We start from the raw sequence: 144179 nt of genomic DNA, 5'->3' as shown, positions 1-144179 counted from the left end.
GTTTTATGAGCTTTATTTGTTTATCCTCCAGCTAGATGAGAGTAATGCTGGTTCAGCACAGCATAAACAGCCCACAAGGGCTCATTCTTAAACATAGTCCTCCTCCATAAACTGATCTCACCGCAGGGCTTTGGCTTTCCATCCCAGCAGCCCTCTGGCCCACATGACAACTGGGGCCTGTTTTTCTCCGCAATATAGCAACACCGCCCTGAGCTGACACTGACCCTTGACAGTCAAAACATATTATTGGCTCAGGTGACGGGAGCTTTACACTAAGCAATACAAATACTCCAGGGTTAGGGTGCTGTGTTCACGCCGGCTGCTGAACTAACATGATGTCATTGGAGATTTAAATATACCAGGTGAGTAGATACCACATATTTGAATGTGTTAAATAACACATTTTCAAAAAAGGAATTTTAAACAAAAGAGCTCAGAGCGTGAGCTCAGGGCGATGGAGAGAGCAGCAAAACCAGACATTTCAAAGCCGTGGAGACAGTTCAGGCCTCAGTTGGGTCACTTCTACTCTAAGTCTGATTCAGCTTGACATCTTGGCAAGGTTAAAGACTTGTGAAACCAAATCTACAGCCCCCTACACCCAGGCATTATCCAGCCAATATATAGCTGCAGGAAGATGGAGTTGTTCTTTTTCATTATCACTGCAGGGGTTTGAGTCATTGTGGAAGACTTCTGGCCCACTGTGGTGCCGCTGCACCAGCATAAGTCACACAGAGACAGAAAAGAAAGCAGGATAGATAATTCACCACAGTGTCCTTACACCTCCTTCAACAGAGTCTGTTGTTTGTCCTCAAAGACAATGTGCTTGTGTTTATACGCCCTCATACATATCAATTACTTTACGACTTGGGCAGTGTCATCTTCAAGGTGCTTGAAAATTAGGTTTCAATGTCAGCTGAGAGACACATTCCAAACAAAAATAACGGAGCTTTCACCTTCAGGCTGTTCAGCCTCCCCGTCAGCACACAGTGAAACTGAAACCCTCCCATTTAAATAACACTGAGGCTTAGACAAGCAACGTATTCCTCTTGCATCAGCAAACGAACATCTTTCCACATAACAGTTCAACTGTCAGCAACTATGGTGAGTGTTTAGGTGGGGAAAAAAAGGAGGGGAAGTGAAACCTCTCTGTGCCTCTTTGTTGTTAGAGCACATGGAGGATTGGATTCCTGAAAACTCGGACAGCAAAAATGGCGTCACCCTCACTCTGAGTCAGAGGCACAGTGTGCCCTGGATGAACTTCCTGTTTCAGTCTGCCACAGATATAGGGTTTCTCCAGCCCAGCCACACACAGGAAGTGAGTCACTCTTATTCACCAGTCGTCTGCAGGCTGCAGACACTTCGAGCCCCAGAGTGACAGGCCGTGAAGGGGGCCAAATTAGCTTCTGAAACTTTAATCTCCTGCAACTCAATTATTTAATATCTGAGCCACCCACTTCAAAGGAATACCTCAGCTCCCTGGCTGCCTTGATGGAGGCTTTCGTTCCCGTCTCCTAAAGGACTCACCCATTTTATATCTCTACCCTGCGGTTTGAATGACGCTCTGCTGAAATGTTACAGTGCTCCCTGAAATCAGAGATATACTGCACTAATATACCGCAGTGCATTAAGAGCTGTGGTAGCTGGAGGTGCAATTATAGTATGAAACTTCACTTTTGTCACTATGTATTCACACATCCTAATTTTGGATTCCCCATCCAATTGTAAAACAATCATTTGCAGCTGCACAGCATAATCTCTTCAGACTCAAAAAGGCAAGAGGAGGAAGCAATTACTGTGATTTGGAATGGAGCATAACAAGCTTATGTAATAAATAGGAGATGAATTTTAACACTGGCTAAGAGAAACTTAACAATATATTGGACAAAGATTTGTGAGGCAAGTCACATTTTCTGTTCAATAATAAATGTCCTCTGAATGTAAATGATGTCCTTGTTTACAGCAAGATTCATAATGGAGATGAGGTCATCGAAATGAAGCTGCAGCAAAGGTAAAGAACAGAAATAACCTTGAGAGGGTTCATAAATTATTTTGGAATTGGCCTTGATTTTTGTCTCACCCAGCCACATAACACATTTCCAGACCTGCATAGCTATTGGCTCTGTGGAAAAGTGGATCAGAGAAGTGGAAAGTTAATCCCCAAGACCTTCCCAGCCAGAGACGAGAAGGGGGGGTGGGGGGATGCTGGCAACTGCAAAGAGGCATGGGGGCTTTGTGTCTCTGCGGATTCACATGCACGCACACGTAGCTTGCTGTCGTGACACATACACACACATACAGCCACAAAAATACAGCCATACAGATGACACAGACTTGCAGAGATACAAAATACCTCTTAATACGCTGACCAAAGTCATTTGGTATCTGAATCTCATTTAGTGTTTTTCTGAAAATATAGGATATTTTACAAGCCGCACATAGATGATGTACTAGACTCAACTGTAACATGCATAGCCAGGTCTTTGCTCACACAATATTTATAGTTGCATATTCTTAAATAGTTTAATTATACTTTTTGTAATGTTGCAGTAACAAAAGTAAAATGAGAATTAACCCACATGGCATCCACCTTTACCTGTATGGCTAAGGTTAGCTAGCATCAGTGTTAGCCAAACTACTTCCTTGAAATAAGATATCTGAGAGAAGGCGAAAGAAGGTTACTGCAGATTGCCCAAGCACAGCACTGTAGTGCTCCTTTCTACTAGCCAACAAGGCAAAACACCTAAAGGCATAGTTTAGCATTTTGGGAAATGTGCTTATTTGAGTTTGATGAGGAGATTAATAACACTCTCATGTCTGTACAAAAAAATATGTAGCTGGAGCCAGCACCCTGTCTAACCTGGCATAAAGAACGACCTGGTCATTGAGTATTTCTTGGATGTGACAAGTTGCTAGGCAACAAACAGGCTAAAACGTGTTAATGAGTGAGCTTCAGAGGTGCTGGTAGGCGGATTTTGCTACCTTTGGACAGAGTCAGGCTAACTGTTTTCCCATGTTTCCATTGATCTTCTCATCCTACTCTTAGTTAACCCTCTAAAGGTTATTTTTCTGCACAGATCTCAAATTAAACCTTTTTGTGGCAAAATGCTCTTTGTTTGGGGGGAATTGGACCCTTGGGCTCCTTCTTGAACCATTTTATGAGAGGATTTTTAAGATTATAGTCTAGCCTTACCACATAACAACTATCTTACAAAATGGTAAACAGGAACAACCATGGCTGCCAGCATCACATCATATCTGGCACCATCCGCCTGGAACAGATGGCTTTCCAGGCAGACTATATTAAATGTACCTAATGAGCCAGAGCATGCATGATCTCACGCTAGCCTACTTCCATTCTTAATCTCCCTATATCATGCACGTGTGTGCGGGTGTAAGCGAGTGGTCCCGCCAGTATTCTCTGGGGCGCATGCATACAAATGCAGATGTGTCTGTGCGGGCGCAGGATACCGGATATTTTCCACTCTCTCAAAAGCCTTTTCTAAGTGGAATGACTCTATCAAGGGAACAATGGGTATTCTGAGCCAGGCAATGTGACAAAGGTTCACACTGACACGCTTTCCTAAATTAGGCTGTTCATGCACAAGAGGGAAGTGAACGCTGCTCTTATTCTTCTCCTCTACTCGAAGGTCATTGTGTAGACAGGAAAGGCTACACAGACATATGACTTGACATGGTCTCCAAAGTAGGTTAAGGGTACTCTAACTGCAAATGTAAAAAAAAAAAAAATGCAGAGGAACACTATTTAAACTGTGCATCAAAAGAAAAGCTAATGATTCTTTTATTGTCATGGTTTGGAGAAATCCTCCCACGTTTTCACCTCCAAACACGTAGGGACCTTCAGCATAGGAAAACCATGACCGTAGCTAATGACATTATGAGATAATCTGCATTATGTCAAACCCTTTTTCCCCCTACAATGCATGTTTTCCCCTTCACATAAACACAGGCTGCTCGTGAAGACGTTGCAACATTGCAGCGTGGAGCTGCAAATGTGACCAAAGTGGACTTTGAAGGAGCAGATTGGGGCCTTCTCAATTCAACCACCTTCCCAGCCCAAACTTCCACTGCACAAGTATGTTTCCAGGAAACCAGCTGTTGGACTGGGGAGAAGGGAGGAGGTGACATTCTATATCAAGGCTGTGAATCACAGTTCCATGCTCTGTATTTTTCCTAGGGTGGTTTGGCTGCCTGGCTGGCTGGCTGGCTGGCTGAGCGGCTGGCAAGGTGCATGAGGAGGAATGTGTTGTGGAGCTGGACCCAGTGCTGAGGGACTGACTGGAAGACTGGTACAGGGGGTTGCTAGATTATTACGTGGCCCCCGGGGTGCTTATTTAAACCAAAGTCCTGTCTGGACTATTGCACTCAAACACAGTTATTGTATTGCAGCTGCATGAGACAAAAAGGCAGGGACCTGCAAAAAGGGAGAAGGAAGAGAGGGAGTCTGAAAGAGAAAGACAGAGTTATCATGGAAAGGGGGAGAAGCAGGATGAGAGAAGGGAGAGAGGAGGTCTGGACAATGTCATCCCTCCTTCCCGGGAAACGGCACAATCAGTAAAAATGAGAGAGCCCCGTGGAGCAGAGGAGGGAACAGCAAGGGGAGAAGCCATAATTAGGCATCAGAGGATGAAAGTGTTATATAGAGTTAAAACTGGAAGTAGAACAAACCCACATTGTAAAAGTATCTGCAAACTGTGGATGCAGGATGTTGGAGGTAAAAACAAACACTGCAGCTTTGACTCAGTATGCATTTTTAGGTGTGACACACATTTTCAATAGCATCCGATCTGGAAAGATTTATCCTTCAGATGCAGAACAAAGGGCAACAGCTAGGCAATCATTTTAATGGAAGGAGATGGATCTGTTTTAGGGATGAAAAGTCGCACGTCATGCAAGACTGGGAGCTGAAAGCATCAGTAGGGATCTGAGCTGGGGGTTCGTGCGAAGTGAGAGGAAAACTCAAAGAGTCTGGCCCACGCTGTGGAATGGCGGAAATCCTGGTCTGATTGTGCAGCAGTGTTTGCTTGTGCTCAGACAGCTCCTAGGAAAGGAATGTGTGGCCTACATTCCCCCTCGAGCCCCGCCTCTGCTTCTCCAACACTCACTGTCAGCACAGCGATGTTTACCATACTAAAAACAATAAAGGAAGGAAATATTCTAAGCCCACAGTCCTGATTTACTGACATTTCCCTCAGGGGGTGTCAGGGACACAGGGACACAGGGACCCACACGACCATGAGACAGTGTTTGCTCCGCAGCTTTGAAAGCACTGCTGTGCAGTCATTTAAGTCTGACACAGGAGGCAGGAATGGGTTAAGTCTACTGCAGAGAGAGAAAGGGGAGAGGAGTGGAGGTATTGGGAGACAGAAGGGTTAGGGTGGGGGTGGGGCAGGAGTGTGTGGGGGGTTCAGCACTGCATTCAGATGAAATTAAATGGAGGCTAAAGTGCTGACTCATTGCGTTGAGGCCCTTTATTACCTGCTCCGTCACCCAGGCTTTATGGGATGGGCTGCCAGAAGGAGGCTTGGGGGATGCAGCGACCGGCAGGCAGGCAGCCCTCATTTACAGGAACTCTTCTGGAGGCAGTAACACTGCGGTCAGCCAGCCAGCCCAGCGGCTCACCTGCACTCTGCAAAAGTACCCTTTAGGAAAACACCCCCCAAACACACACACACACATCCCCCACCTCTCTCATTTTTGGCTAAACAGAAGGAAGCCTGCTTTTGCTGCTAATGAGACATCAAGGGGAGCTGGGGAATCTGGGCTCGCTTTGTACACGCTGGTCTGATGGGCTGATCTGTCATGCTGTGTGTGTGTGTGTGTGTGTGTGTGTGTGTGTGTGTGTGTGTGTGTGTGTGTGTGTGTGTGTGTGTGTGTAAAGAGCATTTGTTTGTTTTCTCCACTTCCAAGTGATGGAGTAGTACTGTGGTTTACACCACAAGCAAAGTGAGAAATAATATGCTGGCTGAAAGTGCATTCATCTTGCACATCTAGAAAAATGTCGTATTTATACAGAAAAGTTGGCTGCAGCCAAACTGTTGTGCGTCATCCCCCCTTAGCATCCGATCATGTTCTAACACTGTTAGATGTGTAACCTATCATAGCAGCATCATTTGCATTGCGGCTGACTCTCACCTAGCAAGCTGATTGAGTTGTCAGTGGTGTGAGAACAGAGGTAACGTGAAGATGATTAAAGTACTAAGAGAAAGCATGTTTAGACTTTTGACACTGTCATGTTATTTGATTTCCTGATTTTTTTAATAATTTGTTGTGTTTGCAAGCCATTTAGTGCACGCTTGCAGTAACAGTGGATCACTGATGTTGATAGTAGCTGAAGAGACACAATATAGGCGCTTATATAATGTGCATGATGTATGGCTGCAGCCAGCCAGGGGCACTCACTGGCTCTGGAAAGCGTTTATTGCTTCTGATCAGACGAAATGGACTCCAGCACTGTGTCAGGCTCCAGTTTGTCTCAAATGGTCTGGGCAATCAGAGCATACAGCCAATAAATGGATGCATTCTCTCTGTCCTGGCTCTGATTCTCCATCTCCCTCATTACTCTTATTACTCTGCAGCTTGTGGGTTATCTAATGCTCTCCCCATGGCTTACGGTTTGGCTGGGGATTAGACTCATTTTTCCAAGGGCATTTTATAAACAACCCTGTGTGCCTCCCCGTTCCCGTGGGCTGAGCTGATGTAGCACTAGAATTTACGACCTCGGAGGCCTTGTGGCCTCACTCCCATTGCAATACATTATTCAAATTCATTCTCTCTCACACAGAGCGGAGGGCAATTATTTGAATATCCACAGGAGTGCAGCTGGAGTGCTGCGGCTCATCTTCAACAGCAAAGACGGCGAAATTGCCTCACTCCGGTGGATCAAGGTTGTAGGCAATGAAACACTATAATTTATGACACAGCTTGATATTTCAGTGAAGTCATTGATTCCCTGGTGTCAGACCGTGGCAAGGACGGCTCCAGAATTCACAGAATGTAATTCCCATTCTGCCTCGATGAGGATTTTTTTTTTCTTTTTTACAGCACTAATTGGACACTTGGCTGGCTGCACATGCTGTAAAATGGATTTTCCCCTGAATCAACAGAAACAGCCCTCAGAAATTCAACATCGTGCCCCTGCCCTTCTAATTATTTTCAAGGCTTCTGTATAGAGTGTAGCAAACAGGCAGCAAAATGTGTATATTTTCCTGAGGGAAAAATTGCAGACTAATGTCATGTATGCAGTAAGTTATTGAAGCTGTCCTACTTTCAGCCATGAACAGATACAGGTTCCTAAATGTTTTGTACAGCAAAGCCCTTCTCTGTCACACACCTACATCATGATGTAAGTGTTGTTCACACCACAACAACACATGCGTTTGTACCATTCACAGATTCCATTACAGCGCTCATAGAGACAGACTATAAGTCACACTGGATTACACACCTTCTCTTGCATGAAGACTTGCTAATACTGTACGCTCTGCTTGTGAACAAAGGGGAAAGAGGTGCTATAGTCTTTTACTTTTGATATTTGGCCTCTCCCTCCCAAATGTCATTGCAGATTCCTCTCATTTGATGGATTGCTGCCCTTTAATAATCAGCTATTTCAGACTATATATATTCTCTTTTCTACCACCTCAGTATATTTGAATTTAGAATTTGGTGTCTTTGGTTCTTTTTCATTTTGTTGTCCCCGCGTCACGCAGGGGAAAACACTCTATAAGTTTAAACTTAAAGCTGCATTAATACTTTGGCTGCTGGAGTTGTTACCACAACACTGACTGACATCTTATAACCCCATAACATTGTTGGCAAACACAAACAGTTGCATATTCAGAATCAAAACAGTAACATTGCAGGCTGTAAAACCAAAATACCCTTAGAACTGAGAGGAACTGCGTAACGGAATAATTCTCTGTGGATATGTCACTACGAACAACCCCTTTCATATTACACCTAGTCATTTGATCCATTGTTTTTATAAAAATATCGATTGCTGCAGCATCAAAAACCTGTTGTAGAGGTGGGTGAAAAGTAAAGAATTGTCTTATCAACAAACATTTAACAAGACTTTTCTTGCTAGTGCACGTAACTGTGGGTCATGTGTGAGAAATCTTATGAAAACAGATTTGTCACTCCGTCCTGACACAGTGTGTGATTGCTTCTTTATTCTGTGTTTCTTACCACACCTGTCAGAAAAGTATCAGTACACATTGGGTTCAAAGGTCAAGTTGAGCACAGGAAGTGTCCCGCTGTTAAGTCTTTTTTCATTGAGCTCTGTCATTCCTTTTGTATGTGTGTGTGTGTGTGTGTGTGTGTCTTTGTAGGCGAGGCGGGGATAACGTTTCCAGTAGCACATCTGCCTTAGAAAATCTGATGTGGCTGTATCCAGTTCCCGTCACTGATACCATGAAAGCAATCTCAGAGATAACAAGACCTCATTCAAACACTAAAAGCAGGACAAGGACAGGTAAGAGCCCTTTCACCATCTTCTCCCACAAGAGCAGTTTTTATAAACCTTTGGGTGTGCCTTTGGTCTTAACTGGTGAATACCACTATGATGCAACTGCATCTTTATCCATGACAGTACACAGTGGGAGGGTTTAGTTACGAGTGCCTGCGGCTTCGTAAATAAATCACCTAAACTCACTGAAGTGAAAAGCTCTAACAATAAAAGATTTTTCTGCCCCGACCAGTGAGTCACCATTCAAAGGAAAAAAGAGGCCCAGATTCTCTGCCATCGAGCATTCAGGCATCAATTTCACTAGTGTGAAAAGCCAGCTGACAATAGAGCTAATTGATGAGTATTAGCCAGCAGAAAAGGAAGAAGCCTTGTGATGTGACTCACCGCCATCTGTACGAGTATACTGCATTTTCACAACCATGCCTTTGAGAGCAGAATAACTTCCTCTTTGGCACAAAGCCCCAAACAAACATCACCCTATGTCAACTGGCTCTGCCTCTGCCTGGTTAATACTTTCACTTCCACCTGTGCCTTAAACCGCCCTCAATGTCTGACTAGTTGTTGCTGAGGGAAGGCAAGTACACCCACTGAGTGCGATATACTGAGGGAAATGTGAGTCATACCGAGCATCAAAACACTTCCCTCAAAATGCTGAGACCTGAAGTCACACTTTCACACACACATAGTCTGTGAAATTCCCAGTGAGTCGACTGGCTAATGACATTTCTCCATTACCAGCTAATCCAGACATAAAGGGACTACAGAGGCCTCTCAGGAACCCTTTTTTAATTATTAGAAAGTGTCTCAGCCTCACAATTAAATCTTTGCTAGTTTACAATCATCTCAGAGAGCTGAGAAGCCAGACATCTTAAATATCAGTGACATATCAGTCAAGAGGGCAGAGCTGAGTGCAGCCTCCTACTAGACATCATCAATGAAAGGCGGATTGAACACCCGAGTGTGTGGTCAAGATATGCAGCCAAGCTTAAAACTCCATCACATCTTTGTCTCAGTGAGTTAATGATGCTCTTGTTCTTACATGCTTTTTCTTTCATTCTTTCTCAGGGCTGCACATTCGATCTCCATCATGACGCATCACCACAAACTGGTAACGTCTCTGTGACTGCGGTTAAATCATTTGGCTTGTGAGAGTGGTGTGTCTCACTTTCAGAAACATAAGATCATCGGGGCTATTCGATTTGCGTCTGAACCGAGTGTGCAGCTGCTAAATATGCCCCGGCTTAGAGTGAGACATGAGGTGACACAGCTGGCTTGCCTCACAAGGGGAAATTACAGTGTTCAGTGGGTGATTTTCTGATTCAGTCAAAGTGAAAATACCCTTTAACTTCAAAGTTACCTTACAGGAAGATCAAACTGAAACACTGGAGGAGGACTTCATGTGTCTGAATTCTTCTAAACAAAAAATATGCACACACACACACGCGTACTTGCATCTAATGTATCTATGTGAATAAGGGAGAGTGATGGTATAAGAAGCATAATGCTACATCCACACTAATACTTTTTCATTTTAAAATGATCTCTGTACATACAAGCTTTCCTTTTCAGAAATAATCTCTATCCATATTAACATGCCTGAAAACGCATATTTCATAACCATTCATGTACACTGGGCATGCACATGCCGGCGTAAACAGAATGCCAATTGTCTGCTCTGCAGTTGCTTGGTTGCAGAAAATATGACAAACGAAACAGCGATGGTGAAAATTAAGACCAGATTTCTTTGCCTGGACCGACAACGAGTCGTTATCCATGTAACTGCGGGTAGTCAAGGCTGATGTCATTTATTTTCTTCCGGAAAAGGGTCACCAGGAAAGGATATGTTGTGACTGATGAGACCCAGTTGGAAAACGAACGTGGGTGTCTGCAGCATCATTTTCAAAATCTCCATTTCGCCCATCCAGACTAAAACGAGGTCATGGATGCTAGGTGTAAATGTGCTACATCCACACTAAATGCCAATTTATACCTTCTTGGTAAAGTCTGTGTGACGTTGTGGGCATTTATATTTGCATTGGAGTCTGCATCGCTCTGTAATTACACTACCAAAACGCTAGTTGGCAGTGGGGTTTCAATGTTCCACTGTGTTGAGTTTCTTCTTCTTCATTGGTGTAGGCTACTACAAACAATATTGACTGAAAGTGAACTGATCATATTAGAGTTGGAGCTGATCGACGTTGAACATCAGTTACTAGTGAAATTACAAAAACAGACAAGAAAGGCTTACGAGGAAATGTGACTTGACCAATCAGAGTTCTTGCGGTCTGCATTGCCGTGACGTGTAGTTACATTTTTGGGGAAGTGTGAGTCAGGCTATGGTGTAGGCTACAGCATATAGGCTATAGCCTCAAATACACTTTGTAGTGGACACATACACAGACAGCTGCGGACGCCACGGACGTGGATTACTTCTTTTTGTACTACTTTCTGGAGTCAGCTTGGCAGACTCGTTCCACAAGTGCAGTAGATTGGTTGGTGCTCTGGACAGGTCTGTACAGTCACTAGAAATTTGGAGGCACGTGGTCGTCCACACATTTGCTTAAGGCATAGGCTATCCGGCTATGCATAGGCTAAAGTGTAAATTCATTGCAGATGTATAAATTGGCCTTAATAAGCACACACACCTTCCTTTCTGGCTCATGGGGAATTACTTGTCTATCACTTTGATCTGCGTGCCAGTGTCAAAGCTATTTTCTCCACCCAACAAGCAGCATGCAGACTGCTTTAGCCCAAAGGCACATTCAGATTTGAGTTTCATCTGCCCACAGACACCCAGTCTGCTCATACTAAACCTACGCTGTGCAGCTTACAGCTTGGAGGCGGAGTCACTTCAGAGCCAATTTCAGTTAGGAAGGCCAAGAACAGTATCTGGTTATTCAAGGATGTTGCACAACTGTGATGAATAACAGTCACTTCTAACCACAGTTTGTTCCTGATGCAACAGGAGCTCCCACACATGATAAATTGCTCTGATATGAAAGGAAGGTCAAAATGCTGACACGGAGTTGCTATGGAAAATATGGGTTGTATTGACACTGCCAGACGATTGTAGAGCATGTGGCATGAATGCAAAGGAGAGGGGGGAAATATTCTGACACACCTGACACATCTGTTTGATGAAGTAGATAATAGAGTGCAGCAGATGGTGCCGCATGAACCTTTCTTGAAACATTTCTCTTACCCTTGCAACCAAAGCACAAACATTGGATGACATTTTTTTTATGACACATGAATCAACATGAGGCATGTGAAGTGTGTCGTCCCGAGAAGCCTTCTCTGCTACGCCTCATCTGGTACACAGTGTTCCTGTCGCTGCCTGCTTTGGTGCCAGGTAAACCACTCCTGCTGGGAAAGAGAGGTGAGTTGTGCTATGGTTAGGTGACTCAGTTTCTACCATGAATAATAATTGTCTTTCCTCTTTCGTCTTTCTCCATAATTTCTATCTGCAACGCCACCATCGCCCCCACCCACCCGCCCATCCATCTCCTCCCTCTCCTCCCTCTCAGAGACTCAGAGGAGCCAGCGTTATCACCGGGTGTCACTTCATGAGAGCCATCATCAAAGGCAGCTGCCTGGTTTCCATGGAAACAGCCCACTTCAGGGGAGGCAGATCGGAGGAGGCATGTGTTCGAATGCTGCGGGTTACTATGGAGACTGGAGCGACAGCTTACATAAGTATTCACTGTGTGCGTCTGTTGCACCAAGGCACATTCCACCATATAATTAATGCTCAGAGTGTTTGCTCGCTGCTGTCGAAAATTACAACAATGTCATTTCAAGTGGCAGGCAGCGGCGCTCGTCGGCCGCGCCGCTGCAGTCAAGGTCAGGCTAATTTCCCCGCCAATTAAGCCCAGCTTGTGCATAGAACAGCTGTCAACTGCCATATCCAAGGTGACACATCAAATTATTCTTTTTTACCATCCAAAAGTCACTCATCAACACTTTACCCATACTCTCAGATGTGGTTCATGTTTGCTTTAAAGACTACCAAAACCTCCACAGAAGACACTGCTCATATATTCTCACAGAGTGCAGAAATAAGATGCGTTCCCTGAAATGTAATGGGAGAACATGAACCATGAAAGGGCTCAGACAGGAAAGGAAATAGGATGCAAAGGTTGAAGTCAATGTGTTTTATTGGCCCTGAGCTATTCTGCCAACAACTAATGGAGCCCCTCGGAAGAGAAACACTGTAGTCAAATTGCCTTGTGTGCCCGGACTCCAAATGGAAGTAGATGATGTCCATCTTATCTGAACTGTGCATAATGCATTTTCTCTATCTCTGATTTATGCGTTCATCACATCATATATTCCGCCATCTCCACCAAGCTGCAGCCTTTTAAGTGCTGATTGCAATTAGGTTCAGTATATGTATGCTTCACTTTCATCTCTGGTGTATATAGTTCACCAGTGTTCCGCTGCAGCTGTCGTTACAGACCAACAAAACAAAAGGCTTATTTGAACAGAGATTTCACAACATAAAGTAAGACAACTGAAATTAAGCCTTATGTCTCATGTGAAATAATATGTATACTGTATATTTGAAATGTAACAAAATAGGGTTTTTTCTTGCATGGCCTGAAATTAAAGAGCACAGTTGATTTCAGTTTCAGCAGTATGTAATCCCATGACATAATGTACTCGGAAAATAATGAAGTGGTAATTAAAGCTCTTAGCACTAAATCTCACCTTTTACCCACTTCCTCTGACTCACATAACCGTGGTCACATCAGCAGACACATCACCAAACACAACCAAGCATCTGCAAATACTGTACATGGAAACAGCATTCATGTGACTGCATGCAAAATTGGTAAAAAATCTGCAGGGTTTTCAGACCTTGCACCCTGCTTGTGCATAGGATTTGGCCTTGAAGAAGCTGTGTATATTGCTTCTGGTTGTAACCGAAACCATGTGCTGAGCGCAGCACACCATGTGGAGCCTGCTTGACTGCTTCTGAGGCTGTTGATTGAAACACATTGGTTAGGAAACCGCAACATGACAAATGTTATACTAATAACACTGTCACACCAGCCAGTGCCAGGCGGGGAAGACTTCGTCAGTGTGGGGTAGTCGTTTGACACACAAACTACTATATAAGAATTTCCTCTTCAACTGGAGACTATGATAAGTAGCCTGGGTATCTATTAACTCATTTTCAACAAGACATTATTAACCTTTTGATTGTGATAGAAATTGACTCTTCTCGTGCAGATTGTTATGAGGTTGGTGGTTGGAGACCATAAAGTGCTGGAGTTTGTTTGTGTTTCATTTTATGACTTCAGCTGGTATCTTTCATCATAACCATATTCAGGATGTGTCCACACATGTGGACACATCCTGAATATCAACAAGACTGCTGTTGTTGTTTTTTTGTGGCATCAGAGTAAAGCATGAAGCCACCTCAGAGTACAGCTTGAACCTAGGTGACTTGAATAACTATCGCATGCGACTACAATACCAGGGACAGATGGCAGGAGGGGAATGCCGTCTGACTACAGCAACCCGGAGTGTGACAGGGACATGCTCTACTAAGTGAGAAGAATGCGTTGTGACACTCCTCCAGGGCACCTTGTGAACAGCGTGACAGTGGCATGAAAGCGTCAACATGCCAGTTTTCACAGTGCGCCCCTCTCTGTGCAGGCCTGCCAAGACTAGCGACACTTCAGTTCAACTTCCACACCGCAGGAAAGACTTGCTGCTGAAAGTGTTGCTGCATCAAGAAGTGGATTTGTTTTGCCCAGTCTTGAAAGAATATGCTTCTGTGAGCAGTGGGATGGTAGATAAGTTTATTAGTTGCCTTGAGGGCTGTAAATCGGTTTGATAATTCAATCAACTCCACCTTGGCTGCACAGTGATTCCACTCTCAACTGCCCTCTGCAAATTGTGCTGTTGCACCAGATCATGTTCTGATGTCATGCAAAGACTGCAGCAATAATGTGACTAGCACACAATGGTATTTTTATGTTGTGCACCAACAAAACAAAGATGACTGTGTTTTGGGTTGGCCCAAAATCACCCCACTAGCACATTTCCACGAAGTGTGTTTAGTCACTGGTAGCTTTCCAAGCCCAGCCCTCTGGAGTTCAAGGCTGCTTATTTTGGCAGAGAGACAGTATTTTGGCAGACACTGACAAACCTGCTTACCTGTAATCAAACCAGAAAGGCCAACACCCTTCTTTCAAGTATCAATCTCTGTGTGTCTATATGTTAGTAACATAAGTATATGGATAGTGCAAAAACAATTTCCAGCTTTACCCAATAATCAGTCCTGCAGTGCCTATTTTTAGTAGGCAAACAAAATGACCATCAGTGTCATTCACAAAATAATGAGACTAGTAATTTCCTTGTCCTTCCTTCCAGGGGAGTGGCTCATGAAATAGTCTGCATTCTCTCTAGCTGAATTATTACCACTCATTCAGATGCCCTGCAGGCGGCTTGCACATCATAGAGGCCCATATTTCTTGGCAGCAAACATATTAGAGTTTGAACCCCTGTCATGCCTACTCTGCAACCTTACTGATACTCTGTAACCACCTCCAGTCATAATCAGAATGTCAGACTGGTGCAGGGAGGGTGAATAATTAATGCTGTGTCTTTTGGGTTTGCTTATTTCACTAAGCAAAAAAGAAGTTTCTTGCCCTCATCGCCTGCGGCCAAATACTCAGCTTGCTTGGCACTGCGTTCAGCTTCTAAAGGGATGATGCCTTGCTCAGAGAGCTTTTTTTTTGCCAAACCATCACATAAAATTCGACACAGGAAAAACAAACTTGTGTTGGAATAAAACTACGGATGAACTCCTATAGCACTGATAATGGGAGGGAGACTTCAAAGCAAATTTACGACGTGCGAAAACATTAATATCTGCAAAGCTAAATCATATCAATTAGCATGAGCTGACATTTTCTTGTCAGGAGAACACACAGTTTAGTAGGTGGAGGTGGCTGTGAGGATAAAGGGTGTTGGCAGAGTCTTCCATGCTGTGACACATGTTTATCCAGGCCACCAGACAGCCAGACAGACAGACATCAGATAGCGGCTCAGAACTGAGAAGAGCGGTGTGCGCCCTGTTGTTTCCATGCTGCCAGGAAACTCTGGAGTGTCCTGTGGTCCGTCCCTGTCACAATGTCCTGCAGTCTATCTCCTTCCAGTCGTGGAAAAAATACACACACACACATACCGTTTTAGAGTGGCAAGATAAGAAGGGACATTATCCATGACCTCAACCTCCCTGATGATGGAAATGTTACAACTGACCATTCGCTGCCCTTCGTTACTATGTCAAGCATTATGTTTGCACACGGCACAATGCAGTTTATAATGATTAACAGGGATAGATTTACACACAAAATTGTTTTAAAGGGGCAATATGTATGTTTTTGATTTTAATAATCAAATTTTCATTGCTTTATTGTCAGTGGGCTCAAAACTCACTTAGAAATGAAGCACACGGCTGTTTTCTCTGTTGCTTGCATCAGCTACTATTCTGCTTTTAATGTGAGGTCTCCGGGTCGGAATCAGCCCTCTCAGACTACAGCGACAACACGGCAGCTCACGACATGCAGTCCACTAACACCATAAAACAACCGGCTCACAGCAAAACATAGGCTCCACGTAAGGATACAAAACAACAATAAAGGTTTATGTGCTGAAGCCATCAGACCAATCAGGTTCAGATGATGTCGAGTAAAAACAAAGTGAGCATTAGTAAAGCTGGAGAAACACAGAGAAAGTCACATTAGCTCACCAGCTAACGTCGAGCAGTTGCCGATGTTATCTGGTGCAAAGTTATATCACTTTTCACAATAATTCACCAACTAACGCCACCCATATTACTATCCTGTGTACCAGATATTATGTCAAAGTGTCAAAGCCTGCATGAAATGATGTAACAGTAAAAAGCAAATGTGGAACGATTTGTTTACTATCCTATAGTGATGCAGCCAGGAGCAGCCAGCTAACGCTACATTAGCTCGGACCTGCTGCTGTTTGCTTTGTGACTTTTACCGATACTCAGGTACACAGCGCTGAGAGCTAGTTGGTCCTGGTATCATAAGCGTGAACAGACTGTTTGGCTGCTTTTAACGTTAGAAACGGAAGAAAAACGCCTTTTAGAATAGGAACTAACGTTAATGTGATTACCATGAGCTGACATTTAGTGTGTGTGTGTGTGTGACTGGCTTTCGTATCACGAGACATTCAAAAGCTTGACAGGCCTGCTGTGACTTGTTGCTAAGCTACTGGACAATGGCTGTTTGAGGAAGGACTTTAGCAAATGGTCAAATGTAAGTGTTCTCCTGACCTTTTGACCTCCTGTCTAAAGCTGACATATACCCAGAGAGGATACGTTTTGGAAATCAGCTCCATCTCCGTAGCCAATGTTCCAGAGCAACAGCAATCTCAGCTTTTCTATTCTCATGTCAGATGCTAAAGTTGGCCTCTGTAGCCTTATCTACAAACAGCACACCTGACTGTCTTTAGCTAGCCCTATCTCCTTCTCTACATGATCTACAGCACCTGCTGCCTGTCACAGATAGAACTAGCCTGTACTAAATCTAGCTGGGCTGTCCATATTAACACAGCACAAAGTTCGGCAGCATTATATGCTGTGGCAAGAAAATCGATGATAAATTTCAGTTTTCATAATGAAAAATTTTCAGGGAAGTACTTACTGCAGAGCAATCATACTGAGGATGCGTTATTGTATTGTCTCTATTGATCCTACAGATTTATGCACCCACACTTGGATTTGTTGTCGGTTGCTGAGAACAAATAAAATGTGTCTGGCATAGTGAGTGAGATATTCACAAAAGCCTCTTTAGTACTCAGTGGGTTTTATATTAGCTCTTAAAATGAAACATAAATTCACACACATCATCATACTGTCACCGTCCATCAGAGAGAGAGAGAGATATCCATGTGTTTATCTGTGTTTGCCTTACAGTCGCTGGTAAACATAAAAACACAACCTCAGCATCAATTTGTCAGCTTGTCTGGATGGGTCTTAAAATGGTGTCATTATCACAGCAGGCACAAATCCCCTCCCAAATTGCCTGAGGTTGCACTGCTTAGGCCACCCAGCGACTTACAAAGCCCTAAACTTATTACAAACATTCAACAGGTTCAGACTGCTGCATCCACACATCAGCTAGAGGCTGTTGCTTGTGCTGACCAGGAATCTGTAGCTGTTTGTGTAATTGCTCACAGCGCGGTCACACACAGGTTATGTGCAGAGCTGCAGTTATGTGTTCTGGAGTAGTTGATGCTTTTAACCTACATGCCGAATGATCAGAATTAGGTGTGCAGTGTTTTCTGTCATTTTAAAGAAGTCAACGAGTACTTGTGGGAAGCTGGTTTAAAGCTGCAACTCAGCACTGAGATAAGTGTGTCACTGAGATAAAAAAAACAACAGAAAACATATGGCTGTCTAAACTAAGGACTGGGAAATTACAACTTATATTGGAAACTTAACAAACTGTGCTTCATTCTGTAATTTCTCCTATTACGTCACCAGCTACAGTGGAGTCAGTTTGCGCTCACATGACTGATCATCTGTTGGGGATGACGCCTGCTGCAACTTGTTCAAAACAGAAATCATTAGTCATTAGGCAAAGACATCCACACCGTAGTCCTTAACCCTGTTTGGATTCATATTCTGAAAGCTTGTGAAAATGAGCTATAGAGAAGGTTGTGTTTATGCTTGATAACCTAGATGCGTTTAAGGTTACAGCCACTATCAACACCGTGACATTATTTAGTCAACAGAATAACTCACAATGAGCCACCATAAATAATGAACCAACCAAATTTGCAAGAAAACAAAAATCAGTGGCAATAAATGTGACTGCAGCTGAAGCTTACTAAAAATATAACATGATATTCTGAAACGGTTATAGTTGAGAAGTAACATTGATTCAATATATCTGTTTACCAGGCAACTTTAGCTGACAAAATATTATTTTATTATGATTTTCAAGATAAATGTTCACATTTCTGTACCCCTGCTTTTGTATTTTGAAAACATGCTTTTATATAAAAAAAAAGAAATTCCTCAGCACAGTATAGACCTCATTATGTGTGCTTTTGACTCACCTTCACCAAAGCATGCCTGCATTTCTGGAGGGCAATGCATGGTTCAAGACGACAGTGGGGTGTGTAGCTTTTGTCTGCATGTGGGTGGCTGGTTTTGTGTCTGAATGAAACAGCATGGGAGAAGAGGGGGGAATGAATAACGTGTCAGGCTTTTTAGTTGAGAGACTTCTTGTGTTGATGAATAATTGAGCTGTAGTCAGGCGGAGAGCTGTTTCATGAGCCCCTCTGTCTCCAAGTTAAAATTAGACCCTTCTCTCTATGCACACAGTCTCTTTGAACTACTCCTGTCTCACAGCATCACTCAGCTCTCTCCGCAACCCACTTGGGTCGTTCAGTGCAATATGCTTCAGTAGATATGAGGAGAGACATAAACATGCTTGGCGGACAAGGGGAAAACCAGCAGAACGCTACCCGCGTGATAAGGGAAATTATGGATTATACTGAACTTCTTTTTATTACAGTGTTTCGCAATAAAAATATGAAAGTGCAAACATTTTTCTTGCTTTGATTAGGGATTCTAATTTAATATTCAAAGCTCTTCTCTGCGTCAGTTATAATGAAGTTCTGTCTCTCCTCTGTCTACCTGTCATGCCAAGATCCCCCAGGCTTTCCTGTCTTCGCCTGGCCTCTGAGTACCAGCAGCCCATCTCAATCTGTCACTCCTGTCAGGCCCACAACGCCACCAAAGAACCCAGAAAGTAGGACACTGAGAACTCATCACACCCACCCACACTCACACACACACACACACACACACACACACACACACACACTGAGAGAAATTCTTTATGAAATGTAGTTTAAAAGAAATACACATTTTGCGACAGAGGCCTGAGAGTCCGTCATTGTAATATCTGCTGTTATCTACGGGCAGCCAGCTCTAAATGGGGCATTCAGTGACTCTTCAAAGCCCCCGTTTCTGCAGGGCAACTCAGGCTGCATTGTTACTGTTTTAATTAGAACCGCTTCTTGCCTGGTTTCTGAGATCCACCCAGCCTCAACATCAAAGCGCTACTCTGAATAATGATGTACCCCTCCATGCCTCAGGTACAGCCTGAATCTAGGAGCCCCCCCCCCCCTCATCCAACCCTCCCTCCACACCTCTTTGTACCTCTCTGCTTCCCAATTTACTGCTATTTCTCTGCGCGCTGACATAACACTATTTTGTCGTGTTCAGGGCAGCAAGTTGATGGTAAGCTCTCTGTGTTTGTGGTCCACAAGCCTGGTGGTTTAAACAGTCCCAGAGGACAGGCTCTTTTCATTTTTCCCGCGTGTACGTCCTGTAGTCGATGGTCACAAAACAGTTTGACTGAGATTTAACTATCACAACACTTCGCTTAACCAAACAGCATAGTAACATCTTTAAAAGACAAGAGCTAATAGGGTTAAAACTGAAGTAGGAGAAAAGCACTTGTTTTATTTTTATTTTACAGATACACAATTGCAGACACCCCATGTTTAGAGTATAGGCATAACATAAAGCCTGTTTATAGATTTTAATGAGAGAACAAGCCTATATTATTGCAGTATGGCCTATATTTCACAATATATATGCACAATATGAGTGTACGAGTACACTGCAAAGGATTCAAGGATTAATTCTTAACTAGATGTAACTAAAGCCACATCAACAAGCTTAAATAGATTATTAAAATTAAATCATAAGCTTAGGAAAATAAAATAAAAATATATATGTTTAAATTGGAATAAAAAGAGGTCAAATTCATTACTTTTACTCACAACTACAGCACAATACCACAGTTAAACATAGAAGTTCATTCTTGAGTTTGGAAATAGCAGTTTGACAAAACAATTCCAGCTAAGGGTCAACCTACAAGTCCTTTCCAGACCTTTGAACCATACAGAAAGGTCTCTCAGTACCTGTTTTGAGTTCTAAAGAAAGGAAGATAAATCAGCAGATTAATCAATGCAAATTGTTAGCCCTAGTAAGTGGACCTTGAGTTGGGATTGTCTTGTAAAAAATAACACTGGTTTGCAGTAACAGGGCAAATATAAAATGATAACAATATTGCCTATTGGAGAGCTCTAACAGAAATAAATAGTGACGCAGAAAATCAGACAACCACGACAACATTTCATGTTCTCTGGTTTTGATTTTATTTTTTAGATTTTTTACATAATAAAGGCCATCAGACTGCTTGTGGGGATATTATTACGCTCTCTTAATGCCCATGAAAGCTATTATTTCTCACCTGTTTACAATTTATTACACATGGGCACATTCAACAAATTAACACGGCACGGAGAACACAGCTACATGACAGAAGCCAACGGGCCCCAAGAAAAGTTTCACTCACAATAAAAACTGACTTGAGTTACCCATTAGGAATTTACCAGACCATGATGACGTTAACTCTTTCTTTCAATCGCTTTGTATAATCTGACCTCGCCCTCAAACTGACTTTAGCTGCCGTTCTCCTGTGCTGACTCACAGCTGCATTCCTCATACCCACCTTCTGTCAACATTCACAAGAATGAGGCAACACCAAAGAAGTCTCATGAAATATAGAGAGTATGTAATCCCTTGAATCATGGTTTACTCAGCTGATTATGCACAAGACGTGGCACCTATTACAGCAAATCACATTTAAATGAGTTAAAGACATAGCATGAATCTAGGGAACAACGCACAATTAATGAATACTTCTTAACCTCCCTTGCATTATTTTGTGTATTGTGACAAAGCAGGTCATGGACGGTCCTCCAGTCAGACTGCAGCTCCGTGTGGGAACTAATTTTAAAATCTAATTTACATAAAACTGGAAGGGTTACTTAAAATGGCACAGCCTACTTCATGCAACACTTCGGCTGACGTGGCTAGACTTTGCCAGACACATGGTGAAGTAAAGCTTTTAGGGACATATCAGATACAATATTTCTACTTATTTCCTTTTTACTGTAGTACACTTTGAGTTAAGCTGCAAAATAGTCAGGCAGGTCATGTGAAAGATTGAATAATAGGTTGACCATAAAGAATGTCTTTCCCCATTTTTTGTCTATGTCACAAGTTCAGTGAGCTAAGCTTGCTAGCTAACTAGATAGTGAGTTATCTTACTAATGTAATAAATTCAAGCAGTTGTGCTGTGGTTGTGTGCAAGATTTATTTGACAAATAAATGTGTAATTGATTAAATATAAGGCCAGTTGACGGTTAGCATACCTTAACATAAATAAAGCAGGGGAAACAGCTAGCCTGGTCCCTGCTCCTGGCAAAGAAATACACATGACACCCTGTAAAACAGCTACTTGTTTTTTTTGTATGAATTAAACAACGAGATACATGTTAATTAGTAAACTTTAGAGGCGTTTCCAGACTTTTTTTTTTACCTTTAGACAAAAGCTGCGGGGGGCGGGGCTTGCCTTGCAGTTCTGAATGGGCGAGTAGAGGCTACTGGCTTCAACTGGAGAATCTTGGCTGTTTTTCTAAGACTGCTCCTCTCTTTTCCACCATTGTTTGCAAACCAATAAATCAAAATCAACAGTCAAGTCACACAAGTCTCGCCTGAGATCGTATGTTGGCATTAAATATATTGGAAACAGCAGCCAGCGTACAGCGGTGTGTTAACGCTAAATACTGGGTCCTAAGTTGTTGTTTTAAGTTTTGATCAGTTAGGAGGTTTTTACACAGAGCCGAAATCAGTCTCTTCCTCTCCAAAACAAGCGGAACAGCTGATTACAGCAGGTAATTAAGCTCCTTAAACATCACCTTCCTCCGACAGACGTGAGTCCTGCAGCTGGAAATGTTTTAATAACCTTCCAAACTGTCGCAATTTTATTTTTATTTATTTCTCTGTGCTGGAGTTATTTTAAGAACTTGATGGTTTTATCCAGTTTGTTATCCACACAAGTCTTGCCGATGTCCACCTGAGATCGCATGTCGGCATTAAATGTATAGCTGGAAAATAGCAGCCAGCTGCAGCAGTGTGTTTACAGTGAACAGCTGATGGAGTTATGCTAAATACTGGGTCCGAAGTTGTTGTTTTAAGTTTTCATCAGCAAGGAAGTTTCTACATGGAGCCGAAGTCGGTCTCCTCCCCCCGAAACAAGCGGAACAGCTGATTACAGCAGGTAATTAAAGCTCGTTAAACATCCCGTTCTTCCAACGCAGGCCTGCTGCAGCTGATCTGCGGCTTTTGTCGGATGGAAATGTTTTAATAAACCTCCCAACTGTCGCGATTTTATTTTTGTGTTGCTTTCTCTGTGCTGGAGTTATTTTAAGAACTTTATGGCTTTATCCAGTTTGTTATTAAATGTGTAACGGACTTTATCATGTGTCTCTTCATAATACTTCCACACAAAAAAGCTGCTTTAATGGTCAAGTAAGCCTATAGTTTTTCATTATATTCCAGTCAAATCTGATGTTCTTTTATAAATGTTGCTCATGGATAGGCCTAGTGGTTACAAATAATATGCCTGTGCATCACTGTGTACAGCCAGGCATACAGCCTCCGTCCGCTGGTTCATTTGCCTAATCTTCGCAGGTCTTTAGACCACGGTGGAAACGCACACAACAGTGGCCTAAAGGAACCTTTTAGTTCCTTGAAAATAGGTCTGTACTTCTGGTACTTTTGGTCGAAAAGCGCCTAAAGACAGGCAAGCTGTTTCTCCCTGCTTTTAGCCTTTATGTTAAGCTAAGCTAAGCGTTTCCTGACTATAGAGTCGAGAGCATATCGATCTACTCGTCTAACTCCTGGAAAGAAAACGAATAAGCATATTTCCCAAAATGTCCAACTAATCTTTTAAGAAAAGAAATGTGAGCTTTATACCATGAACGTTACATCCATCTTTCAGGTAGCTTTATCCTTGTGTGTTATTTAAATTAAACCTGACTAGCGTGGTAATAAGGTCAACTAAATAAAACTACATCTTTTCCAGTATAAATCACATTAAAGTGCTTTGCAGGAGGAGGTGAAAATGCATACATTTTCCAAAGCATTCCACCTCATCTTCTGGTATAGCAAGCTAAGCAGAGTTATCCCACTTTGATCACAATGCAGTTGAATTTTTAATCTCAGGTAAATGCAGTGTGCGCCCTCACTTATTAGGATGATAACTGCGGAGCTACAGCCAAATTAATATCTGGCCCTTGCCCTCGTCATCAGGCAGTAAAGTGCCTGTTTTGTTTGTTGTTTGGATAAAGGCCTGTCAACTTGTTACAAGGCCAAGATTAATTGCACCAGTTGAGGTGATCCAAAGTATTGCTTGGGGGTGTATTGATGAGGGCTGCTTTGGCCCATTTAACCTGCTAGGCCTTCGGGGAGTAGAACATTCAGAGCAGCCCATGGCCAAAGCCTGGCACATATATCATGATGATTACGTCACTTAGATCTTCAAAGGTCAGCAGCATTAGGAGTTCACAGCTTTCTTAAGAGTTAACTGTAAAATGCCAAAGTGCTTTCTTGTAATGTAATCATTTTTACGTCTCTCAGCCTGTCTTCTGTCTCAGATGATGATGGCACTCAGACAATTTAGCGCAGATCATGGGGTTTTGTGCAGCTCCAGCAAGCAGAGAGTCTATGTAGCACAGCTTCCCACTGAGAAAAAGACCAGATTCAGAGAGCAACTCACTATCTATTTTTGTGATATTAGATGAATACATGCATGTTTGTGTTTGTGCGAGGGGGAGCGTATGAAACAAAATCAATGCTCTAATTGATGCACGCCTCCTGATGAAGCTATTTGAGAATCATCAGCCCAGAGGTCACAGCGAGGATGAACCATGACGATGACATCACAGCCCAGAGCGCAACAACAAACGCCGTCTTGTTTTCGTGGAAACAAGGGATATTTGTTTGTGACCCCTTTTTCTCTTTCAAGATTCGTCCTGTGAGTTGAAAATGTGACGACACAGTACACTGACCTTTGTTTCTCTGGTAACAGACTCTCTCTGTGTCGCTCTACAGAGGATTGGAGGGTGGTGGGGGTGCGGCTGTGAGTGGTCCTTTGGTGTTGAGTGCTGATCACATGGGCAGCTAAAATAACAAAGCAGTCTGATTCGGGCCTTTGTCTAAACACGGCCACATGATTCAGATCTCCAAAGAATTGAATCAGTGTTGACACATAATATAATAAGCAATATTGTAACCAGAGAATTGCCACTGGAAGCTTCGTCAGCTGATTGAAGGAGAATATTAGGCTGAGGTTTGCTAAAATCACATTCATTATGTGCTTAATGCACACGCACACACAGGTCCTATTCAACACAAAAAGAATCACATCACTCCTTACATATGGATCAAGGATGCTCTATAAAAGAGAGATATTGATTTTCTCTCTCAAAGCTACTACAAAATAATTCAACAGGACTCATTAATGCATTTTATTGGGAAAAAAATAAATCAAAACATTGATCAATACATCACTTACAGGCCTGCTGTGGAAATAATGGCATGGGACTCTGGCATTTAGGTTAGAAGCCGAAATTTGCATCATGACTTTCATTTTCAACCCGGCGTAACTGCCTCTTTAATGTCCCAGATGTCACGGATAACAACTTAAGTGAGTCAGCACAGTTGTCCATCCTTCTAAGGTTATTGTCGAACTCCTCTGAGGACAACATGACAATGAAGCTGTTGCCTTCACCAGTCTTCCCTCTCCGGCCTCTTTACTGAAGTGTGCACTGTTATGAGGGGAACAAGATGCAAATTGCAATGTTAGACGAAGCATGAAAATGTGAGGGAAAATGATTTATGGTGAGTAATTAATATAGTGTCATACTGTACACGGACAAGGCTTCTCTGATGAAGTACAAAACGAGAAGACACTGGGAATCCTGGATCCTGGACATTTTCGGTAAACTGTAACCAAATAAATCAAGACGTTTTGAAGGCATAAGCTGCAGGGGGGACGTGTAATTAAGTAAATGACATGGCATCTTTTTCCAAACAGGCCATAATATTACTACCACGTGCAAGTTGCATGGAAATAGCTGTATGTCTGTGCAAAGATCTATGATAACACTAACAGCCTGCAGAGAGAGTTAATGTTAGCATGATGACATTAACATTTCAGGCATGTAGCAGCTGCTGTTATGCAGCCATGCTTCTAACAGATGCAATGTAAGTTACATTAGATAGAGTCAGTTAAAATTCAAGTCAGTAATACAGACTGTAACAACAACAGCACTACAGTGATGTACTATATTAAAGAATTCCTGTGTTGAATATTAACAGTCATTGAGAAATGTAAGGAGAGAATAAGAGCAGCATGACATTTCTCAAGGATAGTTTATTGACAGAAACAAGTAGAGGAGCCAGAAGGACAGAGGCGGTGCTCACTGTTGGCCGGGAACAGTTTTGCTTTAAAATTAAAACTGCTAAGAGAAAAACGATAGCCCCTGTGAAGAAATACATACTTTATAATACCCTGAATTATTAAAGGTTCCCTGTGGAGTTTTAGACCTCTAGTAGCACTGTTTTTCTATGAGTGGATATATTTTTTTAAATCACTATTGCCAGTGTGGTATGAGGAAGAAAATGCACTCAACATGTTTGTGAGAGCTTACGGATACACACCAGTGATGAGTAACACTGAATGTAAACATAACTTTTGTTTGTTTACAAGAAAACTCCACTGGGCTCTTTTAATTCCAAGGGTTTGGTGCACAATGGAAAATGGTTTTAACTTTCCTAATTAACCAGGAATTAAGTTGCATCATGTCTGTCGAATCTATTCAGGATTACCACCAAAGCAAATTCGGCATTTTTATATTGTCAGTTCTTATATATATATTTTTTTTTATCTCTGAATGACACCAGATTGGAGATGGAATATGAATTATGTTGTCTGAGACAATGTCAATAAAGCTCTTCTGAATCTCTTGAGTAGTAAGCAGTAAGAAAAATTGCAGTACTATTTGAGTTTTTCACAATTGCTTACTCTCCTTTTCTGAATCTTTGGCTCATTTTCTCAAAACACAAAACCACATACACAAAATGCAAAACTCTAGCAAAAGCAAGCACTGCATTCAAAACTGTTTGATCTCTTCCTGAATTTTATCTTTTTTTTTGCATTAAAATGACACAAACGCCATCATATGAATAGATCTTTGTACCAAACAACAAAGTGATGTGCTCAACACAAAACACATTAATCTTAGGTTTATGCCAGTTGTAAAAGATTGTTAAAATAATGTAATGTTACAAAATGCAGTATTTTAGAGAAACATTCAGTAAGACTAAGGGTTTTCTAAAGCTGATCTGATCTGAGGTAACGTCCTCGTCCTCCTCGTCCTCCTCTTCCTCTCACTTCTTGACCTCTAGCTCTTGATTCCCATTGACCTCCATTTACCTCCAAAAACAGGAGAGCACATCTGTAGTCTTTATATGGTGCTAAAGCTCTGATTTTTACAGTAAGTGACCAATTACAGTAACGCCAATGTGATTGAACTCTTAAAAGGTTGCACAGGATTCTAGTGCTTCTAGCATTACTGTGACATAATAGAGTATATCAGCACACAAATATTAATATTTATAATAAAATGTTGTTGACAAAACAATCTCACTTCCAGGTCCATCAAGTCGCTGTTAAGAAGCTGTCTGGAGCTTTTGAGCATATCCCATGATTTTCATCAGAAGTGTGTCTGGCTGTCATGGAAATTTTGGTCTTAAGTTTGTGTTTAGGCTTCCCCTCCATGTTGGCTTAAAGGTCAGTTTCAAAGTTCAGACATGTGCTGATGAAGATCATGTCCTAAGTTGACTACTAAATGGCATTTGAGGTGTTATGTTTTGTTTTCAGTGTCAAGAAAGGCTTTGAAACTCAAGATAAAGGGTCATTTCAAACAATGTGAAAAACTTGGAGCATGACAGGCCATCAGCAGCCCCTCCCTTCAAGTACAAAAGACAGCCAGAAATACCGCCAATCATCTGAGACATCCATCTTTGTGCTCATGTCTGTGCCCATCGCTCAGCCTCGTACTGTCAGCAATTAACCCCCCCCCCCCGGAATCCCACAGCGCCATGTGGCAATGAGGGTCACATTGCATTCTGGGAGAAACTCTCAAGATCCCTTCTGGGCATTGCCCTACCCCCAAACCCCCGACCCCCCCCCCAAATATCTTGCCCGGTCTCCTCTAAAAATTCCTAGGCCTCCAGGGCACCAAACAATCCAAAATAAGAGGACACATCAGCACTTTCATCTGCATCCCCAAGCAAGCTCAGACACTGCAGCAGCAGCTGTTAGACCACTCACAGGCACAGATACTTCTGAAAAGTACTAAGGTGCTGTAGTTGGCACACCCCCTTTCCCCTCCAGTGATACGAGCACAGACGGAGCCAGACTTGGATAAGAGTGCCAGGCTAGGTGTGGCTGACAGCGTTGTCCTTTAGCTGTCCTTCAGCTACACACAAATATTCACCCAAAATAAAAAGCCACTGTAATATTTACATATGAAAACAAATTTGCCTTCATTGTATCGTAATCAAGCTATCATCTGAATATTAAATTGTAAGTTAATTAGTGGCATTTAAAGGCTTATGTTCAAACATATTTACATTTTTACAACATATGGCCACAAGATACACAGTTTCATTCATTTTGTATTCATTAATTTATTAGCAAATCATGGCCAAATAATAAAAAGCCACTACAGACAGAGATAAGAGCAGAGATAAAACAGGTAGCTATTTCTTGCTGAGGTCACTTAAGACAATGTATGTTGCAAAGGACAGGTGCAATACAGGCTGTTCTAGAGTGACAGATTATATCACAGCACAAAGGAAACACTGAGATATACTGTTTTTTGTTTTTTTTTACTTTATCACTATTAAATGAAAAACGTTATAGTGTTGCACAAAAGGATAGAGAGAAAGCCGCACCGATCAAGGTCACAGCTTGAGACTGATTAGGTTGCTGTGGCATTTTGTGGCTCAACAGACTAAAACGCATGACTTATGTTGCGAAAGTTGTGACTTTGCAACAGAGCCACCGCTCTGCCTGATGTATCTGAGGTCATTCTTTCACAATGCCTGATGGAGGAGTATACCCCTGCCAGTAATAACTCACGGCCAAGCTGTTTGCTGCAGGGTAAAATCACCAACCAGATAACATGTGCAGTGAGGACACATAGATTCACACCCTGCAAAGCCCAACAAGGACATATTTGCTAATAAAAAATACCCATGTTTAAATAAGAAATGTACATTTACATTTATTTATTCTACCAAAGACATTATTAAGTTTTCTTTTTAAAGCAATGTTAGTACAGGTGGAGAGGGAGGTTTGAATCAGGAGAGTCATGTGAACTCTCTTGGTAATGCTCCTCTCTGGAGCAGTACATTTGTATTGAGCATTTTAAATTCGAAAGAAAAGGGTGTAACGATGGACAAGGTTTCTTTGGACTGTTGCTGTGTGTGCTCTCCTTGTTTCCCTGGAAACGGGCATATTGACATGCTGCAGTGCTGCTGCTGGAAGTCGGCAGGCAGCCAGGAAGCCCCCTGCCTGCACACAATCTCACATTCTGTCTTTTGCCAGTACTATCACTCCAGCTTCACGCAATTCCCATCTCACTTTTTTGTTCTCCATCTTGGTGGGTTTCTGAGACCAGCTGAATGCCAATCTGAAGACTAATAACTTGGATGGATTGTGTAGTGTGTGTGTGTGTGTGTGTGTGTTTGAGGGAAAGAAAGACAGCACGATGGGGAGGGAATGCGAATAAGAGCCAGAGAAAAACATGGAGGAGGGAGGGGCGTCGTCTGTGCCATGCAGTGCTCGCATGTTAAGATGAATAGAGGGAAAGGCAAGCCTCGTGTTATGTTACAAGAACATAGTAGCGGCTGGGGGGTTGGGCTCTACATCAACAGATGGATAAACCCGGGAGAGGAATGCGTGCCAAGCGCCAAATGTATCAGCAGCTTGCTGGGGCATGAAAATGTCAGGTGTCAGAGGCGAGCCACGCGGTCGCTGCTATTCATACAATCCACCATGTGCTGGATGTACACATAAGGCCTTGTGGGCGAGGATGATGGGGGTTAAGGGTAAGAGTATTGCCAGGCAGAGAAGGACGAGAGGAGAATAGATGAGCGGGTGACTCACCCCTTTATCAGCCATGAATACAGACAGCCTGAGAGGAGCCTCCATGCCCCTATGTGTTCAGACAGGTTGGGCAGGGAAATGTCAACACCAGGGAGGGTTGTGCATGGCTAACAACCTCATGGACGGATAGGAGCTAGCATTATCTCATCTGCAGGGCAACACTCACACATTGCTGGTAAGCCTGTACTTAGACGCGGGACAAGTGTTGACTGGTCATGTTAGAAACATAGCAAGACGTGCCAGCTAGTACTTTTCAACCGCCGGATTTGCTTTGCTGCCTCTGTCTTCACACGAGGGCATGACACATGCAGCTTGGAAAGGAAATGCTCTATGCTGACTGAAAGCAATTTAGTGGGTTCTTACTGTCTAATTAGTGACTGGCTAGTGAACAAGTAACCCCATGAAAACACATCAGTTGGCATTTTGTTGCACAGCCTTTTCCAAAGCCCTTAGGGTCTGTGTCAACTGCGTCCTTGTCCAGACAAAGCCTCCTAAACCCAGGATTTCATTTCCACATTGTGCCCCGGTGTCCCCCTCATTGTTGATTTTTCCACTATGTGCAAGGCCAGGGCATTTGTACCAGTCTGATAGGCCCACGTCAAAAGAAAAAGTATCCGCTGTTGACGGCTAGGCCATTCTTGTTATTCATGTCATGCCTGGTGGTTTAGTAGGGCAGGGTGCAGAATTTTCCAGAAGCAGCTGTGTGCTAGTGAAGCTGACAGTGCGCCAGCCCAAAAGGGTTTCTATCTCCCTTCTTTCTCTCCACAAAACCCTACCGCCCCTCCCTTCCCCTCCATCGGCATGCTTGGCTTGGTGCCCGGACTTACTCAAACTCACTCTCAACCAGAAATATCCGCCCCCCTGGCTCAACAGAGAAGCTTCCATCACTCCGGATGACATTGGATCATTTTTCTCCCCCTGCACATTCCAGCCAAAGAGGAAGACAAGGGAGGGGAGCGGCTGCTGTTTCTGCTCTGTGATTATATCATTACAGAGCAGTAGACATGTATACAGTATATCAAGCACAACCTGTCATTAGCATACTTTATTTGATGATGGCTAAATACAAGTGTGCTTTTTTTGGATCCAACCAACTGGATCGCCTTTGTGCTAGCACCACAGAATTCAATTCAGGAATGCTTTCTCCAAGCACTCCAAATTTGAGATCAACCTTGAGCTATAAAAACCCGTCTCTTACTTACTGTACCATTATCCCCCCCCCGACACCTGTTGTGACATGCTCTGCCCGAGTTATCAGATACTCCGAAGGCTCTGCTAGCGGTCTAAATAAACCTGTCCGAGCGACACAGTTGTGTAATGCACTCAAAGTCGCCGGCTCCAATAATAGCACACACCTGTCAAACACAGGCCCTGCTTGTTCTCTCTGTTCACCTGACCTCCTCTCGCTCCTTAACTCCAACTCAAATGTTCCATGGCTGGGAGACAACGTAAACACTTCTCGAGAAAATGATTTCCAACAAATGTAGACACAAAGAGAGGGAGGAACAAGAGGTGGAGGTAAAAGCAAGAGAATAGAACATTTTGACTGGCAAGGGAGAGCGAACAAAGGCGATAAAAGCTTTATTCTCCCTCTGCAGAGATTGTGCACTAGCTGCCACTATAAAGCCTTGATTGACAACAACATTAGCACTCAGAAGAGAAATAGCTCCCACTCACAGTTACGTAACATACAAAGAAACTACAGCGAGGTTGTGGATGGGTATTAGTGTGCATCTGGGTATGTGTGTGTGTGGGCATGTACACCCGTCGTATTCCCGGATAAAAATCTAAAGTGACAGAAAATCTAAGAGTTGTTCTTATCTTCTGACAACTGTATACCTTCAAGGAGATGAAAGGCAGCATACAATACGCTGAGGATCTCTCAAGAATCCTGGATTTATGCAGCACATAAAAGTTGTCTCAGACATTTTTTGTGGTGCTTTGTTGTTTGGCAAAGTGATGGTGAAAGTTTAATTGTGTGGTTGTGGTGGAGGCAGCTGATTTTGTCGCATGCAGACACTGAACGCTGTGTCCCAGCTTGAACTGGCAATAATCGCCTGTGGCCGAGGCCCTACAGAGGAGCGAGCGAGCGAAGAACAGACAGGGACAGGAGGAAATGAGCATCCCATAATACATCACACCACAGATCTGCTGACACACCCCAGAAACTGAGCCATTCATCAGCCCACCAGCCCATCCCCTCATCAGGCCCTTCACAGATGCAGACCAGCAAAGCAAAGACAGTTTTCATTCACATGGTCAGCTAAAATATTATACTACCTCATATCACTGTAGCTGTTATAATTTTTATGATCTGCTTCACAATGTATCTGATTTTAGGCACTTTCTGTGCTTCTGTACATTGGCTTTGTGTCGTTATTCAGCTTAAAAGGCTGTGCACAGATGGCCTCTCACAAGCCATCACATCCATTTGAATCCAGGCTGTCAGCTAACTAAACAAGCACCTCGGGGGGGACAGAGGAGACAGTCACCTGCAACACCCCCACCCCCCTTAATGCCTTTACACACACACAAGCCACAACTACCACAAAGCTGACACCACAGCCAAAAGCCTGTTCACTGGCCATGCAAAGAAAGACAGCCCTTTTGTGAGCAGTACACCAGCAGACAGTCAATCACTGTGATTGCATCAGTGTTTTTGAAAAGGTCTGGTCTCACTGTCTTTCAGAATACACACTGCATGTTGATGAGCTGTAGTTCATTTGCTATTTGCCAAAGCACTGCAAGTCTACAGCAGAGCAGCTGGATGAGGATTTTCCTAGAGCAAAACTGTGCTAGCTGCTCACACGTTTACTTTTAGCGCAGCTCATATTGACAGCTAAATCTAAATTTAGCTCCACATGTCAGAGGTGGCAACAAGCATCTTACTACTGTGACTGGCATGCCCCTCCCAGAGGCCCAAAATATATGTCTGGAAGTTAGAGTTCAGCCAGAGAAACAGGGACGTCATGACTTCTGTTAAACCCATTGAATCTCTATAGCTGTTCAAATCCACTGGATTTTTTTTACATTACACATTTTGAGTACATTTAGAGCCCCTTATCTTTAACAATCATATTGTTAAGTATCAAATATTCACGATTGCTGGAGATAACATTCCCCTCCCTCGCCTCCTATTTTTCATTTGGCATAGTAGCAGCGCGCCATCTTATCAGCTGATCCTGAGCCAGAAGCTAGGAGTAGTTGCTCAGCAGAAAAAGGAGGGATTGTGCTGGGCTCGGCTATAATATGAGAAAAGGCCCAAATGCTCTTGGATCAGTCCCATGCTTTGTCCTCATCTCTCACATCGCCTCTTTCCCTTGTTCATTTTTCATCCTCTCTCCTTTCATCTTTTTATCCAGCGCCCCCTCTCCTTCCTCTGCATTCTGCTCGCTCTCTTCCTCCACCTCTCTCTCTCTCTCTGCTCCACTTATAAGACTTGGCAGCACTCCAAGATCTGAGAAAAACATTGGAGGCATAGCCTCGTTTTGATGTCTGGAAAGAGAGGGAGGCTGAGAGTGAGAGAGAGAGAGAGCGACAGAGTCCTCATTTCCATTTCACAGACTTGATTCACAGCAACACCACAGCAGAATGAAGGAACACAGGAATATCGAGAGTGGGAGCATAACCGCCAGTCAGAACGAAAAGGAAGGATGGGGGGAAAAAATATAAGACACAGATCTTAGCAAGAAAAAAATTAAAATTAGGTTCAAAAAGTATGATGAAGGTGTGTGTAAAGAAATGCAGAGGAAAACATAAAGGACAATGTGAGGGGGAAAGGAGTGTTACCAAAATATCTTAAAAGCAAAGAGAAAATATGCATTCTGTTTGTTTTTCTTTCTAGCTGACAATCTACATAGAAAATAGCTCTACAAAAAATCATTAAAACTCATTGAACTCCAGCACAGAAAAACACCACGCGATTCGTAGGCCTTTTGCAGTAATTGGGTCTCTTACCAGTCTGAGAGAACACAAATTTGGCATTCAGCATTGTAATCATCTTAACTTTGCATGCCTTCACAGTAAACAGGCCAGACCAGTCAGATGTAAACCCCCCTCTATGGACCAAGCCAAGAATCAGAAGGGAATTTTTACACATCCTGCGGATTCAGCCGTGCTCCTCCTAATTGCTGGTTGGAGCTCCAGCTTCTCCCCCCGGTGCCGAGACGAGAAACCGTCATTACTAGTCTCACAGGAGTCCAAGCCCAACTCCAAAGGGAAACTTTGATTGATGAAAAGGAAAAAAAGAAGCAGATCCGAGTGTGTCCTCGATACAACATTTGCTGTGACCTTGTTTTCCCTGACAGGTCTAAAATTACCCAAGCAGATCAGTTATACTGGGAGCGGAGAAATGTGGACCAGATTCTCCTTTTGGCGCGTCCCTGTCTCCACTCGCTTTCAGGGGATTACAGCAGCACGAGCATGCCTTTTGATTTATTGTGCTAAACATAGAATCATTAGTGAAACAGTTGGCTACATTGAGTGCTTCACTGTCTCCCACGCAGGCCTTTCCTCTCTCCACCCACCCACTGTACCATATTTAGACTTTTTTAATACAAAAATAAATGCCTTTTAGGCTTAGAATGTATGGTGTCCTTCAACGTATATGAGGCCAGCATTAGTGTTAACTGCTCTTTCTAACTCAATGAATGTCCATAAATGTAATTATTTATAGGCTACTGGAGTATTTTGTCACCTTATCAATATTAAGGCAGTGTAATTGAAGCAGAAACATCAAACACATGCTTATCTCAACAGGGAAGTGCCAGAAAAATACCCCGCATGCTCAAAGAACAACAAATATGAACTCTGACCAACCCAGTTATGGCTTCACTCTCACGTCAACATCTTTGTGCAACACTGCATAGCAGCCTACAGTTTAGTTAACCATTAAAAAGGAAAGGCGAGGGAGGCAACAGACTCTCTGCGTCACCTGTCTGTTATTGCCTTTCACTTAGCTTGATTAATAAGACTGTGTCGAGTAAATCAATCAAACAGCCAATGAGGGATTTTATGACCATTGATTAGGCTATGTGTTGCAGCACACTGGTAAAGGATGTCTGGGTTGGGGAGATATTTCACAGCTGGAGCATCAAATACTTGGATCTAATCCTGCAAACTACATGACTGTGAGCTAAACTGTACCGTAGCTTTAGACAAAAGCTACTATCACAAGGCAGCGGAAGGAGGAGGAATCTAATTTAATCTTTGCCCGAGGTTCACCTGGCTCAGCCTCAGACGACATATCTCACTAGGTTTCCCATAAAAAGGTTCCAGGGTAAGAGCACATCAAAGTCAAACAATGTTTGTCTCATAAGCAGGAGCTTAAACATTAAAAAGCCCTGAAGGTTCTTATAAGTAAACAAAATGAAAGCCTGTGAGTCATTAACCACAAATGGCTCCTGCATGATTATACTGAAAACAGAAGAGATGTCTCACTTGAGTAGTATAAACAAAAAATTATATATAATGATAATAATTAATGCTGAACTTTATGCCATCAACTCTGTGTGACCTTGTCTTCACATGCTGGTTGTTTACTGAAATCTCTCCATAAGGTTCCCTAATTCATATGAATCGACATGTTGCAGCGGAGCATCTGCTGTGCACCGATTTCACTGGTAACTATGCAACACCAGGGCATTGTGTTGTGACAGAGCCACTTCCAGGGACACATTATCACTGTATTAGATACAACACAGGCTATTTTAGTCAGCACTGAACAAACAGGTATTGGCTCTGCGGTAATAAATCTTTACAGGGAGAGAGAGTGAGAGAGAAATGTTCATTTGTTTGTCTATGCATCATACTTCATGCCAGGTTACATACAGACTGGCTTTTGTCTTTGATATTCTCAGATTGGCCCAACTCAACTTGGCTGCAAGTACATGGTCATAAGGAACAAGTAGGTCAAAGTGCAGGCTAAAAAAAAAGATCCCTGAGAACAGTATGTAAACTGGCGTATGGAGTGGGTGTGATGTTGGTGAGCAGAGTTACGTGTTACTCTTTATCAAACTGGGCTGCATTTAAAGTCCAACTGATAAGATAACTTTCCAAGGAACGGAAGAGCACTATACAAACAAACAGCTGTCTTCAAAATGCCGTACCCATGATAAACAGGGTTCTATCGGTCAAACCTATTCAGCCTCAAATCACACTGTAAAAGCTGTGCTCTAAATGTTTTGTTGAGAGTTCATTTTGTCCACGGCTGCCTTTTAGTGCTCTCAATTAGGGGACAATAATTGTCCATGCCCTTCTTAGTCAGTGGGGTGCAAAGGCTATGTTTTCATTCAACATTAAGATTCAATCAGTTAGTCAGGACACCATACAGCTTATTAAAAAGTGGGTAATCCCTGTTAAGATGTTGAGGTGGCTACCAAAATGCATTTAAAACACATCTGTCAGTGGAGTGAGGTCAATAAATCTCCAGATTTAAGGGCACCAAGTGAACTAAAGCATACTAAACCAACCACGCAAAAGCCGTCTGTGGGCATTTAATTTTTTTGGGGAGGGGGGGCTTGCACTGACAGCTCGATAAAACATTAGCAGGAAGCAGATTATGCAGATAATTACGCAACGGCCTTCTACACCAAGTCCACCTCTCTACTAGATATCACTCTCCATGTCAGTGTTAGCTTGGTGCAGTGTCAGCGACATTTCTTTGTCTAAGGAAGCAAAAACACTCTCTCAAGATTGCTTCTCTTCCGTAGACACAGTAGCTGCAGTTTGTTACTGAACGACCCCCTTAAACCCCTCATTGCTTGCAGAGATGAGTCTGGCTGCCTACTTGCCATTACGGAGACAGAATTTCTGTTTTTTTTATGGGCGTGCTGCCATGAATCTGCAACAATTAAATTTGCATCTGAAGGGAAGCAGAGCGAGCTTGGTATGTAAGGCAGCAACAGCGTTATTGTTTACTCTGAAAGAGCACACATTGCACACTGAGGCAGAAATCTGTTCTAAGCATGTGGAAGAATGTAGTGGTATCATTGATAGTGTACATCAGTGTGGCACAATGTACCACACAAAATGCTAAAATTGAAAGTAAAGGCTTGCTGCTGCAGTGCTAGTGTACCCAAGTCATGCTTGGAGGTAGTTTGTTATGCCGATTTTATTCATAATTTTCAATTTGTCAACTGCTTAGTGAATCAAAAGCACAATTATTTGAAAATAAAAGCCTCTATAATGTCATTTGCACACCAGCTTGAAAATGCGTTTTGCCTTTATAAAAAGGTAAGAATGTTATTCAGAGTGGTTAATTTCAGCAAACATCCTAATTTGTGGTTACACAACGTGGTTACACTATGGTATCATGTTGACAATCATGCACTTTCTCACATTACTGACTCAACAGATTCCAGCTGACTGAACATGACTTGGCACCCATTTCTGTACGCTGCAGTCAAGTTACAGTGATGCACAAAACTGGAGCAAATTTGGGACAATGTGCCTCTTATTTTTTCCCCTGGCCATGCTTTCCCATGAATCATGAAAGGCATGTGTACAGAAAAGCTGCCGTCCTGCAGCGTGAAACAGTAGCCTACTTATGTTGTGCAGCGTAAATCAAGTCTCCTGAGCCGTCACAACAAGCCTGCGTATCAGAACACAGAGCCCTATCTCATCATCTGTCCACAGTCCTGGTGTAACTTGATCACTCAAATGAAGCAAGCTCAGACAATAAGTTCATACAAGATCAGAAATTGTATTTGGCAATTTTTAAACAAGTGCATACAAGTACAGCTAAAAGCATTTCAGTTTTGCCAAGTGCTCGTAGAGTAGCATTAGTCACATTCTACGTTAAACAGGAACTGCCACCAGACCTAGAAGTACATCAAGAATTTTGTTAAACATCAACAAAGAGGAACGTAGTCCATTATAATGAGTACATACCTTTATCTTCAAAAATATAGAAACACAATGTATTCAAAAATCAAAAATTATACAACCATGTTTACGAAGTATACTCTTCCCTTGGGTCCAATATGTACAAGTCCGTTATTTTGTTTGAATGGTATGTATGTGATATTTATATATTTATACTCATATTTTTGCTTCCCCTCCCCAAAGAAGTGTTCAAACAAAATCAAGGGTCCCTCTCCTTTTTTACTTTGACATCTCCTGCAAGGATGGTGGCGATTTCTCCTTGCATGAAAGCCCATGGTACGTTCGAGCCAACCAGGGGACATTTCTCTCCACTCGGACAGTACACTTCACCCGTGGCACCTTGCTGCTTTATGCTTTCCCTCGAGCACGGGAAGCAGAACTTGTGAGAGGGCACAGACGGGCACTGAACAAAGTGTGTGTCCTCTAAACGCTCATGGCACAGCGTGCAGCACAGGGGTATGCTGCCGGGTACCGAGGAGTCCGGAATGCTTTGGGGGTGCACTTGGTCCATGCCTGGCACGTGGGGGGTACCTGCACCAGACGCCTCTCTCTGTGCCAGCCTCCTCTGATTCATGGAGGACGGCGACAGGGGGCTGCTGCTGTTCCTCCGGGTGGTGGAGTGGACTTGGTTAGCGTCCTTAGGAGAGCTGTTCCCACCTGCATTGTCTGCTGCCATGATGAGTGCCGCCATAGGGGACTGGCCATTCTGGGCTGCCTCAGGTGGGGTGGTGCGGGAGTGGGGTGATATTGTGGAGGGGGGAGAGGCGAAGCTTGGCGGGGGAACTGGAGGCATTTTCAGTCCGTCAGTAGGTGGTGGTAACCACTGCTGTCCTTCTCCATTGAGCTTGGCAGCTGTCCCCTCGCCCTCTGGTTCAGGCGACGCTTTTCTCTTCATGTTCCGGGGGTGTTTTCCTCTGTCTGGAGGTGGGAAAGGGTTAAACAAAACAGTTGACTGCACAGCTCAGACAATGATCAACAATTACACTGCAATGGAGACATGCATTTTTGCTGCTCCAAGCTGCACCACAGGGTACAAAACAATAACAAACACAGCAAATAAGTACAAATGTATTTATGCAACTTGGATTTTGCTGACAGGATACTATATTTATCCTTTGTTCATTATTAACCGATTCCTGAGCTTCAGTGAGTTACTAAAAGTCACACACAAATGCAAATTGGAGAAAATATCCCTGAGGGTAAACACTACTGGATGCTCACCTGACTTGGAAGCCGTGGCGCTGGTCTCATAGCCCATAACCCTTTGTTGCATGGCCGCATGGTCCTTCTTGAACCTGTTGTCGAACGTGTGCAGAGCCATCAGGTCCCTCACCGTTTTGCCCTTGCCCATCCAGTCCTGGTCTGCCCTGTTTTTGTGGCTCTCGGAGATCTCCGGCGTGAGACTGTCCGGTCTGTGCTTCTCCTTTACCTCTCTGTCGTGCTCAGTGCTGGACACCGAGGCGGGTCTCTTGCCCAGATCGGCGGGACTACCGCCCGCCAGTGCGGAGGGAAGCCCCATCTGGCCCGGTCTACCGTTGACGGCGTGCACCGGGGGCATGTTTCCGTTAACCAAAGGCACTAGATTCGGAGGAGCCGTGCTATTCCTGCGCGGGTTGGGGCTCTGGCGATTCAGCTCTGGAGGCTCGTCAGGCTTAGGAAATCCATTGGGGACGGGAATGCCGTTCGCCTGCCTGCCAGACTGATACTCTGGACCCAGTCTGGGCGGTCGGTCGGAGGAGAGCGGGTAGCGGTCCAGCGGCTGCGGCGGCCGGGAGCCGGGGTCTCCCGCCGCAGCGTGGTTGATCGCCTGGATCTCTTTCCCGGAGAGCTGCGACTTCCCCGGCCCGGGAGACCTGCCCTCCTGAAACCCGTGAGCCCTCTTGAGCTGCCGGGCCGTCTCGATGACAAACTCAATGCGGTCTGCTCCTTCGTAGTTGACACATCCCCTGCAGACGGGCTCGGTAAAATCCCAGATCATGGCCCACGGCATGCGGGGCAAGTCGCATAAATAACACGACTGCCTCCTGGAAGAAGCAGCGACCGCCGCGGACGACATAGCGCTCGTCGTCGACCCCCCGAAAAGAAACCCAAAATGTGTCTTCTTCTCCTGCTTTCTCCCAGCTCCCTTTTTAAAAAGCCAATAAAGAGCAAGTTCCCTTCGTGGAAAAAATAAACTCGTCTTCTCCCGACTTTTACAGCGGCAACGTTGAAGTTTTAGAGGGAGAAGTTCATGTCGGTGTGTACTTTACTACGGCGCTCCTCTATCTATCTCCACTGACTCTCTACTACTGGCTCAATGTGGAGCAGTGACGTCACCACGGAGCTCTAAACGCCTGCTTCCACTTCAGTTTCTATTGACTTGATTTCTTCGACAGACACCCCCCCCCCCCCCCCTCTCACACAGATACACACACACATTTTACTGCAGCCTCTGTCACTCACTGCTTCTTTTTTTTTTTTATTTAATCACTTGAACCTCTGCCAAAACTGCGCCCAGTTCAGCTTTACCACCGCCGCCGACTGAAGGGAATAACCCACAGCTCGTGTTATTATTATTATCAAACCTGCGAAAATATGACTCCGGGTCCGCAGATACCAGCCTGCCTGCAGCGAGAAAGAGACTTTTATATAAAAGGTGGTGGTGGTGGAGGGGGGATGTGGCTGTATGTTAGCTGTAGACCGCCAGGGGATAAAAAATAAAAAAAAAAGGAGAGTCGCCAGCTCCTCCAGTTGACTGCTGCTTTGTCCTAAATTCAGAGTATTATCCGGCTGAAAAATGCTCGCTGCAGCTTGTTTTTCTCAATGCACAGCGCCTCGACGCCATGAGCTGCTGCTACTACTACTGCTGTGCAATGAATGAGGTGGGTCGACCCTTGAAAAACAACAATTAGGATACTGTAATCCAGTGTACTTTAATTGTTGTGCAGCAACATTAGAAGAACAGTAGATTTTTGTTGTTTTTCGCTATTGCAGTACACAGTTAGATACAATTTACCTGGAATACTGAAGGATTTTTTTCTGCTCACATTTCTTCTCTACTGCTCATTTTTGTGTCAGCTTACCAGTATGAATTCAACATGCCCTGCTCCGGTTTCAGCACTGGTTAGATAATAATATTTTCCTGCAGTGTTGATACAAAAAGAAAGAAAAGGGCGCCTCCATTAGCCAGTAACCAGGAAGCTCTGTCATGAGGTGGGGATTTCCAGCCAGCTTGAATGGATCAGGGGGTTACAGCATGACTATAGCTCTGCCCACATTTTATTCTAGTGCACTGAACAGTCAGTCATCCAAATCTGCTGCCACTAAATGAAATTACACAGGAGTGAATCAGCCATTCAGACTTTTTTTTTAGGAAGTTAACAATCAAACAGCTCAAAAGATAAAGGAAGTATTAGTGTGTTGTAACAGGATAAATGACTGCACTTTCATGTTGCATGTTTAACATGATGGGGGGGGGGCATATAGAATCAGGCCAATCACCAAAAAAACCCAGCCAAAAATCCCCTGAAGTAAAAGTGTATGTTAGAACTGGAGGAGTGTCCCAGTAGTTCCTCCCTCTCATCTGGGCTCATTCCAACTCATTGCAGCTTCGCCTCAGGCTGTGGGTGAGGCAATGCGTCTGTAACCTGCAGACACAAAGCAGGATATGTTTGTGCAAGTCCATGTGACGTTGGAAAGAGGAAACAAGATGTTTAGTCACGTACCCTCATCCGCCTCACCCATCTACGGGACATCAGGCCATTTGGCTCCCTGCCTGCGGCCATGATCACGCACTGTGGCATGAGGCTCTTCTTCAAAGGGCTTCCATAAACAAAATAAGCACAAGCACTTATAATTGTAGTGCAGCTTCCATATGATTTTACATGATTGTTTCTGTAAAGCTGCCAACATGAGCAGTGAACAGTGCAACACAATAATATTCCATTAAGAACATTCAGAGACGTCACAAGGTTTCAGTGCCCTCAGTGTTACTCACACCGCAAACTACTGTATTAACATATTGTTTCCCAACACCGCTTTCTCTCAAGTCCTTGTTGGGTGAACAACACCAGGAAGTGTTGTTAGGCTTTATGACACAGTTAGGAAACGGCTGTTGTGAGGGGAAAAATAAACAGATTCTTTCCTTAAGATTGGTGGGAAACAGTTGCCTAATGCTTTGATCCTTTGGTTTCCACTCAGTCGATGTTTGTGCAAGCAAATAGCTGCACACTGTTATGCAAGACAAGGCATGCTGAGATTCAATTAAATCCTAAATGACCGGATTCTCTAATAGCAAGATCCATTGATTTATAAAAAACAAATGCCACAGTGACTGAGTTGTACCAAGCAGAGGCGACAAATGTCTGAGAGGAAGCCAGACATGCACAGATGGCTCTGATTGGCAATATGAACCGTGTATACAGTAAAATCACCACAGTGTGACCCGGCTGCCGGCCGTCTCATTTGAGTCTAGCCACTAAACCAGATGGAGCAGCTGTATACTGCTGTTCTGAACTTCTTTTTTTTCAAGCGGTATGTAAATTGAGACATGAAGCAGCTAAATAAAGATTGAGAGGTAGGTGACGGCCAGGGGAATACCCAGCATGTGACAGCATCGCAGGCCGATGAGGTGACGTTATTTTTGTTCTATTGCTTTCTGAGCCTGTTAAATTTTATATTGGCCATATTTTATTCATGCAGGCGAATCATTACAAATTCCCTGTGAAGTTTTCTGCCTAAGCAGAGCACAGCACTGGCTGGATGTTTTTTCAGTCTTATGTTCTGTTCTTCTCTCCTCCATGAGAACAACATTCATGTTATATAACCTTTTTAGCACAACTGCTGAGGTGAACACTAAACTAAACTGTAACATGTTGCACAAATGTAGAAGGAGGTTATAACAGGACAGCGTGAAGATATATTAGAGAAGTTAAGCAGTAGTTGTAGTGAGCTAGCTTGCAGATTAATAGCTACGCAGTCAGGAGAGTGAATGTAAGGACTAATGTGCACGCTTTACAGAGTTCCTGTATATGTAATAGGGAGCGGTAACCATGGAGATTATCACAGTACCCCAACTACCATATATATCCTGTTTACCGTGCTATTTTTAGCCACAGATTTGCACAGCAAGGATTAGAGCGCAGATCAAATTTGGGGAGCTCTGAAAGATAATGTCAAACCATCCATCTGTCACATTAGATGCTTCCTGTTTTTATTTTTTATGAAACATTAGTTTGAAGATGTTTTATTGATTTTCTGAATGGATTCATTCCTGATATCCGGGATGCACATGGCAGAGAAATGGTAGGCAGCATATGCGCAGAAATACAAATAAAAACATAAATAAGGCATGTCAAGCAGGCCGCTTTGATGTAGGTATAAAATGGTGGAATTCAAATAAAATGGAGGGTCGACAGCGAAAGGGAAAAATGTGCTGGGCGGCTGGAATCTGGGGGCTGGAGGCTGCAGAGGTGATGTCATTGGGCCAGAGCAAGAGGCGAGTGAAAAACAAGTCTCTCTCTTTATTCTGATCCTCTTTGCAGTTCCAGTGGGGGGGGGTTGCTGGCGGTCGGCCAAGGCAAGGACTGCTGGGAAATGGCAAAGGATGCCAAGCAGGCCCCACCGCCAACATTAGAAGCTCACATCTTTGTTCTCAGAAACCTGGTGTGCTGCCAAAGGCCTCATTTCGGCTCCATGGCATGATTACACTGGATGTAGGCCAACTACTGAGAGCTTGCTCGCTCTCCCTCCCTCCCTCCTTCTATCGCTTTCCCTTTATGCTCCCTCCCTAGGCCCTCTCTCTCTTTCTCTTTTTCCACTGCCTTCAAAAGCTTTCTGCCAAACATGCAGCAGTTGCCATGGCTGCAGAGAATGGAACATAAAAAAGTGAGTAATGAGTCAGGCTTGGACCCAGATGTGCCACATGTGTAACCATTTAGAAAAAAAACAAGATGGTAACATATCCCCTTAATCTGCCGGGCTTGTCAGGGGACAGACGACTCAGTAAATAGCAAAGGGCTGAGGGCTGAGGGCTGTGGGCTGGGGGCTGGGGGGTGGGGGTGGGAGGAAATAATCCCCGCAGAAAAATGTAAATGAACATTGCTTTCACATCCATTTTTAAACAGAAGGTAGTTTCAGTAGTTTGCAGTGCAGAGTTAAATTTGCCAACCAGGAACAGAAAGACCCTTCTGTGATGCCACGCTTAACTAAGCTTGCATGCTTCGTGAGCTGACAACATCATTTCCTGTCCAGTGGAAACCCCCAGATATGTTTTCAGTCACAACCAGACGTTGATGTAAACAAACTTTCCCTGGCCTCTTGAAGCCAGATCAGCACATAGTTTGAATTTACTGAACCAGAATGTACCTTTAGCCTTTGTATATGTGAGTTTATGTGGTCCAATTCATAAGCTACTATTAGATTGACTAACATTAACTGCACATATGTATGGCTTCCTTGCTTACTGCCCTTAAAAGGCGGTTTCAGGCCTGACTCACAGTTGTTATGTTTAGCATACTGGACTGAGTTGTGCAGTCATTCCAGCTTTGTGACCGACTCAGACATACTGTTCAAAATGTCATTCCGCTGCATTCTCTCTCTGTCTCACATAACACACAGAAAATAATTCCCAGAAGGACGGCATTGTTTACAGCTACTCCTGCAGTAGCACTGCACTAGAGTCTGTACAGCTGGTTTGTTCTTACACCTTGATTGATCCTCATGCAAACTCCTAAGGGACATCCAGCTTCATTATAAGGATGTTTATAGTGCACACAGTGGTATGATATGTATGTACAGCAGGTGTGCATTTTTTCCCCAGCATCTTATCCATTACATTTCTTGCTTTTTTTCTTGTTGAGCCAAAAAAGAAGGAAGGAGTATTTCATGCGTTACGTAACCTCTCCCTCTGAGCCAAAATAAAAACTTTCCCAAAGTAGGATTATTTATTACCGGAGCTCCTGTCTATTTTTGAGCTGCCTTGCTGGAAAATGGACTCTGACATCCCCGGCACAGCAGTTAACACAGCACTCGGATGTATTATATTCAAGTGCAGGTATCTTTTTTTTTTTTTACATTGCTGTTGTTCTTATACCATTTGGTAGAACGCCCAAGTGATTTGTATTTACTCCTTTGCATATATTAATTCAACAGTTGCATAAAACCGCAGTGAATAATTTATAAAAATATGTGTGAACATACATATTTATAACACGTTTGCTTAGAAGATATTTCAGTGTTGCCATTGGAAGATCAAAGCTGCTCCTTTTCTAGTAACAATTGCCTCGAAAGCAAACGGGTATATAGAGTAATTTCTGTGATGTATGGAATACAAAATAGCATGACTGAGAGGAAGGAAAGCCAAGAATAGCAAATACTGACCCAATTGGAAAACCTCAAGTCTCTTAATTTTGGGAGAAATTGTTCATAGATGCTTCATAGCATGTGGCTTATTCGGATCAGGAAAGTAGGGGCGATCATGGATAAATGCAACTGTAATGCATCGTTTACGGATGCTGTGGTTACATTTGGAAAGCGATATTTCCCGCAATTAAGCTCTAGACACTTTACTTGGAAACAGCCCTTTTTTATTTTTTGGTAGTAAATCAGCAGAGGTTCCCGTCCCAGATTCCACAGATGCTTTACTGCCTTCTCTTTGATTGTCTGGTTTATGGAGGATGTTTCATCAAATGCTGCGAGCGTCCGTGCCAGAGATGTCCTTCCTCCCCTTTCCATAAAAGTGCAAGTTGTCACGATGGTGTGGCATTCATTATCCGCCTGTGGTTTTGCGGGCCTGGCCCCAGAGCAGCATGGGGAGCATGGTTGTCACATTCAGCCTCCTGCTGTGGTAAAAGATGGGAGGGCAGGAGATGCGTGCTGTCCCCCTGTCTGTGTGATAAAGCCCCCTTAACCACTGTCTCCTGGCATCTGGGCACATAATGCCTCGCCTCCCTCATCCACTTCAAAGCCTTGTCTCAGAAAACAGCAGGCTGTGAGGAGCTGAAACAGAAAATGGAGCTGGAATGACAAGTACAACCACGTGTATGTGAATTCATGGAGAGGACGCTCACAGTTAATCAAAATTTGTATCTTATTTTCATAGTTTTGGCTATTCATTCCATCTGTTATGATGATATTGTACACACAAAAGTGCTTGGCTTAAATCGTGAGCATGGCGGCATTGCCACAACACAGTCTGACAGGGCATGAAAAGAAAGTCTAACATTTTTATCTAGATTATCTATACGTCGTTATCAGAAGGTGAAATCGACAGAGAGAGTACTGGCAATGCCAGTAAAGATGTCTTATCACAGTCCTACAGAGAAACTGAGTGTATGCACAAGTTTGGAAAGTCAAAGCTGAACCAAGAAGCCGGTGTGTAAACTACATTCATTTATCCCAGTGATTTATGTATTAGAGCTTTTGTTTTTTTTGAAAGTGATGCCTTTATTTAGGAACGTAAGATCACATTGCCTCAACTTGAACTTCATCTATGACAAACTAGTTTCGCAACAAAGACAATGATAGATGTTGTCACACATACAGTCATAATTCCTTAAAGGGCACATAGAGGATAGTTTAGTCATAGTCCCCACAACAAGCTCAGCTGCAGTGGTACAGTAATACTGTGGGAAGCACACTGGATGAATAGCAGAGCCTTGACGCAACAGTAAAGTCCCAAAGGCATACAAAAGGACAGAGTGGAGGGAGCACTGTGGGAAAGTTCAGTACCCTTGAAGGAGCCTGATAAGCCCAAAGTGATATGAAACCGGGTGTTTGTATTGTGCAAATTTGTAACTACTACAAGCTCGCTGCTGATAGAGAGCCGTCTTACACCATGTGTTTGCAGAAAACCTGCCTGTCCAAAGGGCACGTCGTGCTGGGAGCCATGGATGTTTTTCTAATTTTAGTTTGTGATGGTAATGTAATGCTGGGCGTATATTGGTTGTTGTTTTGTATGTTGTCAACATACAGGTTTGGGCAGGTTTCAAACTGCCAAAAAAAGAACACATACTTCTAAAAACATACTTCTCCCCCTTCCTATGTTAAGCGAAGAGATCCACATTGTTGGGCAAGCACACAGATGTGTAACTTGACCTTGCTCTATGCAAATCATTGAGAGCTCTCTCTTTCAGGAAACATGGATAAAGTTCACCTACACCACGTTGCCACACAATGGGAGGGAGGAGCCAGACAGCCTTGAAGTGGAAATGGTTTCACACTGACTGACAAGTCTGGTCACACCCAGGGTTGCCCTGAAGGACAACACACCACCCTCCCTCATTTCCACATTGTCTTTTATTTTCACATGTACATATCTCCTTTGCTCATCACGAAACATCTTAGCAGAGAACATTTGCAGAGAGTCATTTATGTCTTCCTTCCTGAGGCTGTGTGACGTGCTCTGCTCTCCCCATTCCTCTCATCACATGATCAAATGACTCTGATCAAAATTGGCTAACAACAAGACAAGCAAAGTTCAACTCCCATGTAACCGCCCCTCCAGCTCTCGCATGATGCTTGCCAAGTTAACCATTTACAGCTTGGAGGAAGAGGAGAGAGAGGCTTATTCTGGGTAAACAGGGTGCACTGTTTGCTGTTTGAACTGGTTAACCGTGTTCATTAACACACAACATGCAGGAACATGAAACTCGTTGGGCTAAAAGTCATCCTATGCCAAGACAAAGCTCCTACCTCCTGCCACAAAACAATGCATGCAGGCAGTCAGATCAGTGCTCACATTATGAAACCGCTCTGTCACAAGACGAGCGCCTCACAGGAATGCTGTTGTGACACATCCGAGCTGTTGACACAAGGGTTAAACATTGCTCACACACTGCTCACACACACACACACACACACACACACACACACACACTTAAGCTTCCAAAAGGGCGGGAGCTTTAACTGCTGCAGCACCGGTTGGTCGTCAGTTTGTATTTATCTTTCCACTTTGACTGGCCGCTCCTCCACCACCTCCCAACGGTCATCAGGTTTATCAAAGGAAAAGTCCTCTCTCTAACTGCAGCCAGGTGCAGCACAGTGTAATGATTCACACAGCAGACACAATATTCCACAGCAGATTGCTGCTTATGTTTGGAGCTTTGCAAAGGTCACCGGGTGTGTGCGTGTGTGTGTGTGTGTGTGTGCGCGCGCATGTGTGTTGGATGTCATGTGCGGATCTCTGACTGGGTGGTGGTGCAGAAGGTTCAGCAGGAGTTCAGCACAGATTCATTATTCATGCATTTCTCTGTATCGAATGATGGCACCAGGGAGCCTCTTTTCTCTCTGAAAAGGTCCACATGAATGTTCTTCCACTACTTTCACACATGTAACCATGTTAGATCCCACCCCCTTTTTCAAATGTGGAGTAACAGAATTTGAGGTTTATTTATTTATGTGGGGATTTAAAAAAGTGTTCAGTATTTGTTTCTTGTATTAAGACATTGCCATGTGCAATAAGCACAGGAAACGTATCGGTCTAATTCTTTACAGAAGGCTTTCTTCAGTTTAATGTGTGTTGGCAACGCTTTGAAAAATCCCTGCTTAACAATTCGAGGAAAGCCAAGCCACCTGGAAATCTCATGACTTCCTGAATCTAATTCCAGGCCAAGCTATCAGACTGTCTGACTAGCAGCTTTCATTGAGCGGTGTAAACATTGAATGTCAGGCATGTTTGCCAGAGCCAGTGTTGAATCAGGCATTAGTACTCATGTAATGCCTGCAGTGAACTCATATGCCCCGGCAAAGCCCTGATTATATTTTCTCCCTGTCTAACAGATTTATAGTACACTGTGAACTCCAAGAGAAAGCTGGCACTGGCTGGAGTCATGAACAGGCCTCTACATAGTCTATTCTTGTTGTTTTAAATGCAGTCTGCACTTTACTTCAGCCATATAATAACAGACGTTAGCTAAGGCTTGCAGTTTTGATAACCTGCAATTGCAATCTGAAATGCCCGCAGAGCAAAAAAGGCTACAGAAAAACAGAGCAAAGGTATGACACCACTGGGGAGAATCCAGAACAAAATCCCCTCTCATGTCACAGCGTGCTGTGTTGGCGGACTGTGACCTCATCCAAAGTTTACACGCAGCCACTTCATGCTGCTTTGTTATCTTCAAAACTTGCAAAACAGCACATTCCACCCCTCAGCGGCAACAAAAAATGTCAACGTGCAGATCCTGCTGCTCTGTGAGCAACACGATAAGCAAATAAATGAATGCTTCACCACGTGAGCAGCAGCACATTTCAGAAAGTAAAAATACACAGGCAGACACACACACTGTCATAAGCAGAAGGGCAGAGATGTATATAGGTCAGTTGTGGACTGATTGAAGCTTTGCGTGTCTGCTTACTCAGCAGCCTGCACCAAGCTTAGCTCGCTTTCAGTCTTTTTTTAAACAGACCACAGGGTAGTAAATAGCTATGAGGAGGATCACAGCCTTCACAGCTGATTGGCTTGATGCTCGCCTGACATAAACAGGAAGCCGGCCGTGCAAGTCAGAGAGGGGAACGAACAAAGATTGAAGGACCAGAGACAAGCAGAATGTGGTGGCAAGACAAAGAGAGAATGTGTAAAAGCCTGAGGGATTTAGATTTGAGTGGAGAAAAAAAAGGCCTTTCTGCTTGTAGCGTGCCATGTGACTCATGGAAGAATTCAGCCTGTGATTCAGTTCTCTGCATTGACAGCAGGCAGTGTGCAAAAAATGGTGATGAGTTGTTTGTACTGGTAACAGCGGGGCAGCAGGCCACAAAATGAAGCACTAATAAACTGAAATCATATCGTAATAATTACTCATTTATATTATTCATATTTACATATTGGTTGTAAATCTTAATCTTTATGTTCAGTTTATTTAACTGCAATACTGTGAATGAGATCTCGGAGCAATATCAGACTGCTGCTGTGAATTTAGAAACCAAGCTCCCGTATTTATTTACACCTTTGCAGAGAAGGATTGCACCTCTAATTGGTAACTTCTTTTTCAAACGTAATATGTGAGACCTCGGTTAAAGTGATTTAAATTATTTCCCAATCCTATCACGTTGCGCATTACGCAAGTGAAGCATGCAGTGACTGAAAATGATTTCACTTCCCTGTAAGTTCCCTTTTTTACACCTGCTTATGTATTTATGTATTTTTTGATCATGTTGAGAAGATACATATTTAAGAGACTCTTTATCAGCCAGGAGTTAATCGTGTAAGCTGATGGTGATAGCTTTTGTCTTCTTTTATCTCCTCTGATTGCTAACCATTGTGAAGCCTTTGCGTGCAAGGCACAGGGTAGTTGCATGCCTCTCAGAGGGCTGTGACAGAGCTGAAGCACAGAGTGGAAATAATGAGTGACATATCAGCCCTGCTACCCAAAGAGCTTTTAAAAAAAACACCCCTCCTCCCTGCCTCCCCTGTCAACCTACTGTCCCCATGCCTGGCTTTGAAGGTCAGATGAGAAACAAGAGAGAGCACCACCAACCACCTCCTGACTGACTGGTTCAAACAGGCCCTGGGAGGAAAGGGGGTGGTGGTGGTGGTGGTGGTGTGGGGCGTGGCCCACTGAGCATGCCCAGTGAGGAGGAATGCCTTGTGATGGCAACACAGTGGGCTCTCCCATCTGCTGATGAGAGTGTGCTCTTCTCGCCCCGGGCCCTTTTCCATCCAGTCTAGTGAGCAGCCAGATCAATTTACTGTGGAATGAACACAAAGTCAGTGGCTCACACACATTCACACATTCTTTATGTACAACAGCAGCGACGCAGAGCCCTGCACTGCGGCAGACAGCTGCACAGACAAGCACGCACAGGAATTTACTCATGCATGCAAAAAAAATTGTAAGACAGAAGTTGAATCAGAGGGCTGATATATTATTCAGGGAAACTCCCTCTCTACTCCAGCTGAAGTTTACAATGCCTCATCTTTGAACCTCGCTGCCGCGACGCTTCAAGACAGGAGAGTCAATATGCTGGCTACTTTCCTCCATCCAAATTCCTCTGACATACTGCTGACTCATCTGATCCACACAGGCTGAGGTGCCTTCATTTATCATTGGAGCGGATGGTGCTGACTGACACATTTTCATTGTTGAGCCGTGTGCTATTTTCATCACCCCTGTTTTGCTAAAATGCCAGAACAAGAAGCATCATTTGTAGGGAATGCTATCATCTGTCTCCACACACAAACACACATGCAAAGTTGGACCTTGTTTGTGTATGTGTGTTGCCTTGTCTGCCTTGTGCGGTTGAGCAGGTGCTGACTAGGCACCCGGGGTGGCACTCCACACTACTTTGACAAAATGGTGTTGCGTGAAAAGTGACATTTAAGGAATACTGACGCTAAGGCGTATTGTCAGGCTGCTTAATCGCCTGTGTGCACCAAAGTGGGTAAACACACTCACACCACCGTCCAGCATAGGGACTTTCAAAATGTGATGTGTGTGTGAGAGAGAGAGCTAAATTTTTTTAAGGTCCTCAGCTGAAAGCAAATTGAGGTGTGACTCAGTCTCGCTCTTACATTACATGAATTATTGAAACATATTGTGGGGGGGATCTAATGTGTTCTTTTATTTGCAGAGTCACGCCTGTGCTTTCTGATATGCTAATTAGTCTCTCCTTGAGTAATTGAGCTGTGCTTTAGAAAATCAGCCCAGGCCTAATGGCACATTGTCTGGACGATGATCAAAAAGAAGCCGAGATGAGAATGAGATGTTCTCCGATGATCCGCAGATGACACCGATAATGAGGCACTTGAAGGAGTTTTCAGGCGTGGCGGACATTGCGGACATTTCAGTCACGAACCCGCCAAAGGAAAGCAATTGAATTTCATTTCCAGTTTCGTCTCTCAACCCTCAATCAGATGAGAATTTTCCATAGTGAGTGAGATGTCATTCGCAGCTATGTCCTCCCTCCCCTTTTTTTTGACCCTCAACCTCAAACCATTACAGCCCACTCCAAACCGAGCACCGCAGCCTCTGTGCCACCCCGCCCCTCATCATCTCTGCCTCTTGCTTGGGGGTTTCTAAATCAGGACCATCTGACATACTCGCCACCTACTCATGTATCTCTCTACAACTCCCTGTAACCTTAATCCACCCTCTTACATTGGAATATTGTACACACTAATCTTCCTATAATACTTTATAGCAGCCCCATGTTCAAACACAACCCATGACCACATGTACACACAAATAGTGCCAACAAAAGACAGACAGCTGCAGTTCAAAGCTTAGCAACAGCTGTGTTCCATTGTTTAACCGGGAACTGACTGACATTTGAAGTCGGCGATGGCTGCTCTTAAACGCTTCTATTCTTTCTCTGGCCTTGCCTCTTATTTGCTCCCTCCGTCCGTCCCCCTTTGTCCTCCACCACCAAGCACTTCTCATTCCTGTGATGTTTTTGGTATCGCTGAGGTCTGCCTAGACACCGCAGTGTCTCAGATTCTCACACAGTAACCAGGGAAGCGCAGAATATGCTCCTTATTTGCCTCCCACAGGAGGAAAACACTCGATCCAACCTCTTCACTGTCAAAAAGGCGTTGGAGATATACTTGGCAAGCTGTGTTTTGCGTCCCCCACCCCCACCCCGCCTTTACCCCCGCTCGCTCCTCACTCTCAGTGTGTATGTATGTATCTTTCAAGCCCTTCATTTCCCAGAAAAGAGCCCAGGATTTATGATTGCATGAGCTGCCACGAGCGACATCTCCAGAGAAGGATGAGTGTTTCCTGCAAACAGTTGGGAGGGGAGGTTAGGGAGGCGCTGCTGTGTGTGTGTGTGTGTGTGTGTGTGTGTGTGTGTGTGTGTGTGTGTGTGTGGGTGGACAGCTCCCATAGAAACACTATCCAGTAACACTTGAAGAGCGTCATCAAGGGGAGGTGTGCTGTGTGTGTGCATGGAGGGGGCGTCTTTCTGAGAAAAGGCCCATGAGGCCTGCAAATCTGTGATTGACAGTTACCTCTGCTGATTCCTGCCCCTCGGGGACAGACTCTCGACAACAGCTGCTGCTTCAAACTCACCCTGAACTGTTGCTAACTTCAGGTTCACTAAATATGTTCAAACCTGAGCTGTCAGCTAAAGCATGGTAACCAAATCCTTCTCTTTGTCTTTGTTTCGAGGAAATCGGACACAAGAGGACTGCGCATTACCTAACAATCGTGCCGAACTGACACGTATTTGCTGAGTAACCGAGCCCTTCATCAGCACTCTCTCTTTATTGTCCGCCATGGGGTGCGGACGTGCGGAGTAAAAGTGACTTCATGGTGAGTTGTGTAAGAGTGTAAGGCAAGGCCTGAAAACTGAGCCATGTGATACAAGCGAAAGTGCTGATGCGCTGAAAAGAGAGCCAGTGTTTCTAGAGGCATGCAGATACAAAAAAAACCCCCAGCAGAAGTCAGATGTCAGAGAGGACAGACAGGGTCCGGACTCATTGGGGTTGTGAGGACAGTGCGTGGTAAAGGGCCAGATATTGGGCGGAGGGGGGTATTAGGTTTAGAGGGGGTATCTATTCCAGTAGAGAGAGAAAGGTCACAGTGTAAGCTGATAAAGGCAGGAGGCAGAGCTTGGGGCTGTGTCCAGTCCAGTTAGTCAGCTGACGCCTGCAGCTGTGTTTGGAACATCAATATGAGCCTTGTTCAGCAGCAGCCCCCCCCCCCCCCCCCCCCCCCCCGCCAAACACCCCTCCTTCCCTCTAAAACTCTCTTTCTCCCTCCCTTTCCTGCTCACTCGGCATCCCCTCTCACTCCTCCTCCTTTCCCCTCTCACTGTTTCCTTTTTTCCAGCTCTGATTTATGAAAGTAGGGCATGTGCCCATAACTGCTGCATCAAGGCACATGGCTGAGCCTCCAGAGGCACTAAGGCTCTGTTTACATCAGCCCAGACAACTGCACTGCATTGCACAATCGCCACAGGCAATCTCTGTTATATAAAGACAGGGCCACGTTGGCTCCATTGTTTTTGTTTTTCTGGTTTGACCTGTCTGTAATTCCTGAACTGCGCAAATCTGGGTGGACACGATGTCTTCTGATCTTTGACACGTCCCTTAATGTAACCTTTAGCCAAGGGCTGGATGTGTCATCCATGCACAGAGCGTCAAATTTCACATTTCCCAGGCTGAAAACTCATCAAGCATATTTGGATGAAGCTGCTTGGGAACGGCTCCAGGAACTTCAATAGATGTTTTGTTTTGTGGAGTTTGTTGTTTCCAGCTATTTCACTCACTTGCTCCTGCACATCGTTTTGGGGGCTTTGTGTCGGAGGTTTATTGTTGAGAAGTACTGGAGCATGAGAATATTGTTGCAAAGAGAGCGACAAATACAGTGATTGCAGTGGCGAGTGTGAGTCTAAGAGCATGCGCGTTTGTTTGGGTATGACAATTAGTCCCAAATGTAGCACCGAGACACTTCATGATCAGTTTCCATGGTGACAAATCAGGCTGCTCAGCGGATGGAAGACAGACAAATGTGTTTTTAATGAGCACGAGCTAAAGCATTTGAGCCAGAAACAATACTGATATAAAAGTAAAACGGCGTAATCATGAGGAAGGAGTTGGAGGCAGATTTAGGGTTGGGTTGAAATGATTCATGGGAGTATCTGTGTGAGTGAGCAGGCCAGAGGAGTAGATGGATAGTAACAACAGAGATTCATCCTTTGTTTTTAATCATCTGACACACAGATGGGTTTCTGTGGGTGCGACGTGCCTTTGAAAGAATCTTAATGGCTGCTGAAAAACATGACCAGCTGCTGTTATCACAAACCATTAACTCATATAACTTAATGGATTACAGACCACATTTCCACAGTAGAACCATGAAAGGAGCTCAGCCCTGAGTTCAGTGTAACCTTCCCTGTCTGTACGCTAAACTAGTGCTGACTCAACAGCAGGCCATTCGCTGCAGCACCGTGCCTGAGCCTCCTGGACTACAAGGACACACGATCATTTACAGCCGAGGGCTTTGGAGCTGGACCGTTTCCGATATTAATGCCTGCTTGTGAGTCATTACAGGCTGCGTGCCCTCTGTGTAGCCATGTTAGGGGCAGGGGGCATCGCAGCCAGGCCTCTGCGTACACAGTACTACACTCATTATTCTCCGTTCATGAAAGCCCTGCTGCTGTTTAGTACAGAGCACTTCACTTATGTTGCTGGCATGGTTTATTGATGCTTTGTGGTGCACCCAAGTATTAATATTCTCTGGCAGGAAGGCGCAGAGAGAGATGAAAAACATTTTATTTTTCAATCCGGAGCCCTAACCCAAATAAACGCTTTCTTTTTTTCTATTTTTTACCCTCAGATATTTTTCCCCCTCATGCTTCCAGTCTTTGTTGCTCGCTGTCTTTGTAGACGTCCTCTTATCCTCGGCGCTCCCTTCACCCTCTCTCCCCCTCCCAGTGCCCACGCTCCTCTCCTCCACTCTCGTAACTCAGCTGTTACTTGGCAACGTTGTCCCAGCTGGACCCAGCATCAGCCGCGTTGCCACGGCAACAGAATGCGTGCACATGCAGACACGGTAAACATGTTGGTTTTTGGAAGCCAGCGCTTCATGCACAAAAAATACAAAACAAAACAAACATGTGTATTCAGCTCTGACTCTACTATAGCGTACATGAAAGGATGCATGGCCCAGATGAGTCAGTGTGGGAATAATTGGCAATATAATCTCACACACCTGCTGCGTCTTAACATCTGTGTTCATGGTAAAAGAAATATAGAAAAATAGATTTTGAACTGTTCAACATGATGGGACGGATTGCTGATTCTGCACAGTGATTTTTCATCTAGCTGCATCTGTCTACCACATAATATTTTCTGTTTTCACCTCCTTGTTTAGACACATCCTGCGTCACAATACATTGAAAGGCAAGATCTACTCACTGCCTTGAGTTTATGGTTCTGGGAAGCAAACGCTATTCTCCACACTCTGGGTAACATTGCATCTGTCGTCATAGCAACCTGATCCATCATCTGCAGGGGGATCAATTGATTCATTATTAAGCGAGGCGCAGCCCTCCTTCTCTGCTTCCAGTTCACGTCTACTTACTCTGCCTTCAAGCATCCATTATTGACGTCTAAGCCTGCCCACTCACTGGGCTGAAGAATAGAGAACTGTCAAGTCTCCCTCGTAGAAATATAAATCAGATTCTATATTTTCTCTGAAATACAGTGTGTTTGTTGACCAGCGTGAAAGGCACAGGGCGGTGTGAGGCAGGTAGAAAAGGCAATTTGTACAAAATGTTCTCTTAATTCTGTCACACATCTTAACACATTCAAAATCAGAAAATCACTTTTCAAAAATAGGATAAAATACAGACAGCTGACTTAAAATCATTCAGAGGCCATTCCTATATGTGGGAGGAATTGTAAAAGAGGAATGAGGGGGTGAGGGTCTTTGTTGTGCAGACAAGGTGAATTAGCATTAGCTGAGGAGGCTCACGGTACATCCACAATCCGTACAGTGTTTTAGTACCGTTTCAGAAATAATTTCCATCCATACTAACATGGCCAAAAAACGCATATCACATGACCATTCATGTACACTGGTTATACGGAAGCAGATTGTCTATTCGCTGCAGAAAATACGACCAACAAAGAACAGCAAACAGCGTAAACAGAAGAAAATGTTATGCGTTTTAAAATGAAACATATTATTGTGTATGTAGCCTTACAAAAGGGAGGGATAAATGTAACACGACACACACAGACTGTTCAAAACACTGCTTTCTGAAGCAGGGCATTTATAGCTACAGGGATAGGCATGCTTTGATGATATCCCCCCTTATTCTAGTCTGTCCTCTGTCGTGTGGCTGCACACCTAGAGCCTGGAGGCACTGGGAGGAGCTCCAGTTTCAAGGAAGGAAAGCTGAAAGAAAAAAAAAGGAAGACAAATGTATATTATTGGAAACTGTGTGCTAAATGGATGATGTCAGCTGCGGCACTTTGACATTTTAATGTCATCTCTCAGGGAATTACATCATTAGTCCTCTTTCCTGACCCAGCTCAATGCTGGGAAACCTCCTAATGGATGTCAACAAGCCATCCCTCTGGAAGAATGGAGCCGGGGGGGGGGGGGGGGGGGGGTGTGTGGAGAGAGTGTGGATGGTGGGAGGGGGGTGCTTTCACCGAGCTTTTCCCTGAGCTATATGCGAGAGAGGCCTCACACTGAGCGTCATCTGGACTAAAAGCCTACAGCGCATTTTTCACTACAAGATTAACTCAATCTGTGTTACAGTCCTTATCAGACAAAGTGCAATCATCCCCGAGCTCCACTCTCCACCGGCCCCTTGCTACTGACCGTAAGTGACCCGCATGTAATGTTCTCGCAGTGGAGTTGTTTGTTAATTATTTCATGCATTTATAATTACAGGAGCACATTGAGTTGGCAGCATGCAAGTCTCCACAACGATTGTGCTTCTTTCAATTTGAAAAGCTGTCAGTGTCGCCGCTGCAACCGCTCAGATGCTGTATCCAATAATTGATTCATTAATCATCTACAAGTCCATTAAATTCAAATCAAGTCCAGGAATGCGTGCTTTCTGGGTGAGACTAAATGGTAAAGAACTTATCTGTCTGATTGACTTCCTTACCCTGTGAAATAAATTATGGAGAGAAACACCTCAAACTAGATAAGGATATCAAAAAAAGCCTTTTATATGCTAATGAAAGTAGTACTGCGGTTTGAAAACAAACATAACAAGTCACTCATGTTTTAGGCAATAATATCAAATCATCACAGCGGCTGCAAATAGACTCCAGACAAACATGGAGGGAGATCAAGGCTTTGGTGTAAAATAGGTCAGATGGAGGATATTCATGGAGCACAGTTGAATCTCAAAGCAACCTGGGGATATGTTGTGAGCTTACATGGCGCTACGCTGACATAAATCAACAGTGTGTGGAAGAGAGGACAGAAATCTGACACAATTAGTGCTGAGGGCTGAAATATAGGGGATGAAACGGGGAGAACAGTCCAATCGATTACATGTAAGGCGATCAGAAAGAGAGAACAGAATAACAACTGATTTCATCACCTACCACTGTCATCTTATATTGATAGTAAATTCTGCTGCATGGTGGATCATGTCAGCCTTGAAGAGGATTTGGAGGCGATTGAAAAGCTGAAGGATAGGAAAGAGTAGCGTGGCTCTGCAGCTTAGGTTCACCGAACAATTGCAAGGCTGACCGGTATTTCAAATGGATTCGGAGGGGGTGGGGGGATCACATTTCCAGAAGGAAGGAAACAAAAAGAGTTTCAGTCGTAGCGTCAGAATCAGATGTTGCGTACGACATGGTTCTATTCTCCGCATCAGCCTCTTGTGGACCTCCATTTGAGAGTCAAAGCCTGACATTATCATCTCACTGACTATGAGCCAGTAATCTCCCTCCCTAGTTCATTGAGAAAAGCAGATTTAATGTGACCAGGGCCCCAGATGACAAATAAGTCAGGAATTTGCTGTGGTACCACTCACTTCATGGTGTGGCGCCCTCATAGACCGGAAATGGGGGGATATCTATTTCACTCTTTTTTCTGCATTCTGCTCTCTCTCCTGTTCAGACATGAATTAACATCAAAGCATGACCCGGAAAGACCCACGACTGGCCAGACTCATGATCAAATAGATTTGTTTCTCCCCTTTCATGCAGAACATTACAAACTAGGCCTTTAATGCATGAAGAGGGTTTTCCCGCATCCAACAAACAGTGCTTTCTGTCCCTCGTGTAAAGTTAAGTTACTGTACTGTCATCTCTAAGCATGTACACACACACACATCCATATGCAGATTGAAGATGGTTACATAAATAACAAAAAAAGTACTTCTGCACGTCATAAAAGTAGTGTGCATGAATGAATAACATTAAACGAGTGGGGCAGATAAGCTACCCCCTTATGTGCTCGCCTCAGATTCAAATTTAGCTTTGCGTAGGGAATTGATGAGACACAGAGCTCAAAGCCAAAGTCTTCAAAGACTGTGGTTACACAAGATGCAAGGCGTCAAACCCACTTTGTAGTTCTCGGGTGAAAGAGTGGGTTGTAGCTGCCAAGCTGCGCGGGGTGATATGGCAACAGAGTTCTGCGAGCCCAAGAAAATATGATAAAATACAAAAGTTACACCAAGGTTACATTGGTGTGTAAAGGAGAGCAGGAGTGATGTCTCTTTTTTTTCCTTTTTTGTTGTGGGAGTTGGGAATGCTCTATCATGTTTCAAGGTTAAGGTCCCTTTTATAGTTGCCATAAAACATAGCAGGTGTGGGAGAAATAAAAGGGCTAGATCGCCATGGGAGAGAGAGAGAGAGAGAGAGAGGGAGAGAATGAAATGGAAGGATAAAGAGAGAAATAAAGACCTGATGGTATAATCGTGCAAGTGAATGGTTTCATCATACTCAAACCGAGGCATGCTGGAGGGTATGTTAGGGGAATAGTTTCTTTTGGAAATACACTTATTTGCTTTCTGGCCGACAGTCAGATGAGAAAATATCTGTCTGTACGCCAAATATGACGCTAAGGCTAGCAGCAGTGAGTTTAGCTTAGCCTAAAAACTGGACAGCTAGCCAAGCTCTATCCAAAGACCTGCAAAATCCGTCTCCCAGCGCCAGGAGTTAGAGATTTGGGTTTGCGTTCAAGTTAAGGGAGGAGGAAAAACAAATCGACACAGAAATAGTAAAGCAAACAATAAAAAAAACGGCGAACTGTCATTTCATATAGTTAAATATACTGGAGCATGTAGTTATATAGTCAAGATATACAGTAACATGTTAATTAGTGAGTCAAAGGAATTAGATGCAAATTTGCACAGGCGGCGCAGAAATTCTGTGTATGAATTTCGTTCTTTATAGATGTACAGAAACGAGAGGAAAAAAGGATAGAGACTGGCGGGGAAATAACAGAAAGAAGTGGAGTTTCTTGTGAGCTCTGAGTTCAGCTAAACACAGATGCACAGACAAACCCTTAATTGGTCGGTGCGTCTGCTGCTAGCTAGGTTAAAGCTAACGTCTTTACATTGGCTGTCTGGACTTTGACAGTGGTATCAATTTTCTCATCTAAGACATGAGAAAGCGAATAAGCCCTTTTCTGCCACCATGTCACACTATTCATTTAAAAAGAACATTTCAGCCTGGACTACTATCTGACTATTGTCCTGCCCAGCAACTGGAGGACAGGTTTCCAGTTCACAAGCGTGGCTGCTCCTGAGACCCCATTTGAATCCCTACCAGAGCCAGGCCTCATGTGAAATAGCATTTCACATTACCACATTATTATTTATATTGCATTATTAATGTCGGTCTGCTACAGCAAACCATTTCTCTTGGTAAAACAGAGAGAATGCAGAGCGGAAGTAGAGGATTGCTACATTCTTGCGGAGGCCCCACATTCCCCAGAGCACCACAGCAGGGTGTTGTTGTAGCTCGTACACCGCCCCCCCCCCAAATTTCCTGTGCAGCAGCATGGCCGCTCAACCCTTCTTCTCCCTTCCCTGTTCTCGGTCAAGCTCCAGCTCCTTCTACCCCAGCCGCTCCAAATACATTATTTACACTCTCCTCCCCTCCCTTCAGCTCAGCTCAAAAGAACCAGGGCAGAGGGAAATAACACCACTGTATAACCTCCCCCCTTCTCCCCCGTGCACTGACACACAAGCTCAACCCTCCCTCCACCAGCGCCATCCCACCTGCTCGCTCTTTTCTCACTCTGCGGGATGAAAATACAGTGAAGGGCTGGGCTGCGACAATGGGGAACTCTGTGAGGCCCCAGCCCTCCCATTAATCCCCTCTGACATGCCTCCCGAGGGCAGGGATTTGCTACAAGTCAATGCAGGAGACCCACAGTATGCAAAACAAGCCTGTCTTACTCTCAATTTTCAAAGCCACTGCACTGCTTGTGAGACAGGAAGGCAGATCGAGGGGGTGGGGGGAATAACTGTGCATACATGCTTAGTTAACCCTCTCTTCACCCTCCAGCTCAGTGTACGTGTCACTTCCCTCTTCTAGTTTCACTCCTAGCCTAGATTGCACAGATAATGCTGATGACAGATGACAGGATGAGAACGGTTGCTGAGTGATCTATTTCTTCTCCCACTGGGCTCTGCCCCTTTTGTCCTCTTTGTCTCCATTCATGACCAATTCGGCTCCAAGCTTGTTACTAGAGCAAAATATGAAAACACCCAACGTGAACAGGTATTCACAGCTCATGTGGTGCACTTACTTCTCTCAGGCAGAGTAATGCTATTGAATTTCCGCCTTATCGGGGATCGAGTGATGAGGAGATAGGTGTAGGCTTGAAGCAGGATGACATTAGAGAGAGGCAGTCAGTGTGGTTAGGTGGTGGTGGGGCGTGTGGGGGCTGTCCACACCCTGCAGCTCACGCTCACAAAGAATGTAAACAACAGAGCTGAATAGACAAGCTGGGACGAGGAGGTAAGAAACCTGCATAGAGGAAGAGCAGAAGAAGAAGTTAAATTACCACAGGGGGCTCAGCACAGAAATGGGAAAGCAGAGGACAGTAAGGCATTGCCCCACAGAGCAACAGAAATCCGCCAGGATTTGTAGCCTGCTTTAGATTCACGTGATTGGCTCCACTGCTGCTCCCCCCCCCCCCCCCCCCCCCCCCCCCTTTTTCCACCCATCCTCAGACCCTTTGAGATGGAAAAATGGGTCATCTGTGTGGAAGTTAATACTCTGAGCACGTACAGTGCTGCTTTATTTTAAGGACGTGCCTTGGAAATTTTTCTTCTTCCCTCCCTCATTGGTGAATGACACAGAGAAGGCGCTGGGTAATTAATATACTGTGTTGCTGCTGTGCACACAAGTGGCAGTGCAGGAGAGAGTCTCTATTATAGCGCGGACATGTCTCATATTTCTCCCCAGCCTGTCCTCTCCATGACAGCGTACAGTAGGCTGCAGACTCTGGCACCATAGCCATGACATCAGCAACAGACAGTGGGAAAACATGTTCCAAAACAGGGACGCAAGAGGACTCCAGGCCTCCATGGACGCCTCCACCTAACATCCAATGATCAGCAAGCTGCGGGCAGCAAATACCTCTCTGGGAGGTTATTGCTCAGAGGTAACATTCGGAGGATCTCAAATGTAGGCCGGTGCAGCAGAGAGTCTGCTGCTTTGCAGAGCTACGTGTAGCTGCCATAGCAACCACTTACAACAGAGTTATTTCTGGCTGCCTTAAACTCCCAAACACAGCTACATAACCAGACATCTCCACCGGTCAGACATCCAATCTGTGTATGTATGGCACTCGGTATACAGAGCAGTAATCAAGCTTTGACATTCAAACTCATAAATAACACAGCAAAGGTAATTACTTGTGTGGTTAATTTGCTGACAGGATTTCCAGTAATGAGTTTTGGAGCTCAAGTGATTATAATATTCCCAATACAACGTTTGACATACGATCAGAATCCATGCAAAACAAATTACAATGGCAGTTGGATTGGTTAGAGCCTCCTTATGCCTAATCCTAGGATTTTAATGTTGCCTTCAGTAACAGTTTATTTCCTGCACCTGTAATGAAGAAACATGTTGCATCTGCCATAGTGAGCACATTACAAGAAACTGTTAAAAATCACCCCTCCCGAGCACATGGTCTCCGTGCTGCAGGCACAGCCATTGTTACTGCTGTCAACTGGAACTGTTATGCTCTCAGCTCTCTCCATTCACTTGTCCTTCAGTGGAGCGCCATAAACGTCTGCAGAGGCTGCCTGGAGCAACAGTTCCCCCTACAGCACAAGAAGCAGGAGTTTCTTCATGTCCCCTTATTCTTCCCCTGTATGCTTCATCAGATATGAAGAGCTGACTCATAATCCATTCATACAGACGCAAATAGAGCAGGGGATGTGATTGGAAGAATAAAATTAAAAATTAAAAGAAGTACAGCAAACATGTCATTGATTACAATAATATTCTACTCAGGGCTGAGAACGCAGAGCAGGCTTTGTTTTAGATAAAAACAAAAGAATTGCTGTGTCATCCTGAAATCAAACAATGTCATGGCTTTATGTCAAGGCCTGTTTCACTTGATTTACTTTAAGATGGCATGCATGCAGGCAGTACTGGTCTGGTATCCTTCAGTGACCCTTTAGCTCTCTCCAGTCTGCAGGGGGGCAGAGTACATGGCCAGCAGCTGGGTGTTTATTTACAGTAGAAGAAGGCCAGTATTGAACTGTGTGGAGGGGTCTGAACCTGTTCCTACCCCCAGCGCCAGACCACAGCTCCAACTTGACCTCCAACACAGTCTGTTATTTTTCTCCTCTGCCTCCCCAGAGGACAGTTTAACAACGAGTCACTTCTTCTGCACACACACTCGGGGCCAGATGACTCTGCAGGCCTCTTGACAGGCTTCTCCTTTTCCACCAAATGGCAAAATAGCAGGGGTGCTGAAGAAAAGACTGCAGAGTGAGCACAAGTTCATGGAAAATGGAACACTGTCTACCATTTAGTCTTCACTCGACATTTCTGGGCCGCCGTTCAATTTTCATTTTTCATTCCTAATGTAGAAAAACTATTTTCCCCCTGCTCTCGTTTCCTGGCAACCTCAAGGCCTGGGCTGCTCTGGCCAGAGCACTTAGAAAAACAGCTGCAGACGGGGATAAAAATAATTACAGCTCTATTTGTCTTCCAGGAGACACACTTTGAACCAGACCTACTCCCTTTCCCCTACAAGCTGCTCCACTTTCGCTCTCCTGCACGCACAATAAAGCCATTCACAATAAAGACATTGTGGCTCCGTGTACAGACACAAGCTCGTTTCACCATGCTGGTTGGAAACACAATTGTTGTGGTACTGACTGTATGTAATTAATGTGTGACAAGGATTCAATAACACCTTTAAGGTTTTTTTGCATTTATATTTAGTCCTACAAGATGTTATTTCATCTCTTTCTTCCATGTTCCTTAACATCTTTCTGATACGTCTTTTTTTCCTGTGGTGTTATCAAAAGAAAGTCCTGAAGAATTTTTATCCTTGACTCATACACGCAACACTTCCTATTCAGCAAAATTACGCTCCATCTTTCCAAAACAGACAAACTATCCGCACTCCATATTTCAAATTTTCCAGTGCATTGCTACTGCCATCTACTGGAGAATGGAAACTCAAAACCCAAAAGGTGTTTTCATTATTTATTTTTTGTTACACACAAACATACATTCAGATATGAAAGACCAGAATATAAAAACATTTAAATAAACACTGAAAAGAAATTTCAGAAAACAATACTCCACAAACAAGTGTTCTGTTAAGTGTAGACACACATTTCACATGTCTATCACTGTGCAGCAATATGTAAATAAACATTTGAATACCTTTGTTGGGATTTTTTTAGGACATAACACCCCCCCCCCCAAACATAACGCATCATTACTTGAGGGAAATACATAGAATAAACTGATGGCCAGAATACATGAGATCTGGTGGGAAGAAGATTAGAAAGATGGAATGTGTTTAAACGTTTCCCAGAAACGCCAGCTCGAGCAAGTTCTTAACCTCAGACCGCCATGATAGAGGGCGATTATTGTCATCTGACGTCCAAAGATCAAGCTCTGTCACAATCAGGCTCGCAACTGCAGTCACACATACCAAAAATGTGCACATATATAACAGTGCCTCAAATCCCTTTGCGGAATAGTGACTGCATGTTTCCATTTCACACACAATCAGTTTCATTCAACATCATCTTCTGTTAAAGACTGAGAACTGATGATTCGCTGAAAAACAGAAAAGAACATCTTTTAGAGGTCACACCACAAAGTGTACAGCACCAAATATAGAGCACAACCAGTTGTTACTTGTAAGTCTGTCTTAGAGGTGAAATAGCCAAGAGCTACTGACACGTGGCTCTCAGCTTTGGATGATTCTAAGATTGATCTTGCACCCTTTCTTGTCCCAGAGACCACAAATAGCAACTGGGGGGTTTATTAAGGATGCTCTGCAAACCATCACACAGAAATGTTATGCAGGAAACCCTCACCTGGCTGATGCTGGGCAGTTTGGTGAGCAGCATTTGGAAAACTGGAGGTGGCAGCGTCTGCTGGAGTACCTGAAGCAGCTGCTGAGGTTGACCACATACTGCAATCGCATTGGTCAGGTGGTCTACACCGCTCTCGAATTGACCTATTTTACAGTTAGAAAAGGTTTAGAAAACTAGAAATAAGAAATGTCTGCAAGTTATGGAAAGAGGTGCAGGTTAGTTTTAGGAAACAACTGACCTGCCTATTGAAAACTTTGTGTGAATACATTTTAAGTAGTGTTACAGGAGAAGAGTGCATGGAGACATGAATTGAAGTACAGGGTTGTTTTTCCAGAATGATTTATGTTTGTATTTATTATTTGCTACATTTAAGGAACATTGCTTTATGTGGTGTATAAGGCAAACAAGTTTACAAATTTTATTTCTGAATCAACTGTGAACAGGCATGTGGCTAACCTTGTGACAGGAGCTCCTCTCCCAGCTGGATTTCCTCCAGAAAGAATTTCTGAACAGCTTCCGCGTCCTTCATGTCAGGTAGCTTCAAAGTCAAAAAGACAGTGTCAGAAATGCACATTTAGGCCACCGTACTCAAACATCATCTTAAATTGGTGGTTTAACATTTGGCCTACCTTTGCCAGTCCAGACTTCTGACTAGAAGCATTTTGCTTTCTTCTACCTGCAAGACAAAGGTGGTTTTAGACAGTGCTGTTTAGTTTGATGTTGTACAACTCGAGACGCTTGGTTACAAGTTAAGCTACCGCATGCTGGTTCTTCCACCAGTTATCTATCCTGCGACGTTACTTAGCTGGGGAAACTTAAGTTATAGCAAATGTTAATACTCTCTACACTGTGAGTAACTGAAGAAATACAGCATAGCACCACCTCTATTAAGATTTTTCTGATATTGCAGCTAAGTTAGCTAGTGTCCTCATGGAAGCTAACGTGCTCCCCGTGCTACAAGTTAACTTCCCCTTCTCACTGCAGCTCAAACACTTACGTTCACGTAGCTTTTCCTTGAAGCGAGGGTCACTCCGCCGCTTTCTATCAAAATAAATACAGTATGCGATGAAAAGGGCTCCGCACACGCCGGCAATTACCGCGCTCGTCCTACCGCTCATCATATCTGAAACTACTCATGGGCACCGCATCCATGCACGCAGCACGCTAGCTGGCTAGCAGCTAGCACGCTGCTAAGGAAACGCAGAGAGGAAGTACGTAACTCATGACGCAGGGCGTAATGACAACGTTACAAGCCTCATATCCATACGGTATCCTTTGTATATTATTTAGGGCTATATAAGGAGTATTTTTGACGGGTAAATATGACCAAATATCCCCCCACTCACCCCTATCTGTTTCACCAGAGAAAACATACTGGGAGCTGGTTAATGCACCAGGTTCATTGTGTGACAACTGGTTTGAGGCAATACTGAAATATGCCTAAAATAACCTGCAACAGCCATGTATGCCCAGAGAGGGGAGACGCAGGGATTTATAGTCACAGGAGAGGTAAAATTTAGCTTCAGGGCCTCATAGTTATTTAAGCAGGCCATAATTTATAGTAAAAGAAAATTACATACCAAAGTGCAAAAAAAAGAAAAACAGAAAGGTATCACCTGCAAAATACCTGCAAAATCTACTTCAAGTATAATAAACTAAAGTAGATATGCCTAAAAACTGTAAAGTAAAAGTTACTTTACACCACAGATGGCAAAAGACACGCTGAATACTTCACAAACTATGGCATTTATTTCAAACAGAGGCTTCTGCTTTGCTTACATTTTTACAATAAATTACACAATGACCATCATCAGATGAGCCTAATAAATACTATTGAGCATTTTTCAATAAGCTCCATTACTTTCTCTTAATCTATGATCCAGACCATTTTCCATATACAGGTTCATACAGCTTTAGCTTCAGGCCATGTACAGGTTGGAAAATAGTTCAGCCACATCCAAAACTACCATTCTTCTCTTGCAAGCACAAGCTATAGAAAAACAAAACAGAATACAAACTAAAGCAAAACATGGAATTAAAAAAAAAAAGAAGAAGAAAAAAAATACTTGAAACTGATGAGAGGCAGAACAAAAACAACATAAATGAACTCAAATAAAACTGTCCATCCAGGAGAACAAGAATGAAGACAAAATGGGAGAACAAACATGCTGTAACCCTCAGTATTTACACTCAAACTACAGTTAAAACCATAAAGCTGTCTGTACAGAAAAGTACATGTTATTAACAGTGCAAGATATTAAATAGCTTGACTCAAAACACTTCTCAATATACAAATGTATAACAAAAGCATACAATTACATACAAGTGCCAAACAAAATGTAACTTCAGGTTATCGTACAGTAGGGGGCCTATACAAAGGAAACACTGGAGATGTCTTCAGAAATGTACACACATACGTCACTTTATGATATAAATGCACATTTACAATATCTTTACCTTTAATCTGATCATAGTACGGGAAACAGAACCAAACATTTTTGGTAGGGATGAGTATGAGAGGAAGCTGGCATGTCATTATTGATCATGAGTAAAATTAGAAAGAGATGACAAAAGTATGCGTTGCTTTATTTAATGAAGCAAAAATATACTTAGTTAAATAACTTCATGTTATTTTGAAACACTGCAAATGTGGGATTCAGCTTCATTCACGTGTTCTGCAGTACTGAGTACATGCTGTAAATACCTCCTATGGCTGCCTTCAAGTGAACTTGATCCAGTTGTAGATGTGCACCATCAAATCATCAGTGGAGACCAATGGGACTGCGAGGATTATGAAAACATAATAAAATAAAGCAGATGTTTTTTGGCTGATGAACTGAAGTAATGTAACCATTGGATTGACCACCTCCATCATTGCACATTTTATACTGCCAAATGTAACAGTAATACCCAAACTGGATGAGTATTCAGTAGTAGATTACAGGTGATCCATTATAGGAGTTCTCTGCTTTTACAATTATACTTTTAAATGTTACCATACGCTGCTAAAAACCATCATTATCTGTCAGACTCAGCCCTTCACTGCCTGCTCACTCACTCAGCATTCTTCAGTCTTTTGTAAGGGACACATTATTCCAGCGGACCCTCTGATTTCAGAAGAGGATCAGGAAAAAAAAAAGTGCTGTCTTTCTCAAAGTGCCCCATAGAAAAGAACAAAAAGGCACTACAGTATCATTCCATATGCATCCACTGAGGCTGTCAGTGGACCTATGATGGTCTGAAACCCTATCCATCAAGAGCATCGTCAACCGCTTGAGGTGTAACCACATGAAGGCCTTTTTTTAGACAGAGAAACGTGGCAAAGTTACTTTTTCTACACCCTTAATGCCAATGTGGCAGTGCTCCTCTGAATTCCCCATAATAATAATAACATGGCGAGCACAGGCTCCACCGTGTTGAGCTACGAGGACAGAGCACGGAGGGGTCTTCACTGGAAACCATCCCTTACCAATACAGCTTTATCAAATGGAGACAATTATTGCTTGCAAAAACAATTCTTATAAATGTTCAATTAAGGAGAGCGCAAAAGACAATTCTTTTTTTTGTTGACAAATTTCTTCCCCCCTACACATCTTCATAAAAGTGCACTTAAGTGCCATTAGCTTGCCAAGGAAACAGTTGTCAATAGAAAATAGTGCTTGTTTCTTGTTTTGTTTTTTTGTCTCTGGTCTGGTTTTTTGTGCCCCAGTTACAGTATGTAGGTTGACTTCTCTGTCCTGTTGGAGGGGAATGGGGCGGTGACCCCGGGGTGCTGGTTAAGTGCTTAGTGCGGTGGCTTTTTGCTGGTTCGTCCTGTCACCTGCACTCCACTGATACCCCAGAGTTCTGAGAAGAGGAGGATGAGGATGACACCGGAGGTTCGGCCAGTGTCAGCATGACTGCCGCAGTCAGCGAGCTGGAGGACGGGGAGGAGGAGGAGGAGGAGGATGAAGAGGAAGCAGCCACTGTGCCTACAGAACAGAGACAGGACGTGGTTATGGTCAGTTTGGGTACAATGTACAGTAGCCTAATTACCATGAAGGCAGAGATTTACGCATCACTAAATTAACATGGGCTGCTCCGCACAAACTAGCTCTTACAAAGAGATTAGCAGTTACTAAATATTTACACCCAGTAACTATCAGGAGCAACTGTTGCATAGAAGAACTGTCCAACAAAGATAACCGGAGCTTTTAGAGTTAAGAGAAAAGGAATATACACATCTGACCTGACGCTAGATGATATGCTGTATAATTAAGGTTAATTTATCAAAAAATAATACAACATACATGTAAAACGTTACAGTTATTTCTCGATGTATCATATTTAAATACAGTAGAGTAATACATATTATAACAAGCGGTTCAGCTTAATTTATGCTACAACTGTAATTTCTGTAAATTTTATTACAGCTTGTGATGTTACAGTGACTTTCTGATTATATAGTTAATTGCTTTTGATTGAACAGTGCTAAAGATATTTCCTACACATTGTTAAGGTATTTTTTAGCTTTTAATGGTCGCAACTAAGTTTAATAAACTATGAGTTTGAAATGAGTTGGTAGTTACTAAGAATTTAAGAGGAACTTTACACACAAACATAAGAATGGATGGAATCATTGACTCACTTTCCCGCTCCTTCTTCTTCATGCGTTTTCGTCGTCTGTCAATAGAGGCCACCTCAGACTTGAGGGAGAGGTAGTGGTTCCTGATGTCCTGCAGCTTCTCCTGAAGAAACGAAATCCTCTCCAGGCTGCTCATCTTTTCCAGGTCAGCTAAGTGGGAACGTAAATAACGCATTTTAGGTGTTAGACACAGGTGTGTCAGAGTTGTTGACATAAACATATAGGAAGCTTCAAATATACAAATAAAATTTAAAAACAAATGTTGTTAAAGAATCAGTTCACCAAAATCACAAAAAAGTTAATAAACTTTAAATCTTTAAATCAAATTAGTTATAGTTACAAATTAGTTCAATGCCTGACACTTACACATCTGGAAACTCCACTTGTACACGCGTGGCGATCTTCCATGGTGGTCTCGGTGCTGGCTGTGGTCAGCGTCACCCTGCTTGTGGTACTTATGGCTCGAAGGGGGAGATCGTCCGTGACACTTGGGCGAAATGGCAGCCTTCACGTCTGACGCAATGTTCTTAGAGGCAGTTGATTTGGCAGTGCTCTCAACAACAGACTGGTCTTCACTGTCACTGCTGTTGGCTGGAGGACAGAAGACAGCAGAGATATGGGGGGGGGGGGGGTGAACGATGATCACACAAAATCTCACGATGATCACACAAAATCTCACTTCCCTTTCCCCACCTGAAATCTGTAATTTAATGTCAAAATACGAGGAATATTAAATAGACATTCTATGGCTCATGAAAGTATTGCTGGCTTGAAATGGGAACGCTAGCACGGTGTCAGCAATTCGATCTACAGCTCTCCTTACCTGTTTTCCTATTCTTTTTGGGAGGCACTCCTAGGCTCTTGCGGTTTGGCTTGTGTTTCTTTGAGGCTCCACCTGTCTGTGATTCTTTCTGCCGCTTCTGACTCACAGACGCTACAAAGGAAATGCAAGAAGATGGTGAGGGAACAGGCAGACTGTCAAATGTGTTGTCGACGTGTACTTCTTTTGTTTTCCATCTGAGAGGAAAATGAAAAAAAAGATCTGGTATAGTAGACTGGTTATTATTTGTACCTTTGGACTTCTGCTCACTGTCCTGTTGGCTGCTGCTGCTCAGCTCTAGGCTGCCGCTGCTGCTGCTGCTGTTGCAGGAGAGGCTGACGTCAAATACCTTTGAGGGGGAACCTGCCCCGTCATCCTGAGGGAGGTCTTGCAGCTCCCCGCCCAGACTCTCCACCTCCACCGTGCTACTGTCTGTCTCACTGCGCCCACCTGCCACTTCCTCCTGTATGGGTACTGGGGGAAGAGCGTCAGAAACCGGCTCTGAAGGCAATACGGGTGGTGCGGACGGCGGCGGGGAGGAAGGCTGCACTTGACCTGACTCTTCCACAGCACTGCCTCCTCCTGAGGGGGACTCGGGCGTTGTAGGCGGTGTGTTGAGTACAGAGTTACTGCCACTGCTCGGAAACTCCTGTAGTTTGTCATTCTCCATCTGCTCCTCTGAGGCCTCGTCCTCGGGTCCAGCATCCTGTTCGGCACTCGGCTCCTCCAGACACAAGGGTACAGGTGGAGGAGGAGAATTGGCCTCTGTGTCCGAGTCAGAGAACAACTCTTTGAGAGTCTTCTTAGGCCACTGGGCCTGGATGCTGGACCACACATCCTTTTGGCCCTTCGAGCGGACAGCTGGCCTCTCCTCTGTATTCCCAGACAATTTGGCCCTCTTTTCAGGCATCTCCCAGAAGCCAGCTTGTCTGCCAGTTTTGGTCTTCTCCTTCATCCCGTTGTATTTCTTGGAAGGGGAACCTTTGGTTTTTGTCCGGCTTCGCTCACTTTCTTCCGCCTGGGACTCGGCCAGTGCTGCACCCTCATCATCTGAACTGCTGCTGGACGAGGCCCCCCTCTCCTGCCCTGGACCAGCCGCTCTCTCCTCCAGTTTCCTGGGTGAGCCTCCAGGCAACCAGTCAGCACTCCTGGTGTTCCTGGTCTTAGCCTTGGATTGGCCTTTCGGGGTCCTCTCTGCTGCACTGTCAGATTTCCTTTTCCTTGTGCTCGCCTCTCCCTCTAACTCCAGTTGGCCTCTGCGCTTCCCAGCGTCTGCGCTCTCTGCACTGACTAAATCCTGGTTCTTTCCTGAGACTGGAGAAGGTCTGGATTCTTCAGGAGGGGCCCCGCTCTCCCAGCGCTCTGATGTTTCCGGGGCATCTGGCAGGGCCTTTCTGGGGCTGCCTCTGCAACCTGGGCGATCCTCTTCCGTATGCTCTCCCTCCTCATCCTCGTGCTCACTTTCGTCTGTGGACATCTCAGAGGCTTGAGGCAAACAAGACAGAACTCGTGTTAGTTTCTGCAGGATATCAACAGGCATACATAAACCACTTCAGAGTCAAACTGATCCTGATCTGCTGTAAGTGTGCATGAGGACTACAGGCTATTGAGTGTTGCTACCTTGCAGGCCATTGAGGATAGAAGTAATTTCTATAGACTTGACTGGAGACTGCTGAGTCCCTTTGTCCTCACCCTCGTCCATCTTGGAAAAGACATCCTGACTCAGGCCACACTTGGAGCGTGGGACGCGGTCAGTGTTGGACGAAGGGCCGAGGACTTCCCTGTCATTCAGCCTCTCCAACCTGTCTCGCTCCCTCTCAGCTTTGTTCTGTCAGAATTCAACACAGTAAGTGATTCACTTCATGACAAATCAAACCACGTTGGAAGATGAAAAGTTACCACTCTCCAAACTCGTACCTTTATTTTTTTGCGGTGCTTTATTTTTGGTACGTTCTTATTGGCAGGACGCACAATCTTGTCTGCTTTGATCCATTCATCATATCTAAAAATCAAGTACAAAGACAAGAGACAATTTAATCATTCAGAACTTTGAAAGCAGCTAAGAAATATCCTCTCACACCACCCACCACACAGACACCTCTACTGTCTGACCCCAACATGTTGCTGTGACACAATAAGCCTCAACAGCAAAGGAAGAAATCCCATGGTATTATGTGGAAAAAGACAAACCTTTACGATGAAGAAAGAAACAATATTAACACCGACCACCACACAAATCATATTCAACAAAGTTCCAACAGTACCAAAGGTGCTACTTGGGTCGTATGAGGAAAATGAAAAGTTTCACGACATCGCACACGACAGACACAATGCAGAGAACATCCCACTGTCTTTTATAGAGTGCTAGAGGACCACACAACAACATTGAGACAATGAAATGCTGATTGCACTAGTTAACCTCTGTGTCATGGTACCCTAACACTCTACTTAACACTGCATTAACCCTGACCCACTGGGGAGGGGGGGAGAGGGTTGAGAGGTAGAGGTGAGTGTAGCAGCACTTAGATTGGCCTTTCAGAGATCCAAAGGGTAGCTCACATTAAAATTTCACATTGTAGGATCTAAAAATAGTTTAACCAAAACCACTGGTTGGCTATTTCCAGAGTAAAACTGGTTCAAATTCAGCCTGTCTGTAGATTTTGTAGAGAGACAGACAGCTGGGGGACAGACAGACAGGGGATTCAGTCAAAACTGAGTGAGGGAAGCTGAGGAATGATCCACAGCAACCCAATACTCAATTCTGTTTCTGCCACTAGATGGCCCAGTGTTCTCCATAATCAGAGTACTGACAATGGGACTGGAGCAGGTGAAGCAGAATTGTGAGGAAAGGATGTTATCTGTTACTGCTGTGGGGATACCAATGTAGAGGCAATCCCTTGAGCTGAATTGAAGGTTAGGAGATGTATTTTTTTTAATTTTCTTTTAGGGTGAATATAGACGTTAGGTGATTTCTCCCCAGGTCCTGTCTTACCTGACGTTCCAGCCACAGTAGTGCACCAGGTAGAGCACCTCTCCCCCCTCCACGTCTGCCTCTTTCACAGTGGCCTCGTACGTCTTCAGATTGCGGCCTCGCCCATACCTCACCTGCACCTTCATCCCCGGGGGGTAACACTCAAACTCCTCCCCTTCCTCCCCCTCCTGACTGCTGTCATCCCTGCAAGAAAAACAGTTCAGCACTTCCTGGCCCTAGGCTGCCCCATTGAACACCACAGAACCCCACCCACACCCATCCACCCAACTCACCGCCTGCTGCTAGGAAGCCTGTTTTCTAAATAATTTGCTCCACCCTTGCCGCCTCTGTCCCATTACAACTCTAGGCCCCTACCTAAAGAGAAACATAAGCTTCCCATTTTTGTCCTGCCTTAACACTTGTCCAGTGTAACCCACAGCAAACTGCAGTATAAACAACTGAATAATTTACAGTAAGCCAGTCAAAGAACAGTACATGGAGTGTTTCAGTAAATAAAACATCATTCTTTCATGGCAAAAATCAATCATCTTGCATGGGAAATAACACTACTGTTAGGCTATCTAACCCTATATCCACACACAACAACACACTTGAAATTCTCATTCACACACACGCTGTAAGAAACAAAGCAGCCACAAGGGGGAGCTAGTGGGAAACAATCAGGAGATGTCGAAGCTGGAGGGTATACAGGGGTGCAGGAGTGCCAGTAAGTGGTTTAGGCGCAGGGGCCACAGGAGCCACAGGGGCGGGTTAGCACGGCAAAGCACAACTTGGCAGGCAGCGCAGCAACTTAAAGCGAGACTGCAGCGTTGGGAGGAAGCACGGCTACCAGATCCAATTTGGTCTGCTGCCACAAAGAAGAGCTACAACACAGACAATCCCTCTCACACGTAACTGCTCAGAGCATGTGCTTTCTGCTGACAGCTAATTTTCAACAAACCTCAATGAAGAACGGATGCACTTTCTTTGTGCAGCGGTCCAAGCTTGACAACCGAAGAAACTGTTACCGCCCTAAGACACACCCGACTTCAAGGAACAACTGATTTTAAAAACACTCTGCACGTAATCAATTTCATAGACATTTTCCACCCCTCAGTGATAAATGTGGTTTGCGAAACACAAACACAAGCACAGATAGGGTATAAAACACTGCGATATAGCACATTTAGAGCTGCAACCATTTGTTGAATACTCAATGAGCCAAGAGACAGAAAATAATTTGTGGTTGAAATCAATGAAAAAATAATCCAAACATTTGTAGGTTTCCATGTGAAAATTTGCACGTTTTTCTTGCATAACAGTGAATTGAATACATTGGGGGACTGGATGGTTGGTTGGACAAAAAAGACATTTGATGACATACCCCTTTTCACCGTTTCCTGATGTATTATAGACCAAGCGATCAAAACATAACCAGCAGATTAATCAATAATGAAAACAACTCTTAGTTGCAGCCCTAAACAACCCAAATGCTTCACTGAAGTCAGAACTTCTATTTTCCACAAAACCTGCACAAATCAACGTCAGTCAATGTGCATAATTATAGTCTGAAACAAACAAAGAGACTCGAGAGTCCAAGTGCGCTTTGGACTTTTTTAATAGAGAGGCTGAGTAGGCTTCATCATGAGGTAAAAAAGGTAAACACCACTTAGGCAGTTACTTTATAATGAGTGTAGAACAAGAATTTCCCTTTATGTAATTAATTGCTCTCATTAATAGAAATTAAAACATAATATTCCCATTTAAGCTCACTGCTAACTAACTCTCACAGGCTACTCACGGCCTCTGCTGCTGGAATGAAAACTTGATCTGTACACAACCTACAGGTCCCATCCAGATTACGGGTTGTAAACGCTTAGACCAGGTTTGATATCATCAGGAAAGCTCAGATCAGCCTGTGGGATGTCTGCTGTGTGAATCTGTAAACCCTCACACTACCACATAATCTGCGAGGACCACTGATCACGACAAAGCCAAAGGATGAGGGAACCTCTTTATTGATAGAAAGTCCACATATGATGGTAATCTGCATGATTGTACTGCAGTGTGCCCAAGCTGTGGGTGAAACTAGAGAGAGAGAGGGATACTAGAAGCAACAGTGTACAATCAGAACATCCTAAAGTTGTGAACTTTTTTGTTGCAGCGTTTTCTAGCCTGTCCCCAGCAGCCAAAACAACCTTAACTTGAGTGTCAAACTGGAGGCTGAACAAACACAAGTCTAAACCAGACAGAGTGCACTGATCTACATGCTTTGGACTGGAAACAACAGGGAGAAAGGCATCTAACTAAGACCAAACCATTCAACTGCCCAGAACAAACATTTTCAGTGAAATTCACTTTTTAAAAAGTTTACAGCCTCGCTATTTTGCGTCTAGTGTGCTAATGCATCTGTGACAACACTCACACACATGGAACATTTAATAAAGCTGAACATCAAAAAGCCAAAAAAAAAATGAGAGAAAAGACAGAGAGAGGGGGGCAGGGAGACAGAGATAGAGATCAGGAAAGGGCAGAAATTGAGATGAGCACAGCCATGTTGTGTGTGCTGAGTGAGGGAGGCTGGTCAAACAATACCAGCCAGAGTGGGGGGGGGGAGAGAGAGAGAGAGAGAGAGAGAGCGAGAGAGAGAGAGAGAGAGAGAGAGAGAGAGAGAGAGAGAGAGAGAGAGAGAGAGAGAGAGAGAGAGAGAGAGAGAGAGCACAGCATGACATGCCAGGTGAAAGGTAGCAGTCAGGCTTTGGTGCTCTAAGATATGTCTGCCAGCTGATGCCGACTATGCCACGAGAAACAATAACAGCACAGAGAGCAGTAGTAGAGAGTTGAGTTAGAAGAGAGAAAGAGGAGAGCTTTCCTCTCTCTGGTTAGCAGGTAGAGGTGGATTGTGGGTATACTCGGTATTAGTGTCATTAACATCAGAAGAGTCCTCGTCTGCTAATGGTCTTTTAGGTTTTTACTGCCACCAAGGAAAGTGAATGCCTCAGGTTCTCATGACTGGATTAACCTTTAAAGTTCTTAGGTACTTAAGGTCAAATTAATTATTAACACAGTGTCACCATGCAGAAGCCCTGCATGGAGCTTGTGTTTGTGCCATGAGGAGTTTTTGTTTTTGTTTTTGTTACCACCCTGGTGGAAGGGAGCATCCTTTCAGACCACCTACCCAGAGTTGTCCTTGCTCTCCTGCTCCTCATCAGGCTCCTGCTTCACGCTCTCTGCTCCGAGGCGGGCCGTCGACGACCCCTCATCTGCGTCTCCCTTGAGGGGACCATCTTCCTCGTCATCGTTGTCATTTCCGCTGTCCTTTCCCTCGGTTTTTGATGGTTCAGACTCCATTTGGCTTTGGGTCAAATCGGGTTTCTCATCCTGTAAGAGAAGGATGCTTTTATTATAAACGTACATGGGAGGTCTGGAGCAATTAATCTATCATACATCTACCCAACATAAGACAAAAAGGACAAAGATTTAAATCAGACTGTACCTTGCAGACTAAAGGCTGTGTGCTACAAGGTTCTCCATCCACTTGGGGTTTCTGCTCTTCTGAGCTGGACGATGCAGCCGCTGCTCCTCCTGCCTCCCCCTCAGGCTTCACCTCCCCTTTGGGTACCTGCTTCAAAGGGAGGTCCATCCTGAAGGTGATGGCGGTGGAGGTGCAGTATTCCTCAAATCCATACAAGTACCTGGATGATAAAAGAGTCCTCATCAATATATCAAGGAAGTCTAATTCTACTGCTCCATTCAAAGATGTACACACACCATCACACCTGGCAAGCAATTCTTGCAAAGCTAGGAGCTTAATGTATTCTTGAGGAGTTTACTTGAAAAATAAGTGGTAACAGCAGTACTAAAGACGTCCAGATGGAACGTCAAACAGACTACAAACTGCGTGTCGGTCTTGGTGAAAAACATCCAGCTCCTCAAAGCTTTTGACTCTGTCGGACAGAGTCAAAAGCTTTGAGGAGCTGTAGAGGCAGCGTCTGTACGTACTTGCGGTAAGCACATTTGACATTGTAGCCAGCGGCTGAGTTGAGCACAGGGATTCCCAGATCCTGATAGACTTGCTTCCAAACGGAGCCGCTTTCAATCTGCTCAAATGTGGACACAGGATGAAGACAGATCCAGAGTCAGTCAACATCGAACGAGACAAGTGTGACCGAAATGAAACTAAAGTAGAGGAGTAATCGCTGTCAGAGTGACACTCACATTGTCGAAGCCTCCTAGTTTGTGCACCAGCCTGTAGAGCTTGAACAGGTTCAAGTTCCTGTAGCCCAGCACAGGCCGTTTGTTGATGGGAGTCCCTGAAGAGGAGAAACACACCACGGGTTGAGTTGGTAAGCATAAGTATTAAACAGGGTCAGGCAGTGCTGCATTACATTGCCTGCATTTTTGTTGTTGTTTAATGTTTAAACACAAAATTATACTAATTTGAAAACTAAAGCTGTTAAATAAATGCAGTGCAGTAAAAACAGACACTGGAAACGCTCAAGTAAGTACCTCAAATTTGTAGTCAAGTACAGTACAGTACTTGGTTACATTTCCATTATTGGTTTCCAGAACATTTTAATGACCAAAGCTGGTTAGGAAGCAGCCACACACAGAGATATGTCTTGTTGTAAACAGATAATCAAAGTTATGAAAATACATATGTACTACAGGTGCTGGTCATGTAATTAGAATATCATCAAAAAGTTGATTTATTTCAGTAATTCCATTCAAAAAGTGAAACTTGTATAATGTATGCATTCATTCCACACAGACTGATATATTTCAAGTGTTCATTCCTTTTAATTTTGATGATTATAACTGACAACTAATGAAAACCCCAAAATCAGTATCTCAGAAAATTAGAATATTGTGAAAAGGTTCAATATTGAAGACACCTGGTGCCACACTCTAATCAGCTAATTAACTCAAAACACCTGCAAAGGCCTTTAAATGGTCTCTCAGTCTAGTCCTGTAGGCTACACAATCATGGGGAAGACTGCTGACTTGACAGCTGTCCAAAAGACGACCATTGACACCGTGCACAGGGAGGGCAAGACACAAAAGGTAATTGCTAAAGAGGCTGGCTGTTCACAGAGCTCTGTGTCCAAGCACATTAATAGAGAGGCGAAGGGAAGGAAAAGATGTGGTAGAAAAAAGTGTACAAGCAATAGGGATAACCGCACCCTGGAGAGGATTGTGAAACAAAACCCATTCAAAAATGTGGACTGCAGCTGGAGTCAGTGCTTCAAGAACCACCACGCACAGACGTATGCGAGACATGGCTTTCAGCTGTCGCATTCCTTGTGTCAAGCCACTCTTGAACAAGACACAGTGTCAGAAGTGTCTCGCCTGGGCTAAAGACAAAAAGGACTGGACCGCTGCTGAGTGGTCCAAAGTTATGTTCAGTGATGAAAGTTTTCTTTTGGAAATCAAGGTCCCAGAGTCTGGAGGAAGAGAGGAGAAGCACAGAATCCACATTGCTTGAAGTCCAGTGTAAAGTTTCCACAGTCAGTGATGGTTTGGGGTGCCATGTCATCTGCTGGTGTTGGTCCACTGTGTTTTCTGAGGTCCAAGGTCAACGCAGCCGTCTACCAGAAAGTTTTAGAGCACTTCATGCTTCCTGCTGCTGACCAACTTTATGGAGATGCAGATTTCATTTTCCAACAGGACTTGGCACCTGCACACAGTGCCAAAGCTACCAGGACCTGGTTTGAGGACCATGGTATCCCTGTTCTTAATTGGCCAGCAAACTCGCCTGACCTTAACCCTATAGAAAATCTATGGTGTGTTGTGAAGAGGAAGATGCGATATGCCAGACCCAACAATGCAGAAGAGGTGAAGGCCACTATCAGAGCAACCTGGGCTCTCATAACACCTGAGCAGTGCCACAGACTGATCGACTCCATGCCACGCCACATTGCTGCAGTAATTCAGGCAAAAGTAGCCCCAACTAAGTATTGAGTGCTGTACATGCTCAAACTTTTCAGTTGGCCAACATTTCTAAAAATCCTTTTTTTGTATTGGTCTTAAGTAATATTCAAATTTTCCGAGATACTGAATTTGGGATTTTCGTTAGTTGTCAGTTTTGATCATCACAATTAAATGAAATAAACATTTGAAATATATCAGTCTGTGTGTAATGAATGAATATAATATCCAAGTTTCAATTTTTGAATGGAATTACTGAAATAAATCAACTTTTTGATGATATTCTAATTATATGACCAGCACCTGTATATTAGATGTTTAGGGGCTGTAGAGGTATGCCAGAGAACTAGACTTACATAAAAATGTATAAAATACAGAAACTGTTATTTGTCTAGCACCTTCAACCTTAAAAATAAAAAAGCCTAAATTTACTACATTTAAAAAAATAAAAAGTTTGTTTCAAAGAAACCCTGTAAACATCAATTTCATCTGCGCTCTGGGCTCACCTCTGTCTTCCATGAACTTGTACAGCTGCTGCAGAAAGTTCTCCCGCTCCTCTGGGAATGGCTCAACTTCCTCCTGCAGACAGGAAACAAGATAGTTTGAGGATTTTTTTTGTTTGTTTGTTTCACTGGGTGTGTTGATAAGAGCATGTGCAGGGTTCTGCCACTACCTCCTCCTCTTCGCCGCTGGCATCTTCCTCCTGCTCTTCCTCTTCATCCTCGTCGTCCTCCTCGCTGCTGGAACTTTCTTCTTTCACTTCTGTCTTCCAGGTGCTGGGCACGACGAACTGTTGCTGGAACGCCAAGGCTGCGTCCAGTGCTGTCGAACACGCACAGAGGAAGCCATATTACAGATTCATCACACCCAGTAAGGGCTGCCTATCATTCCCTGCAGCTGTAATCCGTTTCAGATTGCTCTTTACATCTACAACAAATAAAAACACGCTGATACTTTATGTGAAAAGAACATTATGAAGCAATAGAAAATAACGTCAATAATCTTACATTTCTTTCTTTAATTTAAACCGCTTCCATCTGTCTCTGGGTGTTTGGAGGGTGGGCATGCATTTGTGTCTGCATATGTGTGTGTGGAGGCTCAGTACTAAAGCAATCAAACAGTGAATTACACTGAAGAAACCAGAGCACCTTCAGGCAAAATACTGACAATCAGCGTTGGTTTATAAAATCAAGAGAAAAAAAAAAAGAAAAAAAGAAAAGAAGTGTTGCTGCCATTTTAAATCTGAAAAGAATAGACCCCTATAGAAAAATCAGACAGTATAAAAAGATATTTCAACATAAACATGGAGAAAAGCAGCCATTTGCAGTGACGCAGAGAAGAAGCATTCAGCCACGATATCAGGTGGGTTTAAGTAGCATCTAACCACCTTGGCAGATGCTTGTTTTACGCTTTTGTAATGCGGAAAATATCACAGTTGTGAGTCAACCACCTGTGAATAGCAAGACTGACATAATACAAAGCTGCTTCATAACTGTAATTATAAAAGACTAAGAGCTCTGCAGCAGAAAAACGGGGGCACTATATAAAAAGCCTGGTGAGGACTTCATATAAAAATAGACTCTGACAGTGACAGGAGCTCTCCACCGCTGCATTCCGCATAACAAAAACAAAACTTCTCTTTCTTCAGTCTGTCTCGCTGCAACACGCTCTGCGAGCATTTTCTGCCAAGTGTGTCAACACACAGACCAGCACACAGATGTCGGGGACTCTGTACACGCTATGCACCAGTTTTGTCAGATGTTGATGATTTACCTCTGAATGCTTTACTTTAAACTCACCTTGTTTGAGCCCTGCGTCGGCTTTTGGAGGACAGTCGCTGTTCATCTCGCGGACATCTTTCCGCAGCACCGTGTAACTGCGAAAAAAAACCAACACAGCAAATCTGATTAATGTGTGCATAGAAGTGACGTGGTGTGGACGGTACTGAGTGTTACGACATCAAGGTTCAGCTCTGCGGTGTGACTGTAAGTAAGCCATCCAAAATCCCAGCAGATTTTTTTGTTTTCCCAAAAATAAATAAATGATATTGTGAAGCAGATAAGAGTAGCCACCCTAAAGTCTTGTTCATTACAACACTGGCAGGGGTAAAACTACCTTACAGCAACAATAACAACCTCAAAACCTGAGTAGACATGACTGCAATCACAGCCTACTTTCTTAGAACATGTCTGCTGCAGCTGGGCGAAGTGTTGGTGATTTGGCAGAAAGATGGATCAGTGGAGCTTGTAAGCTGATAGCAGCCTTAGCGAGTGTGCCAGAGAGACGATTTGCTGTGGTATCTGTAGGCAGCTGAGCTGATCCAATCACTAGATTTGTGATGGAGTGAAAAAAATAACAAAGTCTATTGCAACTAAAAGAGCTCATAGACAATGGACACCTTGGTTTAATAACGTTACCTACAGATAATCTGTTTTTAAAGATTTTATTTCGTATGTTGCTTGTCTGTATACAAATGTGCAAAGATTATTTTTCATTCAGATTAGCTTAAAAGATAAAACAATGCTAAGAGTCTATATCCATGCTGATAGCAGCTCTGTGAGGCTGTACTTAGACACAGCCTTGGGCTAAATGCCAACATCAGCACGCTAACATGTTTATTATGCTAACATGCTGCAGGTATCCTTACCATGTCTTAGTTTAGCATGTTGCATTCAAATATTTGCAAATTATGACAAAAAAATACTTGTAGCTGGTAGTAATGTCATTAGCCTTATAGGTATGTCGCCATAAACCAAAGTACTGGACAAAAGGAAGTTTGACCTGATGATTGAGCTAAAGTCATTAGAATTTATCCTCTGGAGACCTTATAAATATGAAGCACATTTCATGACAACCATCTGTACAATAGCTATGGCAATTCATGTTGTTGAGGTATTTCAGTCTGGGCCAAAGTGGTTGACTAACTGAATGACAGACCAACATTGCCATAGCCGCTACTGTGGCTAAAAATAAAGTCCAAACACTGAAGTGCTGCTTCCAGACACTCATCCTGAATAAACCTAACCCTTTAGTTTATTATTATCTACTCAAAATCTGGTGTTCTTTCATAAAGCTGAAACTGCTCTACATCAGTGCTGGCTAATGTGAAGCAAGCATATTATGGAATTAACTAAACTAAATGAGGTAGGTAGGTCACACATAAATGTTACGGTTTACAATATTTACAACATTTCCACAGCCCATGGTGACATCTTCAAATAAATCATTGTTTTTCGCCAGCAGAAAGTCAAAAACTTATTTAATTCAAAAAGATATTCAATTTAAAATTCTCACATTTTAGCAGTAAATGTTTTGTCATTTTTGCATGAAAAGTGACACAAACAATTCATTGATTATCAAAATAGTTGCCGATTAATTGCCTGTCGACTAACTGTTTCAGCTCTAAATATGACAAGGACGTCTATTTGATATAAATCAAGTCTGCAGCCAGTTTTGTGTAGCTGACAGTAAGAGTCTAAAGTAAAAACCTACTCTCAGTGACTAAATGGCCTTTTTCTCTATACGTCAATTGCACAGACAAGAAAAAAAAAAGAAAAAACGGCTCCTATTTCCATTGTTACTATAGTATCCTGATCTGGCTAAATAAGAATAACCACTTCCTGAAAACTCTCGTCTCCCCGCTGGATGTGACCTTGCTTTCCCTAAAAAGAGTTTTCCAAAGCCATTGTTTTTGAAAGGCATGCTGAATGGTTACCACTAACAATACCAAACTCTCCAGAGGAAAGCGAACTCACTCATGCGCTGTGCATGGCTTTATGGATGTGACCCCCCTTCAAAAAACAAATCACACAGGGAGCAGCAAGCTAGAATAACTCCGTAATAATAGACGAAAAGGCTGGCATAAATGATAAAAGGTACAATAAAGTGTGTGCTGTAAAAAGTGAAACTGGTGTTGAATATGAACATTTTGACATTTCATCATACTGCATCTAGTGATCATATGTGATAAACTCTGCATAAACTTTCCTCTGTGCAAAACCTGTGTTAGAATAAACTCTAATTCTAACATAAAGAGGCATGTCTGATGGACACATCGCACATGAGTAACTGTGATGATATGCACTTTTCATCTTTGTTATTCTATCCACATAAAAGCAAAATGATCGGAGGGAAACAAATCCAAACATCTCATTAACACTGTTATAGATTTTCCGACTTCTTACATTATTTGTTGCATCTAGCCCTGGATACACTATACTGATTTTAATGAGTGAAATCAAATTGCTACAGAACAGAAAGCTGAAAACTGCGACAGTGTGATTTAATTTGCAGAAAAAAGCCATCATAGGGGGTCATGCTCAGACAGGAAACACTTAAGTACATGACTTCTGATTTATCACTTCTTATCTTATCCCTCTCATCACCTCTAACCTTCACCTAACTGTTAGCCAAATACAAGTGATAAGAGGGACTTCTGAGACACTTCTTTTGCCGCAAATACGTATATCCTTAGCTGCAGATTAAGGGTCATGCTGATGAGTTACGAGGATATCTTTCAAGGAACGCAGACTTGAGGCGGTTCTGTCATCAGTGGAATTCAAAACAGACAGAAAAGACTCTGCAACAGCGAGCAAACACCAGGTTAATTTATGTCGAGTGTGGGCTATGTTTCTACCCACATACAGAGAGACTGCAGTAACAAACCACCAGCTAAGTGAAGGCTCCTGACAGGTCTTATTCCTCTCTTTGCCACAGACAAAACTATCTGCCTGTGTGGTTCCTCGCCGAGGGCAGGCTGCAGGGGAGCTGCACCACCATAGCCCACCAGTAACTCACAGCCTTAGGACAAATAAAATAACACAACATAGCACTGCCAGGGATGGCACACAGAGTCTTAACTCTTGTTGGGAGATAACAAAATCAGAGGTCATAGTCTTCTAAAGTTACAAACAATGCATCACAGACATTTGAATTCTCCCTCTTTTTTTAAATTGTCAAAAGGTAGAAATGTCATCTGTCAGAGCTCAAATAATGTAGTAATACAGAGATCTGTCTTGAATGGGAAGTTAAAACCACTTTACAATAAATGGAAAGATATAAAATGCACAAAAAAGTAACAATAGTATCAGCAATATTTGCAAATACTTGTATTCTAGAAAGCATTGCATGCGTTTCTTTGTGCAACGGTTCACTGCACACGTATCCCATTAAAACACTTATTCAAAGACTCCTGATGGGCATGTTCTACACAAGCGCTAAATTAATAGTTGATTAATTGACTTACAGAAAATTCAATCAAGGACAATGTGATTATCCAGTGAATTTATTACGTGAAAATGCCAATCATTTGCTTGTCACGGCTCCTCAAAAGATTGCTTGGTTTTCCCTTCATGTGGACACCCTGTAGTTTTTTGGCTAACACCACTATCTGTAAGCAATACTAAGGCCTAACTTCTGTTAGACCTTTTATTGATTACATAATTAGTTAAAATAATTATTTATGTATAAATCGAGAAGGAAAATGTCAAATGATAGTCTACTGACAATCATTAGTGCAGCCCTACTTCACACATGGTGCAAATGTGGTTTTCAGGACATTGACTCACAATTTTCCATCCTTGAAAGAGCGGACGAAGATGTTGTCCTTTTTCATAGTCACGTCTTCATGGCAGTCCGGGGAGATGACCTTGTTGCACAGAAACAAGAGAGTGAATAGGTCAGATTAGGTTGGTGTGTGTGAGAAAGAGAGAGAGACAGTAAGGTGGAGGAGGCGCTGTGGGGTGTCAAGAGTACGAGTCAATGACTAAAGTAGTTTCAGCAAAAGGCCAAGCTGATTGACTGTAAAATATGCTGTCTACGAAACAAAGAAACAAACAAGCGAGTGAGATCAAGAGCAATGTGTAAGGGGCGCGCGCCCACTCGCAGCATGTGTTGCCACTGCTTACTGGAGTTGAGGAGTACAACAGTGGGAGTTGTTCCAGCGTCTAACCCAGAGGAGGCAGCACTGCTGTTATGGAGATTTCGTTTCCACCAGGACTCTGCCTGCTTGCTCCTGCTCTCTCTTTATTTACAGCACACACACAGACGCTTGCAGGGTGGATGCTTTTATTTGAACACTATGACTCATGTTTTTTTTTTTTTTCTGAGATTCACTTTCCCTCTGACACAAATGCTGTGCTGCAAACACGGAAATGAAAGCTCCCAGCTTGCACATTCAGACCTGTTCCTTTTGACTTTTGTTTTGCCAGGCCACTAAAGAGCACACGGTTTGTTACAGTCATGCATCATGTTGACATGAGACATGTACCAGTGTCCTACACTGCCCCTCTGCCATAAGGTCATAGTGTCACAATGACAGGCTTCTGTGTAATGTACTTCTCTGGGCTGTCACGGGGAGGCGGCATAGAGCTCAGTCAACAGCAGGCCAAGAACAACAAACCCTGGAGGCGGGGCCCTGCTGACTACACAGTTAAAGGGACAGCATTCCCCACCCTCTCCCATTCTCCCAGTTCCACTTGTAACTCTTACATAAACAAACAACGCCTGTCACCATTACACTGTGCGCTAACGGTGGCTGAGAGTTAAGGGTGGGTGGAGAGAAATGGACTGGAAAAGACTGAAAACATCAAATCAGTGTTGCTGCTGCACTGCTGCACACACCAGGGAGAGCAAGTTGCATCTTTTTCCTCTAACATAAGTCGAGCTGTTGCTTTCTGAAATTCTTCAAATTACATAAGTCAGGCAGCTCCTGCTATGTTTTATTTATAGAAATCAGCTACTTAACAACATGCAAATCTAACATTTCATAGTGGGTGATTTCTAACGCAATAACATAATCCTGTGTGTGCTGAGGTTACACAAGCAGGCGTTTAGAGGACATGGCTCAGTGCTGGGAGTGTACTAGAAGAGCAGCAGTGATGGAGCAGAGAGCAGGGAAGGAAGGGGAGACTGTGAGCTCACCAGAGCAGGATACCACGTGGTCTTCTTTTTGTCCCCAGTGGCGACCCCCTCCACACAGACCACTTTGCCGAACAGATCCTCATTCTGACGCTGATCGCTCTCCTCTTCTTCACTGGAGGAGGAAGACAACTCTTCTTCTTGACTGTGGGGGGAAAACAGGATGGTTTACTCAACAGACTGCACTTTACAAAAAAAGGTATGGTGAGCATGTGGGTGCCCGTATATACTTTCTCTTACATCCATCACTTCTGGCAGATTCAGTTCAATTTATACACAACTTAGTCAGTGCAGTAGCCTCTGAAAGTTAAAATTACAGCTGAAACAAGTCAATTTTAAAAATGAATTAAGTCATCTTTCAAGCACAAATTCCATAGTTCCAGCTTCTCATTTGTAAGAGTTTGCTGCTTTTCTTTATCTTATGTGATTCAGAAGTCAATATTTTTAGGTTTTGCTCTGCTGGTCAGGCAAAACAATTTAAATTGTTGGTTGCAGCCCCTACTTAAAAAACTACATCAGAATAATGTATTGAACTGGGTGACTCAGTTCATAGTTTATCTCCATATTTTCTAAACTCTTTGCATGTCATCAAAATGTGTTCCCCAACAATGGGGATTGGTTATTGTCCCAAAACATAAATCATATTTAATACTGAATGTTTTGACTCAGACTGATTGAGAAAAGTGCTGTCAACTTATCACCATCGCCGTATAATACAAGAAAAACATCCTGCTGCAAATTTACTGGCAGTTCATTACATCCATGCTATATATAAATGTGTTAGGGAAAAAAATAGTACTACTGGCGCTGGTCTCTCTCAACACAGGCAGGCAGAGGACTTCTGCTAACCTGCCAATCTTTTCATTTGACTGCTGTTCAGCTAGAAAACATCAAAAAAAGGCTCCAACTAACAATCCATAACACACCAACACACACCACAAACTTTCTAGTTTAATCATTATGTAGCACAATGCTCTGCTGATGAGCTCCCTCATTAGAATCAGTGTACCGACGAGTGTCGGTGTACAGTCTCTGCCGTCTGACCCCGGCCAGCAGACAGGCAGCCATGTCTTTGAGTGATCATGCAAGCAGCACCAGCAGGCAAACAGATCCTCCGTCCGCTTTTTATGCCTCCCTAGGCCTGCTCTCAGCACAACTCTATGCACACACACACACACACACACACACAGGCATGACTCAAGAGCAGTAAATCAGCCAGGCTGCTACTACTACTACAACAACAACAACTATGCTGGGAATCAAAGCACACTAGCTACTCAATGAAGGAGAGACTGCAATTCATGTAGGAAGGAGTTTACTCCCCAAATAATGATTACTGCAGCAAGAAATGTTTTGCCCTTACTTTAAAAAAGTAATTTAAAGGAACAGAAGGTTTGGTAAATACAGAGGTGAGAAGATCAACACCACTCTTGTGTCTGTATGCTAAATATGAAGTTGGAGCCAGCAGCTGATTAGCTTAGCTTAGCAAAAAGATTGCAAACAGTCTTGACCTGGAAACCTCCCAGATATACAAATATGATATAATGTGTGTGAAATTGGTGAGATTTAGACGTGATGGTCAGCTGATATCTTTTACCTTTGGACGGAGCCATGTTAACTGTTTCCACCAGTGGCAATGCTAAGCTAAGCCTGCTGTCTTTAGCTTCATATTTAGCGTACAGACAGGAGATCGGTATCAATCTTCTCATCTAACTGTTAGCAAGAAAGCAAATAAGTGCACATTGCAAAAATATTTAATTATAATATTAACAGAAGAAAAAATTACACGGCCTGTAAAAACAAGCACTGCAGCAGTTTTTCTTTTTCCAGTAATCTTTACTGTATTGTCAATCTACGAATTCAAGATAATTTTAGTGCACAGGAAGACCACATGTCCAGGGTGCTAATGTGCAGCTGGGACCCTTCCAAGTTAATATTGCATCAGTGTTTAGAGTAATATTGACTTTTCTCTGAGTGCCATTAGCAAGGGGGTGTCAAAAAATGAGATTATGTAACAGAGTGTCCTCTTTATAATATAGAGACACATTTATTTCCAGCAACAACAAAAAAGCCCTCAGCAGATTCATATTCCCTGATGAAAACTCTGCAGCCTCCCAGGAGAAAGCACATCAGAGCATAAAACACCATTTGAGTCAAAGGAGGGGGGAAAAAACAGCATAATATTCAGCAGGACCACGCAGCACTCACTGCCTCTCCAGCATGTGTGATTAAGGAGCTGAAGGAGGCGAGTAGGCCCTCCTTTTCCAGGCCTCAGGGGTTGTTTATGAGGGGACGGAGGTGAGAGTAAATCTTTAATTTCAACTGCTCTCAGTGTACTTGGGGGAGCCTGTTGCTGATGACTGTGGATGGGTACAAAAAAACCCTCCCCACCAGCATCACAGACCTCCAATATATCCAGTTTGATATGAGCCATGCAGGATGTACAGAGGTGCGGAGAACGATACTCACATTGGGTTTGATCGCCGGCCGCGGTTGCCCTTCTTGCCAATGACAGGTGTGCCGAAGTGCTCGGGGTTGGTGAGAGGGAGTCTGTCGAGTGTCTGCAGAGGAGACAAACAGCAATAGAGAGCCTCAGTGCCAGCTTCTCAGATAATGAATTGGAAGACTAAAGATTTATCTTCACTACCTGGTAGAAATTCTCTTCACTTCTTTCATCAGTTACAAATGGAGGGATTTACCCAGCACTACAGACACAGTTTATATTTGGCATCTTTGCTGTGATATCAGTGTGTTTTCTGGAAATATTTCACAACTGAACATCTAAATGCCAATATGGGACCATTCATAAGCAGCATTTTAATTTGAGTGAGCGGAGATGTGAGACTGTTGGTAACTAAATAAAATAACATTTAAAAAAAAGAAGTGAAAACTATAAAATTATGCTTTGTTTCCCTAGAAAGCTGAGAGTTGAGGCTGGTACGAGACTGCAGGACAGCGCAATACTTGCCTCGCTCTCTGCAAAGTGACGCGCTCCTTTCAGGCAGAGAGAGGAACGCCTCAGGGTCTTCTCATCGCCATCGTCAAACACTGCAGAGATGACAGACAAAACTATTAGGCTGCTGTATGTAGGCCAGGAGTCCACCAACATACACAAACACACACTTAGGCACAAAAAAACTCACGTCTCAGATACAAAATGTCTGCTTGATTTGTGATATGTTAAACACAAATTATGCTCGTCTTTTAACACTTGGCTAGACCCTCCAGCAGGGAGTGACACAGTCGCTATGAGCTCACAGCTTTATTAGAGCTTCAAGGAAGGGAGTAAATGGTAAAATAAAAAAGACGTGGGGAATGTGTATGGATGTACTGATTTTATTTATGTATTAACTAGGGGTGGGGGAAAAAAATCGATACAGCATAGTATCGTGATATTTGCCATGGCAATACTGTATTGATACACGGATGCCAAGTATCGATATTTTATTATATAAATTGCAGATGGGAGTTTTAACTTTTTGGTACTAGAATAATAAAATCTATTGCTTTTTTAGTCCACTAGAAAACTTAACAGGACCAAACAGAGAAATGTATCTTTTTAGATAAACAGATGTTGACAAAGTTTGACTTTAGGGACCTAATTGGAAGTTGGAAAATGGTAATAAATTGCACTATATCTGAATATATTTTAAATCGCAATAAAATCGAATCGCAACATAAATATTGTGATAATATCGTATCGTGGGGCCTCTGGTGATTCCTACCCCTATTAACAGATAACAAATCTCTCCAATATTAAATAGACTAACTTTTACAATAAGCATCCAAATCAAGTAACAGTAAATATAATCATATATCATATTAAAGAACTCAAGGAACCTTTGTTTAACTTTCATTCGCCACATCGCTCCCAAACAAAAACCCAGATGTGGAAATCCTTAAAGTCATTGCTCAAATGTACTTGGGAACAATGAGGAGGAAACAACTGAGGTATTTTTGAACAGTGTCTCGTGATATTGTTTTCTCATCGAGAGATGTGCCAAGACGACGACTTTGAGATAAGGAAAACCACCACGGGCAGGCTTAATCAACGAGCAGCTGCTGAGCGACTACAGATCTTAGCGGCTGTCTATACTTTGTGTACTTTGGATTAGCTAATCTAATATAATTAATATAATTATAAATTCACTATCTTTGGATTTTGGATTGTTGATTTTTATTTAATTTTTTTAAAGACGGCAGATTAATCAATGATACAAGTTGCCTTTCCTTGCAGCCCCACATGCATCATTTACCAGCACAGTTTATATTAGATTTATATTATATTTCAATGTTGACTCAGCATAATGTAGTTCAATAAGCCTCCAAAGCAACCAGAGACTAAAAATTGTTTTTATATAGCCAAAACACTTTTTGTTGTTTACCAAGACTGATGCATTATACTATTTTTTTATCCATCCATCCATCCATCCATCCATCCATCCATAGTATGTGCAGTTTGACCCCACAATGGTCACACAAACTACTAGGGTTGGGCCAATAGACGATGCCATCGTCATCGGCGATGGCTCACACACACCTACACCTCAGGTCAACACCCTGGCTTGCCACGCCTCTCTCTGTCTCTCTCCCCCCGTCTGCTCCATTTTCTCTATCAGCAGTATGTTTAATAATGTCGCCTAAAAGACTGAGAACTGGTTTTATTTCCATATATTACCACCTGCGATCCGTTATCAAGGCAGCAGGTGAGCCGCACGTCAGCTTATTAATGATGTAGCCTTGAACAACTGAAACCAACATCTGCACTCTGTGTTCACTGTAACTTGTCCGTGCGTAAAATAAAGTAAGTTAATAGGCTACCAATTTTTTAAGTCTGTGCGAGAACACATACACGACCGCTGCCCCCCTGTCCATCCTGATGTTTCATTGTAGACTCCCAACCCAGCAAACTACAGTAGTGGTATGGACTGTAATAACCTGAGCATGAAAGACACATCAACTTTTCAGCATTCCTGCTGCACTGTGAGGTATCACTCTAAAGATTTAACTTTTTATCCTTTCTTAAATCACCTCGGTTGAAGGTGGTTCTTGCAACAACTTTAAATACCAATGGATACAAAAACAAGGGAAATTCAAACCCTGGAAACCCTCTGGAGTTTTCATTGCACACAAACTTGTTTTTTTAACTGTGGGGAGAGTCCACATCTTTGAGTGAGGAGGGAAAGCAGGCAGCTTGCTATTGACTTACCAACAGTATATATACTAGCATCGGTCAGCTTGTTGATTGTGGCCTCCTGGTAAACTCCATCCTGATTCTTCACCTCTACAACAGCACCCACCTGTGGGACAGATGCGCGGCTGTTATTTGGCATTTTAATATGCTGCTAATGATAAATCTAATGATGCGTTGAAAAGTAATGAGACAACCATATTGCTGCTACAAGAATCATAATTGACTGAAATTTGATTACAAAGCAAATACTTCATTGACCAATTCTTTCTTTTGCTTTTTTTACTTTCACTATGGTCTTAAAGTCTAAGCCAAAAAAAGTGATTCAGTGTTAATTAAAGATAATTTTGGTGTTATTACAATGTTCCGGCTGACTGTGGGACATCATCAGTCTCCCCCGTCTTTCCTGCCTTACCTTTAGAGGCCCTTTGATGTTTTCATCATGAACCTCAGCCGTCGACAGATCTGGTTTAAAGGTCACCTGGGGAAGGGGGGCAGGGAGGAGAATCAGTTATGGGGATAAACAAACAATTCCCCAAAGGCCTGACTGTGGCACATCAATCTTCCATTTCACAGAGGCGCATGTCCCTACCAACGCCGCTGGACTGTATAACTGCGTTAGACTGATAATAATGTACTCCATGCTTGGCGGAGAGGCAGGTTTGGTTTGAGAGAACATCCTAGTAAAGACTTCCTTGTGTCAATAGGCAAACAACCTACTATGTGTGTGAGCATAGATACTTGGTCCCTTTTTCTCTTGGTTGCTTGCCAGACTGAACAATATTAGAGTAAAATACAACTTTATTTATTACCTTTGATGAATGCAGACGGGCAACAATGTTTATAAACTGCAGCATGGAAATGATAACTACGTTGCACGTGAACATGCGCTCATACGTGCGTGCATGAAATGAAACTTGCGCATCCAGCTGAACGGTGCTACAGTCTGCAGCCGGACTTTATTGCATTCCAGCAGCAACATTAGTGGGACCAGACAGCATACAGATGTGATGGCACTCCTCATAGGCCCACATCATTTTAAAATAAGACAGTGATTATCTGTCTCTCAGTGAAGGTTTAGTTACAACTCTGGACAATTGCAAGGTGGAAAGCAGTGGATTCACATTGACTATTAAAATGTTGATTAGTGGGGCAGACGGGACAATATGGATGCACCTCTCTCAGTAAATAATAAACATCACTTATTCAGTCAAGTCATAGTATAAATTAGGGCTGGACAATAAAATAGCCTAAAAATAATTATCACAGTATAATTTTCGTCACTAACAATATAACAAATGTTCCTTTGAATCATGAACGAATTAGCACTTTCTTTTTCTATTTATTTTGTTGAGGAAAAAGGGACTGAAAAAAGATTTAACATGTTCTGACCATAAAATAGTTTAAACCACAATTAACTATCTGGTTTCTTCAGCTTTCACTAAGGAGCAAAAATCAGCCGTTAAACTCAATAGAAATCATGATTTGATAATTATTGATATCGAATGATATGAAATTTTTTATCATGATAACATTTTTGACCATATCGCCCAGCTGGGGAGCCAGTTTGTAGGGGCCTGATGCAGCTGATAACATTAATATCTAGCAAGTATTGATATCTATCATTTAAAGGGGCTATGCTTAAATTTGTCAGTAAAGTAGATGCTGGATCATAAGCCAGTATGAGCACAGTTGATCCAAATCCAGTACCAGCACAGACCCACTCCAGACATCTTTAGCAGGTCACACAGACCCAGGTGAAATACAGGTAGCCTCAGCCAGCACGACCACAGCCAGAGATGTACAGCCAGAGATGTACAGCCAGCACCAGTCTTAACAGACTTATCAGACTTTATGAGGATTTTTCTAGAAGAGGTTGCCATTCAGGCTTATAACAGAGACAGACTGTTTTAAAGGTAGTAGTGGCAAATTGTTTACATGGGTCACAAGTAACATAGCATAGATAAAATAGGTATGTGTGCTTACGCTCAGTCAAATCCCTTTCTAACTTGACCAATATTAATTAATGGGCTAAGCAAGGGAAGCTGGGAAGGCACATACTAACACATTTCATACACTTCAATCAAAAATAAATCAAAAATTTACATGAGGGATGTGGGGGCCTGTGCCCCAGTAGACCTTTATGACTAGCAACACCCCTGTGTGTGACTATTTAATACTATGGCTCATTTCTGCTTTCGCTGAGCGACTGACCCCGAACTGGCAACTGCATCGCATCTGTTGGCGCCAACTGTGATGGATTTCTGTTCTGTGAATGTAAGGGCTACACTAACTGAACCATCCACCCACCCCCACCCCCACCCCCTCTGCATTTGCAGCCTCTCCTAAGTGAGCCACAGTAGATAATAATCTGATCACACTGTGGTAATCTTACATGGGCATGGTGACCTGGCAACACTGAGTGACAGAAAAGGCCACAAGTCAGGCAGGCAGGCAGGCAGGCACACACACACACACACACACACACACACACACACACATTTTCCAAGGAGCACATGTGAAAGGTGTCTAAGCAGCCAGTTTAGTATTACAAATGCCCCTCCCTTGTTTACATATCAAAATGCTCATGTGCTTTCTTCTCTGTTTCCTGAGGGAAATCAAAGTCTTCTTTGAGAACATGTGCTAAAAAAATTGTAAAATTATAATGGAAAACAGGCTCCTGTTTTATTGACTGTAATAGTTTAGAATCAAACAGCATACAAGGGCAGAACAATATGTTAAGCACAGTCTCAGAAAACAAGGTAACGAATTCAGACAATGCTGTCTCTAGTCAATTTCAAATATAACAGCAGAAACAAATCAGGCAATCAAAGTCTCGCTGTGAAGGCAGGATTAAGACAATGAACGAAACAAAAGCATAATGCAATATTGTCAGGTCGTAAAAGAAGACAGAAGAGGAAAGGAATCAAAATCTTCCCGAGGCAGCATTTCATCAGCTATGGAGATAATAACATTCCTGCCTGGTGGAATAAAGGAATCCCTCTCTCTTCACAGGTGCTCAAACAGAGGGAGGAGGGTGGCTCTCACTGTCCAAAGCCTCAGCTAGAGAGCGTCAATAACACCCGACCATCCTGACAACCTCCTAACTGTGAGCTTGGTTCCTGCACGGTTCAACTGAGGTCTGTAACACAAACTCTACAACCACTTAGAGGAAGATATAAAACTATAATTCTATTAAAATAGAGACTCAGTCCAGAAAAGCCCATTATATTAAAAGATTATTTCTTCCAATAAGCCTGAAAATGTTAGTTAGCTACAGGATGTTTCTGTTCATCATCCATCTCTCCTTTCTGCTCCTGTCTCTTCACATTATCAAAGCCTTCTGCTTTCCTGATTTTACAGGTTGTCTACCTTATTGTTATTTTAAAGAGGTGGTATTATGCTTTTTACTTCTCCTTTATTGAGTTATATCTTTTTTGTGCATGTTACAGGTTTGCAAAGTGAAAAAGCCCAAAGTCCAGCCCAAAGGGAGTTCCCATCTCCCACAGAAAACTGTGCTCTGAACTGCCTGAAAACACCTCGTTTATAGTCCAACCGCTTCCCTTTCATCCCTGTGACGTCAGAGGGATGAAAGCTTAACGTGCATCATATAACGCTCGCCAAGCAGCTAGTCCGACACGCCCTCAAAAACACTGGTGGAAAAACACTGAGCTGCAGCACACACGTCCTCTCCCTTCCAAACACTAGCTACTCTCCAGGCAGTCAATGGACATAAAGTTGTTACTGTGATGAAGAGACAGAGCTCAGTTAAAACTTTATGGATGAAAAATACTTTTGTTACAGATTAATATCTCACCACTCTGAAACTCTTGCTCCAGTCCATGTTGCCAAGCTGGTCGGCAACACATAGCCTACAACTGAATCAAAGCTGTTTATGGGCTTCTCGCTGACCCGCCTTTCTCTGCTTCTGATTAGCTAGTAGTCCTTCACTAGGAACTGCACATGTGCAACTCCCAACAAAGATCATTTAGAGACAAGATGTATCACTCCATTGCTAAAAGGAAGCCACCTAAATAGGATTTTGAACCTGAAAATGAGAATAATACCACCTCTTAACAATATAATGTTGTCGTTTAGATGATAATGTAATATTTGGCCAGGGGACATTGGCACATTTATAGCGACGTTGATCAATGTGCGGGGTCGTTAATAGAATTCCATAATACAACTCAAGAGTAAGTGTATATTTTACTCCAACATATGTACCTTTGACATTTGTGTCTTGTAAATCTACATCTGTTCTCCTCCATTTCCATTGACCTTGTTTGCATTAATGTTGCCTCTAATTAGTTCTTTGTCCTACACCGTATAATGCAACATAAGGGCAAAATTCCCCACATTTACTTTAAAGAAATCAGCATTGAGGCTACATACTGTATGTAATAACCTGTCTGTAATATATCTTTACATAATATAGACTACCCCAGGCAAAGTTTTTATTATTTGTGTCTTCTTATATATTTGTACACTGTTCTGTATACTTCTTTATGTTCCATGTACATTTTATTCCTGTTTTTGTGATAAAGATTTAAGAGGGGGGAATCCAGGTTACAGTATGTAACACCCGTTCTATTTCGTATAGGCTTCGCCCTCTAAGGCTATCGCTATTGGGTTAGAGGCGAAGCAGGATGAGTCAACACCTCACTGGCCCATACGGCACCACCAAGCACAACTCACCTGCCCAGAGCCATAATGAGCCACCCAGTCACCCGCCGACCGCGGCATTGGTGTCGGCGTTCACGCGAGCACTGATGGCAAGGCATGGGAGGCCGAGGGCGGACCAATGCGTAAGTCGGGAAACTGGGTGGGGGGCCCTTTGGGGACCGCCGTTTGCAGTCGTAATGACCGCTCATTTGACACAGCCTGGCTTCTGTGAACCATTTCTTCGTCAGAAAAATATCTGTACCGGGTGTGTATATGTACTGTTCACACGAAGCGAATGTCTGCTGTCATGGGCTCATACAGTTTCTGTGGGGAGGGGTGTGTGAAGGGACCTCTTATCGTGAACAGTGTGTACTTCTTGTTGCTTTGAGCTTCAAGCTGCAGATTAGCCACAAGGCTAACGGCAGCTGGCTCACACAGTGTGGGAAATGTGTGCTTGGTGTGGCTGGTTCGACTGAGACAGGCACAGACAGCATTTGTTCAACAACTTCCACAAAAGGAGCAAAAAGATTTCACACAGCTCTTTTTCGACCCATAGCTTACCAGTGGTCCGCTCTGACCGACGAGGGTCGGCCAGCAGCAATGAAACCGGTTGCTAGATGTCATTAGCCGCAGCTAATGTGGAGCAACGTGGGCACAGGGGGTCTCCCTGGTCGGCTGATCCAGACAGACCGCATGTGAGCATCACGTTAGCTATCCGTTAGCTCCCTGTTAGCTTGCCTTGTCACAGCAACCTAGTAGCGTCGAGGGCGGCGTCATCGGAGGTCGGAACGGGGGAAGCGAGGAGCCGCGAGGAGAGCCGTGAATGGGCAGAGCGGAGCCATCCAACTCCCGCTCTTCCGTCAACAGCAGATCGAGGGCCTCGTCCAGAGAGCGGGTGGACCGCCACACCCCCTCCTTCTGAACGGCAAGCTATCCGCCCGACGCGGCCATTCTTTGGGGGGGCAGAAAGGCGCAGAACAGGCAGTGCAAACCAAGAGTGAGCGCTCGGCTGGCGTGCTCCGGTCCGAGGCATGCCTGGCAGCGGGGACGGAGATCACCCAGCACGATGTAGCCCGTGTGGCAGACGCCGCGGCGATTCGCCCCGTTCTGGCCGGCTTGCTGGAAGACATCATTCTTCTTGTTTTCCAGCTCAGTGCTGAAGAAATTTGGGAGCCAAAGGCTGGGTCTCACCGTTATATATTTGGGCTACTGTGGAAACATGGCGGTGCAACATGGCGACGTCCATGTACAGGGACCCGCCGTGTATTTAGATAGACATGGCTCATTCTAAGGTAATAAAAACATAATGGTTTATTATTTAAGGTCTTTATACACCACTGAAAACATAGTTATGTATATTACACACTGAACCTTTGGGAGAGTCTTTTATTTGCATTCTGCTGTGAAATCTATCAGAGGAACTAGAAGAAGATGTACTATGAACACGTTGACTCTGTAACACAGCGCTCATTTTCTGACACAGTGCTTGTTACTGTGCCATAGGGTTAGTCCTGACTAATCACATGTGTGCTGTACATGTCACAGTGAGTGATACTGACATGGTGCTAATTGACTTTTTGAAGGTCTTCTAGTACCGATCATCATCATGAATAAAAATGTCACACAGATCTTTCACTGGGTTTTAAAGATCACTCACAAGACACCAGCGCCATATGCTGCAACCATCGACTTTGTTAAACAAGCAGAAAGAGATTAATGAACCAAAGAGCTGAAGAGGAATTCATTACAGTGGAATATTCAGACTCACAACAACTACTGAATAATTGCCATGTTTCAACGTTTGTGTAACAGAGCTCATATTCACATTGCAGCCACCCAAAAACAAACCCCACACTTACACCAATTAGTATGCAAATTATTTTATCAGCTCTAGACTGTCCTATTAGCTTAGTTTTACCCCACAATATTTAAACTAAGAATAGCACACAATCTAATTTGTCACATTGTTTGTGCCTGTCCATGAGACAAAAAGGCACGTCATTTGAGGATTTCAGCTGGTGTGCTAGAATGGCAGAACATCGCTGCTCTTTTGTCTCTACTGGGGGAACTACAGTGCATTGACACAGTGAAAAAGCCAGCATCCAATCTTTGTTCCTCCCACACACTCTAGCAGAACGAGAGACAAGCGATCTGTCTCTATTGTATTATCCAGATGCTCCAGCCCCACTGGGAAATGAGATACTGTATTATGTGCATCATGCAATGCCTTCATCAGCAAGGCATAATACCAATGGGGAAATAGTAGCCGCGCACAAATGTGGAAGCTGTGGAGGAGAGGGACGCCCGAGGACGTGACGGGTACCTGGTGGGCTAAGCCAGGCCCTGCATCTGGGACCCTGATCAGCATTTCAACTGTCTGAGCAGTACTAGCAACCTAAACCAGATGGTAGAGCATGTGAGCAACACAGCAGGATTTTTGGCAACATCAGACAAGAAAAGAATTTAAATACACTTCCTGAGAATCAATCAAATAGGATTACCCTGTAAGCATCCCAACAACCCGGTCTCTAAAGGAACGTCTTTTAAATGTGGCCATCTCCAATCTAACTGCTGAGATGTACACTAAAGCTGAGCTGTGTGATCTCGATTGTAGCCCCTTCACACAAAGACCCCACAAAGAGCCCGTAGCCCTGCTGCACTCCACTTCACACACAAAACAGACGATACATTTGAAGAAATTTTGGATCATGAGCACTTTGAAATGTGACTTACCTTGGCCTTGACTAGCCTCTTGGCAGTCTTAATCTTGGCCTCACAGAAAGCCCCTCGGTACTTGGCACTCACATCCGTCCCTACTGTCAAGTAGGGGGGCTCCTCCAGAGTCTGAGGGAATAAAGAAAAAACAAGAAACCAGTGAATTCAAAAGTTTTTTTTATTTTTATATATATATAAAGCTCTCAACTTACACAGGTGTATTCTCACAGCTAAGGCAGGAGGACACGCATACAAGCTTCACTTAGGCCAGCTACGCAAAAACCACCCGGCTCAGTGTTTCACCCATGAAAAACAGATACCATCTGCTCTGCGTATTGGAAAACAAGCCTCTGAGGGAGCAAACAAAAAGGCCACTTCACTCCTGCTTTGATGACTATAAAGAAGAAGCTATCTGGAACACATAACACCATCTTGTGTTATAATTGGATGTTTATCAACCCCCTAAGAACAGATTTACAGAGGATAGAGTACACAGGGAAAACAGGCTTTCTATGTGTGGATGAGGGCAGGCAATGTTTGCAGTTCATGTAGTGTAGAGATGAATTTACTAAGAGAGTTTCACCAAGGCTTGAGAAAAGGCCTAACCCAGCAGAGGCATATTTAGGCATCTTCCTAGATTAAGATCCGAAGTGGGCTACACTTGCTACTGCCAGGAACCATCACGACCAATTGCAACATGTCATTTCCTGAGGAAAACATCAGCTCCTTCTGTGCAAAAGTACAAATGTAGCAGTTTCACAATTTTAGCAGTGAACTGAACAAGAAACATGACAGAGTGACTGAATGAAGTGTGTGAAAATGAATGAAAGAACAATTTCCCATCAAGTTAGCTAACAAAAATCACTACCGAAAGATGGCTCTGTTCATATCGCATTTCCCCAAACAAGTTATGCATATTACATTTCACACTACATGTTGGTTACTTGTAAGACTCAATGAGATATATCAACCATTTTTTTGTCTTTCATTTTAGTTTTATAACTACACTTTAAGATTTACAAACCAAACAAAGTTCATAACAACTGTTTGTTGTTCCCACGAGGAGGGCAAAGAGTTCACAGGTTGCTGTTTCAACTAAAAACTACGCCGGCGGTGTAGGAACTAATCACTGAAACCAGCTGCTCTAGGCCTCAGTGGCACATACTTGTGCCATGACTGAACAGCATTTAGAACTGAAATGGTGAAAGTTCACATCTGTTCATTTGAGACCTTTGACAAGTTTTAACTGTTTACAGATTAACATTTATTTGCGGATCAAACTGATCTGCTCCTATCGAGGCCTTGTGTAACTGGTTTTATAAACTTTATAAATCCTGATACAGGTCAGATCCTTTGAGCCCCACTGGGCTCTGGGTACACCAGCTGCAAAAAAGCCCGGGGCAAGTAAAAGGCTCACACACACACACACACACACACAAGTCAGCCGACAGAACAGCTGGAAACTACTCAACTACGCTTGTTACTGTAAGTGCAATAGAACATTTGCGAGTAAAAAGCCAATACTTTATCAATACACCTGTTTAACAAGCATAAACTTGTAAAAAACGATATTTTAATCTGCTCTGTATGCAGACTCTCATCCTCCATGTTCTACATAAGCACAGCGTGCTAGCTCAGCTAATTTTGACCAAAACTCTCAAACAAAAGCTAACCCTTGCCACGTAAGTTAAAATTTGTCAAATTCTTGTAAACTTGCTGGCTGTTTACAAACCAGCCGCTCCTCTCTCTATGCCAGCGGTACCTGCAGGCAGTGACTCACAGCAGCAGAGGGGAGGCGGAGGACGAAGAAGGAAGGAAGGACTGATACTGACAGATGTCTGTCTGTCTTCATCCTTTTTAAACATCCTCAGTATTTTTATGTGCCCACTATTTATTTTCAATTTCCAGTGAGATATTGTTGAGTTTATTTAGTGACTTTGCTGTTGTAAACTTTACTGTTGCTGCTCTAGAAACAATTTTTAGTAATATTTAAAATATTAATTTCTAATCCTGTTATGACTTTATTCTTTTTTTAAAATAATATATTTTTTTAAAAGCAATTATTTAGTAATGAAAAAGAACCGATAAGAGCAGCGATAGGAGTAGTAGTCTCAATAAAATCCTAATGATACCCATCATAACAATATCATTTATTACTCACAGTTAAGAGTGCATATGTGCGCAGAAGGAGGGGTTGTCATTCCATTTTCAGCAAGAATGTTTGTCACTTCGCATCTGTGACACATTGTGTCCTTGTTCTGATTACTTTACTTTATTATTTATAAAGATTAAACATGACAATTGACTTTAGTCTTGATGTTATTTGATACATAGTGTAACAATAAGGACATTAACGGTATTGGATTTATTTATGTAGGTCTTTATCAGCAGTAGCTGTATAATATAAATATTCAATCAGGATCAGATATTCAATATTAAATGATTCTGATCCATATCTGGGTAACATGAACATGACCAGGACATTCTTAATCTGTCATCACCGAACTGCTGCTAACACTAGGTGAAATGAATCGCACACACATGAGCAAAATGTTACCTTTCGTGATAAAGTGGAGCAACAGGTGAAGCACCAATATGATTAATCCAAATAAACATAAGGGTTTTAAATCCGTGATTACTTTATTTGCCACCTGAGGCTACATTATCTTATCTGACAGACAACCAAAACATGTAGCAATGTCGGGCCACACACTCAAACCACAAAACCCCAAACATAATTTTATTAATGAGACATTAACAGAGGTGAAGAATATCTGGATAGCAAATACTTCCTTTCTATTAATCAGACAGATCTTACATTAACTCTCAGCCAAGTTATCATGCAGAGCAACTTCAATTTGGCTGTCATGCAAATAGAACGCCCTATCAAAGGCAGAAGTAGATGCAGTACTCTATACTAAAAATAAAAATGATTTGTAACAATTCAGTTCAGCTTTGTGAAAAATAATTGTTAGGTTGCTCTGTTCACTTAAAAGTAGTGTTTCACACAGTTTTTATTAATCCTGTACAGTGAGGCTGAAGTCTGGCTGATGTGGTTCTCTCTGTGCACAGCGGTTAAAAATAATTGAGACTTTTATATTTATAATACATCACTGCAAAGAAAAATTATAATAAATGAAACATTTATCATCCTTCGAAAAAAAAGCTCAAACTGGCTGCAAGTAGAAAAAAGGACAGAAACATGTTTGTTAACAGATGGACAAATTGCATCTTCTGTGTGAAGCAGGCCACGACGAGCCTGTCACAGCCAAGCTGGGACAAGTTGCCTCTTCTCCAGTGTGTCTGAGATTCTGACAGATGGGTTTCAGGGGCAGAGTCCAGTGCACTTCAGCCTCCCCACCTCTCAGATAAACACCTCATTAGTCTTTAGTGCAGCCTGGCCTCAGCACCAGCTGCCCTTGCCAGCACCAGGTTTACATGACACAGAAGCCACTTCCACTGGCTAACCAGTTCTCTTGTCAGTCATGGCTGCAACACAAAGCTGAGCTGCTACTGCGTATACCACTGTTCAAGCTCCTCTGTCATACTAACACTCGTCTCCTTTAATTTCCCCAGCTCTAAGCCTCTTCCTTTCTTCTTGTTTTTAGGGAGGAAGAGTCATACTACTGAGTCAGAGAGGGCAGCTTGGGTTATCTCGACAGCTATGGCTGCCAAACCTCCCCAACTTAACACGGCAGGGGCGATCCCACTCTAGTGAGGCCAGGGTTTACACTTGTCATGCTCACGTGTCAACACAAATAGAGGACACACTGTTGTTTCCAATGATAAAGTCCTACCTCCCTGCATTCATTGGATTAGATTGCCATTTTGCCTACAGCTGTCTGAAGAAAAACACAGGCTCCTTGTTTTTATTTCCATTGCTCCTGCCAGTGCTGAATGACTGAATGTTTTCAGAAGATCAACCAATCAGGTGACTAAACTCAGAGAAGCAAATTCCCTGCGCCTTCGGGAGGTGTAACATCGTCTCACCAACTTAAAGAGAGCTAAAATGCAGCGCACCTCACAAGCGCAGCTTTCGCCCTGAGACTGTCATAAAAAGAGCAGAGCAGTATTTATCATGAGCCTCAAGCACTACTTCAGCTTCTGCATGCAAAACCCAACGTAATGGTAATAGCGGTGGTACAATCTGGACCAGCTCTCTGGCTATTCACCTAGTGCCACTGATGTGGAAAATACTCTCCAGGCACAAGAGCTTGATTAAACACATACAAATGTGAGTTGGCATGAGGTGACAGAACACACATGTGGCTGGCATGGATAGAAACAAAACAAGAAACGGACTTTGCTTAAATACATCACATCTGAGAGGAGACAAAAAAATATACAGGTAGGCACATACAGGTAGTATTTATAAGGATGATCTACTTATGAGTCAGACATGCACAGATAGATATTAGATAACAACTTCAATTTATTCAGATTTTTTTTCCTCCACAAAGAAATCATCCAAAACTAATTCTAGAGGTGATGGTGTACCAGTGTTGATGGCTATAAAGCAGACTACTTCTGTTGAAGCATACAGACAATTTAAACAGAGTACTAGCACCTCACTGATTACAAGTGATCCAAAGCCTACTCAGTATTAAAGCCTTTCTAGTCAGGGAGCACAACAGGCAATGGTGCGACATTAAGTCAGAGCTTTGAAATCATTCCAGCTTTACCAAAACAAAATATACTAGAGTGACACTGGCAACAGCAGAATGAGATCGGTTTCTGCTCAATAAAGACTCTCAGGTCATGAAAAATTGAACAGCCAGCTCCACAGAGCGCCAGTTGAAAATAAGACGCTGCTTATAGTGCATTTCTTGGACAGCCTGAGTGACTGTAGCATTTTCATTCTACAACTCAGTAAAAAAAAAACAACACTTCCTGGCAGCTATCAAAAGGTAAAAGCTAAAGACAAAAAAAAACCTGATTGCACAGTTGTGGGTGATGCATGTAAACTGTGGATTATAATTCACTATGGTGCATGGACTCACTTTATATCAGTCATCAGGGAGGGGCTCAATGAATCCCTGATCAGCTGCTGTCCCGTGGAAGCATGCAGACACATTGCTGATGCATTATTCCATATTCTTCCTGCCTCTCATTCACTACCATTAAAGCCAATCATGTGACAGTCACATTTAAGAATATGTGCCAGATTCACAAGTCACAGTTCACCTCTGCTGAACCTTTACCTACGAATTTGTCGGATCAGCTAATAGTAACCTAGTTGTCATGATGAGCCTCGTGTTTGGAGATGGGTTAGTGGAGGAGCCTAATATTCTAGCCCCATTTTGTCCACTATCATAGACTATTTATAGCCTATGATTGCTCAGATGATTATTCCCAGATTATCTACATCACATTCATTATCTCTGCACAGTGTAAGCCTGGAGGGAATCATGCGTTTGGTCATGTGTGTGCATATCTGTCCGCAACTCAACTCACATACTACAGGACCATTCAGCCTGATATTTGACTGTACGCTCAAGGACCTCTCGTGATTGGGGATTACGGTAGTAATCTTTGTTCATTACGTCATGGTGATGTCAACTACTCCACTCAAATTATTACAAAAACTCGGGGCAAATCCATTTACCCCGACTTTATGAAGAGGCAGCTGTCAGTGGCAGCACCAATGGAAGCACATATTGTAAATGGTAAAACATCAACTAAAAGTCAACATAAAGTATATTTGCCTGTATTTCATTAAAATAATACATACTATCATAAGGTAAACCTGTTCTGTATGTAAAGTGATTTTAATTTATGTCACCAATATTATTAGCTAACTGGTTACAGTAAACAATCTCTGAAACTCATCTTCTCTTTTTTTTTTAAGGAAAACATTAAAAATGCCAAAACAAAGTGTTACGTTTTTCTGCCCATTTCCCATCATCACTCATCCACCAATTAACAAATAATTGTTTGTTTACAATTAAGAAATTGTAAAGAATAATGTCCACTTTAGATCAAAGGTTGAGTTTGTGTCTTATTTTCACACCAATGGTTCACTTCACTCTTGCATTCTTAATTTGTAAGATTAAAATTAGGTCACTACAGGTCCAACTGCCTAGGATTTAATCCAGATTGTGTGCCTCTTAAAGCTAAAATGACCCACGTTATTGTTAGGATGGATAGGTCACTATTGTATTTTGGTATGTTTCAAGTTACACAACATGATGTTAGGAACATAAACTGGTTCATATTCAGCTGCTGTGCCTCATCTGGTGGTGGAAACAGGATGACGTAACATTTAAATGCATAAATCAAATCAAGTGTACTAGATTTCAGTGTAACAGTTATTTTCATTCTGAGAATTACAGTGTATTGATGTCTGTATAAGCATACCATTCAGGCGCTAAGCAGCATTACTGAAATATTATAAACAATAGTTTTTGACCCATTATATTGTGCTATAATGAATAGGCTTGTAGGCCAAACAAAGGAACATACAAGAGGCACGCAGGAAAGAATTAAGCTCCCTCCCAGCCAAGCTCACTCGTACAATAATCCTGCTGTGAATCACCTCTTTGTCCAGACCAGAGTCACCACAATTCCAGTGACTGGTGCTTCAGCAGGAGTTGCCTTAGCAATGCCATGGCAGCTTTAAACTAGAAACACAGAACAACCTTAATACCTTTTGTGTATACACTTATTCTCCACAATTTAGAGCAGTCCAGCAAATCCACTCCTGCGGTATCACTAGCAATTCAAACCAAGGACACGACTTTAAACAGATTATTTTAATTTAGAAAAATTATAACAGTTTTAGACAAGTTCCAATAAATCACTGATAATTATACTGTTGAAGAAACCTATTTCTTAACCACAAACACATGGACTCGAAAGTATGGACAACTATTGTTAAAGAGGTCACATTATGATTTTTGGCTTTTTCCCTCTCCTTTATTGAGTTTGTATCTTTTTTGTGCATGTAATAGGTTTGCAAAGTGAAAAAGCCACCTCAAAGGGAGTTTCCATTTCCCACAGAAAATGCTGCTCTGAACTGCCTTTTCTTCCGCTTTCTTGTGATATCACAAGAAAACATGCATCATAATGCTTGCCTGGCGTCCAGTCAGATACACCCTCAAAAACACCGGAGAAAAACACTCTGAGCTGTAGCACACAGTGACAAGACGTCTGCCTGCTGCCTCTCCTCTCCCTTTGAAACACTAGCTACCCTCCAGGCAGTCAAAGGTCATATAGTTGTTACTGTGATGCAGAGACAGAGCTCAGTTAAAACTTTACGGATGGAAGATACATCTGTTACAGATTAATAACACCACTCTGAAACTCTTGCTCCAGTCTATATTGCTAAGCTGGTATAGGGAACTTGTACAGCTGAACTGAAGCTGTGTTTACCAGCTTTTCAGGACCCGCCTTACTGTGCTTCTGATTGGATAGAAGTCCTTAACTAGGTACTGCGCATGTGCAACTCCCAACAAAGATCTTGTAGAAGTGAGATGCATCACTTCATAGCTAAAATGGAGCATTCAACACACAGGGTGAAAAGAGGAGCTGCAGCAATGTGCAGTATGACAAAAAATACGTATTTTAAAAATAAATAAATAAATAAAAAAGAAACTATATAAACCTGTTCTGATACAACCCCTAAATAAAATTATGAACCTGAAAATGAGCATAATATGCCCACTTAAAGAATGTGTGATGTTATCCAACACCCACAAAACACAGACAATTGCATTAATCAGGCAAATCTTAAATGATCATGCTTACAAACTCATAGATCAGACTATATAGTTTACTCTAGGGCTGTAACTACTTACTATTTTCATTGTCAATTAATCAATTAGCTGTTATCAAAAAATCCAAGATGACACCATCAAATATATTGTATTGGCTACAACCCAAAGATATCCAGTTTACTGTCAAACAGGAGTAAAGAAATCAGAAAATATTTACATTTAAGAAGCTGGAATCAGAAAAAAAAAATTCCCCCTCCCTTTAAAAATTACTCAAACCGATTATCAAATAGATTATCAAAAAAGCGAATAATTTAATAGTTGACAACTTATCAGTTAATTGTTGCAGCTCTACTTTACTCACCTGAGCAACATTTATTCCAACCAAGTCCTTGGTTCCCAGGCAGGCACACATTCAACTAACAGCAGCCTCCTGCACCTGACCTGCTGAGGGTCTCTTCGCAAATGCTCTACTATGTACCATATTACTACAGCACCACATGCTGTTAACTCGTCTAAATGCAGGAATAACAACTCAACACATTTCACTCCCACAGCACTGCAATTATCCTACAGACAGCTTCGATCAAAAACTGTCTGAACAGTTCGGGTTTTGCCACAATGGAACAACTCTGGACTGCCATTTACAGTTAAAGGAGTAATCCAGCACTTTAGCATTGCACATCCATAAAGCTGGGGGACTCGCAACTTAAAACCCAATGGTCATAATTGAAGCAGCAGAGGCTTCATGTCCCATAAAGCATATTTAATGAAACCTCCTGGCCTCCTCCTAAATGCCCACTTCTTACAAACCCCACACCACCAGTTTGCAATGCAATCTTTATGTCAAAAAGCCTAAATATGAAGCCCAAACTGAGGTAACCACCGGTGACATCATCTGGGTTAGTTTTACTCCAGAGCCACAGAAGACATCATGCAACATTTTTTATAGGCAGAGTAATAAGCCTCATGATGAGGAAACTAAACTTCATGTGTAAAATAGATGGAGCGGCGCTTTAACTATGGTCCCAATTAGACACCTGTCCCCTTTTACACGTTGTGTGTAGCTACACGTTCTAATAAATTAATGTAATTAGATGCCAGGTCTGGTTTTTAATCAAAGTTCTTTGGATGTATAAAACCTCTTAAAGCCAGCTGGGTCGCCCACTTGAACAAGATCTAAGCTGCTTAGATCGCACATACAAATAAATGTCTATATGGACATGCTACACATTGTTAGATCAAAATAATGAATCCAAGTTGAAATAACTACAGTAACCTTTGGCATTCATCCTTTCTAAGGTAGGCTACCGCTACTGATATAGGGCTTTCTTTCTCTCTCTCTCTCTCTCTCTCTGTGTGCCTGAGGTTGGCCTAGATGCCTCTTTTAAACAAGTAATATTCATACTGGTTTAAATTTGTGGTCGACCAATATGGGGTTTTCAATGGCTGATGCCCATATTTGGAGAGCAGGGCGGCCGATGGCTGATATATGATACCGATGTCAAAACAAAGAAAATGTTTAATTCCATTATTCCATGCAGAGTACAATATAATATACATGGTTAATTTTGCCAATAACTTGCTGTTTTAGAAGGAATTTTAGTAATGAATGACAGAAAAATACATTGGGTTACACCAGTGGTTCTCAACCCTTTTTGGGCCAGCACCCCCCTATCCATTATCCAGGTCCCTCACCGCCCCTCCCATCAAAAAAAGATGTTGGCCATTTGCCCTAAATATTGTTGATTATTATTATTATTATTATTGTTTGTTGTTACTATTATTATTTTAAAAAACACAAAAAAAGCACATAATTGAATGGCAAACTACAGATTTAGTACTTTCCCAGGAAAGAAGAAAGGTATGTAAATAGCAATTATATTTAATCTAAAATTAACTGTCCTCCCAGAAAATGTGTGTGAACCCAGAGACTGTTTTCTTGGAAGTGGTCTGGGGAGAAGATTTTGAGCATTAAAGACTTAATTTCCTGCATTCTGGTGAAAATTTCTGCACCAATCTGGTGGAGATGTTTTTATTTATATTAAAGGAAACACAAAATTCAGGTGGCAGGTGACAATTAAAAAAATATAAATATAATAGAATATAATGAATGCAGTGAGGCTCTCGGGCATTCTTATTTGATTTTAAAATGTTTCTCCTGTAGATCAACTTATTTAATATCATCCCTGCTGAGTCAACATACATGATTTAGTCTTCCTTCGTCTTCTGTCTCTTTTGTTTGGGGAAATAACCTCTTTAAATGTGATTGTGGCACCTTTTTACCAAATGAAACTAACCGACAACACCTGTGATCAGACAGAAACCTCACCACAAATTCACACAACTTAAGCAGCTATGATAAAGTGCAGCTGACAGTCCCAAACAGAGCAAGGCTTCGCCTCAGTTTTTGAGGTTACATTTTTATAGACTATTAAAACTCTACAAGTCACATTACTGCTTAGGAATAAACTCACAGGGTTGAAGTTGGGTCCACTTTACGGCACTCGCTGGTGTCGCATCAGGTGCTGGGCGCTGGACGAAGTTGCTTTCAGGGGAAGTCCGACAGCGGAATATCCCTCTTATAAATGTGTAACCACTGCGATAACAAGGCATTCATGGTGTATTTTTTAGATAAATTAAAGCTTTACCACGGTAAAACAAGAAACAAGAAACAGGGCGTCCATTTTCCATAGTTTACATAGTACAGTTTACAGATCATCCTCTGACTTCCCATGTCCATGAAGGCAGCACGGAGCTGCGCCACAAGGAGCTGACAGAAACATTGAAGAGATGAAGAGTTACGATACACACCGTCTCGCAAGTCGCACTGGACTAAATTGGCAGGTTTTAATGTTGCACACCACAGTTTTTCCCCCAAGTAGTTGAAAGTTTAAACTCTTATTGCTGTGAATATTTTGTGTAAACTCGCCTCAACAAACGCCTCCTTTTCCAAAATATTGCTTCCAGCACCCCCTTCATCTTCTGAACGCCCCCTGGGCAGCGGTGCCGCCCCCATTGAGAAACACTTGGTTATGCTGTAGATTTCAGAACATGACTGGTGTTTAAGCGAGAGTGGGGCACAGTTTGTCAGAAGTGACTACCAAACAGGCATGTTCCCTTACATCAGAAGAACATGATTTGTAGACCAGGGCTTCTCTAGCACCACAATGCTTCATTCATAATGGTATGTTGCGACACATTTTAACTTTATCTTTTTGTGACTTATATTTTTTTTTTTTTTCAATACAAATAAAAACGACTTCCAACCGGGGAAAAAACTAAAGAAAACAAAAACGGGGGACCCAAGGCAACAATGGTGTACCTCAAATAAGAATTCAGCTTAGAAGTTTGTCCATTGTCTACTGACTGTACCATTGTCATATGGGGAGTCACGATAATAGTAGAATAGTGGAATCATCCATCCATCCATCCATTGTCAACCGCTTATCCTGCATACAGGGTCATGGGGGGCTGGAGCCAATCCCAGCTGACATCGGGTGAAAGGCGGGGTACACACTGGACAGGTCGTCAGTCCATCGCAGGACAGTGGAATCAAATTACATTTTAACTTTATCAGAAAAGTGTAGCTCCTACAATTTGGTTTTTGCAGTGTCGATAATATTTGGATTAATTGTTCAACCCTACGTTATAGGCAAGTGTTTTGGTTGTTTTAGTGTAAGGTAAAGTTCTGGGGATTCTTTAGAAGTACCACTGTCTTAGCACATACCGGTAGTTACATGCATATAGACGATGTTATGTTATTAATGAATTGATGGACTGGATGGATGGCATGGACAGTATGAGACCATGAATATGAAATGGTAAAATGTTTAATGACGTTAAATCTAGTCTAGGTTACAAAGTGTAATCTAGGTAGTACATAATACATAATGCTTTAGCTTGAACAAGGACTATAAGCAAAGGCATTTACAGGATGTTAGCAGATTTAAGTTTATTACTAAACAATCAGATAATAATGAAGAATTTAAACAATTATCCAACACATTACTCCACTTTGAGGATGAACAGTGTTAAAGCCGTGGGTGCAGTTGATGAAGAAAGGCTGTCGACCATAAGCCAAAGTGACACGAAATGCTAAATGCTAAACAAACATAATGAAAAGTTGTCCCAGTTACAGAGCGATTCACCGTTAAAGCATTGAGCAGATGCTCCTGCTATACAGAGCAGTAAAACAAGTGAGCACTCCTCAAGCATTAATACAGCCGGATGAACACCATGAAAACAACAAAGTCTACAATACTAAACCAGAAAAGTCAATGTGAAAACATCACTCCAGTCAGCAGTTATGAAAATAAGCAAGTATAAGCATAACAATCATCTAATAAGAGGCTACTGCTATCCAGCCTGAGAAAATAACTGCTGGCAACAAGAAGTAATTTTCACATATTAAGCTTTATTAGACACTCGCAGGGCTCAAATATAAGGATTGCCAAGGGCAACAAAAAAAGTCTAGCAATGCATTGCTGGTAAAAAAGTATTAAACACAACTGCTTCACGTAGCTAAGGAGTGAACCATCACAATTCATTTTATATATATATCTGATCCACTTGCACGAACCGCGCACATTAACGAAAAACTGATTAGAAATGCATTTGTAGTCATGGCAATCAGGAGCCGATTGTCTTCCTCAGACACAAACAGTTCATTACATAACCACAAATCATCAGGCATGTTCATGTCAGCACTACTAGTAGGACTAGTATGCATACAGGCAGCAGAAATAGTTATGAGGAAATGTAAAGCTCTGTAACAGAATGAGTTCCTTCTCCCATGGTTTTGACAACATTCAATGAATGAATGCTGGGAACCATTTCCACATCACATGATGCTTTTGGTTGCATTTTAATTGGATACTTTGGTAGACTGTTAACAAATCTACTAGTGAGCGCGGTGGTATAGTTTTATTAACCACAACAAGCATAGCATCATTAGGGCCAGACTACAGTATATTACTAGAGCAGCTTTTAATTTGTCCACCACTAACTCTCCAATCAAAATGCTCACATCTTCCACTTGCTTTGCTCCCCCCCCATAGGTATAACAACAGCCACAACTACAATCCACTGAAACTATAAAATTAAATCCCACAATCACAGCCTATTTCCTGAAAACTATGACAGCTGTGACTCTTTCAAATTGAGGTTCAGAGAAAGAAATGCCTTTTTCAATATTATCAAAATTTCACCACTAATTTATTCAGCTATTCGTGTATTATTATGCCCCATACATTTATGATGTATTCAGATGAGACACTTTCTATAAAGCAGTTTTTTAAATGAAATTCACATATTACTACATGCCCAGGCCCCATCTCAGCATTTCATTCAATAAACATTGCACAACAAAGCATAACATCAAAATTACAGTTCCCCATTTGTGTTCACAAATACAGCTGAAGCCACTGGAAACTCAATATCATGCTTATCAAATAAACATATTATTTTGGCCTGCGTCCCGATATATTTGCCTGGCTGTGTTTGAACAAAAGCAAAATTGACATTTAGTAAAAGTTCACACTAGCCTTATGAGAAGGAAAGATGAAGCCATGAATATGAAATACACATTCAACATTGTGTGTTTGATTTGCCTGGTAAGGCCATGTTTGTCCAGCAGTTAAATGAAAACAAGCCCCGGTAGGTAATGCAGAAGAGTAGTGACAGTAACATTAACCACATGCAAGAAAAATGAATGAACATACCTTCATCTCTCTATGAGTCCTCTAGGTGACCAGTGTAAGGAAGCTGAGGCTGAAAACAGAGGTTGGAGAAGCTGTTAGGCATTACTGACAGTGCCAACTTCAAGTCTGACACAACAAGACACTGTTGTGTTATGATGACATCACTTCTTCTGCTACACTGCTGGATGCCCTGAAAAAGCTGGGCGGCAGACACACACTGTACATGACTTAGAAAAACACATCGCCTGCACATGAAATCTTATTGTAGGGACAGCGGGTTTCATTCTGAATCCAATAGATTTAAGAAAAGTTTAAATATGCTTTGCTTAAATAATCCCAAGCAATACCATGGGGTGATGGTATGTGCGCCCGAGATTTCGAACCACATTCTCCAAAAATATCTGTGTTGCAAAGTCAAAACCGTGGCAGTGCTGATCACTCTCATTCGCAGAGCCTTTAAAGCCGTTTATGTAATGCCCAGTGCGCTGTAGTCAGTCAGTCAGTCAGTCAGCCAGCAGCAGGCAGACTTGGCTTGTGGCTACAAAGGGCGAGCAAACACAACGTAACTCGTCGCTTGGCCAAGGAGACGACATCCTTCTTCGGTCTAGACAAATGCATGGATAATGAAGTGCTTTGGGATAAAGTGATAACACAGTAAACGCCGCACGGTGCTCGGTTCTTTGAGTACGGCAGCGTGGTGTGCCTGCTGTCTGCACTGCACTGACTATCCCAACACTACAGCAGAGGATGACGCCATTTCTGTAGCTGACAGACGGCTAAAAAGGAAAACACTTCAGCGCACAAACACTGGAAATTGCGGTAACCGGTGGTCGCAATTCACCTGCCCCTGTCAGAGCCATGCCTTTCACGGAGACGAATCTCTTGGTTTTTAGAGAAAAACCGCCCCGACACCGTGCATTTTCGTTTTCGCTTCTCTCCCTTGTGTCGGTGCGCTGCTCTCTGCGCAGAGTCCACTCGACAGCAAAAAATAGAGCGATAATAACACTGCTTATGGGCAGGCAACACCACCCCCCCCCCCACCCCCCAGACCTTCATACAAATGTCATATCACAGCTGTGTCGCAATAACAGCGTCAAGTTGGACAAAGTGAGAATGGGCCGTGCAGCACCATTAAAAGTCACTTTCTTTCTTCACAAAATGTTCCCTTCATCGACTGGTCTGGCATTTCGCTGACTGTTCGCGGAGTAGCGTTGAGTGAGGTTGCTTCTGACAAAGAAACAAGTCGACGAAACGGTTCGCAACAAGGTCAAGCTCGGGCAGGACTTGTAACGCAGCAACATCGTATTAATACCTACAACATTTTATTGTTATAACGCACGCCAAGGTCGCAGTCCTCATGGGTGGCTCGTGGTCGCGGAGGATACAATGTCATCCGCCCCAGACGATTTGCCAGACCAGCCGCTGCAAGTGAGTGACTGACCACCACCAACAATAATGCACACACTGCCCGAGCCACGGCACTCTTTTTTTCTCCGCGGTCCTAAGATCTGGTACCGTGTGGTAACTAAAGCGTCAAGCCCATTTAAAGCTCTGCTTGTAATGATACAGTCAGTTTGTCAGCGGGGATGTTGCCAGTTACGGAAATGTGCAAAATACTGGTCACGCACACACAGCATTGTGAATAACACAAGTGCTCTGTAGCAGAGGGAAAATAGTCCACCTCGCTTTATTGATCAAACGGGTGAGTTCCTTGATAACACGGATAACACTAGTCCAGCCTACACCGGACTAGTCAATCGTGAGAAGCTTACGATCCTGGTGACACAAAAGAAAAGCCTGACAGTGTAATTTACCTGTTAAATTACACCGTTGAGTCGCTTGTCGACAAATCACATCCCGCAGCGATGTCAAGCGTAAACAGGTCGCCGATGGTTTCGTGTAATCTCACTTTTGACGGCTATTAGGGAACACCACAGGCGCACCTCGACGACAGCCTCTCCGAGGATTCCTCCGCTCAACAACACAACACTCCTGTCCAGCAGGCTTCAAACTATTCGAGCCCGGAGTAACGTTAGCATATCGCTGTGCTCATCAGCTTAATTTGGCTGGCTACAGCATAACTTTGTTATCGAGCTGACCCAAGTTTTTTTCTGTATTCTCGGCCGTCAGCTTTTCGCTGTCCAGTCGCCTAATTCATTCATTCCCTAACCCCCCTAAACACATCGCAGCGTTAGTTAACAAGTTAGCTAACGTCGGGGTTGGCTTGGTAGCAGCAGGGAAGCAGGCTAGTAAAAATGTTCAAAATAGCGATGGCTTTGTCGAACAAAAGGAGGCTTACCTATGCTGTCAAGTTGAGAAAGACTTGTGTTTTACAACGAAAGTGTATTAGTAATCCATCGGAACATTTACGTGAGACATCTGACAGGTTTTAACGTCGTCCGTTGGCCCCCGGTTGATGTTGGATGCGGATGGGTAAAAGTGGTTTTCGCAGAGCGCTGCTGTTTGCCTTGTTGAGTAGCTCCTCTAGCCTAGCTCTTTCTGCGATCCTCTCCCCCTCCTCCTGAGGATGATTGACGGGCACGTCGACCCGCCTCTTCCGAAAACACGCTCGCCCACTGGATGGCACTGTGACGAGAAACGCCCAATCAGCACACGATTGGCTGATCCAGGAGAAAAATATCCGCGATGAAGCGTACGACTGGGCGGCTTTTACAACAGAGAGAAGGATACGAAAAAAACTACAACTCCCAGTTTTGGAACATATGTGAGCGCTCGATATGTATCATGGACTGGCCCGACAAGGCGGAGGTGTGTTTTTCTGATCTTCTTACAGTTGAACGCTTTAACCGGGCAATGTAGAAAGCTAAATGTAACACACACAATATACGAGGCACCCATGTTACATTCCCCACCTACTCTGCGCCTGCTCTGTAGCGAAGTCGAAGCATATATAGGTAGCTCAACAGACCTAGCTTGATTTGAAAAGTGTCTGTATTGAGCGTTGATGAAACTGTCCTAGGTTAACATAGCATCTGGTGAATTGGCCAGTTACACACGGACCTAACGCGGTATGAAAGTGTGTATGTGGCAGACACATCGTGTGCCTTAGTCGACCAGCGTTAAAGTGGAAGTTTTTATTTCATAAAAGAAAGAAAGAACTGCTCAACGGTGGTATACCGGCGCTTTTATGTTAGCCTGCCAACGCTAGCAATATAGCAGCCTGGCTAACAGGAACCGTTGGCGTCAGCAGACTGTCAGACATCGGCCAAGGTGGGTGGAGTTAAAAACACTAGACGTGACCTGAAGTAAAGGCTAAATATCACAGCAGCGTTTTAGATTTAAAGCTTTGCTGTGTATGTGTCATTTGGGTCAATGTGTAATTAATATTGTCGCTGTTCTCACTTAAAGGAATGCACATTGTTAACATGGTGGGAAAACCTATATTTTTCAGAAACCTGTCCCTCCTACAATACTTTACTTACTCTACTTTTGGCTTTTTGTCTCAATGTCATCATAACATTTTTACAAGTATACGTATGGAGTAGCTGCTTGTGTTTTAAAGTAAAACTCATATGTTAATAGGAAATTAGATTGTAAATATTGTAGTTAAGCACTTGTTAAAGATGATCTGAGGATACATGCGTATAATAGATTTGTTTATCTCTTCCCACCAAATGATATTAAGTGTGCAATTAAAGTGAAATTATGCTATATTACTATACTGAACACTGAATTACAAGTTTTATTATGTGTATTTCAGGGCTGTGTTTGTTAGATAGGTACATTTGTACCTATTAAACTAGTAACTCATCTACATGCCACAGTATCAGCTTTTGAAAAGTAATGATGACTAAATAACACCTGACAAGATATCAAGTCTTCCTAATATAATATAACCTGGATGTAAGTTATGTAGTCTGGGCCTTTTTATGAAATGAAACGTACACTGCTGCACAGTCATTTTTTTTGAATGATCGTGAAGGATTTTTGTTATGATGGTCACAGGCAGCCCAGCCTTTCTACTTTTGTTGCTACATCACTGGTTTCTGTGATTCAACAGTAATGTGATTGTTTTAACTTATCCCATCATGTTGTCAGTGTGTAACCATGCACCAAGGGGATTTCACGGCTCTTCAAATGCGTTGGACACGCTGTGCAGTACATCATGAAAATATTAATCAGATTTGCCAAAAACCTTCATTTTCTGGTTTAGATGAGTTAGAGAGGTTCGTTTTGCATTTCTCGTTTCATTTCCTGTGATTCAATTTCATTTCCTGTGATTCAATTATTTGCTTATTTAAAGGAAAAGTACAATAAGTGGGTAAAAGTATCACTCCCACAGTTCCTGTGTATTATGCTGCCAAGTGGGTGGCGGCTTTTGCAGTTATGTATCTGATGTCAGTTACACTAAGATGGCCTTCGGGGCTGACAACGTTCTTGTCATTTCAACACACTTCTTTCTGCAGTTTCCTCGACTACAGCTCTGTCTGCTCAACACTGGTTCCCCACTCTGTTAGTTAAGAGCCAGCTTCGAGTTTGGTGCTGAGAAATTACAGATACAAGCAATCCAACATGAACACGCTGCAAGCATCACGAATTAGAATTATACATATCTTCACTACTTCTGTTTACTCTGTGATTGCAGACACCAAGCCTTTTAACTAGAGCTCAGTGATGTCACTATTATTTATGTAAGCCAGCTCAACCTAATCATCAGAGGGATGACTGACTTTTGTAGCTTGAAACTGTTGCTACACCAGGTCACCTGTAATCTCTAAAGTAATAATAATCTCCTATTTTTAGAAAGTGGGGGTGTCAATTGCTCGATGGCTCAAATGTTTAGAAAGTAACTATTTATTGTACAACGAAATGCAAAACAGAACACATGTGGCTTCATGAATTATTTTGTGTGCAATAGTCTGTAATATTGGTATGAAAGAATGTATCCATTTCAAAAATTCACATCCCAAGTCTTGAGAGATTAACACAAGAACAAAAACTAGGACTATTGTTGTTTTCCATTTTGTAAGTTCCAGATGGCTGAAACTGAAATACCACCCTTGCTTTTTTCATTTTCCATGAACCAGTCAGTTGTCTCATGCAAACTAATAAATTAAGTGTTTCTCCCTATTTAGAACAATTAAAGGGGCATTTATTCAAAACAAACATGTTTATTTTGACTTTTATTTTGTTATAAAAGTTCTATGAGGCTGTAAAAAAATGTATTTATCTTGTGACAGTCTTCAACAATTGTGTTTTGGTTTTCTTTACACTTGTGTTCTTTGTCCTCCAATATAGATTTGTATAAACTTGAAGCAATGGATGGTAACTCGGAAGCTGCCTCGGAGCGAATTCTGCTGGAACCATACAAGTACTTGTTGCAGCTGCCAGGTGAGTCTTTTTCCATGTCAGTGGCTTCAGAGTGGCAGATGAGGTGGACACACACAGACGTGCAGCTTAAGAGTCCTCAAAAGCCACATACGCTGCTGATGAGTCACGCTGGATCGTCATGTTAGTCACACTGAATCATAGCATCAGCAAAATGCCTAGGGTGACGAATGTGATGAGAGGCTGTTTGTACATGCTGCAGACATAATAACAAAAAAACATGCACCCAGCATTCACCATAAACTGCATGAGATGAGAGGAGATAACACTTTGCCTTGTGTTATGAGGAGATACAGCTTTATTTCGTGTAAGTGTGTACAGTATGGCACAATAAGCTTGAACTTAAATTAATCCATTTAACTTATTCAGTTCAGTCGTTTTTCACATTGTGTTTCACATGTTTTGTTTTGGAACACAATCATGACAATTGACAAATATGGTGCTTACATTTTAAATCTGTGTTTTGGCAACAGGATATGGTCTCACTATGTTAAAGATGTTATTTTATTAATGCCTAAGTTATATGGTTTTGATTGGCCACTTTTTGTCAGTGAAGAAGTGACTCCCCTAACTCCAGAATTGTATTTGGGTGAACAGTACGTCCTTGGAGTTTCAGTTAGTTGGGATGTTTCCTCTGTTGCAACATTACTGGAAGGCTTTCCCATTAAAGGGGCATTATGGAGTTTTCAGCCGCCACTAGTAGTGTGGTTTTAAGATGGCAAGCAGGTGTGTGCTCCTACGCGTGCTCGCCTGAACTCATGAGCAAGCATAATGTGAAAAATAACCGCTTTCATACAGAGATCCTGCAATCAACACGGAAACATCAGCATGCCGACGGTGGCTTTTCACACAGACATGTTCAGGCTCTGTTACTTCAACGTTCCCGCGTCATACACGTAGACTGTATATAAAAAGGTCATACAGTGCAGCGAGCCAGCATATTGGAACAGTACTCCCAGGAAAAAAAGGCAGTGTGACAGTAGCTATAAACAAAAAAGGACACAGCTTCACACAACATGCTGGGAACTCAGATAAACTCCAACAGCAATGTTACAGTAATATATTTTATCAGCTTGAGGTTGAATTAATCCATGCTCACAACATGAAAATGTTACATTTACTGCATTTAGCCGAGGTTATTCATCAGGGTTAGCTCGTCTGCCACTTTTCAGTAACGTTACTGTGTATCTTTCATCGGAGGCTCAGCAATGTGAGCACAGCTAAATGTACTGGATGATAATGAAACAGTTGGTACAAACAAGATTGTTGATACACTTTATAAAAGGTAGACCGTAGTAAGTAACATTACTGTAGAGAATGTTTCTTCCAATGTGGTGATGTTCTATGCTGTCTTGTATATTACGTGGGTGACGTAAGTTACAGAGATTGAGACACTGAAGAAGCTGTGTACCTGATAAATATATCTATCTATTGCTTAAATTTGTACTCACACCAGTCTGTGTTAAGATTGTTGGAGTGAGCAATCAGATAACAGGCCTTTAAACTTTTTCTTTAAACAACAGAACACTTCCTGTGCTTGATTTAGGCCAGCTACAGAGCCTTCTTTGCTTTAATTATTTGACTTTTTTGATTCAGTTATTCTAGCCAAGTCACCTCCACAGTTACCTAAACGGAGTGTGTTTGTGTGTGCTCAGTCTGTATTGCATGTTAGCAGTTGGCTCTGCAATACAAAAAAAAAAACTGAGGTAATGGATTAACTGGGGGTAAATTGTCAACCTTTAAATTAGGGCTGAACATTAAACCAAAATCTTATTGAAATTGCAATATATGGCCTATATGATCAAAAAACGCTTGGCATTTGCAAGATTTTAGGTTCTGGACGAAATGCAATCCTCATGAGTTTTTGGAGGCACTCCTCAGCAAACAAATGCGTGCATGGCATTGTCCAAAGAGAATGCAGGAGAGATAAGTTGATCATAGCCTTTTGTTATCGGGAGACAATCATCAGTGCCCTGGGCCAGAAAATCAATCTTGGAGAATTAGAGATTTTAAGGCGGGCATGGAGGGTAGCTGGCTGCGGAAAGGGGGTGTGTCGGACGGCAGGTGTGTGGCAACGGAGTCAGAAGAGAAGTTAAAACGACGAGCCAGCAAGCATCTGAACAGAGAACACTTCTCTGTGGGAGCAACAATGGATATGACAGCACAGCAGAAACAGATCCCCGTCTCTCAGGAGAAGCAACCCTGGTGGGGGGGGGTTTCTTTACCATCGGACAGGCTGTGCCAAAGGAGCGGTCTGCAGTCGGAAGCTGACAGCAGGGGACACACAGAGAGGTCTGCACAGACTCATGCTGGCTCTTCCGTGGTGGAAAAGCTACAAGCAGAGACACCGATCCTGGACTTCAGTTTCACTAAAGGTCTACACATTATGCACCTCAATGTTCGCGGTCTTCTTTCCAAATTAGATAAGATTGATGATGTGTAATAGTAAAGTTGGGATTGTGTGTTTTTCAGAAACCTGGCTGGACGCTTCGATCAGTGATACAGAAACTGAAAATTATGTTGTCTTTGCGAAAATCACAACATAAATAGGTTTTTCAATGAAAATGAGAAGAATTATGTAAAAATGATCATTCCCTCTAATATCGCAAATCTTACCACAATTGCAATTTTAGTCAAAATAAGCGCAATAATATTACTTACTTTTCTTTTTTTTTTCAGCTCTACTTTAAATAACTGCTTGATTATATTTTAAAATATGTTATTTTAGAATATTTCTGGTCTGTTTGGACTCTCTTATAAAGCTATTTCTTGGTCTATGTCAATAGTGAGAGTGTAATCAGTCTGACCTCATACTAGGGCTGGGCGATGTGGCCAGAAATGTTATCACGATAAAAACATTTCATATCATTTGATATCGATAATTATCATGATACATGTCAAATAATTATTTCTTTCAAGTTTAAAGGCTGATTTTTGCTCCTGATTGAAAATTGAAGAAACCAGGTTAATTATGTGGTTAAACTTTTCTTTATGGTCAGAATGTGACAAACACATAATGCCAAACAGTGGATCACTTCAAGTCTGAGTTAGAACATTTAAAACTATTATCTTTTTCAACAAATATGATTAGTTAATCTTTTTTCAGGCCTCTTTTTTTCTTTTTTTTTCTTTTTTTTTTTTTCAACAAAATAAATATTTTAATAGAAAAATTAGGTGCTAATTTGTTTTGTGATTCAAATGAATTAAAGCAAATATTTATTGACGATATATTGAACATTCATTATATTGTTATTGAGGGAAATTATATTATGCTATAATTATCATTATTGTTTTATTGCCCAGCCCTACGTCATACTGTATTTATATTAGATGAAGTTATGACAACAAGAATGGGAATATGTAGCAACCATGCATGCACCAGCTGTGTTAATATAGCAAAGTGTGAATTTTCAAATATCAGCAACACAAGGTGGGGAAAAATGCTAATCTCAGTGAAGCCTAAACACCAAAGCCCATTTTTAATGTAGACTGAGCTCATTGTGATCTTTTTCCTTTGCATACTACAGACATATTTAAAACACTTAAACTTTTGTTTTCCGCTCTCTTCTCAGGAAAGCAGGTGAGGACAAAACTGTCCCAAGCATTTAACCACTGGCTCAATGTTCCAGACGACAAACTGCAGGTGAGAAATCAGCCATTTCAGGCCTCGTGTTTATTGTAGTAGACGGGTCCAGGAAGGTGAAATGATGCTGTGCTCATTCTGCATTGGCAGTTTATTTTGTAATGCAACCAGTGTAATGAATGTTCTGTCAGCTCAGTTGTTCTAACTGAATGTAAGGCTTTGGATGTAGAGCACAGAGCATCTATGATTTATTACAGAAGGTTTTAATGCATCTGAGGATCAAGTGGAATGAAATGAAAAGGGTGGAGCGACACCTTCAAAAACAAAACGGCTCTGTACATACATTTGTTTGATCTGTAGGTTAAATAATGCAGCTTTCCCTTACTGATTTCAGGAATCTTTTGAAGTTGGAAGCATTTTGTTTGCAGTGCGTTTAAGATCTTGTCTAAAGTAAGGAAATCTTGGCCTAAATGCTAAAGCTGCATCAAACAATTTTAAACTAGCGGGGGGGACAGAATAACTCTAAAACATGTTGATTACTGAAACAGATGTTTACTTAAACATCCATCAGACATGGACCAACATTATCATCTCATCTGAGTTACATTTATGTCCAGTGGTTAGTAATGTCTAATTGTATGGTATCATTCTATTTACGGATAAAGTCCCACCTACTGCGGATGTATTCATAACACCTTGGCTTATTATTCTCATTCTATTCGCCATTTCTGACAAGGTTGCTGTTTATACTGTTTCATTTGAAGTTGTCCACTCATGACTCACAGCTTTAACACTGCTCAGCTGGCACATTAATAACATTATTTAATAATATACTAGAGAACATTTATCAAAATTCTTTAAAAGAAAGTAAAAAAAAGAAACAGCTATTGATGGGTACAGTACAAACTAAACTAAACAAAATTAAGCACTATACAGCAGAAACACGTCACAGGCTTTCAAATCCATGAATACCTGCCGCCTAGACTTGAGTCTGCGCCTGTCATATGAAATGTGCCGTATAAATAAACTTGACAAAAACTGTTTTTTACCATATCCATAAAGATGAATAACACTGATGCAAAAATCCATACCTTTTTTAAAAAAAAACAAAAAAAACAACACAGGCTTTATCTACACAAATTCATTTTTCTAATCTTTTGCACATTATTTGCACCTAAATGTGTATGTGATTATTTACTGAATTCAATTCACTGTATTTTCATTCATATCAGTTTCTATTTCCTGTTTTGGTGCTCATGTCTTTGTCTTTATGTACATGCTGGTCATGTGACACCCACCCCCACCCCTCCTACTACTACTCGACTCGCCAGATGAACTAGTTCAACTTTTTTCTCTTGAATGTTGTCATCTGCCACCTTCCTTTCTTACTCCACATCATCTGAAATTAATAAAAATCAGTTTGAATAGATTCCGGCATGAATCCCATCTGTACCTGAAAAGCCTCTTTTATAAGGCATGGTGTCTATCACCCTGCGTTTCTAACCAGAGAGTGCTGTTTCTGGTTGGAGTGAAAGCAAGATTTCCCAGTGAGTTGTGGTCTTTATATTATAATCACTAAGCACTTTAACTGACTGCACGTGAGCCGTTGTCAAGCCAATTTCTGAGAAACTGGTCTGATTCCCAGACTCTAAAGCACTGAGTTTTTTTCTTCCTCTAGTCACATTAGATTTCTCTTTTAAAGTTGGATGGAAAAAGGAAGACACTAAATTGATGGTAATAACTGCAAGAGTCGCAGTAACTGTTGATTCTAACCCAGGGGTTTCCCCAGGATTCCTGAATATGATGGGGATAGTTACCTTTTGTTTATTGTATGCTAATATTGCATGATAAAATGCATGTAACACTTTATTTGGGAAGTGAGATATAATGGAAGGCAGCACACTGTCTTAGTCATCAAATCTATGTGAGTGTGTGTGCTTTTTGAATGACAGCACTTAGGCCATGGTAGCTAATTGTTTTATTGTGTAGTGTATTCCAGATGGTGCTGTAAATGATAGTGACAACGAACTATTAAGCAGCATTTTTAGGGATTGATTGTGTATTGTAAGACATGCTGGACCAACATTCATCTCAAGTGAGAGACTACTGCTTCTTTTTTAACTTCTTGGGTTCCTGATCACCCCTGTGAGCAAAGGATTAACAAGATTCAAGTCTCAGTTAGCTTCCCAGGCAAACGTACACCTCCACTCATCCATAGCAGAGTTTTAACACATTCTTGGATGCTGGCTGATTAGATTGCAACAGACATATTGGAGTGTATATACAGATAGCAGGCTGAATGGCATTTCTGCTTTTCCTTAGTCAGATTAATTTTAAATTAGCCAGTTAGGATGTATTTGCTTTATTGAGCAGCACCCTCACCACTGTCCGCTTAGGGAGTGGAGGCCATTGGCCTCATTATACTGATTGCATTAGCATTGTTGTGGCTGAATACCGGTTCTGTGTCCACTGATGAAGATATGGAGACTAAGCTGCGTTTTCTGAATCTATATGCCTTTCGCAGTGCAGAATGCTAAGTGCTGAGCCTGTCAGGTCTCATTAGGTTTGCTGTTCAACAGTCCCCCACCCCGAGCGAAGCTCAGAGGTCAGACTGGTGTCTCCTGTGGCCATTTCATCTTCCAGTGCACAATAAAAGTCCTGTGGAGGAGTAATAAAGTTGTTGAATATTATAGCTCAATCCTGTGATGTCAGCCCTCCCCCTGCTACAGTATCCATCTCACACTTTGCATCCGTGGAGATGTATTTAATCACAGCTTTCACACTGCTACTATTACTGTGGGCTGTATGTCTTTATAAAAGGAGCGACTCAACATTCAAAGTGGCGTTTATTATTATTTTTACATTACATGCTGCTGCATTCCTTGATTGATGTAGTGCTGCCATATTCAATTCAGGTGCACATAGGCTCGTTAAAGCTACACTGATGTTAGAGTTTTGAGTTTGACTGATCAGCTTTTGATGTCGATTAGTTGGCAGTTCATTTGGCCTACATTCATATGCAGATTGAAACCAAATCTACTTTTGTTCTCCCGATAATTCCACTTCAGACAGAATGGCCTTGTTACGGTACAGCGGGTAGTTGAGGTTTTAAATTTACCTCACATATCAAAGGATAATCTTGCCCTATGACTCCCTCTGCCCCCCCCCCCCGTGCAGCAGCTCTATAAACTCCTGCTGAACCCATCATGCAGACTCCTCTCATCACCATTAGCACACTGCTGCCAAGAAGTCGCCGCCATGGAAACAACCGTGCCTTGAGATAGATGGAGGCAGTGACAATGTCTCATTCACTTGGCAATGAATTTTTTATCAAAGCCCCATATGTGCTTCTCTACAGTGTAGTACAGCACAGGTTGCGGAGGTTTAGGAAATTCCCCCTGTTCACATCGGTTACCTTGCGACCTTTAGCTGACTGGCTTCCTCCTGTTCTCTGTGACAATGTCGAAAGGTTAGCTTTTATATACTATTTTCTCACTTTGAAAACATGTGTCTTTCATGAGAATGTCTGCTGCCTCGGGCTCTGAGGTACTAGTAGGTTTTAACATGACGGATGCAGAGTGATACTAGAACTGGGTTGCAGGTTAGCATATCAAATATGTGTAGCAACTCATAACTGTGGGACAGTGTTACAACAGTAATTCCTATTTAACAGGTGAAATTTCTGGCTACAACCTGTTATGTATTAGAGGGTTATCATTACATCGAGCAGATAAGAGGTTGTGACAACAGCAGATTGTATTGCAGTAAAGTCTGGATCAGGCTAGACAGTACATTTGTATTGCAGGGTTTTTCCCAGGAAGTAGTTTAGCTGCAGCAGACCCTGACACATCTCATCTCGTGATCAATTCAGTTGCTAGATGACAGCCTAAGCAATAGCCACACTTATTAAATATATGACCTTTGCTGAAATAGCTCGTCTGTTCTTTTCTCTAAATGTTAATGTGTGATTTCATAAGTGTATTAATGTTGTACGATGACAGTGAAGGTGCGCCACCATGTCTATAAAACACTGCAAGAAATGCCTGTATTGTAAGTTAGTTGATTAGTTGCGGGCTCTATTATCCACTTTGTGGGAAATTGTGAGGACAAACTGATGGGATACGGAATCAAGGAACAACACAATTTAAAAAAACAAAACATAGGCCTAAATCGAGGATTAAGATTATGCTGTGACTTCTTGAGCATCTTCCAAAAATTGGTATGGCCATGTTAAAACCTTGGCAAGACTTCTAACAGTCCTGCAGTCTGACTCAGGTGTACTTGCCGTGGTTAGCACCTACTGTAGTCTCTATGTGAGACAGGTTTATGGGTGCACATAACTCACTTGTCTGTTTCATAGTTATTTACCCTCAATGTATTGGTCCCAATGCACTCGTTTGTTGTGAAGGAATCTCTGCGTTCTTAATGGATCACCGATTGTAGCTTCGGCAAACACTGAGTTTCTGGGTCAGTAACCTCTGGTGATAATCAATGAAGTCTTGTGGAGGCACTTGGCACTTAGACAGCAGCATTATACAGCGACAGGCTGACTAATCAGAATCCTTGGAGAACGCAGACACACCTATGTCCAAAATCGGAAAACTTTTTGTGTTTGGGTTTCATAGCTGCTGTTGGTATCTGACGCTGTTGTTTACATGAATTTTAAGTCTTGTCTTGAATGTCCCCTTGTTCCTTTGTCATGACATGGAATTGTACTTCACAGAGAGAACAGTCAGTTTGCAATGAACCATCGACTCCATGAGGGTGTTTTTGGCTGCATAATATTCCATTTTGTCGTTCATGTGAGCATTCATTGTACCTTTACCCACAGACCCCTCCCCCTCCCCCCTCTCTTGTAAGTGGCTCACTGAGGTTGCAGGGTGAGCGAGTGTCGAGACCCTGCCACAGGAAAGGTTGTGTTTGGCGGATAAACTGCTCAACTGGCCCAGCCTTGGCCATCTGCCTGACCCACTGAGCCTCTCTTTGTGCTCCCCAGCCCCATACAAACAGCTTTCATTACCAGGCCACACCACTTGTCTTTTAAATCAGCAGAGCACTCCAGCAGGCTGCACAGCGAGACCAAGACAGCAGACACCTGATAGTAACCCCGGCTGTTTTGTGTTGAACATGGATGTGAAATAAAGCCATTTTGGTTGTCAGGTTAAGGCTCCTCCTGATGGACAGAGGACGGTTTGCTATAAGTCTTGACTCACCGCAGTTGTGCATATGTGTTAATGTTGATATAGGCTTTAATACAGTAAAGCTGTTGGAGCTTGTCAATACACTCATCACTTATGGCTCTGTACTAAGCCCAGGTCATTCTCTCTTTAGAGGAGGCAAAAGTGTGCTAAGCCCTGTGGTGTTGCATGTAATTGCTTAACAATGTGAATCCTCTAAACTCATCGAGCCACTGTTGCTCTCCCTCAGGCACGACCTCGGAGTTTCAGAGCAGACCAGGTAACATCAACAGCAGTCCTATCAATCTCTGAATCTGAAACGGTCCCAGTCTAGAGTGTGTTTTTGCTGAACTCTCTGACTGCCTGGTTAGTTTCAGCAACAACTATTCTGTCTGCTGATGATCCACTAGTGGAGCAGTGCAGGCAAGAGTATTGACATGGCACCCTCTGCTGTATACAAGTTGTAATGCATCATTTACATAGAGCTTCAGACTGTCTGTGTTTCTAGTCAAGAGAAGGGTGAGGGTTTTCTCAGTTTAAGTATCATTATTCCCGAAAGTTAGTACAGCAAAACATCAAAACGTGTTCTATACTATGAAATTGAAAAGCTCATATGATTGTCACACTCACTCTCAAACTATGCATTTGTCATTTCTGCATAATCATGTAATTTAATAATCATTTTGTTTGTGTCAGGTGATTATCACAGTGACAGAGATGCTGCACAACGCCAGCTTGCTCATAGACGACATCGAGGACAGCTCCAAGTTGCGGCGAGGCTTCCCCGTGGCCCACAGCATCTATGGCATTCCCTCCGTCATCAACTCGGCCAACTACGTCTACTTTTTGGGGTTGGAGAAGGTGCTGACCCTGGATCACCCTGAGGCTGTCCAAGTGTTTACCCAGCAGCTGCTGGAGCTGCACCGTGGTCAGGGCCTGGACATCCACTGGAGGGACACCTACACCTGTCCCACAGAGCAGGAGTATCGCAACATGGTGCTGCAGAAAACTGGAGGGCTCTTTGGCCTGGCCGTGGGCCTGATGCAGCTCTTCTCGGATTGGAAACAGGACCTGAAACCCCTCCTGGACACGCTGGGCCTCTTCTTCCAGATCCGCGACGACTACGCCAACCTCAGCTCTCATGAGTACAGCGAGAATAAGAGCTTCTGTGAGGACCTGACCGAGGGCAAGTTCTCTTTTCCCACCATTCATGCCATATGGTCGCGTCCGGAGAGCACCCAGGTGCAGAACATCCTGAGGCAGCGCACAGAGAACATGGACATCAAACGATACTGTGTGGACTACCTGGAGAAGGTAGGCTCGTTTGCCTACACCCGTCAGACTCTGCGGGACCTGGAAGTGGAGGCCTACCGCCTCATCGGGGAGCTTGGGGGAAACCCTCAACTGGAAAGCCTTGTCAAACACCTCAGCCAAATGCACCACGAGGCTGAGGCCACAGCAGAGTCCCGTACTGAGCCACGCCACAGCCACAGCCCCTGACCTCACCCACCTTTCGCTGCTACGCGAATCACATGCTAGCCCAACACACTCCACTAACACAGAAGCTTTGCTAATGATGCAGACATACACATTCCTGAAAACGCACACAGCGGTATGTTACAACTATTTTATGGGTCACTCATTAACCTTGAGAAGTTGAATTTGATATTGACAGCTTTGACTGCAGCTATGAGACAGCAAATCAGCCACAAATGTTGCCTCTCTCTTTTGTGCAGTAGATCCTTCAAGTTTTGCTTACACATCAGTAAGTTATATCCAAGTGTAGGCGTGTGTGTCAGTGGAAGAAATTAATTTATAGAGAAACTAACTTGTTATGGTTTTAAATTTGCTTTCCTGAAAATGACAAATAATAAGATGACAACAAAGTGTAAAAGCCTTCCTTTTGATGTGCATATAAATGTTGTTTTTTTTTTTAATGTTTTGGTGTTTTTATCAGGGTGGAGTGAATGGTTGGTGTATTTTTTCTGAAGTCCCTGTTTAAAATCATGTGGATGTCCTGAGTGTATGATGTCAGATTTGGGGATCCTTAATCATTAAGCCACCGGAGTGCCAATCCTTTAGAAAAGCCCTCTGCAAATCAATTGTCAAATTGTTATGTAACATGCTGGCATTATATGCAAAGTAGTGCATATGAATGCTCTGTTGATACTTGGGTTTAATGCAGACGGTTTTTCCTTCTGGTTCAGATTCAGAACATCTCTGAAATTGTATTAGGGTGATTCAGTTATATTTGTAAGTAGACACTGTGCTGCAGTTAAGAACTTATTTACATCTATTGAATAAAAAAAACGTTTAAATATAACCTGTGGGCTTGTCTCTGAAACATCTCCCTGTGGCATCAAGGCTACTTTGGTTTTTATTGTTTTGAACTGAACATGTTTAATGAAATGGGCACCCTTCTCCAGAGATAAGTAGCACCATCTACTGAGCACACAGGTGTTATTGAAAACCAAAAAAGTTGTGTCTTTCTGCCTTTTACAGTAGTTATAAGCTTCTTTCCTACACTGCACCTGTCTCATCTAGGATCTCAAACATTAACCTATGCACATCCCATCATCCCATCATTACATAACATTGAGCCATCATCCATAGTATATGTAATCTTAAGCCTTCTCCTATATGCACCAGAAGCCTGTGTTTATTTGTCAAGGCAACCAATACTTTTGCAGCTGCGTGTTGAATAGTGGAGGCTGCAAGACAACTTGGCAGATTCAAGTTATTGTAGAATGGGCTGCCACGTGCTTTGTTTTGAGGGACCTTGACTGAACACTCGCACAGAATGGTTGCTATGGACATGGTTGGTGTTTTACTGCGAGCTTGGTCTGAAATACAAGGCATCAGTCATCTTAATTCTGTATTATCTGCTGCTTCTGTTAATACTGTTGTGAGTTTTTCCCTCAGCTGCTGAAAAGAAGCGCAGCCCTGCAGACAGAGGCTATCTGTCCCAGACAGCTCTGTTGACTCACTGATGCTCTTGCTCTTGACGGCTGCAATTCAGTTAATTGTGTCTTTCGGATTGAATTGTGGCATCTGTGAAAATACATCTATTCATCAAAATGTCAAATTCTTGAAAATCTGCGGGACCGGTTTCCTCTACTAATTTTCCTTCCAAGCAGCCACAAGTGCAGGAAAATGTGATGCAAATGCAATTCTGATTTGATAAACAGCAGAGACATATCAAGTGGCTTTCGCAGAGCTGACATAAGTCCATCACAATAATCAAAGCCTCTCACGGTTCTCATTTCTTCTGTCTCGCTAGGTTGACTAGATTGATTTTCTCCACCCACAGTGTCTGAGTTCTGTTTGAGAGCAAAACAAAATAGCTTTTGTGTGAAGAGCGACATGGCTCACTCACTGTCTCCCTCATCCACTGCAAGCTTTGGATTATTTATCACTGGGCTGCGCTTTACACATTTGTGTTGCTTGGTAGCACTCCAATAGATACTTCATAAATATTCTCGTGGCAGCAACATTTTGAAAACCTCATTGCTGATAATGGAAATAGATTATGCTGTGTTCATACGCCGACACCCATCCAGTCTTTTCGTTGTGTTAATTTATACCTTTAAATAATTACTGGGTAAAGTTGACTGAGATTGCTGTTTTTTGGTGCACCTTGCTTGACAGGTGTACAGTTGCACACATTTTACACTTTGGAACAACTGCAGAGCTGCTGAGCTGCTCCACTGGAGCAAATGGCAGGACATTTTATTCCTCTACAAGAGCCTCTGAAGAAATCCACCAACACAACTGCTGAAAGCTTTCAATGTGATTTCAACTGGTTTCCATATTGAACCATGTTCCATGATGGTACCCATGAAAGCCCATTTTTTCACACTGATGCCTTTTTATTTTTAAGAGGTCACACATATATACTTTCGTTTTTAAAGGCTGAGTAACTTAAAAAACAGCTGAACAATTGTTGGACTATTTTCAGCTGCTGAGTTGATGTACTAGCAAATATCTATGACAGCAGGATGCAGTACATAGGATTGACATAAACAGGCCACAGTGACCGTGTTCATGGTAATGAACCCAGTGCAACCAAGTTTCACATTGATATTTTTCCATTCGTTTTTTGGAAAACGATGGTACAGAAAAATGAGCTAAATCAGGCATTGGACACAGACAATTCTAATTAGTAGGATCAATTTAGTGTTGGTTTGGTCTTTGCGTGGGATTTGTTGACAAGTTATGTTAAAAATATAGAATTTTGACAGACTTATCCTGCAATGTCACTTGATCCACAGGCTTAATAAAAAGCTTAATTCAGTTTACGATATTCTTGTCAGTGTTATCATATTCATTTCACTGTTCCCAGAGCAACACATGTTTTCATGCATATTTCTGCTGGCACACACTTGTTTGTAGAAAATCTCTTTGCGCCCCCATGTGCCATTGGGGATAAAGAGGAATAACAAAGTACTCACTTGTTTCCACCTGCAATCATTGGTGTCTACAAGAAACTATCTTCTTTGAGTTGACTGCATGTTGATTAAACAGACATTGCGTTCAGTTTGTTGGTCGTGGGGAGTTAAGTACTACTCAGGCTTTGAAAACTGTTGTATGATATCATCTCTGGCTCTGAAAGGAGCTTTCTGAAGTCTGAGGAAAAAAAACCCTAGTGAAGTCATCGGCTTGGATTTGGAGATTACAAATTTATAACATTAAATCTGTGTTACAAACTGGGGCATGGAGTTCGAAAGATGTCGGCGTTTACCAGGGAGAAGTCTAATGAAAGATGCTTTTGCATTGCTTTATTGGAGTCGTAGAATCCAGCGATTTCAGAACTTGACCCATACTTGGGAACAAGTCAGGAGTCTCGTGCTAGTGCAATACTAAATTGCTGTAGTACATCTTTATTGCTGAACTGAGGCCTGAAATGGATTCACTTAGCTGACATCATGACATTTCATCCATATATGGTGTTATATCAGGTTACATCAAATGATTGTGTGGTTTCCAAGAATCTCACCCACAAGCTAATTCATGATCCTCTTAAGACAGAATGACTGTCAGTAATGGTTCAGTAATGACTGAATGACTAATTATCTCTAACAAACACTATCATAGTAAATCTGCCATGTCACTGCAGCAGGACTCAAGAGGGCTTATGAAACTCCATGATTCACTCCTATCACGTTGTCAAAGACGTGTGTAATTACTGTATAATAGCCAGCCTTCTACCGAATGCATCATCTAACCGATCCACAATGTCACATTTCACAGCTGTGTCCGGCAAAAAGTGACAGACATAACCTTACCAGGCTCAGAAGCAGTAGCTACTGTGGAAATGAGAGAGAGAGCTGTGGGTGCGATTTCAAATTGGGAATGAAAATGTTGCCCCATTAGGGCATAGTTGTGAGTCTAATAATATCCCCTCATTCCTGTGAATCAGAATCAGTCAGAAATACTGGTTTTAGATGCCGGGTGTCATGAATAAATTTTCCTCCTCGTTTTAGTGCACACAGAGGATGGAGTGTTGGGGGAAGAGGAGGCTGATTGACAGCAATGTGTAATGCTCTGTGAGGAAAATCTAAGAATCTAGAGTTGTTTGAATGAGTATGCAGATGCACAGTAGACTGTAAGCTCTTCTCTCTAGGATCTGGGACAGCTGTGCCTGATCTATATTGTGGTGTCTTTACTTTGACACAGGTACGTTTTAATTTATCCATAACGTTTCCACAGTGCTGTAAAATACGACACATAGGTACTACACATACTTGCACTGGTGGCATATCATCTATGACGTAGCATTTACTGTGTCATTATGGTTTGAAAATCTTGACTTGTCACTAAAGGTGACTGGGACTTTGATTTCTGAGCCCTCCACTGTGGAACTAAAAGTAATGAATAAACTGCAGAAATAGCTAAAAGTAATGAATAAACTGTTAAAATAGTTAGCTAAAAGTAATGAATAAACAGTTGAAATATTTAGCTAAAAGTAACGAATAAACAGCTGAAATAGCTAAAAGTAATGAATAAACTGTTAAAATAGTTAGCTAAAGTAACGAATAAACTGCTGAAATAGCTAAAAGTAATGAATAAACAGTTGAAATAGTTAGTTAAAAGTAATGAATAAACGGTTGAAATAGTTAGCTAAAAGTAATGAATAAACAGTTGAAATAGTTAGCTAAAAGTAATGAATAAACGGTTGAAATAGCTTAAAGTAATGGATAAAATGTTCAAATACTTAGCTAAAAGTAATTAATAAACGGCTGAAATATTTATCTAAAAGTAATGAATAAACTGCAGAAACTGCTAAAAGTAATGAATAAACAGTTGAAATATTTAGCTAAAATAAATAAACAGCTGAAATAGTTAGCTAAAAGTAATGAATAAACTGCTGAAATAGCTAAAAGTAATGAATAAACTGTTGAAATATTTAGCTAAAAGTAATTAATAAACGGCTGAAATATTTATCTAAAGTAATGAATAAACTGTTGAAATATTTATCTAAAGTAATGAATAAACAGTTGAAATATTAGCTAAAAGTAATGAATAAACGGTTGAAATAGCTTAAAGTAATGGATAAAATGTTCAAATAGTTAGCTAAAGTAATTAATAAACGCTGAAATATTTATCTAAAAGTAATGAATAAACTGTTGAAATATTTAGCTAAAAGTAATGAATAAACTGCAGAAACTGCTAAAAGTAATGAATAAACAGTTGAAATATTTAGCTAAAAGTAACGAATAAACTGCTGAAATAGCTAAAAGTAATGAATAAACAGTTGAAATAGTTAGTTAAAAGTAATGAATAAACGGTTGAAATAGTTAGCTAAAAGTAATGAATAAACAGTTGAAATAGTTAGCTAAAAGTAATGAATAAACGGTTGAAATAGCTTAAAGTAATGGATAAAATGTTCAAATGCTTAGCTAAAAGTAATTAATAAACGGCTGAAATATTTATCTAAAAGTAATGAATAAACTGCAGAAACTGCTAAAGTAATGAATAAACAGTTGAAATATTTAGCTAAAAGTAACGAATAAACAGCTGAAATAGTTAGCTAAAAGTAATGAATAAACTGCTGAAATAGCTAAAAGTAATGAATAAACTGTTGAAATATTTAGCTAAAAGTAATTAATAAACGGCTGAAATATTTATCTAAAAGTAATGAATAAACTGTTGAAATATTTAGCTAAAAGTAATGAATAAACTGCAGAAACTGCTAAAAGTAATGAATAACAGTTGAAATATTTAGCTAAAAGTAACGAATAAACTGCTGAAATAGCTAAAAGTAATGAATAAACAGTTGAAATAGTTAGTTAAAAGTAATGAATAAACGGTTGAAATAGTTAGCTAAAAGTAATGAATAAACAGTTGAAATAGTTAGCTAAAAGTAATGAATAAACGGTTGAAATAGCTTAAAGTAATGGATAAAATGTTCAAATACTTAGCTAAAAGTAATGAATAAACAGTTGAAATAGTTAGCTAAAAGTAATGAATAAACGGTTGATATAGCTTAAAGTAATGGATAAAATGTTCAAATAGTTAGCTAAAAGTAATTAATAAATGGCTGAAATATTTATCTAAAAGTAATGAATAAACTGTTGAAATATTTAGCTAAAAGTAATGAATAAACTGCAGAAACTACTAAAAGTAATGAATAAACAGTTGAAATATTTAGCTAAAAGTAACGAATAAACAGCTGAATAGTTAGCTAAAAGTAATGAATAAACTATTGAAATAGTTAGCTAAAAGTAATGAATAAACTGCTGAAATATTTAGCTAAAAGTAATGAATAAACAGTTGAAATAGTTAGTTAAAAGTAATGAATAAACGGTTGAAATAGTTAGCTAAAAGTAATGAATAAACAGTTGAAATAGCTAAAAGTAATGAATAAACAGTTGAAATAGTTAGCTAAAGTAATGAATAAACTGCTGAAATAGCTAAAAGTAATGAATAAACAGTTGAAATAGTTAGTTAAAAGTAATGAATAAACGGTTGAAATAGTTAGCTAAAAGTAACGAATAAACAGCTGAAATAGTTAGCTAAAAGTAATGAATAAACTATTGAAATAGTTAGCTAAAAGTAATGAATAAACTGCTGAATATTTAGCTAAAAGTAATGAATAAACAGTTGAAATAGTTAGTTAAAAGTAATGAATAAACGGTTGAAATAGTTAGCTAAAAGTAATGAATAAACAGTTGAAATAGTTAGCTAAAAGTAATGAATAAACAGTTGAAATAGTTAGCTAAAAGTAATGAATAAACGGTTGATATAGCTTAAAGTAATGGATAAAATGTTCAAATAGTTAGCTAAAAGTAATTAATAAACGGCTGAAATATTTATCTAAAGTAATAATAAACTGTTGAAATATTTAGCTAAAAGTAATGAATAAACTGCAGAAACTACTAAAAGTAATGAATAAACAGTTGAAATAGTTAGCTAAAAGTAATGAATAAACTGCTGAAATAGTTAGCTAAAAGTAATGAATAAACTGCTGAAATAGCTAAAAGTAATGAATAAACAGTTGAAATAGTTAGTTAAAAGTAATGAATAAACGTTGAAATAGTTAGCTAAAAGTAATGAATAAACAGTTGAAATAGTTAGCTAAAAGTAATGAATAAACGGTTGATATAGCTTAAAGTAATGGATAAAATGTTCAATAGTTAGCTAAAAGTAATGAATAAACAGTTGAAATAGTTAGCTAAAAGTAATGAATAAACGGTTGATATAGCTTAAAGTAATGGATAAATGTTCAAATAGTTAGCTAAAAGTAATTAATAAACGGCTGAAATATTTATCTAAAAGTAACGAATAAACTGTTGAAATATTTAGCTAAAAGTAATGAATAACTGCAGAAACTACTAAAAGTAATGAATAAACAGTTGAAATATTTAGCTAAAAGTAACGAATAAACAGCTGAAATAGTTAGCTAAAAGTAATGAATAAACTATTGAAATAGTTAGCTAAAAGTAATGAATAAACTGCTGAAATATTTAGCTAAAAGTAATGAATAAACAGTTGAAATAGTTAGTTAAAAGTAATGAATAAACGGTTGAAATAGTTAGCTAAAAGTAATGAATAAACAGTTGAAATAGTTAGCTAAAAGTAATGAATAAATTGCTGAAATAGCTAAAAGTAATGAATAAACAGTTGAAATAGTTAGCTAAAAGTAATGAATAAACAGTTGAAATAGTTAGCTAAAAGTAATGAATAAACAGTTGAAATAGTTAGCTAAAAGTAATGAATAAACAGTTGAAATAGTTAGCTAAAAGTAATGAATAAACAGTTGAAATAGTTAGCTAAAAGTAATGAATAAACGGTTGAAATAGTTAGCTAAAAGTAATGAATAACAGTTGAAATAGTTAGCTAAAAGTAATGAATAAACAGTTGAAATAGTTAGCTAAAAGTAATGAATAAACTGCTGAAATAGCTAAAAGTAATGAATAAACAGTTGAAATAGTTAAAAGTAATGAATAAACGGTTGAAATAGTTAGCTAAAAGTAATGAATAAACAGTTGAAATAGTTAGCTAAAAGTAATGAATAAACATTGAAATAGTTAGCTAAAAGTAATGAATAAACTGTTGAAATATTTAGCTAAAAGTAATGAATAAACAGTTGAAATAGTTAGCTAAAAGTAATGAATAAACGGTTGAAATAGTTACTAAAAGTAATGAATAAACTGTTGAAATAGTTAGCTAAAAGTAATGAATAACGCTGAAATAGTTACTAAAAGTAATGAATAAACAGTTGAAATAGTTAGCTAAAAGTAATGAATAAACTGCTGAAATAGCTAAAAGTAATGAATAAACAGTTGAAATAGTTAGTTAAAAGTAATGAATAAACGGTTGAAATAGTTAGCTAAAAGTAATGAATAAACAGTTGAAATAGTTAGCTAAAAGTAATGAATAAACGGTTGATATAGCTTAAAGTAATGGATAAATGTTCAAATACTTAGCTAAAAGTAATGAATAAACAGTTGAAATAGTTAGCTAAAAGTAATGAATAAACGGTTGATATAGCTTAAAGTAATGGATAAAATGTTCAAATAGTTAGCTAAAAGTAATTAATAAACGGCTGAAATATTTATCTAAAAGTAATGAATAAACTGTTGAAATATTTAGCTAAAAGTAATGAATAAACTGCAGAAACTGCTAAAAGTAATGAATAAACAGTTGAAATATTTAGCTAAAAGTAATGAATAAACATTGAAATAGTTAGCTAAAAGTAATGAATAAACAGTTGAAATAGTTAGCTAAAAGTAATGAATAAACAGTTGAAATAGTTAGCTAAAAGTAATGAATAAACAGTTGAAATAGTTAGCTAAAAGTAATGAATAAACTGCTGAAATATTTAGCTAAAAGTAATGAATAAACATTTGAAATAGTTAGCTAAAAGTAATGAATAAACAGTTGAAATAGTTAGTTAAAAGTAATGAATAAACGGTTGAAATAGTTAGCTAAAAGTAATGAATAAACGGTTGAAATATTTAGCTAAAAGTAATGAATAAACTGTTGAAATAGTTAGCTAAAAGTAATGAATAAACTGCTGAAATAGTTAGCTAAAAGTAATGAATAAACAGTTGAAATAGTTAGCTAAAAGTAATGAATAAACAGTTGAAATAGTTAGCTAAAAGTAATGAATAAATTGCTGAAATAGCTAAAAGTAATGAATAAACAGTTGAAATAGTTAGTTAAAAGTAATGAATAAACGGTTGAAATAGTTAGCTAAAAGTAATGAATAAACAGTTGAAATAGTTAGCTAAAAGTAATGAATAAACTGCTGAATATTTAGCTAAAAGTAATGAATAACAGTTGAAATAGTTAGTTAAAAGTAATGAATAAACGGTTGAAATAGTTAGCTAAAAGTAATGAATAAACAGTTGAAATAGTTAGCTAAAAGTAATGAATAAACAGTTGAAATAGTTAGCTAAAAGTAATGAATAAACTGCTGAAATAGCTAAAAGTAATGAATAAACAGTTGAAATAGTTAGTTAAAAGTAATGAATAAACGGTTGAAATAGTTAGCTAAAAGTAACGAATAAACAGCTGAAATAGTTAGCTAAAAGTAATGAATAAACTTGAAATAGTTAGCTAAAAGTAATGAATAAACAGTTGAAATAGTTAGCTAAAAGTAATGAATAAACTGCTGAAATAGCTAAAGTAATGAATAAACAGTTGAAATAGTTAGTTAAAAGTAATGAATAAACGGTTGAAATAGTTAGCTAAAAGTAATGAATAAACAGTTGAAATAGTTAGCTAAAAGTAATGAATAAACGTTGATATAGCTTAAAGTAATGGATAAAATGTTCAAATAGTTAGCTAAAAGTAATTAATAAACGGCTGAAATATTTATCTAAAAGTAATGAATAAACTGTTGAAATATTTAGCTAAAAGTAATGAATAAACTGCAGAAACTGCTAAAAGTAATGAATAAACAGTTGAAATATTTAGCTAAAAGTAACGAATAAACAGCTGAAATAGTTAGCTAAAAGTAATGAATAAACTATTGAAATAGTTAGCTAAAAGTAATGAATAAACTGCTGAAATATTTAGCTAAAACTAATGAATAAACTATTGAAATATTTAGCTAAAAGTAATGAATAAACATTTGAAATAGTTAGCTAAAAGTAATGAATAAACAGTTGAAATATTTAGCTAAAAGTAATGAATAAACAGTTGAAATATTTAGCTAAAAGTAATGAATAAACGGTTGAAATAGCTAAAAGTAATTAATAAACAGTTTAAATATTTAGCTAAAAGTAATGAATAAATGGTTTAAATATTTAGCTAAAAGTAATGAATAAAAATTTAAATAGTTAGCTAAAAGTAATGAATAAACTGTTGAAATAGTTAGCTAAAAGTAATGTATAAACAATTGAAATACCTAAAAGTAATGAATAAATGGTTACAATAGCTTAAAGTAATGGAACTTTTGAAATATTTTGCTAAAAGAAACAGATGAATGGTTGAAACATCAAGTTTCCATGACTCCAAATGGTAGTATGAATGCAAACAAGGCCAAACTGACCTAAACATTGACAATTAAACTGTATGACAGTAATGTATTGTAACAATATCCACTTTTATATAATATGTAGTGTTAAATATCAGTTTATAATCAATTCACTGCTTCTTTGGAACATGGTGAGAGGTGTTGATTAAGGGGCACTCATCTGATAGCTGTAAGTCAGACAATAAAGAAAAACTAAAATTAAATGTTTGCCAAATTCGGACATCAAGGAAATAAGACTAAAATTTGTAATGTCAACACACTCTTGTATTCAGTCTGTAGCTCGACAAGATGAGTTTTAAGAAGAGGTGAGAAGAGATGAAAAGGATTTTATAAATACAATTAACTCGAGCGCCCAAGTTCCCTCTAGTTCCTCAGAGCAGTGCTTGTCACAGTCTAAACGGATGATTGCACTTTCATGGAAAAATATTAATAGAGTGAAAATAAGTCAGTGGTTCAGGGAATTGTACTCTTGTCGTCGCTTAGAAAAGATTACACATGCGCTTAAGGGCAGACACAATTCAAAACGTGTGGGGTTTATTCATATTAAACATATGGATGGATCAGATATTCTGAGATCTTTTCATTATGCCCTGTTTTGATTAGATATATTTTTTCTAGTTATACTTTACTCTTTAACCATCCAGCTTTGGTAACAACTTTGTTCACAAATATTGATCTCTCAGAGAACAAAGGAATTCTTGAGTAGCGTTCCTCTTTCACACAAAATTATTTCACACCATTTAATGATTGCTTTTGCCAATACTTGAGCACCCCCCTCCCTCCGTATATGAAGCAGTTTTCATCAGAATACACTACACATTATATAAACGCCACACATTGTATACTGGCAGGAAATAATTTGAGATAATACATTACAAGCCTAGGAAGACTCATAATACAATGCACGACTGTAATTATTAGGTGAACACTACAATTTGCCACACATTGCCACAGAGGTTGATGTGGTTGATTTGATTGCCTGGTTGAATGATTATGTATGGCAGGGCTCACACACATGGAAAAAAAGAGGCAGAAGATTTTAAAATAATAAAATGCTAATAATTTCAACATTTTACATCGTTGAGTGACAATAAACCCACAGCGCTCATCACAGTTTAGATCAATGCAATAACTTCCATCTTCTAAAGAAGCACTAGGGCAGAAATGAGCTCTTGTTTTCATGCGAGTGTTATTTCCATGCTTCTCACTGGGTTCACAATGAAGGGCTTCAAGCCAAATCAGTGAGTGAGGCTGATGGGGTGAAAAATGCCATCCTTATCTATGTAGGAGAGAGGAACACATGCGGATATGACTTTGTTATCATGCAGCTCACTGAAAGAGGGGAGGCGAAAGGATAAGATGTGGAGGGAGAGGAGGGGTGGTGTTCAGAGGAAAGGGAATGTGTGCTCCAATGTCAGGTTAATTGCAGGAACAGATTTCTTGGCAGGTAGGAAAGGCCTAAATAAAACAAACAACTTGTCTTATGTTTCATGATCTACAAAAATATACAGCGAGGCATAATTTTTGTGACTCAGAATCAATAACATGGCTCTGCTTCAATAAACAATCAAATCACTGCAGCAACTAAACGCTAAGTGAAGGCTCAAAACATCTTGCCACATTTGCTTTATGTCAACATTTTAAAAGGTTCAGTGTCTACAAGCTGATGGCTGGATGTGTTCAGTCCTATTGATTAACATGACGTCCCTGATTGATTTGGGGCTAACACACTTCACAGGTTTCCCTGTACGTAATTCCAGCGGGGTCTGGTTTATTGTCTCAGAAAAACAATCACCAGTAGAGATCAAAGTGATTCCATATTCCTTTTAAGTTGAAAAAAAAAAAAACAGACTTCTGTAACAGCATGAGCAAAGTGTGTTTGCTGACTGTGTGTCTCCGGTTGCCGACTGAGCAGCACAAACGGCTAAAACAAAGATACAGACTCAACATGGATCCGACACAGAATCAGCAGCACCTGAGTTTACCGATTGCATAATCCCCAAAATAAACAACACGGAAGTCACAAATCTCTCTGAAGTGTTCTTTATTACCTCTGAGGAGGGTTTCATAAAACCAGTGTCAAACAACTGAGTCTATTTCACAGTCACTCTGACTGCTTGGTCAAGTTCCAAAAGTTTGTGTTGCAAATACACTCATTTAAATCCGTGTCGATACCATGTGTGAACATACATACAGTCTGACGCCTAACAAATACAGTAAGGCCACATCACTATTTGCACAATGACAGTTACAGTACAATCTGTGTGTTTGTGAGAAAGCTTGTCTTAAATCTACAAATAGTAAAGAGGATGAAGAGCTTAAGACAATAATTTACAAAATATAGCAATGTAAAGCAATCACCTTTAAAACTTCATCAAATATCCCTTTTAAACCAAAACGTTTATATTTATAATATTACCTAGTACTCAGGTCTTACAGCAACGACTCTGTACACGATGACCACCACATGCTGGTATTGCACGTGGTTCTTGTCCACCCCTGTCAGTTACCGCATACTAAAACATCTTTTAATCCATGAGTCTGTTTCCACATTGTGTCTGTTCCACTGAAGACATTTTCAATCTCAAATTTAATAACAGAGTTCATGATACAAATACTGACAGTGTGCTACAGCTAAATGAGTTTTTAACATATTCTGAAGCTGCACATTTTTTATTACGTTGACACAGTATTTTTGTTAATATTAAGAACCTGCAATGCAATTTGAAGGTTTTTAAGATTATTTTGCAACATAAAATCTTAAAAATCTAAGCATTTTTATATAATAGTTGATAAAACTCTGAAACAACTCTTTTTGATGAAGAAAAACATCACAGAAACTGAACTGACAACCGGTGTTGAGTGCATTCTACCCACAGCGCCACCTGGTAAGTGCAGTGTGAGCCAGGTTTAGTGGCCCCAGGGACAACCGCAGGGGTCTCCACAGGCCCTCTTCCTGTCCCAGAGGATGTGCAGCTCCTCAGCTGTGTGTTGGGGGGACGACAGCATGTCCAGGTAGCACTCTTTCTCACACAGCCAGCCGGGGTCCTGGCAATAGCAAAGGGGCAGCACAATTGCGGTGTTAACATGCACAGACTGAGTTAGCCGTATACTGGTTTAGGTCTTCCTCAGGTTTAAGTGTTAACATGCGCCTTTGATACGCTGTAAACTGAACTCCATGTTTCCAGACTCCACCAGCACATTTCAAGTTTTAGAGGTTTTATTGAATAATCCAGTTAAGGGGATAATCTTGATATATTTATTATTTTAATTTTCTTTTTTTCCCCCCTTTTTTAAAAGGGCCTATGTTGTTTTTTAATGAAATTAACGATTTGTGAACGGGTTGACAAATGACCATTCACCGGCTTTCTCTGTTGCTTAGAACAGCTTCTATGCTGCTTCACATGTGAAGAAATCTTTTTCTGCCGAAATCCATTAGTTTACATAGGCTGTGACGTTCATGCGCACTCCTGAGCCTCTTGCCTGCCGATTCTGAACTGTACATTGCGACAACTCCGCAGCTAACGAAATGGAGTCTAACACCAAAAAACGACCAACTCCGAGCACAACACAGGCTCACAATTCCGCGTAAGGACGAAAAACAACAAAAAAACTTTTATGCCCGTCAGGCCAAACGAGAATCAGATGGATGTCAAGCGAAAACACGGTCAACTAGACCAATTTTGATGGTCTTGGTATCGTCTCGGACTCAACGGCATTTGTACTCAGTCTTGGACATTGAGGACTCTGGATTTTATTTCAAGATCAGTCGACAATAACTTTGGGAATATCAATAAATTGCTTTTGCATTGTCTGATTTATTTGTTAACATCCTAACTTTGATTAGATGTAAAACGTATTGCTTCAAATGCAACCAATAACCTTGATTAAACCTTGTGTTGTTACTGTTAACGACTGTCACCCTTCCTGCCGATGGCGATGCTTACGTTGATTTCAGCTCTTAGTGTTTGTATGTGGGTGTTTTAATGGGAATATGGATCCTTCAGATCAATGTGAGAAGTACCTATGATCTCGTTCCACATTTTATTGTGTCATGTAATGTGGGAAACTGGTTTTGGTCTTGACTCGTTCTCGCCCTCCCTTGGTCTTGGTCTCGACTTGGTCTAGATTCGGTCTCAGCCCCTAAAAGTCTTGGTCTTGACTTGGTCTCGGTTTGGGGCGGTCATGACTACAATACTACGGTCAACATCGGAAAGGCGTTTGAGTCATGGAGAGACCGCCGCGTTGTTTAGAATATAAAAACTGGCTTTCATCCTATTGGACAGGTAAACTAACATTACTGCAAAGCATGGCAAGTATATTATGATTTTGTATTTTAGCTCGCACAAGTTAGATGTTAGCTTGCATCTTGAACCATGTCAAACAACTGTTGTCTTTTATGATGTCATTTTTTTTGTCTGATACTTTTTACCTTGTCTGTGGGCTGAAAAAAAAATAAGGATCATAAACATGAACAGACTTTCTACTTTTTCTACACTATATTCAAACATTTCAGACTGAATGTGTGTCTCATCTTCATGAATGTTGATGGACTGTGAAAACACCAGGGACAATGATGGAAAGTGTAGGACCTCATGGTCTATCCCTAACAAAATCTGATCAGTTGCATTTTATAAATATATTAGAATCAACCAAACCAAATAATTTGTGGTCATGGTGCTTCACTGGAGTTAGCAGATCTGGACGTCATATTCAAAACATTTTTTTACCTGATATTTCTGTGGTCCAACAGCTGCCATCCATATCCCCATGCTCACGTCTTCTCCCTGTAACAAGTCATCCAGCATTGATTCCTCACATTATACTTGTGGTTATCTGACCCCATGCCGTTACAGTCACTTGCTCTTGGGTACTCTACCTGGTAGGCCTTCAGTTTATCTGCATTACTGGCGAGCCACTGGACAAGGTCACGAGAGACCACATAGCCTGAGCCACAGGCGAACGCTGGGTAGGCTGGACTAGCGTACTCCAGCTCCTGCCACTTCCCAATGCGGTCCACCGCCCAGCTCTGCCTGAAACTGGGTCAGGAGGGGAAGGTGCATTATCATCACATCCTGTCTCCCTTTCACCTGAGTCGTCATCGTACTGACAGAGCTTTCTTTCATCTAAAGTTCGGCTGACAGTTAAGTTGCAAACACAAGTGGACAAGCAAACTATACATTGTCAACAGGATCAGACACCAAAGTGTACTTACTTCCCCCACCAGAAATTGCTACGCTTTAGACCCTTGTGGTCAATCTTCATTAATACTGAGTCCACGTCGATGTAACAATCATCATCAGTCTTCAGCAGCAGATTAAAGTCAGCGTTTCCCACAGACCTGCCAGGAGATGGAATTTACTAAATTAATTAAAGCCCACCTTCTGGTTTTTGGCAATATCCCTGAGTGGATTTACTATCAAATACCGCTGAGAGTGAAGGGCAGGAGGTCCTGCAAATAAATAACCTATTTGCCAAGTCAATACTAAAGACCACTCTGCATATTTTGCTACCTGATGACTCACAACTGTACTTTTTCCCCCCGACTGAGTAATTGCAGTCATGATTCTAATAGTGAGACATTTAGAAGGCAACGACACACTTTCATTTCAGGTTGCTGATTTCCTCAGAGGGCAAAGGCAATTTGAGACAGAGAATCGAGCCATTAGCACTTGGCATACCATTTATAGAACTGAAGCAGTTTGGAAGGCACGTTCCTGTAGGTATCTACCACGTCTACGAACACCATGTCGCCGTGCCTGAGGCTCTCCCGTTGCAAGGCGGCGTCCTCCTCCCTCAGCCTGGAGGCATGGTGCTCCATCCTGGCAGGGCGGCCTCGCAGGAGCCCCGTCAGGCCGTCTCCATCTGACACGCAGGTGGTGGGCGTAGGGAGGCAGATGGTAGGAGTAATACGGGAAAAAAGCATAAAAAACTGATAAATTGGGGGAAGTGTTGAAAGCGTTTTCCGTCCAAAATGAGATTTTAAAAAGTAACATTAACTTTTTATTAACCCAAAGTCTGAAGAAATGAAGGCACTTTTGAGGGATAATAACGTAAAACACTGGCTGGATAAACAATATGATAAAATTTTAACATTTTGCAGAATGGATCATTAGTTCTGTCTTCAGAGATACTGGAAACTGAATTTCAGTTTGTTTCCCCCAAAATGGCTACAAATTAATTCTCAGAAAAGCTCAAATGAAAACACATGCAGGGGGTACAGTCAACAACGTAACACAACTGGGTAGAGCGAGGAAAAAAATTTAATTTCCCATTTGACACATATGCAAAAGCCCTGAGGCAAAAAAGGAGCTAATCTCATAACCTGCCAGGGTGAGTCTTTTTTTTTTATTCTTATATAGGGACACTTT

The 144179-nt window shown here is 41.8% G+C and overlaps 5 protein-coding genes, 2 long non-coding RNA genes and 1 other non-coding gene across 16 annotated transcripts in view; 1 reads left to right on the top strand and 7 right to left on the bottom strand.

Moving 5' to 3' along the window:
* Positions 1–24920: 24920 nt before the first annotated feature.
* LOC119917143 lies at positions 24921–34278 on the bottom strand. Its single transcript, XR_005447229.1, has 3 exons — positions 33607–34278; positions 25347–25415; positions 24921–25237 (listed from the first exon to the last, which is right to left on the bottom strand). It is a non-coding gene; the product is annotated as an uncharacterized LOC119917143 (long non-coding RNA).
* Positions 34279–37331: 3053 nt separating this feature from the next.
* On the bottom strand, positions 37332–39872 carry irf2bp2a (interferon regulatory factor 2 binding protein 2a). Its single transcript, XM_038737264.1, has 2 exons — positions 38755–39872; positions 37332–38451 (listed from the first exon to the last, which is right to left on the bottom strand). The coding sequence occupies exons 1-2, from the start codon at positions 39587–39589 to the stop codon at positions 37733–37735; spliced, it is 1554 nt and encodes a 517-aa protein (XP_038593192.1). The 5' UTR covers positions 39590–39872; the 3' UTR covers positions 37332–37732.
* A 4901-nt stretch (positions 39873–44773) lies between these two features.
* Positions 44774–62316, bottom strand: LOC119917144. Its single transcript, XR_005447230.1, has 3 exons — positions 62003–62316; positions 60690–60910; positions 44774–45510 (listed from the first exon to the last, which is right to left on the bottom strand). It is a non-coding gene; the product is annotated as an uncharacterized LOC119917144 (long non-coding RNA).
* A 1506-nt stretch (positions 62317–63822) lies between these two features.
* Positions 63823–65645, bottom strand: tomm20a (translocase of outer mitochondrial membrane 20). Its single transcript, XM_038737269.1, has 5 exons — positions 65465–65645; positions 65097–65143; positions 64924–65005; positions 64468–64610; positions 63823–64204 (listed from the first exon to the last, which is right to left on the bottom strand). Exons 1-5 carry the CDS (start codon positions 65586–65588, stop codon positions 64160–64162), a joined length of 441 nt encoding a protein of 146 aa, XP_038593197.1. The 5' UTR covers positions 65589–65645; the 3' UTR covers positions 63823–64159.
* On the bottom strand, positions 64292–64426 carry LOC119917754. Its single transcript, XR_005447325.1, has one exon. It is a non-coding gene; the product is annotated as a small nucleolar RNA SNORA14 (small nucleolar RNA).
* A 549-nt stretch (positions 65646–66194) lies between the features above and the next one.
* On the bottom strand, positions 66195–114215 carry arid4b (AT-rich interaction domain 4B). Of its 6 annotated transcripts, none has more exons than XM_038737258.1 (24): positions 114013–114215; positions 111735–111783; positions 98318–98428; positions 91335–91400; positions 90938–91028; positions 88697–88776; positions 88198–88289; positions 85732–85873; positions 84378–84457; positions 80610–80686; positions 79484–79632; positions 79317–79389; positions 77101–77195; positions 76885–76982; positions 76379–76577; positions 76061–76263; positions 72904–73086; positions 71829–71913; positions 71532–71739; positions 70164–71396; positions 69915–70025; positions 69458–69682; positions 69095–69241; positions 66195–68438 (listed from the first exon to the last, which is right to left on the bottom strand). In XM_038737258.1, exons 2-24 carry the CDS (start codon positions 111738–111740, stop codon positions 68284–68286), a joined length of 3909 nt encoding a protein of 1302 aa, XP_038593186.1. In that variant the 5' UTR covers positions 111741–111783; positions 114013–114215; the 3' UTR covers positions 66195–68283. The 6 variants fall into 6 exon arrangements, with proteins under 6 accessions (XP_038593186.1, XP_038593190.1, XP_038593189.1 ...); XM_038737262.1 differs by having other exon boundaries at positions 71604–71739; XM_038737261.1 differs by lacking the exon at positions 114013–114215 and adding an exon at positions 113528–113664.
* A 386-nt stretch (positions 114216–114601) lies between these two features.
* Positions 114602–128145, top strand: ggps1 (geranylgeranyl diphosphate synthase 1). 4 transcript variants are annotated; one of them, XM_038737267.1, is made up of 5 exons: positions 114602–114944; positions 116973–117065; positions 120635–120705; positions 126073–126102; positions 126519–128145. In XM_038737267.1, exons 2-5 carry the CDS (start codon positions 116993–116995, stop codon positions 127320–127322), a joined length of 978 nt encoding a protein of 325 aa, XP_038593195.1. In that variant the 5' UTR covers positions 114602–114944; positions 116973–116992; the 3' UTR covers positions 127323–128145. The 4 variants fall into 4 exon arrangements, with proteins under 4 accessions (XP_038593195.1, XP_038593196.1, XP_038593193.1 ...); XM_038737268.1 differs by lacking the exon at positions 126073–126102 and having other exon boundaries at positions 114618–114944; XM_038737265.1 differs by lacking the exons at positions 114602–114944; positions 116973–117065 and adding an exon at positions 117086–119437.
* An 11690-nt stretch (positions 128146–139835) lies between these two features.
* b3galnt2 (beta-1,3-N-acetylgalactosaminyltransferase 2) overlaps positions 139836–144179 on the bottom strand; it is a 9070-nt gene continuing 4726 nt past the window's right edge. The window contains exons 8-12 of the mRNA XM_038737804.1: positions 143490–143673; positions 143024–143149; positions 142688–142847; positions 142539–142595; positions 139836–140856 (exon numbers count right to left, since the gene is read on the bottom strand). Coding sequence (XP_038593732.1) covers positions 140719–140856; positions 142539–142595; positions 142688–142847; positions 143024–143149; positions 143490–143673 — 665 coding nt within the window. The 3' untranslated portion in view covers positions 139836–140718. The remainder of the gene's footprint in view (positions 140857–142538; positions 142596–142687; positions 142848–143023; positions 143150–143489; positions 143674–144179) is intronic.

This window comes from Micropterus salmoides, unplaced genomic scaffold, assembly GCF_014851395.1.
Source record: "Micropterus salmoides isolate LMB-PRFRI ecotype aquatic unplaced genomic scaffold, ASM1485139v1 Ms_hic_scaffold_22, whole genome shotgun sequence".
Taxonomy (NCBI): domain Eukaryota; kingdom Metazoa; phylum Chordata; class Actinopteri; order Centrarchiformes; family Centrarchidae; genus Micropterus; species Micropterus salmoides.
Note: the sequence above shows the minus strand (reverse complement) of the source record. Positions and strands in the feature narration are given on the sequence as shown.

What these genes read in the sequence shown, in the direction of transcription:
- tomm20a (XM_038737269.1), bottom strand. Translation starts at nt 65,588, where the DNA reads ATGATGAGCGGTAGGACGAGCGCGGTAATTGCCGGCGTGTGCGGAGCC. An exon ending in CAAGGAAAAGCTACGTGAAC is followed by an intron (nt 65,144 to 65,464) that starts GTAAGTGTTTGA and finishes TTTGTCTTGCAG; the next exon opens with GTAGAAGAAAGCAAAATGCT. An exon ending in AGAAGTCTGGACTGGCAAAG is followed by an intron (nt 65,006 to 65,096) that starts GTAGGCCAAATG and finishes TTGACTTTGAAG; the next exon opens with CTACCTGACATGAAGGACGC.
- arid4b (XM_038737258.1), bottom strand. An exon ending in TGCTAGTATATATACTGTTG is followed by an intron (nt 88,777 to 90,937) that starts GTAAGTCAATAG and finishes TCATCTCTGCAG; the next exon opens with TGTTTGACGATGGCGATGAG. An exon ending in CGACGCAGGGCTCAAACAAG is followed by an intron (nt 79,633 to 80,609) that starts GTGAGTTTAAAG and finishes CGTGTTCGACAG; the next exon opens with CACTGGACGCAGCCTTGGCG.
- irf2bp2a (XM_038737264.1), bottom strand. Translation starts at nt 39,589, where the DNA reads ATGTCGTCCGCGGCGGTCGCTGCTTCTTCCAGGAGGCAGTCGTGTTAT. An exon ending in CGCCACGGCTTCCAAGTCAG is followed by an intron (nt 38,452 to 38,754) that starts GTGAGCATCCAG and finishes TCCCACCTCCAG; the next exon opens with ACAGAGGAAAACACCCCCGG.
- ggps1 (XM_038737265.1), top strand. Translation starts at nt 119,083, where the DNA reads ATGGAGGGTAGCTGGCTGCGGAAAGGGGGTGTGTCGGACGGCAGGTGT. An exon ending in TTCCAGACGACAAACTGCAG is followed by an intron (nt 120,706 to 126,072) that starts GTGAGAAATCAG and finishes GCTCTCCCTCAG; the next exon opens with GCACGACCTCGGAGTTTCAG. An exon ending in GGAGTTTCAGAGCAGACCAG is followed by an intron (nt 126,103 to 126,518) that starts GTAACATCAACA and finishes TGTTTGTGTCAG; the next exon opens with GTGATTATCACAGTGACAGA.